General features: G+C 37.8%; 2 protein-coding genes across 3 annotated transcripts; one reads left to right on the top strand and one right to left on the bottom strand.

Moving 5' to 3' along the window:
• Positions 1-16,993: 16,993 nt before the first annotated feature.
• Positions 16,994-47,545, top strand: CHODL (chondrolectin; the record flags this gene model as incomplete). Of its 2 annotated transcripts, none has more annotated exons than XM_082498269.1 (7): positions 16,994-17,084; positions 36,223-36,535; positions 37,283-37,440; positions 40,722-40,784; positions 41,155-41,238; positions 42,924-43,026; positions 47,222-47,545. In XM_082498269.1, 7 exons carry the CDS (start codon positions 16,994-16,996, stop codon positions 47,304-47,306), a joined length of 897 nt encoding a protein of 298 aa, XP_082354395.1. In that variant the 3' UTR covers positions 47,307-47,545. The 2 variants fall into 2 exon arrangements, with proteins under 2 accessions (XP_082354395.1, XP_082354396.1); XM_082498270.1 differs by having other exon boundaries at positions 40,737-40,784.
• A 5,041-nt stretch (positions 47,546-52,586) lies between these two features.
• Positions 52,587-112,480, bottom strand: TMPRSS15 (transmembrane serine protease 15; the record flags this gene model as incomplete). Its single annotated transcript, XM_082489243.1, has 28 exons — positions 52,587-52,745; positions 54,533-54,672; positions 55,583-55,678; positions 55,926-56,107; positions 58,028-58,202; positions 58,660-58,709; positions 62,217-62,312; positions 68,488-68,620; positions 71,181-71,291; positions 75,145-75,276; positions 75,746-75,871; positions 77,163-77,252; positions 82,474-82,615; positions 83,794-83,944; positions 84,411-84,513; positions 87,005-87,154; positions 88,127-88,264; positions 90,273-90,382; positions 93,132-93,240; positions 99,407-99,526; positions 101,499-101,537; positions 101,886-101,927; positions 104,304-104,348; positions 106,039-106,181; positions 108,467-108,511; positions 109,349-109,416; positions 109,717-109,847; positions 112,336-112,480. The coding sequence occupies 28 exons, from the start codon at positions 112,478-112,480 to the stop codon at positions 52,587-52,589; spliced, it is 3,171 nt and encodes a 1,056-aa protein (XP_082345369.1).
• Positions 112,481-144,179: the final 31,699 nt, after the last annotated feature.

Consider the following 144,179-nt stretch of genomic DNA (forward strand, 5'->3'; position numbering starts at 1 on the left):
AAAACATAAATAACCAATGTAAGACAAGTACTGTTAACCTTACTTCACTGATTTGGATGTGAAGTACTACTAGATACACTCCAGGATGTTGGAAAAACTAGAAATTAAGCCTCTCTCAAAGCTTGGCTTTGGTGACAAAAGTACCCTTTTTCATCAGCTTTTTACTTAACTACTGATAGAACAAGACTGACAACTGAAACTGGGCTGACAGCCGTATCTGGTCTTCTTCTGAATGCTAACATACTGTTGTTACACCCTGGGGAGCTACGTATCCACTTGGCTCGTTACACATTTCAAATTATTCGATACCATATGAACTCACTTTATAAGCCTTCACTGCAGAATAGGGGAGTTTCAGGTATTACTAAGGTTAGGCTTTGATTAGCGATCAGAACAGAATACAATTTACGTAGTGCTACTGACTTGCTACTGATTGCACACACGGCCTCAAAACTTCCATCCGATGACACCAGCTTACAAACAGCAGCCCCGATGACTTAGGGAAATAGCCTTCCTTAGTGGATATAAGACATTCAAACCTTGAAAGAGGCACACAGTTATTTGCCAAAATATTTGACACCACTCTTGACAACGGTTGCTGAATTCTGACCTAAAATGCAAGTCATAACACTCAGTTTTGTGAGCTGACACAGTGTGAGTGAACTTCAGAGAGGTAAATATGCAGAGATAAACAAGTGAGGAGGGTGAAGGATAGTAGAGAGAAACTGACAGAAGGGCATAATTGAAATAGGAACTAATTAGGGTCAGGTTTTCAGTAACTACGGTGGCCTGAAATGAAATATACACTTTGGACGTTATCTCTAGGCAAATTTAAAACAAGAAAGAGAAGTGAAAGTCAAATCTCTCTGCTGAGCACAACACAGACGTGTAACAGACCTTCAGGACCTCAGCAGTGTGCTCTGGTTCCAGGATGTACTTGGAAGGGAAATGTGAAGGATAGTGTGACCCAGCATCAGCAACAGGACACTCTGCCCCGCAGGCTGGGACGTTTTTAAAGCCCTGGAGCACAGATTTCTGCGGAGATTGACAGGCTGAAGAGAGAACACTCCGAATCTACATTTCAACCCTCAGATTCCAGACTGCGTTCCCTTAGACTGAAGTTTTTCCAGAAAAGGGCTACATACACTATCAGACCCAAGGCAACTTTATTTTCTTATAGGATCTGTCCCTTCCCACACCCCTGCAACTGTTATCTTTGAGTTTAATCTTTGTCATAATGTTGTCCCGTAAATTTGGCCACTGGCCAGAGTAGAGGCTCAAAAATGGTCATTCACTCCTAAGAGGAAAAAGTTCACTTGTTTTGATTTTCTTAGTAGGTCACTCCACTGCGGTGTCCAATTTCAGGTTAAATACTTCGCTTTCAGTATGAACTAGAAGTAAGGTATTATTGATCAGATTTGACATGAAAACCAACCTCTGTATTTAGACATTTGCAATGTTGTTGTTGTAATTATTGGTCTTGAATCTTCTCATTTACATTTCATTTTAGGACTTCTAGGTGGAAAAATTAGACTATTCCTCCAGATGGAAAATTCTGCTTTCTGATGAAGGCTGTTTCAAATTGCCAAAATTAAATCCACAGCATGCAGAGAAGTCTGTATTCCAGAAAAGCACCTTCCCTAACTCAAGTACTTTTTATGACCATTCTGTTCACCTTTGTTCTCTTTCTCTATTTCACAAAGATGACGTGAGTAATGATTATTATATTAGGTCTGGTACCATGAATGCTACAGCAGACTTGCAGCATAATTCTCTTCCTCCTCAGGGAATTGATATTTTTATTCACAGCACAAGAAAACCTTGTTTGTGGACAGAATATTTTCCCCCATTTCTTTTTCTTTATTTGGTGTTTTGATGCAATAAATTGATTAGATAGACTAGACAGTAGTTTCATAATCCTGTTCTGAGCCTACCAGAATTAATTACTGTTCACATAATACTATTCAGGAAGTATGTTTTAAAAAGCAGAATACTCATTATGGTATAATTTTCAAGGATGCCGTCCACATGGTATAATTCCCAACAGTTATGGGGACGGATGCTTGCATATTGCAAAAGGGCAAGACAGCAGGTGAGGAGTTATGCAGTAATGCCAATGTGTGGTCCTGTGTGAGGTGTTCACAGCATTCTTCTTCTCCCTCATCAGATCAGATTTCACCTGCCCTGGCTCCAAGTGTCAGTGTTATGCCAGTGAGTGCGAATGAGGTTAAATAGCTACAGAATGTACCTGAGCTCCCTGAAATGAATAACAGTGTTTCCACTGGCTTCATGACACCTTGTCATGCCTTCAGTGTGGTGCTTTGCACAAGATTTAAGGCAGTTTTGATCCAATTCCCTTGCCTCAAATAATCCAAAGTTCGTAAAAAAGGCACATGAAATGTATCTATCTGGAGATCTCTTTAGTAGTTCTTTTGCTCGTTAGAAAGCAGTTCTGAGCATCCTCAACTGAAGCAACTTGATAGTTGTGCTTACAGACTGCAAAATTGGGGCTTCCTGCTTGTCTTGTTCAGCTTACTTTTAACACTGCACTTTTATCTGTCTGTCCCTCAACTAAAGAAGAGCAAAACCTCAGATCTTGTTAATGCACAAACACAAAACAGCTTCCATAAAGAACTTGAAACCACACCCAAAATGTCTTTGGGATGGTTAAATGTATGGACTAGATCAACGCTGAAGGGTTTTCCCTCACTCAGCTCTCAAAGTCCTAAAAGCTAGCCAGTCGTGATGCAAGGGCTTTGTATTACGACAGCCTCACTGATCTCGAGTTTATCAGCGAGTCAAAACAATACCTAAGGTACGGAAGTAGTACAAAGATTTTGAATGTGCCATCCGAGGCATTGCTAAGGATGATTTGCTGGGATGATCCTTCAACAGATGGACTTAATGAGTTCAGAGAATCATTTCAGTCCTGAAGTTACAGAAGTAAACATATCTAGAGCTTAAGCTAGAAGCTTGGCAAACCTTTTTCTAGATCTTCTTAAAAAAAATGAAACAATTGCTTACTTTGTTATTGCTTATACTGACAAGTATCCTTACACAGACCTTGTCACTGTCCTTGCATTTTTTTTTTTTTTGTTGTTGCACTAAAGAAACATTTCAGGATGATACCACAGTGACATTTGGAGAAGCATGCACAATGTCTTCTTTTTGGTCACAAATACAGACAAAGCATTGAAGTAAATCAATGTTTATATTCCTTTACCGCTTTTGTTTCCTACCTTGCATCTGTAGTAATACACTTGAAAGCACACCTACTGCACACCTGAAGAACTATATAGCTATTAAAGACCGAAACACATTAATAGCATTGGAAGGGGTAGGGCACACAAATCACTATCAAAGGAGAAGTGGTTGCCACAGTAGTGGTGTCTAGTTAAATGTGACAAGATGTTCAGAGGCTATTAATTGATACTGTATCATATTCACCAAAGTAAAGTTAGCCAGTGATGACTCATGTCCTTTCCATCACAACTTAATAAATGGATACAGAAGTTATATTGATTTTCATGGACAAGCAAGTAGATCTGAAATCTGAAAATTCGATGAAATATAAATTATGGAATATGGACCACATGTGATGATCTCATAACAGGGTGAAAAGTCCACTACTTGGAGAAAGTACGCTAAACTGCAAAAGTTTATTTTGACACACTATCACAACAGGGATTTTTTCTGTTAAATATGGGTTGGCAAACTTCTCCTTGTGCCTCTAGGATTCTCTGAAGCCTTGATTCTAATCATAGAAAGCTCTAATGTGGAATATGTAATTTGTCATAAAATGACAAATTCATCAATGTGAAAGTAGTCATATGAAAAGGGTAACTTCAGTCAATGCCACAGAATGAAGAAATACAGGAGAAAAATTATTTGCTGTTTTGAAATGAGAACTTGACAATCAGCTTCCATATTCATTGCAATTAGAATCATTAGGTGAAAACTGATTTTGCCAAAAGAGATTTTCTACATAATGGTTTCCTCTGAGTTTACTTTGTGGGGGTTTTTCAACCAGTATGCCTCCACAGATTGATGTTTCTCATACAGATTTGTTTCTATAAAAATCAATTTTCTTGTTTATAAAGCAAAAATGAAACCTTTCAAACTTGTAACCCAAATAGATTTTTTTTAACCAGAAATTAAGAACTTTTCCAAAGTTACTTTGGCCAGCTTCTATCATAATTCCCACGATGTTTTATTAATAAATGTCGGAAGATGCAAGCAGATCCTCTTGGTTATTTGTTTGTATGCCAGACAGATCAAAAAACTTAAACAAGAACGAGTGCTCAACCATCAGAAATGCAAGTGTATGGGTTATTCAGAGGTCAAGAAGATGCAAAAATGGAGTTCAACAATCCCCTTCTTTCCTGGACTCTGCAAACCGGTTTGAGAAGTCAATGAGGAGCTTTTTCAGCCTTTGAAAACAGAGTATGCTCTCCTTAAGCTCTTCATTGCTCATTTATCAGTTTTTGTTCTCTTCCCTTCATGCCCCCAGAAGATGGCAGTGTAGGACTCGCTAGGAAACATTCAGTGGAAGGGTAACATTTTTGTCCAATTTCCATCAGCAATGCTTTTTTTTTTTTTTTTTTTTTTTTTAAATAAAAGCTGTGCCATGAATTTATTCACATTAACTACAGACTAATTCATCCCTTTCCAGAAAGCTTCCTTCCATTCCCCAGGACCTTGGACATGCAATGTCCATTCACATTGTGGGAGCATCAGTGAAGACTTTTGTGGAATATGACTTTCAGTACTTCACATCTCCCAGATACTCATCCCAAATTAAAGCAGACCACACAATTAAGTCCTGCAGGATTACCAGCAATTTTGGACAGATCATGTGGCTCAGGACGATCCCAGATATGGCTCCATGAGGTCATGGCAGCCTGGGAAATTATCTTAGATGTTTGATAACAGTTCAGTGCCATCATGTCAGTCGAGATCAATAAAGCCCCTGAAGAGATACTGAGTTTGTATTATTTGTAGAAAGAGGGTTTCCAAGTCTTGGTTCACTCAAGCCTCTCATGGGCCTCAAGGCAAGTAGGGCAAGATCTGCAACACACATGAGATCAGAATAGGATGCTTTGAGATTTTTCAGTTTTTGTTTACAACATCTAGATCAACAAAATTATCTTCAAAATGTTCAGATACTCAAAACTTTTGAGATACAGCTCCTCCTATAATAGACAGCAGAACCACTAATTTCTAGCCTCTGCACTTTCAAGATGGAGACTGTTTTGATGTGAATGGACAACTGGGGAAGAACAATTAAGGAGAGAGAAGAAAAACAAAATATAAATTAAAAATCCGTTTCTACTCAGGTATTACTACAGCACTATTTGTAAAGATTTGCAAGTTCTGAGTGATTATAAAGATAACTTGCTGCTATTTTGTTTTCCTTAACGTGCTTAGGAAAATGTTTGAAATACAGTACCTTACTGTATATGTAATCTAACTCATAATTTTTTCTGATGCTTTTAACAACTAGAAAAAAACAGTCCTGTCCTGAGCTAATTCAGCACCACAACATAGCCAATTCTGCCTACTTCTAGGACATTTCCCATGCAGTCACTTTGTTGCAATCCCTTAGGTTATCTTACTAAGAAACACTCTGAGGTTTTCCATATTAGGCAGCTGGAACAGCCACAAATACTAAGATATTTTGCATTTAATGATTTAATCAATTTTGCTCCCTGCTCAGAGAACACAAACACCTTGTACACGTGCAACGATGTTCTTCTTTCATCTATGGCAAAATAACCTTATATTTTCAGTGCTTTTCTAAAGGACGACTCTGTTATGAGCATTCTCTCTCTACAGAGAAGAAAGGGGACCATGTGTAGAGAATTGCATGCAGCAAACGTTGGTGGAATAGAAACTGTGACAATGAAGAAGGCTAAAACGAAGATAAATCGGTATCGAAAGGAAAAGATTAAACCAATAAGAGGTTATGATGTATTGAAGCGGACTTATCGTCATGAGTGGGAAATTTAGTCCTAACATGAAGAATACTAAATGCTTATATAAGACATGTGAAAGAAAGAAAAATCAAGAAATCTCTGGATAAAACTGGATGGTTCCATTCAGTGTGGGATCGCTCAATTTCAGTGTGAGACAGGAGAACAGACTGGTCTCATGTAAAAATCTAGGAAGGAGGAAAAGGAAAATCTTCAAAGGAAGGAGAGGAGAGTAGCCTGATATTTATATTTTGGGGAAAATAATAAGATATAGGAATAAGAAAGTAGTAATTATGCATTTACAAGTACAAAGATACTTTCCTGTCACCACCCCTTGCTCCCAGACAGGCACACTCTTCATCTCTTAATTTGATTAGTTATAAGTGTGATAAGGTTTTAGTTTCCCCAAAAAACATAACACAACCCAAACAACAACAAAAAAATCCAATCTCTAAAAAGGCACAACTACTTACCATTAACCACTTGGCTAAAGTTAAGCTAGGAAGATATAGCAACTCAACGTTCCTGATTGTATCAGATATGTCAGTAAAACTCTTTAAATTTCAGCAAAAAAGATGGATACATGCACCAAATGAAATGACAGATTTTTTTTTTCAGTTTTATGACTTAAGCAGCTTATATAGAACACAGGAATTAGTAGGTTTTTGCATTGTTTTGAGACAGATAACTCATGCTTACAGCATTTGATTATTTTATAGCTATCATCGCTGTACTTGAATAGTGGGGAATATTATACTCTAACATGTAATATATATGTATATATATTCTCCAACTCTTGAAGCAGTTTGGCTCTCCCTGAAACTAAGTATTAAAATAAGGGGGTGGTTTCTTCTTATTAAGGCAATCATAATTAAACAGTGACTCCAACAGAACAGAGATTTTGTCCATAAAGTAATCTTTCAAAGACAAATTATAAGGTTTTCTCTTGCTGCTCTTAGGTATGATTTCAATTTGTCTGAACAGTTCTACTAGTCTGGTGCTTTGCAAATTGCTAACCTGTACAAAGCTAATAGACACCAAAGACTTATTCTATTGCAAATTTTTGCCATTTTTGTTCTATTTTAATATAATTACTTATTTGATTTTCTTTCATTGACCTCTGAAAAGTAACTAGCTTTCATTGTTGAGTAAGTAGCATATTTACTTCACCAAAATGCTTGTTAGCAGGGTTTGGGGAAAGAAGGGAATACAAACACACTCAGAGACTAATTAAGTGGCCTTCGGAAGTTGATTCTAAAAGGTTAAGAGTAATCCTTAACTAGCTTGCCTGTGGACTAGCCACATGGTGGAAGCTTTGCCAAACTAACTCCACAGTTTCACTACATACATTCCCTAATATCTGAGTTGCTTTACAGCCTGTTTACAAAACCAAAAGTATGAGTTTACGCTACATACAGAACAACGTCCAGGTGACTTCAGAAGGAACAATAAACATCCAAATCAGTTTTCTGCAGTGAGTTTCCTCCAAAAGGACATGAAGTGTTTTCCAACCCATCCCCTCATAGATACGTCCTGTCATTTGACATTCAATTCTAGATAGCTGAAGGCATTCCAAGTTTGGAAACTCATGAAGCCATGGGTCAACTTGTGGAATATAGCATTTGACAAGAATCATTTTAACGAGCAGATATCCTTAAGGTATTCCGCATATTTTAAATCAAAGTACGTATTGCATAAGCTTATTACATAGAGCTTTCATTGCAGCATGTGTAACTGGCATTCTTGGCCTGCCAGTACTTGTTTTTGCTTAGGTTTAGCAAAGACAAAATGCCTCTGTTTGTTTTTGAAGTAGTATCCTGGGTAATATATCCTCTTGCAATAAAAATAACCTTTGCCAAATGTTCTCTAGGAACCGAATAATCTCCTCTTTCCTTCTATAAAGCTATACACTTGTTTTCAGGCTTTTACTAATCAAACCTTTCATATAGGAACTCTCATTTCTTAAATTTCTAGATTTCTTTTTGTGCTGCAGATGTCAGCATCTTGCTTTCCTTCCTCCTTGAACAAAACCTTCTACTATTGAAACAACTGAAACTTTATTTCAGTGATGTAGTTTCATGAGATTATTCAGTCTTCTCTGTAAAGATGAAGTAAAATCTATGGATTAGACTTTCTAGAGAGGATAATTTTGTATTTCATGTATGTTGTCCATTAAACCAGCTGCTGTAGGGTCTTCTATGTGTGGATTGGCTCTTCCCTGGGTGGTTCACTTCAGGAAGTTGCTGGGAGAAGGGGATGAAAATAAAGGAGAAAAACAGAACAATCTAAGATCAATAGCATGTTCAGATGGTATCAGTTGCCAAAGCTCAGTTTTGGACAGAAGCACGACAGCCAAGTCTTCAGAGTTCCTGGCATCCCCAATATTGATTAGTCCTCATTGGGAATGCATGAACAGTAGTTATAACTGGCATTCCTGCTTCTGCAACGTAGGGAGGACCACAAATAGCTTAGCTCATGAAAAGAAATACCAGTATGTGTCTAGAAGAAAACGAATTCTCTTTCCTGCTGAATCAGCCACCTTATCGCTGCAGAGCTGAATTAGCAACAATTGACATCTGCAACTGAATTAATCCTGGCTCTCCAGGAATTAGAATCACGAAACAGCGAGGAGTTGCTGACACCCTGTTACCACCATCTGAAAGTTATGAGACCATGGTAGCTCTCTTTATTGAAGAGAGATCTATGACAAAGCTACCCCTTATTAGAGAAGCAACTCCTCAAGGTGTAGGTAGCCCTAATAAACCTTGCATCTGGAAAACACCACCAGAGATTTCTTTTGTTCAAGAGAACAAATCCGTGGAGATCACTGGTTTATCGCTAACTACATGTTAGGTTAGAATAGCAGTATGACATTTGGGTTAGCTTCATCCAGAGCTTTTAGCATCACAACTCATTTGATTTCCATTAGAGAACTAGATCATGTTAACGAGCCGTACTGTCTTGTCTTTCAAACGAGACGCTAAAAGGCCAGTAAACAAGGCAGGGGACACCATAGGTATAGCAATGTAGGATACGAATGAAAGGCAATTATCTTACTGTGAAAATAATGAGCATTTTCCTTAATTGGAGCACCAAAGGTTGGGTGTGTTTGAACTAAAAAGTCCACGCTTTTCCAGGTTTTGCCTTATTTGCAGCTAGCTACCAGCTGAACTCCAACTTTTTGTCTACCCCACCCCATTACTCTTTCTCACACTGTATTTGTACATGCAACCCATCTTTGTTTCAGAAACCTTTTAATTTTAAACTGTATCTATACACAAAAAGCACAAATGTACACAAGTCTGAAACACTGGCTGCCATGTAGAAAGCCTGAGATCCAGCTGCCCTGGGATCCAGTTGCCAACAGCTGAACCAGAAAGACGGTAGGCTAGGAACCTGGAATTTTACAGGGACACCACCCCAGTCACCACCCCTTCTTCTTCCAGCAAGGGGCAGCTTTCAGGAGCTTCTGATTTGCAGGACATCTGGTTGGAACAGAGCCAGAGCTGCGAAGGACCATTTTGTGCAGGAAACATGTCAGGGGGCCATGAAGGGGAAGACACAGGGAGCAAGAGCAGCAGCACCTAACAGTTACTAACAGTTAATCTTCAGTATTGAAGCCTGAGAATTCAGATGATGGGAGACTTCTCATGAAAAGGAATTAAAGATCTAAGCCACTAGATGCGAAGTCCTTAGTCATTATCCTTCTGTTTCCTGTGGCTCTGACCTGCTGTTAGACTACAGCCTGCAGGGTCTGAGACCTTGGCCTCTTTCTCCTCAAAGCTGGGCCAGAGAAGTCATACTTCAGAGTATCATCCAGGTTATCCTCCCCCAGAACTAAGCTTTCTTAGCGGAAACTTGGATTTAAGTGACAGAATTTGTTCAGATCTGGTTCCTGCCCATGAGGATGTCATGAGCTGCAAGGCAACGTAAAAATTTCAAGCACTGAGCCCCTGCAAGGTCAACAAGGAAATGCAGGTCAGACATTCAGGCATTTCTTATTTCAGTTTCTGTCCCAAGAAGATAGGACTTGCTAACCTGAAAGTTCAAGCAAGTTGGGAAACACTGACTACATAGTACTAGAGTAAGCTAACCTTCTAGTGTCAGGGCTCTTTTTCTAAGGAACTGTGGAGTGGCCCTTAAAGAAGGATAACACTCTTCTCCCAGGAACCATATGTCTATTTTGAAGTTTTCCAAGTAATATTGTTATTGCTGGCAAGAATGGATCAGAAGGGCAATGAGAAAAACTTGAAATATCAGCTCCTGACAAAAAAGTTCAACAGCCTCTGGAGCAACACAAGACAATCTTGCTCCTGTGTATTTCTGATGTCCCTTTCCCTTTGCTCTTGCATTCTGCTTCAGTTGGTCATGACTTCAATAGCTCACAGTCCCCACAGTTCAGCCAGCAGAGGTGCAAGAAATCTCTGCACACACACTCATGTCCCGCACTGTTGAGTGTGTCCAGCCTGACATTAAGCATGGCTTGGTCTGCTTTGACACAACACGCAAGACATTCCCTTTCACTCCCTTTGTATCGTAGGCTAACACATCAGGAAGGCTGGCTAAGAGATGTGATCTGACTATCCAGGTCAGGAGGAACAGACTCAAACAGCTACTAATATGAGGTAGACTTTGGATAACAAATTGCCAGCACCAACACTGTCTCTTTCTTAGAATAGACAGAAGCAGGTGCACTACAAACTTCATAACACAAAGCTGTAAGCTTGGTGAGAGCTCTTGCTAACAAATTGCAGGATTTGATCAGAACACAATAGGAAAGAGAATAAGGTTGTGAAATAAAAGCGGTTTTGGTGGTTTGTTTTTTTTTTTCTTCTACTCAAATGCTGATTTTCATTAGAGTTACTTAGGTCATTCAAAATCTGAGACGTTGACAAAAGCAAACACTGAGTGACAGGCAGGACTCCTTGTTCTACTTAGGAAACACTAAGTCCTTCCCAGAGAAGGAAAGAGAGAAGATGTCCTTACCACTCATAGCTGCTTGAGTACTCTCACCTCTTCGGCTGACATAGATCCCATGTCTCATCATTAGGAGGCAGCAGAACCTGAAAAGGAAAACAGGCTTAGTGGTGAACCGGGATGAAAAAGAAAGGTGTGGCAGGGAACAAAGAAGCTTCTGGTTGTGGCCAGATCATTGTTGTTAGGAGGAGATCAGGACTAAACAGAACTACAGAGCTGCCTTCACGGTATTACAGGTCTTACAGAACATGATTCAGATTTCTCAGGAGGAGCAGGAATGAAAGCAGGTCTCAGTATCAGCAGCTGGGGAAATCTTATGCTCCAAGAACAGGGTTGAGACAAGGTAACGTTGCAGGATACTTGCAGCAACACTCATAGAATTATCAAAGCAAGATAACAGACTAAGGAGCAGAGGAACAGAATAAGCATTGGTAGAGATGAGAAAAACTGAGAAATGCATTGCAAGAAAGTGCTTCAAAAGAAACATCGCTACATCCTCAAAAATAATACGTGATGCTCACTTAGTCTCCAACAACCTCCAACCTAACCCTTCTGTTGTTAAGATCAAATACCTCCAACAATAAGAAGAAACTGCAAAACACAACCCACAACTCAGGTTCCACAGGGGAAGAAAGGATCCTGAGATGATCGGGCAGTCTCTACTGCTGAGCAGACCTAATAGTTATCAACCTTTATTGGTTAAAAAAGCGCTTGACTGATCCCCTAGCTATGCTGCTTGACTGTTCTTATAATAGTAGTTAAGCGTATGCAGTGAAAACAAGGTCTGAAAAATTTGACGAGTGACTGTCATCACATTCCTGAACAAACTTGCTGTCAAGAAAGTCTATAGAAAATTCTGGACTGCAAAGATTTCGATAAAATATATGAGCACAAAATAAGCTTAGACAATCACGAAGGTCACAACAAAAAGGAAATGTGCAGTGCTTCTTTTATGCGGGATACAGTGGCAAGGCTTATGTAAATACTGCTGGTATCTGTAATAGATAGGGACCCTAGCGTCCAAATTAGGTCCTATCATCGTCTCTGGTACGCAGGGAAAACAGGGTAACACAGTGAAAGCATAATATCAATCTTAATACTTCTACTCTCACAAATTTGTTACATGATATCTGATGAACACCAACAACCAGGATTTAAGTTCTCATCCGGACAAATTAAGGAAAGATATACAGATGCTTGTGCTCACCCAAAGATATAACCTAGTCTCCTCCAGTAGAGACCACTTGGGCATATGTCTTAAGAGCATATTGCTGCACACTTGCCGCTTCCCCTAAAAGGGCGGAGAAGGAAGTGGCTAGAAACTTGACTCAGCTGTGAATTCTGGTGAGCCACTATGAATTTTCCAACAACAGTTGTTTTTAATTACCTCCTTGCCTTGAATGTGTTTTTATAATAAAGCTTTAAAGTCATCAAAATGCTCATCTTGGCAGTTTGAAACATGATTTACTACCTCGGTTTGGGACAGAACTGCTGCTCACTTAGAGTTAGTCTTTTGCATCTGGTTCGGGAATCAGGCTTAATTAACATGTGCAGTTTCGTTCTACTGATTAGTCTGATCCAAACCCAAGAAATAGTAAGAAATTGGATTTGTAGGCATGAAGACTTTGCTTGAAGAACTAGCTTTAATGGGATTTTAAGGGGGGAGGAAGCACGTTATTTTAATAGATACAAGATATCACAGTTTAAGAATGCATAAAAAATCTGTGAACTTACAATTTTTGTGCTAATATGTAAAAAACATTGGGTGGCCTTTAAGAAACCCCGTTTATCTAAAACGTTTTGTTCTTTAAAAAAAAAAAAGAACCCAACAAAAAACTACTTCTGCTATATATTACATCTAAATGGATTATAATCGAAGGAAATTAAATTACTTTGGTCCTCCTTGGCAGAACTTGGTGTAACTGTCAGTCATACTGCATTGCACGTACAGCCACAACGGCATTTTGCACTGTGCAATGCAGCACTTATGCAGAAATACCTGAGTTAGCGCTGGATGAGTTGGCTTCAGAGCTGGACAGATGAATGTGGGAACAGTGCCATGCTGACCGGGGTATGGCAATGCAAGGCAGGGCGCCTGGCTGGCCCCAGCTACACAGACCGCGAACTCACAGGGGGTTTGGGAATTTCTAAGCGGCACCGTGTTGCGGAGGCGAGTCATACCTTTTTAGCCACTTGAATAACGAACAATGGTACGTTTCCTTTCTTCTCTCCTCTCTCCTCCTGCTCTTTTTCTTTTGACTCGCATTAACTTTGTGCGTGGACGGTACCTCCAGGGGCAAAGGAAGCTTAAAATTTCTCTAATCCCTCCCCTTCCCTAGTACATCTTACACCTTCTCAAATGTTTATAGTATCTGTCCTGAATTTTTTGCCATAACTACAAAATAATTAAAAAAATAAATTAAAAATATAATGCTATTATGGTCCTAAGAAAATTGGCAGGAGAAGCTAAGTAGCTTAAACCATTTTTGGAAGCCAATGAGATATCAAATTGATAGAGCTCTAGCAAAGTTATTTAATAAATTATCCATGTGCAAGCTATTCAGTGCACATGGTAAATGTACAAAATTCTTTTCTCCTTCTACTTTCAGTTGTATACTGGGGCAGCTTTAGAGACTGCATCATCTAGGCTCATGGGCAAATGACAGAAGAATTTTAGACACGAGTGGGAAAACTAAAAAGAAAATTAAAATAATCATTGCTGAGAAATGAACTGTCCAAACAGCTGTAACTCAGATTTCAAATATTACTTCATGAAAGCAAAGTATACAGCACTACCACTTAGATGAACAGTAAAATAGAAGAACTCTTAAACCACCCCAAAGTGCAACTGTTCCAATTTAATTTCCTTTTTTCCCCCTTCTAGGCTTGTTTGAAAATTGATTAGTGATACTAAATAGTAACCTTATTTTAAGATTGGCCAAATAAGGTCTTTAAAGTGTTTAAACAGCATTAAACAGAAACATATCAGAGTTTAAAGCTCATACTTATTCACAAATTCGTAGGCTAAATACCATTAAGTTATCCAATATTTAACCACCTTATGGAACAAAAGCCCTCAAGTTTACCCATTTTCTTCTGTGATGAGGCAAATAATTCGACTTAGACTAAAACTTTCCTCAGAAAAGTACCTACTCCCAATCTGAAGAGAGCAATATTTTGAAAGCTTTATGTTCACCTAAACTATCCTCTTCCTAATTTTGGGTTTTTTTCCAGATTAGGCAATAAAACCTTGCAAATGTGGCACAATAACGATGCCAGAGAAAAGACAGTCCATCTTTCAAAGAGTTGTTTTGGGGACATACAAGGTATTAGGATTTTGCAATAGTCATTATAAACTTATGACAAACTAGAGGTTATTTATAATCTGGGTACCAGAACTTTGAAATACACAGTGTTATTTATTTGAGTTGGAATGCAATTACTGTGATGTGTAATTCCAGGGTGCTCAGTCACTTCACAACGCAACTGTGTCTTTTGTGCTGTTCAGAGATGGGACTTACATTGCAGATGAGACTACAGTATTGACAGAGTGAAATGCATAAAACATAAACCTGGTCCCAGCAGTGAGTCCTGTTTCCATTGTTTAGAAGGCCCAGACGAACAACTGCAGATTTTGCTGTTGCCAGGTCTGGGAAGCGACTATTTTTAACTGAAAGTGAAATCACCGTTTCCTGAAAAAATGAAATATACTTCAACTACGAAAGGGACAGAGAGAAGTAGGTAGATTAATAGGTACCTTCATAGCTGGTGCGAATGGGCACTGGTAAGGAAAGCTCCTCTGATGCAGTATCACAGGGCTCTGTGTTTTCTTTCTGCAGGAAAGAAAGCAGCAAGTGGCTGCAAGTAAGATGAAGACCAGCCTGGAAATTTTGCAGATAATTATGAAAATGTAGTTTGGTCTCTACACAACTGCACTTATTCTTCCCTCCCCCCCCAAGAGACTTGTGTGATGAAAAGTGCAGCAAAGATCAGCAGAATGCCAGGAACAGTCACTGTATATACAATTTTGGCTAATAAACCAGCATAAAGCATGTCAAAAAAGTGCTGCATAATTTGCTAGAGACAGAATTTGTTTTGTTTCCCTCTGCATGCTGTTAATTCCAACGGAAACTAGAGAGTTTCTTTAGATGTATGAATACATGACAATTTCATTTCAATGTGGCTTTAGGAACTGGCAAGCTAACAGAGTTTTACAAAGGCATAAGAAAAAGAAGATTATTTCAGTGTCTGTGGCTGGTATTCAACCTAAGATTCCCACCAATTTGGAGGTCTTCATCCCTTCCTATCCATATGTAATTTCTGAGACACTAGGAGACTTTGCACTCCAGAAAACATCTTTCTAATTTCCCCCACCTCACTTGGCTTGACATCACTTGAGATCCAGGATAATTCAGACAAACTCCCTCATATCTGCAACACAGGAGTAAGTTAACAACATACAGAGCTGAAAGGCTTTGATTACCAGATAGGTTTTAAAATTCTCATAGTATTCTTTATAGTTTTTGGTCATACTCTTTATGCATGTAAGCTTTACATGAAGAAAAGGCTGAATGTCAGATGCAATGGAGATTTCAGATAACTTCATCTCAGAATGTATTGTTCAGTACAACCAGTTTTAGATGACAGCTCAACTTAGCTATAGATTTAGAAAAAAAATTACTTACTGGCTTGGAAGCCTAAAATTCACATGGAAAAAAATCTACATCAGTCAAACAAATATCTCTGCTATTAAATTTAAAAAAGTTGGTAGCAAAGCACAGTAGTGCTTGGAGTAATTTTCTATAGCTACTTATAAACTTCAAATCTTCTTTTAGTAAGAAACTGATCTCAAGTAGCTTTAAGGCAGGTAGGAAATCCATCAAATGTTTTAAAATTCATAGTAATCCGAGATGTATTGACTTCAAAACCTGGCTATAAACATCCAAAGGGAAAAAGACTTACCAATATGCCATATATATATGATCTTCAGCTGAGTTCTGAGAAAGATGAAGTTGACTGGCAAACCACCAAATAATTTGCATACAAGATGTCCTTTAAAGCTATCTGTGATGATCTGTCCCATGTAAAAGCAAAAGCATTCACAAGTACACAAGTAATAAAAGAAATCTGCAACCTGTATTTGCAGAAAAAACCTTAATGGCATGACTCTGAAGAACAAAGTCTTCAAAGTGGTCCTTTGAAGAGGTCCAAAAGAATCACCACAGCATATTTTCAGAGTGACAGCAATGTGAATTTGACTACTGTTATCTTCTAGGGCAATCACAAAAGGGGACTTTCCAGTATATAGACCCGTATACATGCATACACATTTATACATTTTTAAGTTGGCAACAGTATATTTCTGTTCTTGCTAGGGAAAACACAGACCAGGAGAGTCTATAAAGCCTTTAACAGATGCAAAATTCACACGGGCCTGGGGTCTTGACGGCGTTCACCAGCCGGTAAAACAGTTACTAGCCCCGAATGACCCGACAGCGTGGGGCTTGGTAGCCGCCCCTCCGAGACCCCCGAGCCCGGGGCGGGAAGTGACAGCCCCGACGGCAGCGAGCCGGGTACCTGTGCCGCGCACCGGGCACCTTCGCCGCCCTCTGCTCAGCTCCGCCGGCCGGGAGGGGCGTCCGCCCGTCGGACACCGGTCCCCTGCCCACCTGAAATCGGCCGTCCCCGCAGCTCCCACCGCGACCCCGGCCGCCCCCTCGGGCTCTCCCGGGCCGCCCCTCCCCGGCGGGGCTGGGGCTGGGGCTAGTGCAGGGTCCGGCCGCCGTCGGGGCCTGCCGGGGGGCGGCGGGGGGCGGTGCGGGGGCGGTCCCGGCCTCCCGCTTGGGCCGGCCCTTTGGCGGGGGGAGCAGATATAGGCAGGGCCGCGGGGCGTGAGGGGAGGCGGTGGCGGGCAGCGGCGCGGAGCCGAGTCTGGCGGGATACCACCACCCCCGCGCCCCCCTTCCCCGCCGGTGGGCATCGGCCTGGCCTGAGCGCCCGGGGCGCGGTTCTCGGCGGGGAACCGGCACAGCGGGGCCGACGCCATGGGGTCCGGAGGCGGACTGGGGCTGGCGGCGGTGCTGGCGGCCGCCGTGCTTTGCGGGCCCGGGGGAGTCGCCGGGCGCGTCCTCAGCGGTGAGTGCGCGGGAACCGGGGCCGGTGTGCGGCCGGAGGGGTGTCGGGGAGCGGGGGGCCGGATCGTATCCGGCGTCGGTGCGGGGATTCAGCGCTCACAGGAGCAGGGAACGGGGAGGGGAAGGAGTGGGACCGAACCCACTCGTTAAATGACCCGCGTGTTGGCGGCGGGCTGTGAAAGCGGGCGCCCAGGGCGCCGCGCCGCGGGGGCGGACCGGGGGCCGCTCCTCTGCCCCGGCGGCTTCTCGGCAGCTGTGGCCGCGGCGGCGTTGCCTGCTGTGAGGCGGTGCTGGCCCGGCGGGGGCTAGCCGGGGGCCAGCGCAGCCCCGCAGAGCGGGAAGCAGCTCTGGTTTGGGGTGCCCGGAGGCAGCGAGCTCGGCTGTCGAACTTGGGCGGCAGCCCGAAGGCGGTCCCCGCCCTTGCGGCGGTGTTTCGTACTGGCGGGTTCCTGGATTTGGTTGCTGCCGTCCCGGAGCTCCGCTTTAATTGCGTTTTAAAAAGGTAGAGCGTGGACTTGCTACGGTGTCCGTCTGAGGAGCAGCTGCACATCGGGATTTGTTTGCATCTATATAGGAACGTCTCTTCTTTGCAAACTTTTAAGAGCATGCAGCGTAAATACTTTTCTTACTTGTGGGAGTATCTACAACTCTCAAAACGGAGAGGAAGACAATACTTCAGAAATCTATAAGCATTTGAGTTTAGGTTTAATTTAAGAGACGTAGGATCACATTGTGTATTCTCAGCACAGAGATGCATACGCTCAGAAGCTGCTAAACCTAATGAAAAGTCTATTTTTAATTACACTTTGGGTCAAACCCCCTGAGCTAAAGCTAACAGGCTCTCGGAGTCATGTTGGATGTGCAAGCACATGCACACATTTGTCTTGAAACAAAGATTTACATGCTTGACTGTACTCCTTAACAAGTTATGTGTGTAAATCTTTGTATATGCAGGCAAGAACATGTCTCTTTACAAACGGATTCCAGAAGAATGCAAATTATTTGTATACAATTGTTTCAGAGGCTGTAACAGCAGCATGTCAAGAAAACTTTTTTGTAGTGTTTTTTTTTTTTTTTTGTAGCAAACATTTGGTTGCTGAATTAAGAGAATTTTCTTAGTTGCTGATGGAGTACAGTCACTGACCATTTTGCTGATGTCTTATTTGAAGCAAGTTCATGTGCAGAACTGAGATGTGCTGTTGGGCTTTTGGTGAAACTGTATCTTCCAGGAAACAATAGCTATGTAGCAGTACTTCCAACATCTTGAAAAAGCGTGCCTGCCTAAAGTGTACACTGAAATATTTCATCAGCCTCTGTTATATTGCAAATTGTACAGTCATATATGATACAGCAAAACTCTTAGTTTAATGATTTATGTGAATACTGTGTAGTGCTCGGTCACTTTAAGGAATAGTGAAGGCTACTCATCCATGAGATGCATTTTGCATTAGTAGTGTCAGTACAGGGGTCTGTGTGTGGCTGAGGAAACCTAGTCCCTTAATCTTCTAGCTGAAGCTTCTGCATTCGAGTGATGTATGTAGCAAACTAAGTGGAGGTTCAGCTTTTAAAACAATGTGTAATATGTGTATACTGCTTAGTCAAACTTTTCCTAGATGCATATAAGGGTTTGGGGTTTTGAAAGAATACAGGCTCTACCCCATATTTCCCTGAAGCATTTTAAAGTGTGCGATGAGTCTTATGTCACTGTATTGTGTGACTAATACTTTGCTGGTAGAATATAGGAGAGGATTCAAAGACACTTACAGAAGGAACCATTTATGTACTATCAGGTGTATTAGCTGAAGTTGTATTCATTAGATAAAGATTCTCTAGACAATAACAGCCAAAGTTATTTAATATTCTGGCACAGGCATACAGGCATATTTGGTAACACTGGTAAGAGAACTCTCTTTTTTTTTTTTTTTTTTTTTTTTTCCCTCTCTTCACCCCCAAGGACTACACCCCTGTCCTGCCACATGCACATGGATCTAGTACTAGTAGTAGCTGGCATATTTTCAAACAAGAAATAGTACTATTGAATTATTGGGCAGTGCGTGCTGTCCACCTGACTTCCATCTAGCTTATCATTCTGTCTCATATACAAACTAACAGTTTGGACTTAAACAGGCTTACATTTAAAATCATAAGTCTACGTCTTAAACAGACCTTTTTCTGAAAAAAAAAAAAGCTAATTTATACTTCAGTCTGATAATCTGGAATAAATGGAAATCTCACTGCTCTCATTGCAAATAAGTTAAATATATAATTCTTATCACGCACATAGAAACTGTTCCTGAAACTGACTGGAGTGCTCATTGGACCTGGTGGAAAGATTCCCATTTACTGCTGCAAACTTGCTGCAGACCTAGCAATAATTGCAAAATTGTAACCATTTTGACCACAGTGTCAAGAGGGCAGAGAAGGAAGGGTCTACCTTTTCGAAACGCCATTTCTTTAGGTAAAGGCTTTTTGTTTCTTTTTCCAAGTATGTTAATTTTCTGATGATGTAATTAATTGTTTGATGCAAATAATCATTTTCACACTTAGGTGGATTTTTTTGGTCGTCTTTAATTTGGGAATTGCTGAAGAGAAATAATACAAATAATTTGTAATTTTTAATGTAGTTAGTTGGGTGTTTTGTGAGCAGTGCTCACAGCCTCCATATCAGAGTATCTAGTGTTGCCAGAGAATTGATTCTTAAAGAAAAAAAAAAATCAAAGCAGGCTCAGGAGAAACTGCTGAGTCTGCCTTGCTGTCCCATGACATCATGAAGAACATGAAGTGATGATAATGCAGTTTGCAAAGATGCAATTACTTTAAGTATCTATTGGGCAGGAAAGATGCAATCTAATCTTATTACTAATCATTTAACAGGCTATGTATTAATCATAGACGTTATACTTTAATGACTGCTGTATGCCGTCTTTTTGTATTTCTATGGCTTTTTAAATTTTGTGATGTTTGTGATCACTATGCATCAATAGCAGATTAGACACTGATATAGTATTTTAAAGCAATATGTATCTATTTTGGTGTAAAAGTATTTAGATATATAAAACACTAAATTAAGAAAACCATTTGGTGGGTCATGAAACAACAAGAGTTGCCCCTATAGGCTTATTTGCTTCAGATGCCTTTAAGGATGTGGACATGTTCATTCGCACAGCTTATGACTGGATTTGAGTTGGTCATAAAATATTGTAAAGTAAGATAGTTAAAGAAGTATCTTCATGGGTAATGAAATCAATAGAGATTATAAATGCTTTCTCAAAAGGCAGAATTTAATTTAGTTCAATTGGCTTGGCCTGCTTATTACACCTGAGTTTTGCCTGTCAGACTTTTAAGTATTTTCTGTAGATGAAACCTTCTACTGTTGTTTTTGTTTGGGTTTGTTTGTTTTTTCTGAGGGGAGGGGGTGTGGACTGTTAATTTTAAGTTATATTTGTAGCTCAGAATTTCAGAAAATATAATTTGGAAAAAAACACTGCCAGTCTCATCTACGGGGCACGTATGCAACAGTTGGGTATTGAATGCAACATTTTGTTGTGAATGCCCAGCATTCAGTTCCATACTGGGAAAGCTTTTAATGGATGTGCATGCCCACCTGAGCTTTTTGTTCAATTATAGGTCTCGGTAATCACTAAAGCTGAGACTTTGAGAAACACAAGGGAGGCTGAGCATTTAACTCTCCTAGACTCCTTTATTAATTCCTCTCCTTATGCGCTTATTCTGAGCAATGTCTTCCTGGGGACAAATCAATGATCTAGGTTCTTAAAGTGAAATGAGGTGATGAGTCTTAAATATAATACACATTTCTACTAAACACACCTTACTCCTAACCAAGAAATACCATAACACCCTGTGGAAAGACACTTTATATTAGGTAAACTGTTATGAGTCGTAGATGGGAACACAGTTTTGATAACCTGAGATGTGTGATGGTGGATGCATCCTTCTATAGTAGGGTAGAAATACCAAAGTGCTTAAATCATTTTCAGGAATTGGGCTTCTCTATTAGAGGTGATGACCCTTTATCAACCCTGTAAAGCTTACCTTGCCTGTAAGGGAGAGCTGTGCATGTTGGCCAGACTGTGGCTCTGTTCAGGGGCTAAGGAAGGAGCGATGAAAAATTATAGCTTTTTATCTCAGGTGAGTGTGCTGCTTTTCCAGGAGTACAACTTCTCCTTCTCGGTGTCTTCTTCAAAGATAGAGGAAGGCATTGTAGTTCTGGAACTCATGATTGCCAAGCCCCAGTATCCCGCTTGGCTAATGGGCCGAAGAGACAATACCAACCATGGAGGGAGCTATGATGAATAATGTGTGGGACAGTATGGATAGTCTGCTTGTCTTTCACATGGCTTTTCTTGCTCCCAGTGAGACAAGGTTGGTGTGCTGTCCCATTGTAGCAGCTAGGTGCAAAAAAGTCTCTCACCTTGTTGAAGTCATGTTCTGTGCCTTGGCTTTACTGCTTTGCAGTTCAGGTCTGATCCTGTGTAGATGAAACGTCTTGATTATAAGATGTTTGCAGGAGAACATGCTTTGGTTCATAAAGTGGTCTATAGAGCACTGTGTGTGTGTTTTTTTGTTTTTTTTTTTAAACTAATTCTCATAACTACTTTCTCTTTGTAAACCTCTCATGGATCAGAGAAGTACTAATGTGAAATAAGTAAGATGAAGCAATGACTTGATAGTAGTTTTTTTCACTGTAATCCCATACTGTCACTAGACAGAAATTATTTGAGTCTCTTGCTGAAGCAGTCCCCACTCCCACCACTGACAGAGTAGGACTTTCAGTTCCAAGCAATCCTAAGAAATACTGAGTCCTAACTTAACAGCTGGCATGGCTCTAACTAAATCTAAAATGTCCACTGAGTTCATTTAATCCATGACTTTGGGCTCCATCTGTTATAACAGTTTCACAGGGCAGGAGAGATGGTGTGTGGTGCTGGACGGCTGTATACAGAGCTTGCAGCTGGTGTGGCCCACGCCCACGGTCTGTGGGTTGAAGATGTTGATCTTGAGGAAGTTGCTGGGTGCCGGTTCTGGTCCCTATCACTGCTGCACTTTACTCGGTTTCATGAAGTTCGTCTGTCATTACTTTGGGTGGTTCTTACTGTAGTACCACTGATATGGCATATAGCAATTGTAGTAAAGATGACATATAGTGGCAGGGCTATTTAGCAATTAACATCATACAATCTGATTTATTGGCTATTCTCACCCAAAATCAAATCTCCGTGAGGTACGCATCAGACCTCCCCATCCTTCTGCATTACCTACCAAGGGCACCTGGGTCCTTGAGTGAAACCCATCCCGTGGATGGGTTTGCCTTTGCCTGAGGCAGGACTAACCCAGACTGTCTTCCCGAACATATTCTTCGTGTGCACCACAGGGACTTCATCCCCTTCTGCAGTATGTGGAACTTTGATTGGGCAGGACCAGCTCAATTGGTAGATCCCCTGGTCTTAACTAACCGGGTGGCTTTCACTAAATGTGTCCTGATGTTTTAAGGTCCCACCACCCATTGCTCTCAGTGTAGTTTTTAGCAGTCCATTGCATCATTCAACCTTCCCCGAGGCTGATGTGTGGTAGGGGATGTGATATACCCACTCAATGCCATGCTTTTTGGCCCAGGTGTCTATAAGGCTGTTTTGGAAATGAGTCCCGTTGTCTGACTCAATTCTCTCTGGGGTGCCATGTCGCCATAAGACTTGCTTTTCAAGGCCCAGGATAGTGTTCTGGGCAGTGGCATGGGGCATGGGGTATGTTTCCAGCCATCTGGTGATTGCTTCCACCACTGTAAGCACATGGTGCTTACCTTGGTGGGTTTGTGGGAGTGTAATATAATCAATCTGCCAGGCCACCCCATATTTATATTTTAGCCATCGTCCTCCATACCAAAGAGGCTTTAACTGCATGGCTTGCTTGATTGCAGTGCGTGTTTCACATTTGTGGATAACCTGTGCAATACTGTCCACGGTCAAGTCCACCCCTCGGTCATGAGCCCATCTATAAGTTGCATCTCTTTCTTGATGGCCTGAGACATCATGAGCTCACCGAGCTATGAATAATTCCCCCTTATGCTGCCAGCTCAGGTCCACCTGAACCAATCCAATCTTTGCAGCCTCATCCACCCACTGGTTGTTTTGATGTTCTTCAGTGGCCTAACTCTTGGGTAGATGGGCATCTACATGATGTACTTTTACAACCAGATTCTCTAGCTGGGCAGCAGTATCTTGACACAATTCAGCAGCCCAGATGGATTTGCCTCTGTTCTGCCAGTTCCTCTACTTCCATTGCTGTAACCACCCCCACAGAGCATTTGCTGCCATCCATGAGTCAGAGAGTACTGGCCACTTCTCATTCAGCAATGTCGAAAGCCAGCTGGATGGCTTTCACCTCTGCGAACTGGCTCAACTCACTTTGTCCTTCAATGGCTTCTGCAGCTCATCATGTAGGCCTTTGCACAGCAGCCTTCCACTTTTGATGTTTTCCTACAATAGGACAGAATCCATCAGTGAATGGGGCATATTTCTTCTCATTTTCTGATAGTTTATTGTATGGTGGGGCCTCTTCTGCATGTGTCACCTCCTCCTCTGGTGATATTCTGAAATATTTGCTTTCTGTCTAGTCCATGATCGCTTCCAGAATTCCTGAGTGGCTGGGGTTTCCCATTTGAGCCTGCCGTGCGGTCAGTGTGACCCACTTACTCCACATAGCATCAGTAGCACATGTAGAGGTGACCCTCTCTTTGAACATCCAGCCCAGCACCTGCAGTCGAGGTGCTAAGAGGAGCTGTGCTTCAGTACCAACCACTTCCGAAGCAGCTCAAACCCCCTCGTATGCTGCCAATATCTCTTTTTTCAATTGGAGTATAGAAGGCCTCTGATCCTCTATATGCCTGACCCTAAAACCCTAGGGGTTGACCTCGAGTCTCCACTGGTGCTTTCTGCCAGAGACTCCAGGTAGGGCCGTTGTCCCCAGCTGCAGTAGAGAGCACATTTTTAACATCTTGCCCTGCCCAGACTGGCCGCAGGGCTACTGCATGAACTGTTTCCTGCTTAATTTGTTCAAAGGCTTGTCGTTGCTCAGGGCCCAGCACAGTGCGGTAAGCTGTGCCTCTCTGGAATAAACCTCAGCATTTTCCTTTCAAATACTCAACACTTTATCAGGGTCCTGCAGCTGTTTGGGAGTGAAGTTCAAAACCACTGGAGGTAAGAAGTTCTCTAAATACCTACCCATATTCTCCCACATGCCATGTCACCCATGACTATCCAGCCTCAGGGCAGATCAGGTGGTAGTCTTAAATAGTTGTTTAACCCTAAACAAGACCTGAAACACATTCAGGAGACATAGCAATAGGACCATGATGGCTTGAACATCCCAAGGATATTAAAAATCCTCAAAAGCTGTTGTACCTGGCTGGAAGGAGAAAAGGGAGATGAAAGTGCTGGAGAAAGTATCGAGCCTCCCCATTCCCCAACCCTCCCCCATTTCCTCCATAGATTGGGTGCGATTCTGTGAGATGGCAACTGAGGTACAGCAGGACAGCAATGCTGCATGAACACACCAACATAACCACCTGAACAGTGATGTTATCTTATTATAAGTTGATGTTACACAGGACAGCAAAATGATAATCTTGATCCCTCTCCCAGAGGATAAACTTGTGGGTTGAGGTAAAGGCAGTTTAATAGAACAGCAAAGGAAAGAGGAAAACAACAATAATACCGATAAAGGAGTACATACAAATGTGATTAATGTCCAACTGCTCACCAGCTGGAACCCATAAAGCCCAGTCCACTCCTCAGCCGTGATTCCTGCCCCCTGCCCTCAACCAGTGCCCCCAACCGTATACTGAGCATGATGTCACATTGCATCAAAACTAGTATGGGTCAGCTGTCCTGGCTGTGTCCTGTCCCAGCTCCTTGTGAAAATTAACTCTATCCCTGCCAGACCCAGAACACTACTGCAAGAAGATAGGCACTCTATTGCACTCTTGTACTGGGAGGCATGTAAGGTGTTCTACCCTAGGAAACTTTAAGTCCATAAACCAAGGAAATTTTATTAATTTTACATCCATATATAAATTTTACTTTACTTTAGATCTGTGGCAAATGCAGGTATCTTGGTAACAAATCCATGAAAATACACTTGGAAAAAGGCATTCAAATTTCACTGAAAAAGACTAAGAGAATGTACGATGCTTGCTTTGGATAATGATTGATGAAAAGTATACTTTAATGACTAAAGATTTATGAACTATTTCCTTCTGGAGACAAAAATAAGAAATGAACAATCAGCAGAAACTCTCAGAATTGCCTAAATTTATGCCTGTGAGAAATCCTGTTGAGGGAGTCTACTGATGTATATAAAATTAGGTATGTGTGAAAACGTCTCATGGTTTGGGACAAGAGAATAAGGATATTTCCTGCTCCCCTTGGCTGGCCCACATTATACTTAAGCCGTTCTGACTCTACAGTTTTTGTCACGTCTATTCCACAACATGCTAACAACAGCAACTTACTAGCTGCTGTATTATGTCTGTCTTAAAAGTATCTTGGGAATCTGTTCTGGTCTTCACAACTACACAGGAAACTATTGATTTGCCAGTCTTGTCAGTGTTTGTGTCAGTATTTATGCTTTTTTTTATTGAACAGCTGAAATGATGGAACATTCTTGGTGTGTCTTTAGGCTGTGATATATAAAATAATTATTATGTTAGTGTGTGTATAAGACTTTTCAGAAAAATGAAAACAAATGGACAAAACCACTGCTAACAGCTTCAGCAGTATGTGTTGTTGTTGGGTTGTTTTGTGTTTTTTGTTTTGTTTTTTTTTTTGTCCTGGGTAAATAATCCACATCCTGGAGCAGACTTACAGATGTGTAGATCTTTCTAACACATCATATTTCCTCTTATTTTGAATAGGCTCAAATAGACTCCATTGACATTTGTGTGTTATCATTGGCCTCCCTGCGTGTGTCTGTGGTGGAAGTGAACAGGGTTATTTATATCTATGAAGAGTGTTATACTTTGGGTAATTTTGCATTTTGTTAACAAAGATAATTCATTGTTAGGGAAACTGAGTTCCTGAGTATGTATTACAAAAAGTGTTTATGCTCCATGTCCTATGCTCATGGTGACTTTTTTCTTATGGATGATTGAGGAGATGCGTATTGGGCCATATTGAAATGCAAACCTGTCATCTCTGGGGATGCCAGTGCTAAGTTTCTTAGTGCATTGTCCTCCTCCATGCTCAGTGACGCCAAGGAGCCTGCATTGGTCCCGGTGGCAATGTTGCCAGACCTCTCAAAGACAGACAAGGGAAAAATATAGGTCTGACACCATTCTCGGTTCCTTCTTAACATGGGAAAAGGGAAGGCAACTTGCAATTTTTAGGGAGTTGTCTTGGCAACTATGCTGGCACTTTGCATGAACCCCTAGTACAGTGCAGTTTTGCGCTGGCCCCTTACAGAAGCAAGTGGCTGGCTGCCATGGTCAGCCCTGTGATATATGCCCATAGAGTTCACATGATCAGAAGAGAGGAAAAAAGTTATTACAGGAAAAGCTAAATGGATCTCAGGCTTTAAATTTATGTTGTGCTGGATATGTGAAACAGAGCTGATGCCAAAAAGTAGGTATGTTTCACTTAGGAGAAAGGAAAACTGACAGGGCTTTAGTGATTTGACCACAGGGGAAAAAGAAGCACTTGGGAAGTACTTTATAGATTATTTTTTTTTTGACACTGGCATATCACTCAAATCAGTGACTAAAACCGTTTCGTCAAAATGGATATTTATTTTCCAGTTGAAGACACTTGTATCGATTTACATAATTGTAATCACATGTTTTCCTGCAAGGGTAATTATGGATGGTGAAGTGTTGATTAGCTTTTAATGAGATTTAGACATCAAGGTACTTCTTTACAGCTCTGTTATCAGTGGCCTGAGATCCCTGCCATGTGTGCTAGGGCTGAGAAGCTAATTATAAGAAATACACGTGTGTGTTATTTTCTTGATGAAATGAGTGAATAAGGCTATTGCTGCTTGGTGAAGACGGCAGCCTTTCATGAGGGCGGGTATTCCAGTTGCCAGTACATGAGGAACAAGCTGGTCACTGAAACACCATGTCCCTGATCTTGAAAATCCAGACAAACTTGTATTCTGCTCTGGGGAAGACACATCCTCCCCACGCTTTATTCAACACAATGAGAAACTTATCCAAGTTTTGCAGGACGAGGAATCCTTGCTTGCGTCTTCCCAAGACCTAGAACAGTGCATGTTCTGAGCACATGAAAGCTTTAATAAATGTCACCAAAACAGTTTGTTTAGATCAATACATATCATCAGGGTTTATATGTATATTTTTTTAACCACCTGTTTTACTAACTAGCTATATTGCTGCAATATGCAGGGAAGCTGTCAGATTTCATGTTACTTGCATCTGTATTCAGCCAGATGGCAAAATCCAGGTGTTAGTGATAAGTAATATTCTTTAATATTAAAATCAGCACTGCCCAATGCTTCTTTACAAATAGAACTGTCTCTTTTCTGATTGCTCGGTTTTGTAAAAGTGTAGCTATTATGGGTCTGTTAAGAACAGTTGGTTTTCAGAAAGAACCAGGTCAACTCATTGTCCCCAAAAGCACTCAGAAACACAGTAGCTTAACTGGTAAAGGCTGACATACAAGTGAAAACTCAATTTCAGCAATAAATGAGCTGAAAAATCACTTCCCATGGCAAGAGAGAAAATCAGGAAAACAGGGGCTGGACAGGGACAAATATTTCTTGTGTAGCTTCATATTCTGCATAACTGTAATATATCTCTATATGAATGGTATAATACAGTACTTTCTTTTTACTTACAGCTTCCTCCATCCCCTGTTTTCTCTCTCTGCGAGAGCTGCGTTAGTCCTAGAGATGACTGTTTGGCTGGTGCCTGAAGACCTCTATCATCATCTTTGCTAATTTGCAAGATATGGGAAGGTTAATGGCTAAAGATAGATTATCTGGCCCATGTTTGAGAGAGAATAGAAAGAATTTGCCTTTTATCTATAATTTTATGTTATCTATAAATCTATAATTTTTACTTGCTAATGCCTAAGAATTTAGCAAGAAAGGGACTCCATTATGACAGATATTGTAGGAAGTCTGGCTAATAGATGAGTTTTGCTTAAGAGAGGTTGGGGCCAGCCTCTTAAGCCGCCTTAGATGTTGTCTATGTGCTAATGACAATATGATATGATGTATACAAACTGTCTGCCTGTAGACATACCTACCTGAAGTACAGTTACTTAATAGGCAAAAGTGGCTCTCAGTTATTTTATATAAGCCCTCAAAAGGGACTTGGAACATTTGAAAGCTTTTCATAAAAGAAAAATCACTTTAGAGAAACTGTATTATGACAATTAGGCATAACCCCTAATCCAGAAAAAGTATAAATCAATAATAAGCGTATCTCCTTTCTGCAGAGTTTGTTATTAGGAGGGCGGGAGGAAAAAAGTACCTATTAAGCTATAGAAGAGTTAGTTATGAAGATACTAACATAGATACAGGCTGGCATATGATCTGTATAGCAGTTTGTACTTGAATGACAAATTTGTTACCGCACAGAATTCCTTAAGCCTCTCAGCAGTGTGAGCTGAGGAACATCTGTGATGTGAATACTGACTCAACTAGAGAACGATGTGTCTTCAGTGTTACAAACTTTGGGAGAGAAGATGGCAATTTGCTTTTATCGTAAATGAAGACAGAACATAATTATGAAGTCTTATCACAGCAGTATTTTTTTAAAGTAATATGAATCATCAAAAACCCAAATTAAATTCAGTAGATGGATGCAAATATGATACAGTAAAACACCACCAGCAGTAACATAATATATCAAAACATGACCAGCAGCTGAACCCACTCAAAATCTGACTCGATGATACAGAGTTCAGTTGACAAGATGCATCAGCTTTGAATCAAAATGTGATTAGTAAAATTTAATACCTTTTAGCCTCTTATTGGCCACATTCTGAAGTGCATTACTGGGACTTGGCGTGAAGCACCCTGTGACACAGGGACAGGTGAAAACACATTGTGCCCAGTGTCCTGCATGCAGGTTACACAGCCTCTGAGGTCAATGTGCTCCCACAAGCTCAAGACCAAGACTAGTCTTCGTAACACAAGCAGAGAAATATTATCTAGCCAGTAGTATACTTTGGTTAATTTACATAGATTTTTGTCTTGCTATTATTTCATGGTCACTTTCACCGTGACACCTTATCTTTATTTTCAGAGGCTTCCATCAGCATCATGCTGACCTTTTGAACTCTGGTTAGTGTTAAATGTTCCACATTCCTTTGCAGCAAATGCTCATCTGTGTTTTCTGCTGAATCCATTACCTTGGGAAGAAAAAAGTCACAGTATGAAAACATAATGGACTTTTCGACAGCAGGCTTTGTGCATTCTTTTGTTCTCTCCTCACATATGCTATGCACGTGCAGCTACTGTTCCCCACTAATCTAGCTGGATGCTAATGGTAGTGGACCACAGACTGTACATTAGTTTATGAGGTTCAGGAGGAAGATGGATGGGATTTGCCAGCAGGGATCTTATGTTCTACCTGACACCTCCAGAACCTCCAGCAGAGTCATGTTTGTTACTCAGGATAACCTTTGTGCCCCTCATGGTCCATGGGGGTGTATTTAGGATGGAGCCTGGTGCTCTTAGGGAGATGAGTCTTTGAGCTGGGTACTTCATCAGTAATTTTGCTTCTAAATGTCATTTTGCTGTAACTTCTGTCATGACAGACCTAAAGGAACCTATTTCTGTTTAATGAAGCATCATTATTAACACAAAATGGAGACCTAATTGATTGAAATACCAGCTGAGAATTTGCTTGTTTCTCCTTTTCTTGCAGGAGATTTTTTTTTTTTTTCCCCTGCAGAATTACCTGCAGAAATGTTTTAACTAAGTATCAAATGTTTCAACTAAAAGCTATCTTTGCTTTAATGGTGATATCAAAACATTCTACTACGGAGCTGCTGGGTGACACCCAAGGATGAAAACTGATACATATGGATGAAAATGGTCAGTAGTGCTTCTCAGAACAAGTACGGTACACGTTCTTTCTTCAGCTAATGGGACGGTGAGGCAAAGTGAGTGCAAGCGGATTTCAGCCAGTTCAGTTTCTCTGCAGTAGGCAACTAGAGCTGCTACAACAGAGGGAACAGGGCAGAGCTATGTTGTATGGCTGGTGTATGCAGGAGATGTAGAACAAGCCTGGAGACTTTTCCATTAAGGAAACAGGGGAGACCTAAATTTGCAGTTTTGCAACTGGGCAAAAAGAGAACAGTGTCTGTCAGGTGTTGCTTCAACACACCACTCTCCCTCAGTAGGCAAGAAAGCAATTGTCGATGCAAAGGTAAGGTGACACCAAGCCAAGTGCACGTTTTGTCTGTTGCTCTGCCTGCTTCTGACCAGGGTCTGAGTTGTTCTGCTTGGGTGAAGAAAGGTGGGTCAAGGATTAAGGAGCTGATACCCTTCATTCATGGATTGTATAAGCAATCCACCTTCACATCTTCAGATGGTCGATAGGGTTGGATGAAACTTCAAGTTGTCTGAGCAACTGTAAGGGAAAACAGTAAAAATGAGTTCTTAATCTTACTAAATTAATTAGTTAGATCTTTGGTCTCATGCTGAAGAGAGGACTAAATATAATAACATGCTTTTCTTTTTTTCCTTTCTGGATACTCCGTGATGAACCAATGCTTTCCTTCAAGTTTTCTTTCATCTCTCAAGCAGCACAGGGTAGATTTTTGTGGAAAGGTTGTAAAAGCCTAACTTGCCTATATTTATTCACATTGCATAGTATGTTAGCTTGACGCGTTCCTATAGACTTGCTTACAAATTTAGTTTCTAGTCAGTTGTGACAGAAAAATTGGAATTCCATTTATACAGTTGAAATAGCAAATGTTGCTTTAGAATTAACAGTGGAGTCTTGTCTGCTGCAAAGATGTTAGAATAAGGTAAAATTGCCCATATTTAGTATTTCCATACTTACCTTGTTTCTATACAATGCGGCCCATTCTGTCATTTTTCACTGGTGAATTATTTCTTCTTTGTAGTTCAGGAATTAGTAGTGAGTGAAAGCTGTTAAAAATGAAGCTTGAAAACGTGACATCTCAGGGTGCTCGGAGAAGAGCACTAAAATGTCAGCTGATTTGCCAGCTATTAAGGCACAACTGCAGATTTCCATTAACACATTGAACTCGCTCCGCTACAGCAGATAAAAGTCCCCTTCAAAGGAAGAAAGAAAAGATTCAGAGTAGGTCATTACCTAAACACAGGGACTAAATTAACCAGAACAAAAAAACATTCACAGCTTCTTCTGGAAAGCTTACTACTCTGCAGCACGTACTTCATTCACACCCGATGGTTCCTAAAGCCAAATATTTCTGGGTTTCTTGCTGTTTTCTCTGTTGTATATTCTTGTACAAATGATCAGCCTCTTAGGAGGTAATTATTTCTTTTGCCACAGGTGTAGAGAGCAACAAATGAAAGAAGTAGTTTAGGAGTTGGATTGTGCACAAATCTTCACTTATTCAATTCTTTCACTTTATAATACTTGATTTTAGAGTTTTTTAACCTTGCACAAATATCTGCAATAACAACGGTATCCTCAAAAATTATTCAGGTCAGTTTAAGGGAAGAAAAAAAAGTCTTCACATGAAGTTTCCAGATACTAATTCACTAACGCTTTCAGATAAACCCTTGGGTACAGATTAGGCCTTCACATCTGTATTTGGGATAGCTCCGAGGAGGCTTCCTGCTCCGAGCCCACAACAGACAAGCTGTTACTGGGTTCCACAAAACAGGCACGTATTAGGGGCTGCAGTGGCACCGATCGAGCAGCTCTGCTGCCGTTGTGCACCGCAAGTGCCTCCACTTCTCCTCCCTGCTCTGTATAGTCCCACCTGGTTTCCTCAGCTTGGTGTGGGTGATGGAGCTGAGCCCCGACACTGATGTGACCTCTGTATTGGACCAGTATACAGCAAAACTTACGGCTTCTGGACATGAGTCCTGTAGCAGCTCAGAAACAGCATGTGCTGTTTGGCAAGGTGAGTCTCTGTGCAACAGCTAGCTGGAAGATAAGTACCCTGAAGAAGCTTGGCAGTTAGCCAGCAAGGACCCATTTGTCCTGTTGGAGAGGCCATTTGATTGAGGTTTTGGGACAGTCACAGAAAAGCAGAGACTGTGCATGAGAACAGAGTGAGGAGTCACCCGAGAAACACACAGGGAAGGGGAACAGGTGTGTGTGTTATGGATGGAAAGCTAGCTGTTTTCCCATGAAAGAGAGGCACAGCACAGGAATTGAGACCAGTAGTGGCCAGCCCAGTCATCTCGGTGGGTTGAATGTTCCTGCATGACTGAAATCATGACAGGGTATTTTGATACCTGAATTTGCTCATAACTTACTACTTGGTGTCAAGGAGGAGTATGTACGCAGATTGAAAGGAATCATAAGAGTTTCTTTCTGAAAATTGGCTGGGAAATAAAAAGAACAAGACAATGGACAAAGGACTCTCCATAAATCTGCATATACATCTTGAATTAGTGCTTTGAATCCCTGGAAGTGTTCAAGGCCAGGATGGATGGGGCTTTGAGCAACCTGGTCTGGTGGGAGGTGTCCCTGTCTGTGGCAGGGGGGTTGGAACTAGATGATCTTCAAGGTCCCTTCCAACCTAAACCATTCTGTGATTCTATGAATCCAATCTTTAGTTACAGGGAGAGGTGTGGTCCCTTTTGCCTGCAAATGATTACTGTCCTACATAATTCAGGGCTAGCCTTTGGATGTTTGCACTGTTATGTACATATGTGTACTCTGGCAATAAGCCATAGTCACTCACTCAGTGGTGAGGATTAAAATGTTGAACAGCTCCTCCTTCGCTGTGAACTCTGTCCTGTCACTGAGATGGAGCTCCTGGAGAAAATAATAAGGTGGTGATCACGTTAGCAAAATTTGAATTGCGGCATTACTGATGAAGGGAATGAGCTGTGATTTCACATGCAGGTTTCATTCTTGCACTTCCCACTTTTGACCATTTAGAGTTATCACTTTGTTACTTTGATAATAGGGGGATATTTTTTAATTTTTGTTCAAAGAAGTCACATGAAGAAATCCATTATTTCATATACATCTGTAGCAAAAGGTCTGCCCTGTGATACTTCAGCACCACTTCCCAGCTAGGACTATGGGTCTTACTACATTCATTGATAGCAAGGCTCGTAACCTGTATAAATAAAGGCAAATGACAGGAAAAGAACTAGGACAGAGTTGTCAGGACATTAGCAGAGAAAATCCAAACAGGCGTTCTCATATGGATCTCAGAGCCTCGCTTTTTCCACAGATACCTGTGGCCCAAGCTTGTCCTTACATTAGGTTATTCTTATTCCTGTATTATTGTGGCAGATTAATTACTGATAAACAAGTGGCTTTTCAGAAGTCTGTTTGCCAAGCCTAAATAAGAATGAGACCACAAAGATGCTTCTCTTGCTGACAGTCCTTCTCCCAGATGAACTTTAATAGGGTGTCATAAAGGAAAGGTTTCAGAGATATTTTTTTGAGAAAGATTACAAGAATCATAGGAAACACTAGAAAACTAAGCATAGGTTATTCCTACTTCCCCATAATTTTGATACCTTTTTATTGTGCAGAGCTCCCCAAAAAAAGAGTTACTTTCAGGTTTATCTAAAAGGCATGAGAAGATCCTGCTTTTATGTTCCTGTATTTGTGCAACTTTGATACAGTCTGCTGCTCTTGGAATTCTGGAAACTATGCTCTGTGCAGATACAGAGAAGGCTTCAGCCTGCTTTTGTGCTGTATGCAATCTGCTACAGAAAGTGTTATACTCTGTCATCAAATATGAAAATGAAGGAACACTAGGGCAAGAAGAGTGAACTTTATTGTATCTTTTAGGTTTCTTTGTTCATTTCTATAGTTGTTCTTTGTGTATAGAAAAACACTGGCTTAAAAAACTTAAGTACAGCTTAAGTTGTAGGATGATGTTGCTGTTTCCCAGTGACTAGTTGTGCGGTTTGTTTTTTTGTGTGGTTTTTTTTTTTTTTTTTTTAAGGTAAAACAGGATAAAATCTGTCCAAAGGTAAAGCCAAAGGTTATTTACATGAGGGTCAGGTATCTGGGTTTGCTTAAGAGTGTGAGTAAATACAAGATTTTCAAATGCAATACTAACATGGTACAATAAAACAATTTCCTTGCAAAATTTTCCAGTAAAATTATAAAATTTGTTGATTTCTAAACAATCTAGATAACACCTGGTAGTTCTTACTACTTTGATATGCTTCAGTAATTCTTACTTAGCAACTTGAACTCTCAATTTTTCTGCAATGATAAAGCTCCACACTGAAAAAACTTGATCTTTTAAGAGACGCTTAGCCTATTACCTTGTATAAACGTATATTTAGAACCCGTCTCCTGTCCACAGATAACATACTGGCATTCAGTTGCAACTGATAAGTGAGTTTGTTCATCTTCTATATGCCGAATAAACTTTAGAGAATCTCACTAGCTGAAGGGAATAATTATTTTTCCATTTAGGAAAAAGGCATGTGTCTTCCTCAGCCAAAGAACTGGAAGGAAAAAACCGTTGTTTTGTCATTTAGCTTTTGATTCTTTCCACAGAAATAACTGTGAAAGGCAAGGAAAAAATGGTGTGGATGCAGTAGGTATAGTGCTTTCTGAAAGCATCACAGGGCTTCTGTGGGCTATCTGGATAGTATTGTGATATCTGATAATATCTGGGGTTTCTGTTAGCTGTGTTAAGGGTTGTTAAGAGTGTGGGTGCTTCCTCCATCATCTCCAGTCCCAGCACTCCCTTCTGCCTGGCTGCTGGTGCCCATTCTGGTACCCTCAGCCTCCGAGCTGAGGGATGTGGCTGCTGCTTTCACCTTTGCTGGTACAACCAGCAGCAAAGCTGAGCAAGTATCCCAGCCCCGCACAGACGGGACACTGATGTGGCCACCACACAGATTTCCACAGTCAAGGCACTGCCTTCAACAGCACCCACGTGCAGGACCCACATGAAACATAAACATAGGCAGGCAAGTTCCCTCCTCCGTGTTGGCTGGTAGAGATAGAAGGTCACTAGGGACACATGTGTCCAGACAACCCCCCACTCCCAACCCCATTTTACATGTGACCAGCCCCTTTTAGACCCCTTTCTGTCCATTCCCTGTTGTTCCTCCTCATTCTTTAACCCTGCATGGTCCCTCATCAGATTGCATTGTCCCACCAACCCCCAATGTCCTGGACCCCCGGTTTGCATCCTTAGAGAGGTTGCAAAGTTCTGTTTGCCTGCAGTTTCTTGGTAGCCCACCAATTAATGTGTCTGACCAGGTGATTTATTTTTCTTGTGTTTTTTCTTTTTTTTTTTTTTTTTCTCCATTGTATTTTCCTGTCAGGTTTCTGTGTATTTTTTGTTTATGGCTTCTTCCTTTTCTCATTATTAATTTTTGCACTGGAAAAGTCACTGGCCAGATATCCTTAAAGGAGTGGACACTCCTCTTCCACACACCCTTTACAGGTCTTATTTAGACACATTATAGCAAAGAGTAGCTGTGAGGTCCTTGTGAATACATCCTCTCAAGGTTATATAGCAGGATCAAGAAAATGCTAGCTTCTTCCAGCCATTGAAATTGAGGATTTTAAACTTTTTTTTTTTTCTGATCAGATAGCTTTGATTATTAAATAGAAGAGGAGTTGGTCCGTTAGTATGAATTAGTTAAGAAAATACCCTCCAAACAGATCCTGGCTTTAACAGAGGGGCCTGATGGTACAGTCATTAAAGTAGAGAATATTTTTCTAGAGGTTAATGAGAGTCTTCAGTGTCTTGGAGAGTTTCACAGACCTTGGGAGGAGAGCCATAGATTCCTATGAACGGTATGATATCTGCAATTTAAATTAAAGCTAAGGTTTTCAGCAGCATCGCTGTATCACCGTGAGCCTTTTCAGAGTAGGACACAAGAAAAAAAACCTACTCTCCTCCATCACTGTATTGATGCTGTGCTATTTTTTTCCCCAGTTGTGATATTCATTAGTATACTTTAAATTCTCTCATATTTATATTTTTCAGGTCAAAAGGTGTGCTATGGTGACCTCAAGCGTTCTTGTTACAAGTTAGCTTATTTCCAGGACTTGTCTAGACGTGTGGGCTTTGAGGAAGCCCGCCAAGCTTGTGAAATCGATGGTGGGGCTTTACTGAGCTTGGAGAGTGAAGCTGAGCAGCAACTAATAGAAAACATGTTGCAGAACCTCACAAAGTCGGGCTCTGGGATTTCCGATGGTGATTTCTGGATTGGGTTGTGGAGAAGTGGCAATGAACTCGCCACCTCAAGTCCTTGCCCCAACCTCTACAAGTGGGCAGATGGAAGTATTTCACCATTCAGGTAAGTCTGTAAAACTGCTTATTGAGGTTTCATGGAAAGAAATGAAGAGTGAAATGCCTGGCAAGTCAAGTCTTCTATATAGAAGCTTGAAGACTTGCTGCCCCATAGAAGTTAGTAACTTCTCCAGATAAAGGGGAGCTGGCAACCAGGGTTTTGAATTTGAAGCTGTAAAAGGATGGCATAGTGTGGCTTCAGCCTACAATTTTCTTTGCTTCCATCTCATGTTTGCCTCTGTATGGCTTTGGGAAGTTTTTATGCCCCACATAGAGCTTTTAAGATGTGGTCTGAGAGCAGGCAGACAAACTCTTCAAGGCTCTGGCCACCTTGAATCGGGGACCCAGCCAGCAAGTAAATTAATGCATGTTACTTAGCATAAACTGTTCTGTTTCTACCCTGTCTTTTGAAAAGCCTTTAATTTCCTGATTAAGCAAAAGGCCAGAGTAGCAGCAGCTCACAGGACTCAGGACAAAGGGACACGTAAGAGTCAGATAAGATGGAAAACAGGTAACAGAGCAGTAGTCTTATTTCTGCAGAAGTGCTTCGACAGGTCAGATTTTCTTATGATCAAGAGATGTGGAGCCCAGGCCCTAAACTCCTTTCATGGAGGAGTTGTGGGAAACGCAGCTTATCTTTGAAGAGGATGGGGCCATTTGAGTTGACATGTTTGCATTGATGTAAACTCCTTTCCTTGTCATCCTGATGAACCTTACCTTCAAAATTTGAAAGTTTTTCTTTGTGTACCCCTAGAAATTGGTATACAGATGAGCCTTCCTGTGGAAGTGAAGCCTGTGTTGTGATGTATCATCAGCCAACTGCAAACCCTGGTCTGGGAGGGCCATACCTTTATCAGTGGAATGATGATCGATGCAACATGAAGCACAATTTTATCTGCAAGTATGGCCCAGGTAGGTGAAAATAAAGTTATATTTTACAGGTGGGATGCTTTCTTAGAAAAACAACTGCCTCTTGTTTTGTGAAGGAATCTGCAAATGTCTTGTGGCCTGTGATACTGATTCCTTCAGTGTCTGAGTAGCTGAGCTGGCATTAACAGGGATGTAATATATCAAATCTGGTGATAGTCTAAGGAAAGATATCTGTATCCAGTAAGAATGTTTTCAAGGCTAGCTTTACTATCATGCATTCCTAGGTTTACTTTAACTCATTCACTAGTTATTTTATTGTTCAAAAAGTGTTTTAAGTGGCCATTTTCTACTTCTCTTCCTCGCTGTCAAGAAGGGTGACCAAGATATCTCTCAGTCCTCCTGTAAAAAACATTACGCTGTCCTTGTAGTTGCAGACCTTTGACATTTTATACCAACTTACATGTGATGGCTGTCTCTAAAGTTTTGGTTTAAGGAAAGAAGTGCAGAAGCAGGAAGAAAACTCTGCATTCATACATGTAGATTTATGGATAGGAAAAGCAGATGCACACTAGTTCAGGTGGTGGCAGGAAAAGCCAGATCTTAGGCAATTTGGCTGGACATCCAGACATGACATAGGTTCTGTATATGTCAGTAGAGGAAACATGAACTATAAACTAGAACTCTGTGGTAATAGAAAAAGTACACGAAAAGTAAATTTTCAAGCTGAGCCTGTAACAGCTTCTACTTTTGGTGGTGCTTACAGTAAACGAAAACGTGTTTTTCAGCAGGATCATGCAAATAATTTTAAATAGTTTATGGTGTGTCTGCTTGTCAAAAACTAAGCTGAAAGTCGGAACGCATATGAAATCCTACCCTTAGCAGCTATTTGATCTACCCAATTCTGCAGTTTCCTACCTGCTTTCTCTATGCTCATCATCTAGCAATAATCACACTCTTTGTAGAGATCTGTCCGTCTCTAGAGATCCAGGCTTTTTTCTTCCTTCACTTTTGGTGGATAGATAGCTTTCTCACTATCTAATACCTTAATGGGGATATTAATGGCAATTAATAGTGCAAGCAAATATTAAATACTTGGAGGGCTTGATATACCCACACATTTCACCCTACCCCCAAATCTGTTCCTCCTAAAATTATTAGTGACTATCACTGTCTTACGGTGATCAGTTGTCATCTTGGTCACACAAGCCATTCAAGGAACTGTGATGTATACAATTTTACCACTTTTACAACTGATCACAATTACTTGGAAATAAGACAACACAATAAAAATGTCTTAAGTTGTTAAAATAGCAACATTTTTAATGTCAGAAAATGCAGGTTTGATTAAAAGGGCTCAGTTTCAAGTATATTTCATATCTTCAAAACCCAAACAAATTTAAGTGAAATAATTATTCTGTAATAGTGAACTACTTACCATTCTAATTGTGACGTGTTAAAGACTTCTTTTTCCTGTTGCTTTCACCATCTGAAAAAATGCCAGTGACAGCAGTAACAATGAAAATGAATTTATATTTTTTTCACTATGTTGAAATAGATTACTAGTGTATAATGAGGCATACAATAAGGCAAACAATACATAGGTAGATTGTTATTAGGACTGACATTGTTATGCAGATAAATACGGTACTGCTGAATTGTAGCTATTGTCTTTTGAAGCTGTTGGAATTGTGCTCTTTACCAAAACAGACTATTCTCCAGAAATGTATTTTTCTACCACATGCAGAAGAGGAGTAGATGCGTAAATGTTTAAAAATAGTTATATGACATTTCTTTCACTGCCTGAAGAAAGTACCATAGTGTAAGAAAATTACATTTGCTATCTAAAACCTAGTGAGACTTACGAATGACCTTTTTTTTTTTTTTCCCACCAAAATCACTGTAATAGCTTCAATGTCAGCCATTTGCAATACAAAATACATCCATTTTACCAGGAGTATTAAAGTGCCACATGCATACTGAATTTCACTTTGCTATCTGAGTATATTGTTTTTCACAACTGTCCTGTCTCTTTTGAGTATATGGTCTATGATGCCAGTCAAAGGCCAAAACGCAGAGGTTGTAGGTTACCATGATGAAGTTGCATCTAACTGTGTCAGCAGCAACTTCAGGGCAGTGCTTATTAGGCAGTCTTACTCAAGCAGCAGCTACATTTCTGGTAGTCACTTTCATTTTTTCTAAGCCCTTTGTATAGCACCTCCCTTGACAGCATTTACTGTTGCAGTGTTCAATCTGGCTTTAGATCATATTGATCATTCAGCAATCTGAAATTTAATTATAGGTTGGTAATTGCAACCTCATTTAGTTCCTATCCAGCTCCTGTAGGTTTGATTACGCAATCAAATTAAAAACTCATCTCCTTTTCTTCTGTCTAGGGCCAGCAACTCTCTTTGTGCTATTTCGATATCTTTCTTTATATATGGCCAAACGTTTTTACCAGAGTAGATGAAACAGCTGCCTTTGTTCTAGTAGGCTTTATCGCTCCTTTGATTTCTCTCAGAATTTTGTGTTTATCAGGACACTTGTAACTGCAGGCTCATAGCACTATTATGTTAATATGGTCTTATGATAAAGGAATGGCATTCAAGCAATCATGCAGATTTCACTCCTGTGCCCAATATGAGGTAATTAATTAGTTCTGTAATCTTTGTAAACTTTTTGTTGTAACAGTAGCCCTAAGTAAACTTGCAAGCCTCTGCAATACAGCTCAAAGCCATGAGGTGGTTCTCCAGTTTCTGATGCATTTCAAAAAAATATGATACTATCATTCCTTTTTTGGTAATTTTGCTTCTACATGTGATGTATTAGAACCCACTTCCCATGATTTGTGTTTTAGGGCTGCCTGTTAGAAAACCAGACTACATGAAGCTGACATCTAACCTCAAAAACTTGTGCTGCTTTGTTTTGCTTCGTAGCCAACATGCTGTAAGCGTATTTTTGAAAATGTGAATAAGATCAATCAAGAACACTTCCTCCCATACTGTTTTAGGATTGCGTGCACAAATAAATCTGTGAATGTATTAGGAGTTTTATTCAGCACAAGAAATTAAGGGATTCAGTGATTTAGCCAGGCCACTGAGAACTGGAACTAGAATAAACTATAGCTTTTTTCTAAGGAGTGAAAAATTATGAACTAGAAGTGATTCGATGCGAGTTTGCAAATAGTCTTTGGTAAGAAGATTAAATGCTGAAGAATTAAGCAATTATTGTTTTGGAGTACGTCTCTATTTCTGTGACTGCATGCAAAATAATGAAAACATCTGTTTTATTACATACATTTTCCATTCTTCAAAAATTGATTTCAAATATTGATTTAACAGATAATGTCTTAGAAAAAGAATTAGGAGACAGAGCGGAGCCAGATCATGGTAAGAAACTTTGAAACATTGAGTTGAAATAGTAAATATATAAATAGCTTACAAGAACCTCCAAAATTACTCAAGTTCAACAGACAAAGTTTATAACTGGAACATATGAAAAATGAATCCTTTAGAGAGCAATAGCTACAAATGTATAGCTATTGTTCAGAATAGCACTGCTCATAATTCTTGTTCCAGATGTAATTCCAATTTTGCTATAAAACCCTGTTTACATGTTTATGTCCAGCCATTTAATCAATCCTGAAAATGTTCTTTTATCCAATATAAATTAAGATATAATTGCTATTAGTTTATTTAACAGCCTAAGAGCCATATTTTGTACTCACTGTTTTCCTAAAATGTCTGATATCCTTTCCAGGTATTTTTCCAACTGTGCCAGCAGGAAATCCTTATGACACAAGCAAACCAGAAGATCAGTATCATGTTATTGCTACTGAAACAGGTAACGTATTCATATGAATGTAGTGTTCTGGTAAAAATATTAACAGTGGACTCAGTTAAATTAATCTTTAATAGTTTCCATTATTGTAAACGGGAGGAAGCAGCCTCTTTCCCCAGGAAGTGCCCTAAAAAAAGTATGCTTTTCAATAACATTTCAAGAGGTTTTTAGTCAGTCCTCTTTGTAACTGTGGAAACAAATTATTTCCATGTCTACCCAAACTTTGCTAAACTGTAGATGTGGATCAGTCCTTGAAACGTGCACCGTTGTCTCTGACCTTGGTGAGTCTCTGTCAAGATGCAAGATTTCACCCCTGTTCACCCAGCTGAACATGGGTGACCAGAGAGCGTCACCTTCTAGGCTGTGGTAACCAATGCCTTGCCTTTCTCCATCTCCTCCCCACCTCTTCCCCAACCTGTGTAACAAACATATGGTGCATACATTATCTTTTGTATCTGATATCCAGGGCTCACAAAAAGGGCACAAATGAATCTTTTCTAACAGACAGGGCGTAAAGTTTTCAGTTATCTGCAGAATAAGCAGTGTACCCATAGTACCCTGTGTTTTAAGGAAAACCACATGCCGAAGGGAGTTAAGGGCTTTGCTGAGATTTCTAGCAGAGATGGCTCTTGATATTTTGAAAATGGATACCCACTGCCTAAGAGCTTGCTGTAATGCTCCTAGCTACTTCATTTTGCAGTTTATGTCCTGAACGGAGTCCTGTAGCTCATGAAGAGTTGTAGCGTGGCCTTAATACAAGGAATCGAACGTCTCTGAGGAATATCTCAGGTTCTTACAGGATTACAGCATGGGATTGTGGGAAGCCGGTGCTCCCTTTCAATGCTTGTTGACGGCTTGAGCCATTTTCCTAACTGGTGTTCCCATTGTTTGTAACTTCGGAGGAATGGATATACCAATGTACTGTATTTTGAAATCAGTAAGACTGTTTATACAAACCATGCAAGACTCTGTATCTAGAACTCATAAACAAACCCAACCTATGTATTCATTTATTCTTGCTAGTGAAAATATGTTCAAAAGAGGACAGCGGGTAAGAAAGTCTCCACAATTTTTACGTTAAACATATACTGTTATAAAACATGGGTGTGTAGTTACTGAAAAACAGGCAGACCCTTTCTGGAAATTGTAGACCCCATCCTCTGTTCTAGGCAGATAACAGAGTCTCAGCTTCTACCATTTCCCACTCCTTTTGCCCAGAGACCTGCAGGGGAGCGCCTTTAGCTCTCTCCTCATTAGTCAAGGACAGTGTACCTTTGTCTTTTAAGGGGAATGAGGAGACAAGAGCAGGGTTTGTTCCTCTTGTGGTCCCGCATGGGTGGGAATCCAACATGCAAGCGTAACTGAGTAGATAGGTTATATGGACTGTAAAAATAATAGGCTGTGAAATGTACTTTCTTTAAATATTTGAATTTTCAATAACAAAATTTGAAATCTCTCATTGATGCACAGAGAAAACGTCAGAATTTAAGTCTGTTTTGAACATTGCTGGAGAAGTACCATTTTATTGATATTGCTGAGTTATCTTTTTGGAGCTCTTCCTATAGAACGAATGTATAAATGTTATTTTGTGTAAGTTAATATGTTTCTGTTATATTACTCCAGATTTTTACTCATCTGGTTGAGTATTTCAACATGGGAGATGTTAATGAGAACTTTTTGTCTTGTAGGTATAATTCCAAATCTAATTTATGTTGTAATACCCACTATACCACTACTGCTGTTGATACTGGTGGCTTTTGGGACTTGCTGTTTCCAGATGCTTCATAAAAGGTAAAATATACTAATCCAAAATGGTCTTATAATGCAGAATTCATGTTTCCATTGGCAAGCTATTCATACTGAAAGACTGCTTACATCTGTCCCCATATATGTAAATAAGCATCTTTTCATCTGTTAAAATCCAAGTCGTTTATAGCTAAACATTGACCATAATAAGGCTCTTCCACAATACACTGAAATAGTTCCAGGTCTCAAAGTATATTGCCACTAGGACATCTGTTTCTGGAGAAGGTATCTTCGCTGACCATTTGATAGGCTGAGCTACTGGAAGCACTTTTACTTCACCTCTTCCATCATGATTACCACCAGTATAGCATCTGGGCTTTGGGGAATAGTGCTGCGGTCCTCACTGATAGAGAACAAACTCAAGGACTCAACTCAGTTTCTGACCAAAAGTGCAGTTTGTTCCAAGGGTAAACCTGAAGGGTCAACAGCTGTTTAATACTGTTTCAGTGCACATCTTATACGTGCAATAGATGAGCCACTGGAGCAGACAAACTGAAAGCAGAAAGCAAAAACATGTTTTGAGCCACATGCCAGTGCAACTCCTTTGTGTATCATGTATCTGTCAAAAAAGATGCATAAAGTAAATAGATGTGTACATAGAAGTAGTATCGGACAGTTGTATTACTATGCAAATAGGAAACATTTCAGTCTCTGAAACGGGATATGTTTTGGTCCATGCTTTAAAATTCTTTGGACTTTCTATCTTTCTCAAAATGCGATATACCAAGATATGACAACATAGAATATTTTTTTTTTTTTTTATTCTGAACAAATCTGTCTGAAAATTTCAAGGATATCTTTCATTCTGCACTTTTTTTTCAGGAAGCATTCTTAAGTTAATGTAATCCAGGAAAGTTTAAATTGAAATATGTTTTATGTATAAACACTATTTTCGTAAAATAGCAAGAGTAATAAACAGACTCACAAGCTGTTAAGTCTCTTTAAGAGCAGGAATACTAGTAAGGAATATGACATCGCTGTTTTAGGAAATTAGAGAAAAAAAAATCCTCCTTAGTTTTAGACTTCATTTTTTCTTTGTGGTTTTTATTTCTGCAAATAGCTGAAATACCTTATTTCAAGTGAGAAAACACTCCAAACATCAAGTTTGCTTATATCTGTATGAGTGGGTGTACATTGATGTTTGCAGCACTCCCTAGTGATGTGTCTCATTGGAACAAGTGAACATAAAGAAAAGATATTATGACGTCTCCATCATAAATTAGACTGTGTCTTTATGTTATGCACTTTCCTATAAAGAAAAGGAAAATGTGCACTTTCCAACCTGTCTTATGGCAAGTAAATACATTGTTGTGAATGGTTGTATCCAAGGGCTGTAGAAGGTTGGAAACTCGAAGCAAAAAGAGTAATAAAAATCATGTATGACAATAGCAATAACATAGGTAATCTAAGTCTGGAACCCTTATTACAATGGACCTGGATTTCTTGGTAAGTATGAATATGTGTTTATACCTTTTCTAGCAGGTCTTTCTCTCCTCAGAAAAGGTTCAGCACTTGAATACTCCTGGGAAAACAATGAGAGATTCATGGCCCACTGAAATCAATAGGAATAGTAGTGATGACTTCAGTGAGCTTTGATCAGGCCTTTGATGCTATAGCAGTTTATTCAGAAAAAATTAATCTGAACTTCCAAGACTTAAAAATTGCATGACGCAGATATTGCAAATTCAGCTTGGAAGATTGTACTTTTTCTGCTAGCTGACTAGTATGGTAGATTAAATGATACAAAAATCAGGGAGAAAATGGATTTGAATCAAAACAGATTTTTTTTTCAGAATGTTCATTTTGGGTTGCACCAAAGCTTTTAATTGAAGAAAACAAAACAAATTTTCTTTAAAAATCACTTGCGTCAAAAGAGGATATTCTGGTATCCCCAAAAATGAAGTGTTTTCTTGTTTATATACTGAAACAGAACTTTGTTTTTTAAAAAAAATGTTTCCCCATCTATTTTCGGTTATATTTCCACATATGACCTACCTTGCGAATCATTTTGGTTCATCACAAATGTGCCGTTCTTGGGTAAAAAGCAAATCAGAAAAAGTGGCAACCACTTGAACTGATTATCTGGATACTGTAGAGCTTTAGGAAAGGGATTCTGTCCTGCTGGGGAAGGAGGGATCCCCAACTTTCCAAATGAACCTGACTTCTCATTCTTTTTTAGGCTTCCACAACATGGTGACCTTTCCTCTGAAAGCCACAATCCATGGCCAACCAGGACATGCCTAGCTTGAAAGGTCATGACTAATTTTGCCTGGCGTTGGGCTCTTAGAGGGTAGTAATAAGGCAAAGCAAAACATCTTCCCTGTAGCTAGTAGAAATGATCAGCTCATTCATGCTTAGATGCTCTCCCTTTCATTTCTTCCAGGGAAGCAAGGAGAAACTGCTTCAAAGACCCATCTCCATTATCATCTGAATGCCTTGCAGAAAGTTTAAATTCCAACCTGGTATATTTCTCAGTTTCTATGATTGCATTTGATGGTCAAAACAGCGATATGCTCAAGCTATTTATTGCATCTTCCTTACCTTTCTTACTAAAACTTTTCCTGAACCAGATGTATAGCTGTTGAAAATCAGCGTAGGTTCACTGAAGATAAGCTTATTTTACACAGCTAAAGTTCTGATCCAAGGTATTTAGAAATTGTTCCTGCTGTGTGGCAAGGACTCTCCATTAAAAGAATTTCATCATTCATTTACAAAATACACCTGATTTTGCTGTATTAATCTGGAAGGAAGTAGTGAGGCAATTTCTTAAATACAGAAGTGCTGAAACTACTTGATTCATTGCAATTGCTTCGTTTATAGCATTGTGGCCTGATCTAAAGTCCACTGAAACCGATGGGAGTCTTTTCAATTACTCCAATGGGCTCAGGTACATAATGCATTACTTTGTAGGTCTTCAGAGGTAAGTCTGGAGGGACTGAAAACTACTGTACCATCCAGCTCCCACGAAGTACATTTTAAATCAACTCAGACTCACTCACATTTACGCACCAGGAAAGGAGTAAAACTGAACACATAGGACTGTTGGGATCTTGACTCTCGGTCTTCCAACTTAGAGAATTATGTAGGGCTACTTCTTCTTCTCTGGTTTTTACTTAATTGGAAAAAAAAAAATATCAGTGTGAAATATTCTGGCCAGAGACTAAAACATTTTGGTTGAAATGCAGCTGCAGTGGCTCATGCAGTGCCTTTTCTTTTCAGCAGACTGCAGTGCACTGTCATCTGCCATCTAAGTGAGGGAAGGTGGTGCGTTGTGGCAGCTGTAGCAGAGATGCCAGCCATATGGAAAGACTGGCATCCACTTACACGGCATCTCAGGTCTCCCTGTAAAGATTAGAGTGAACATTCTTGCAGCACTTTTGGACCCAGTTTTATCTTTTTTTATTTAAAAAAAAAAAAACCAAACCCAAACACAAAAACTGCTATTGACAGTTTTGAATGAAAACTAGGCCTAAGGAAGCTTTCTACCAGTCATTCATTGCTAGGAGTCTGATTCATGCACCATTACTCCATTAGAAGTCAGGTCAAGCCCTGAAGGGAAGAGGCTTTCTGGCATACCAGTACACGCTGGCACCCATTGGTGTAGTGCGGTGACGGGGGTGCAGCTCCAGGATGCGTGTGGGCAGGGTTCCGGTAGCCCCCCCGGGGTGGGTGGGCTGCACCCCGAGCACGTCGCACGTGGGCTCGGGAGCGTGTGTGCTCCCATCCCCTATGCCTTCCCCCCCAAGACAAGGGAAGGGCGCAGCCTCCCACCACCCTGCTCAAACAGCATCCGCACCCCTCTCTGAAAAGACCACTCTGTACGAGCAGGTGTGGGTGAATGTGAACTGGAGAAAAAAAAAAAAAAAGAAAAAAAAAAAAAAAAAAAACACCAAACCATAAAACCCCAAAATGGGCCAAGTCACTTTGGTTCATTGGAGGAGCGCTGCTAAGCAGGGTGGTTGGGCAGCTTTGGTAGCGGTTGCTTACCTCAACCCAGCGCTGCGGTGCTGTGCTTGGCGCAGCGTGGGCACGACCCTTTTGTGGATGGGGAACCTGTGCTGTGAAAGCAGCAAAGACGGCCTTCGAGTAGGGGAGGACGTCCCCAGCTCTGATCACGAACCTGAGTCGGGCCTGCTAAGGCACGCATGCACTGAAAAGAGTTTATGTTTTTATTTTTCAGTAAAGGAAGAACAAAAACCAGTCCAAACCAGTCCACGCTATGGATTTCAAAGACACCTAGGAAGGACAGTAGCATGGAGGTATAATGATTTACTGACTGAAAACAAAGCAAAAATAACATTTTGCAGTCAGGCTGTATTATAATGTCGTCAAAGAACATTGGCTTGGAATGGCTTGAAAATGCAAAGGATCTACAAGAATGAACTGTAAGCTCCCCCTTGAGGCAAATGTTCAGATCATTTTTATATAATGTTTGATTATTAATTCAGTAACAAAATATGCCATGCTGAATAAAGGGTATGTGTTTATTTTGCTAAGAGATGTAAGTTAGCTAGTTATGAGCAATGAAATGAACAGAGCATTTGAGGTTTTTATGGGGACATATCTACAATGTATCAGTTTTAAGACTGTTTGTAGTTAAACAAACCCTCTGTTTCCTTTAGTCTCTCATGCATTGTAACCTAGTTGATGTACTGTACATGGAACCGACAATTTTACAGTGTAACAATTATTTATCTTTGCATAAATGTTTGATACAAAATATTTGTTTAGTATTTATTTGCACACTTAACACAGCTTTTGATCCTCAGGCACACAAATTACGTTATTAAATATTAACATGGGTCACTCTCAGAGATAACCACCTTGTTGTGACATCGATCTGATATGGCAAAATTCAAGGATTCTTAGAAGTCATTTGATGTCATATAATGAATCCTCATTTGCCAGGGAGTGGCCATAACTTTTTGACATATTGGTCCAAGGTCAACATAAATAACTTGGCAAGTGATACCTCATTAATGAGACGTCCTTTGAAAGAGGCCATTATTTTTTAGGTAAAACATTTTTTTACTTTTTCTGAGGAAAAAAAATATCACAATGGGCAAGAATTTAAGGTTAAAATTACTTGTTTCAGTAAATCTGTAAAAAAAGACACTAAAGATCATTTAAATATAACTAATGGTTTGTTAGGAATAATGTAATGTTGAAATCAAAGAGAAGACAAATGGGAGTGGCACTAATAGATTAATCACAACATTACTCAGACGATTATCTAGAAAGGCGTTAACTGTGCTAATTGATAGACAGATTTAGAGGTAACCCTAATGCATTTAAATCTTTCTTTTAAAGTTATTAACATCATTAGTGTCCATTCTCATTGGCTGCTTAGGCACTTTCTGTGCCATAAGAATGGTTTTACTGGTCATTAGGAGCAGATCTTGGGGTGGTAGCAGTAGTGCTCTGGCTGATTTGTTGGTGACAGTCTGGTGCTGTAGCATAAAGTTAAGGGGTTTTGCTGCAGTTGCAGCAAGAGTTGAAGAGCACGAGTTCAAGCCAGTTGGCTTTACATTAACACAGATTCAAAACTACCACTGGATGGAAGCTGGGGAGCAATGGACAGAAGCGAAACTATATTACTCTTTGGGTTGCTGACGTTGACAACAGCTTTGAGTTCAGAGACAAAGGTGTATCAATTTTTCTCAGTAAAGAAAAACTATTTAAGAGTTCAATACCACTAATAGTAGTTGTGCAATGCTATTGCTGAAGCGCTTTTGGAAGCATCTTTAAGTTGCTGTTATGCCATGTTTTTACTTCCTCTTTGAAGAAGCCATCTTCTGTACTTCATGGTGAGTATTCCTATTACTACTTAAAGTATTCTGTAGTTTTTCTAGGCTATCACAACTTCTTTCTTTGCTCAGTCCCTAACTTCAATTTCCTTTGTACTGACTGTAAACAGAGAGAAAATACTATGATCATGCATGATCACCAAGACCAGAATTGTTTTTCTCCTTACTCAAGTATTGCTTAACTCAACTGAGGGCAAGAGGTTCCTCTTTCTTGGGAACAGTTGTGGTAAAAAGAACTATATTCTTTTTTATGGTCTTAAAGGATTAACTCCCTTTAACTTAATTTAAGGATTAACTATTTCTTCATACTTTGTGCTTCCAAAGGACATGTAAAGGTGTAGCAATCAATATTACGATTAATGCAGCAAAAGTGATTTCCATGCAGCAATTAGGAGAATGCAAAAACCTTCAGATGTCTCTCTTATGGGGTGAAAGTGATTGCTGGGCAGTTACCAGCATGGGCTAGTCAAACTCTGTGTGAAGGAAGAATGGAAAGTGGCGTGCAAATCTTCTATTATAATGTGCTCAGATTCTATATGTAAATAAAACATTCATTATTGGGACAAAATGTTTCCATATCATATCACCTGCTTAGGGGAAGGAAATAGTTTTCTTCCATGTATTTCCTTCACTTAGGATGTTGTTCCTAATACCAGGTAAAATCTAAAGATACTCAAGAATCCTATGTAGAAAACCACAAACAACACACAGATCAAACTTATAGTCTTATGACTCCCACCTGTAAGTTGGTGATTCTTTTCCATCCAAAACGTACAAATCCCATGCATACACAAATTCTTTCAGTTTTATTTCCCTAATTTCCACACACAAAAGGCAGATAAGAGTGAGGGTAAAATAAGAAAGGGGGGAAAGATAGGTGTGTTGCACACTTGCAGAGAGAATACCTAGAAATTAGACATTATGCTGGTAATTCCTTTGGATTTTGTTGGGATTTGGAGAATCCAGGAAAAAAAAAAAAAAAAAACAAACACAAAAAACCCCCCAGGTATTCATGTGACATAGTCCATTAGTGGCAACAGAATTTCTCTTTAAAAAGAAATCCAACAAAAAAAGCCTAACAAAAAACCCCCAAGAACTCCCAAACCTCTTAGTCCTTCATATTTATATTAAAATCTACAGAACAGAGAAAGGAAAATGATTTCAAGTTTCGGGTGGCAGATTTCATTAACTAGAGCCATTTTCAATAAGCTTGTTGACTTCTATCTACAGCTATGGGGTCCCCTCCCGGGGACCACGTTCCCTTCTGCTCAGTGCCTCCCTAAATCTCTTCCAAATGGCAGCAGTAGGTGAGGCAAGCAACTGAGGGATAAACAGCAGACCTTAGCTAGTCCTCAGATGGATGGCAAGGCTGCAGTTTGGCATTTTAAAAACATTATACTCCCACCACCCCTATTCTCCCCAGGGAATATAATTTTTTTTTTTTTTTCTGTAGTGGTCTTGGCCTTCTGCAAACAAGACGCATCTGAGAGAGACAGCTCTTGTTTCCTTCTTTAGTCTTTTAACCTTTTTTGGGTGCAAGCAAGTGTAAGTCAGCATCAAGCTTCCACTCTCTATTTCAAAGCATCTTGGAACGGTGACTCAATTGAAAATAATTGATGCTGCCCAAGTGTTTTAACATTGTGATGACTGGTTTCTCCACAGGTTGATATGCAGGCAGCTGAAGTAATGGATGCTGAATGAAGGCTAGAATGTGGTCAACTCAGCTTACGGTAGTTTTATCTAGACATAAATTAGTTGAAATAAATGCTTGCTTTTAATCATAATAGCCTATATTACATATATGTTTCTACGTCAGAGTTTATAATAGGAATTTTCTGAGTCTGAGGGGATGATTTATTCATGTATACCTCAAAATACACCTATGCTTTGCATTTTGGGAAGCAAAAAATACACATAAATAAAAGTATATTCGTGTGTTTCTGGGAAGCACATTTTCTAGTAACTGATCTGCTTTGAATTGGCTCTTGTATTTCATTAACAGACTGCAACACCATTTACAATAGTGATGTATGGTAAATAATGCAGAAATAATGTCATATTTTAATTAAGCATTTTAACATAATTGCTTCATCTGAATCAATTTGTACTGATAGCAGAATGTACTTTATTTTCAGTGGCTGTTTTCAAGGAAGGAGAGTAACAGGAGAAACAGTAGTCAGCTACAAAAGATAGAATTTGCATTCTAACGTTAAAAAATCTGTGGTTTATATGGAAGAAGGTGTCTAAAACACCTTTTATCTTCTCTGTGGCTTAATTACATCTGTCTGGGTTCCTTGTGGTCACAGGTGTATTGATAAAGCTAAATATTTTGGCCTGGAACTAGTCCTGTAATGCTTATGAAGACCTGAAAACAGTGTGGGACTTGATATTTTTTATCAGTGGCTGCCAACCTGTGTTTGTAAACTAGCCTTGTATTTTGAGCACTTCATATCTGCATTTAGCATTGTAAGCACCAAGAGTGGGAACTCCTTACAAAATTCATACATCTATGTGTATGTGTGTAGACACACATAAACAGTAAGTTAGAATGCATTTTTTATTTTCATGGCATTACTTTGGCATTACAAATGGATTAAATTCCCACACTAGGCTGAAAACAGAAATAAAGGAAATGCATCATATTACACTAACATTAAGACTCCATTGAATTTAAGGCATTTCAACAAGTAGATAATTACATTTTAATAGAAACCTACTGAGAAAAGAGCTCAAGAAGAGAACCCTCCCTGTTTTTTCTTCGTATTCTTTCCTCTTTAGAATGCTCTAATGGGCTATCATGATAGTTTTTATACAAAGCACAAAATCAGTATTAAAAGTCACCAGTACATAAAAAGCATGTAATATATCAAAGGAACCCTATTACTTTTTATTCACCAGGAATAGCTGATACTCGTTATTGTGAGATGTTTATAAACATTACTTTTTATGAGAGGAAGTTGCAGCGTTGTGAATCTGTGCTTGGGTGTACACTAGCCCATATCTATAATTGCTTGAATAATTGCCAAAACACTTATCTAAAAAGAAAACTAAAAAGCTATATTCAATCCTTATTTAACTCTATTAATTCCAAATGAATTACGCCAGAGAGAACTTTTGGCTTACATTCAGTTTATTCATTAGAAAGCAGCATGGTATATGATCAGCCTTTATGCACAGTCCGTAAACCTCATTCCAGAGCTTTTTGTTTAAGACAAGACAGAAGAACTCCCATGAGCCCAGTTTAAACAGATAACACATACCTTCATTTTGATATGTGGTGAGATTACTGAGAAGAGTTGCCTGTGCATTGAAATGAAAACGCACATTGAAAAATACAGTGTAAAAACATAAAACCAGGTAATGTTTGGCCTGAAATTAGTAATTTAGATCATTTTTCAATAAAGCAGTTTCAATTTGCAGTTTGCAAACTTTTTTTTTTTACTGCCCATGCTCTGTAAAGCCCTCCACTGGCGTTCAAAGAAACTGTTTCCCCACGGTCTCATATAAAAGAAAAAGTAACATGATAAAACGATTTACTAACAAAACCACAGCATCTGTTTTGAAATATTGCGCTCAATTGATAATGGAGTTGTCGATTATTAACATTTCCTCCCCCAAATTTAAATACTTATGCTGTTTCTTTAACAATGAGATTGGAATGCCAGTCAGGTTTACATCATTATACAATGGCTTACTTTCAACCTTTAAATCCTATTTCTATCATTAAAAAATATCATGCTAATAATAGATGACTTTTTTGATCCAGTCTACAAACATGGTGACTCGAACATACACTCCTGGTCGTTTGGGAAGTGCACACTCATAGCCAAATGATGTTACACCAACCAAAAACCACTTATTACCATCTTCAGATGTCAGAGGGCCACCTGAATCTCCCTGCAATATGAAATTCAAAAGTTAAAAGTGAACAGTGTCAACTCTGAAGCAGAAACCATTTATGAGATTTTATTCGTGTTGATCCTTATTCATAGACCTTCTATCCGTGTATATCTAGGCACCAGAAGTTATATCAACATGAATTTTTCCATGTAGAAAAATTCTTGAGATAATCCATTCCCTCTCCCTTTCTCTCTCTCTCTCCCTTTCTCTCTCTCTCTCCCTTTCTCTCTCTCCCTTTCTCTCTCTCCCTTTCTCTCTCTCCCTTTCTCTCTCTCCCTTTCTCTCTCTCCCTTTCTCTTTCTCATGTGATCTTAAGCCCTTATTAGTCTTTCAATACAGGACTGGGTTTCAAATGATTTTTTTTTTCTTACTACTTTTACATTTAGCCCTTCATCTTTCATGAAGCCTGGGTAAATGTCTAGGATTATTTTTTAGTTTAAGCTATGCAGCCGAAATGCACTTCTATTTTTAGTCACCCCAGAGTTTCTGCAATTTCAAATTTTGAGAAAAAGATGGCAAGATTGCCAGAAGAGGAGGTGTCCTTTTCTCACACCTTCTTCTCAATAGTTTAGCAGATGTAGCTAGGTTGTGGGAGACAAATTTGATTCATCCCACAGCCTGAGTGGGGGATGAGTCAGCCATGAGTGTCTTGTTTTGATGAGAAAGAAAACAATGTCTATTTTTTTTTTGTTTTCTGTCGGGTTAGTTGAACCAGTATTATTTTTGTCTTCCCACAGCTCTGTGAATGGTTCTTTACAGGCGGGTTCTGCAAGTGCTCGGCCATTAAAATACTTCTGCCCATAATTCTAGGGCATCACAAAAGTTCAAAGGCTGTGACAGCAGCCTAAAGGCTGAAGCGCTATCAGGACTCACTTGCCTGTCTTTGCTCATGGTTGAGTGGTCATTGATCACAACGCTGGTCACTTGTACTCTATATCAGCCTATGGTGCTACAGTGCTTTTTTTCAGTATGAAGTTCAGAAGGCAAAAAGGAAAGAGGAGAGCCACAGAGGCTGAAGGAATGGCAAGTGAAATTAGGCTTGCATACACTGCTCCTTCTGGACTAAACTAGCCAAAGTCACTGCGCCTGATGAAGGCTTAGGTTATGAGGGCAAGACAAGAGCAGTTATGTGAGAGTGCTCCTCATCAGACTTGAGGAGAACCAGCCAGTCTCCATGCCACAGACTCCACGTTGCTGGAAGAAAAATCATGTGACAGCCAACTCTGCCTACATCCTCAAAGAGAAGCAGGGTGTTATAAGCAGAGCTGGAATGGGTAAAAACTAGATCGCCTGGAAGCAGCATATGAGATCAATGCAGAAAGACAACCTGTCCAAAATACTGTGGCGTCCACTTACAAAAGGTCTACAAAGTCTACAGATTCTGGGGAAAAGCATCATTGCTCTCTCTTTTTCCATGCATGGAGCATTTCTGAGTCTTAAGTCTATTTGGTCTTTATTTCCTTGTACTCTGCTTTTCCCTAAGCGTGTCCCTCTTTCCTTCGTGGAATTACTCAGCAGTAATTATTCAAAGCTTAGTGCAGAAAATTTCCAGTTCTCATACGTATCTCCCTCCATAGTTGTTTATGTCACGATGATACGAAATAGATTTTTATCTTTTCAACTTGTATCTTGATAAAGTATTAAATGGGCAAAATACTGCAAGTAGAAATTACATTCATGGACAGCGGTTGTCCTGCTTTTGATGATCAGAGGATCAAGCAGCATTTTATTCAGTAATTAGATGTGCTGTATGATAGCAGTGCAAATGAGTCACTTGTATTTACCTGACAGGAATCCACTCCTCCTATGTCATAACCTGCACAGATCATATTCTCAGTAATACTGTATTCTGGCATCCATTGTTGGCATTTTTCATTTGAAATGAGAGGGACCTCTGCTTCTTGCAATATGTCTGAAGTGGGACCTGATGAAAATACAAAGTACGTTTACCCACAGTAATAAATGTGTACAACCCGCTCGGAACATCAATGGTTTTGTTCCTTTTCCAGCATGCCGAGCCCGCTACCGAGCAGCAGGAAGCCCTGCCTCACTGCTGTGTTATTCAGGCTTATTCCCCTGTAACGCAGTCACTGATTAAACAGTGCTCATTAACAGAATCCTGTCTTTTATTTGTGTAATGGGGCTGAATTTGGTTATAATTAAATCAAGTTTACTAAAATCAATGATTTTGAACTCACTGTGGGGAGACCTAAGGTATAATTAAGGACTTAGGAGCTTGGATTGTCCAATGTTTCCTCACTATTCATTGTGCACCTTTGATTGGCTATTTCAAGTTTTTATAAAAATTTCTGTTACTAATTCCTACCCAAAATTTTAAATGCCATTTCATTCTGAAAATGTAGAAGCAAATGCGTACTAGCAACTGTGGAAGTAAAATGGCATAATTATTATTTTGCAGAGACTCCAAATCTGGAGAAACATACATTTCACACTACAGTCAGTATGCTTGAATTTTGGGGAAAATCATTTGCATATTGTTAGAAAGACTAATCTTCCTCCTCCTCCACCCAATATCTGGAAATAAGATGTACGTGTTTCATATTGAGAAAAGTGGTCATCATCGCTTTTAAGGGGACGCAATAAGGTTTTTCCATAATTGAATGATCTTAGATATGTATATTTTTTCCTAATAAATATGTTATAACTCTATTACTTTGCTTTTAAGAAGGAACAGTGGAGGGGGATAGTTCCCAAATTTTCATATGCAGGAGTACCTCTCTAAACCCTTCGACCTTATCAACCCTAGTGGGATCAGGAGCAAGCCTTCCCTCACTGCTTCATGCCTGACATAATTTTCCAAGCAGATGACCCACCTTCATTCGTAATACTACCCCAGCCAGCAATGGAGCAGTTAATTCCTGGTAAAAACTGTTGATTTTTTTCTGGTAAGCAGATGGGTTGTATGTAATCTGTGAATGAGAAACAAGCAATCAATTTCAACCTCTTCCCTGGAGTCAGGTTTTTAGGAAATCTCGTAAGAAAACGTTCATTAATTCAAACCCACTTTTGGGGCAAGATATCCAGGAAGTACTGGACTGACTCCAGAACGATTAGGTTGTAAAAAAAGTACAGCCACCCCATCACCCTCACATGCTTAGCACAGCTAGATTTTCTCATAACGGAGTAAATCTGTTTTATGAGAAAATAACAACTTACCTGTATATTGCACTTTGTGTTGAAGGTGCATGAGAGCAATATCACTATCTTTTGTACGCTTCATATAATGAGGATTTATAATTATTTGATCGATGTTCTGAACTACTATTGAAGGCTGTGTCATATCTGATTGGTCATACAAGCCAAGAACTGCTTTCCATTGAGATGGTTTTAATTGCCTCCTAGAAGTTGCAAGGAATATTCACAATTATGAATTATTAATAAAAGTTTTGAAAAATATGCTAGGTAAAATGCTAATCTTTAACCTCATGTTAATTCATAGCATTTGCACATTTTGTCAAAATAAATAGAATGTGGTGGATGTGCTTACGATTTTGTGATAGTAATACTATCTTAAACATCCACACTGTAGAAATATGTGGTAGATTTCTTATGTCAAGCTTATAATGCATTATTTATAAAGAATTAATCAGTCAGTAGTGCAGAGAAGGAAAACACATTAACTAAATTACTCTGGCTTTTTAAACACTGTGAAGAATACTGCTGACTGCCCACCAGGCAATTAATATCCGTCCCAGTTAGAAAATTATTATGGAATATCTAAAGAATAATAGGTTTAAAATGTCATTGGAAATGCTGCAGCTCATAGACTCAGAAAATTGGTCTCTTAATTTTTTAATCTAAATCGAAAAGGATATGCTAAGACAAAATATGACATCATCTGGATTTTTTGCTGAGCTACACATGCTGTTTTCAGACTGTATTTAAGTTAGAGAGCTTAATTATTTGCTATTTTTTAATCAAGTTCATAGTTTCAAAAATATGTTTCCAGCCTGATAGTTGTGCTGAATTGGTTTCTGCTGATCTTTTGGTTTGACATCAAGAGGTTATCTTGTTCCAAACTAGGGGCGGTTAAGTTAAATGTTCAGAATCAAGGTGTGAAACTGTAAGCTCCCACTTAGGAAAATTCCAGGAAAGTCAAGATGATACAATGAGATTTAAATGAAAATGGAAAGGTGATTTAAGTGAAAAGGAAGTAGCAAGACAGGCGTGGATTTATTGTGTGAAAACTAAGAGGGCTTGACCCTTCTCATTTTAGCGTCTTGGTGTGGACTATAGCTCCTGTCATGCAATGAGGCAGCATTAATGTACTGGCATAGTCTCCACTGACTTACTCCTTAGCTGCTTAAAATGCAAGCTCTTTCTCAATTCTAATTTCGAATATTAATGTTTCTCTTTTTTTGCCATTCCACTTTCTAGGTGTCTTCTACAGCACTTGTTTTTCTTATAGCCATTATGGAAGAAACCCCTAGAAAATCCTTAAATATGCATCACTTTTTTGAATGGTGCAAATAACACATCTAGAGGATATCCAATATTGCCTAATCAATGCACATAAATCAAGATTCACTCCAATGATGTGCAGTAAATCTTGATCAATCTGTGATAACGTACAGGAGGAACAGGCAACACTGAGTTTACCTTTGTGAGGTATGATGTCATCCTTTATACCACTGGCAAAGATTCAACTAGTTAATGGAGGCCCACATTAATTATAGGTTAAGTGCAAATGCTCAGTATTAATACCATATATCTGAAGTGCAGTTCTTCATTGTTCAGAAAATGCTGCTTAGTTCCCATGATTCTCTGCTTAAAACTAAGGACTAAGGGTTTACCAGAAAGTAAAAGAGCCTTTAGCTGAGCCCACAAGTGATTCAACAGTGAGCTAATTGTTACTGTTTTATATCAGTTTCACAAATTATTTGTAATCTGATGCCTCCTTAGTGACCCCACACATAGAACAAGTGTTTCATCATCATGAAAATCAAAAAGACATGGCGCGTATGTCATATGGCCATCTCAGCTAGTTGGAAAGATGCCTTGGAGTCAGTGGAGAGAGAGAGGCACTTGTGAATTTATATTAATTTTATTCTAAAGTAAACATCTAGAAACCCTCTAAAAAGTGCCGCTCCCCAGTGATTTCAGCATGATCATACGAAAGTATGTTTTCCTCTGTACAGTATTGATCGATGGCTCAGGCCATACTTCGGTCCAGCTTTACTGACAGCTCTCCACCATCTGGATAGCGCATGTTGTGGGAGAGTCAGAATGTGTTAGCTCACGAGTGCAATGAACGTTACCCGTATACACAGTGTGCTGCTGTCACCAGCCATTCATCACTGACAAGGGAAGCTCCACAAACAGGTCTGAAATGAAAATAGAGTGAAACTATCCAAGGCCAAGCCTCTCTTTTGGCATCACTTCCACCAACAATCCTTGTTGTATTGTTCTGAGTTACCAGGTGCTTTCCACAAGCTAAAATTAAAAAAAAAAAAAAAAGAAAAAAAAAAAGAAAAAGAAATGGTAGATTTTTAGGGGGGTATAGCATGTTTTATTAGACTAGCTAATATTCTTGGAAAAACGGGTTTTGTACTATATCTGAACTGCTATTCAAAAATACTGTGACTGTGGAAAAAAAGTTTGGTGTTTTATAGCTGAAATCAACATGCCACTTTATAACTTGGATTTAGACGTGTTCTTTCCTTACACCTTCTGGATTTTTTATATATGTGTTTTCAGTATAGACCCATCTCTAGTGTATACTTAACTCTGAAAACAAGTGAAGACTGTAAATTTTCCTGTGTTTATATCATTACAAGTATAGCTTTTATAGTTCATTCCCTAACCTTTCAATTCAAACTATAAACATCAGGCTTTATGGACTGAACAATTTGATTTCTGTGTGAAATATTCCCAGAGTATGTGTACTTACGTTTAATGTTACATTGCAGATGAACCACCAGGTTGTTCAAACAGTGTTCTCTAGAATGAAAGTGCAATTAAATCACAAGTATCTGCACATCAGGTAACACTAAATGTCTGTCAAATATACATACATACACATATATATCTATATAAATGTATATAAGCATGTATACACATATATAAGTACATTAGTTTATCAGTATCAAACTTAAATATAATATTTTGTCCTACATGTTTTAATCATATTTTAATTATAAATATACACGATATTATCTATAATATTAAATGTACACGTTCCTCTTCAATGAACACTTAACTAGCGTATGTTATGGAAATAAAAGTAGATTTCCCTTGTGTTTTAGGGGAATGAGTATCTGTCGGTGACAGATTCTCAATAAAATTTTAACTGCCTTTAGTATTTTTTCTACCTTTTGAGATGTTTTCAATGCTTTACCACTAGAGATCAGTGTGACCAAAGAATTTAAGAGGTTAGTTTGATATCACTGTATATTTTTACTAAGATTATAATGCACTGTGAAATATATAGCTGCATATACAGGGTTAGAAATTATTTAGCAGAATACAAAGCCAGAATCTGAAGAGCACAAGACCATAGATCAAAACTACTCAAGCATTTCTGATACCCAGAGGTTTTAAGATTATCTTCATAGCTTGTAATGAATCTAAACACTTGGGACAGTGTGTATGCTAGCAATTTAAATCTGATATGTACAGAAATATTTCAGAGAAAAAAAAAAAAGTCTGCCCACGGCTAGTTTACAGTATGCATTTCCACATCATTTTTAAATATAAAAAGGAAAGGATACTTTAAATGTGATAGAATATTATGTATCCCTCGCTATGTTTGCTCTAAAATTTGATATCTGTTGTGAGGGAAATAATGCATTTTGGCAATGGCATAGTGGTGCAAGAAGGGCAGGTGAGAAGTGTAACCACCCCCCACCTCCCCAGTTAATTCTTCACTACAGAAGGAGGTAAGAACGAGACATGCCTCCAGCCCTGAATAGTCTCACATAGCCACTTTCCACACCAAGATCAATGCATAATTTTAAAGCTGTGATTTAAAAAGTGGAAACGAAATTCTGTAATTTGTATTCAAATCTGTATTGACTTCATAAGGATGTCCCTCGGTAGTGAGACAAACATCAGAGAGGACAACCAGAAATGCATAAACCCACAGGAAACCAATACCATCTTCTGCATAAGCTTCATAGCAACTGAATACTCTTAACCAAGCTCCATCTATAGGCTTTAAAAGGGTGGTCGGCAGTACTGTATTTTAACTCCTTTATCTGGTGCTATGCTTTCTCTTAGGTAGATGCATAAACTAGACAAACTAACACTCAAGGTGTCAGATCTGTCCCAATTTCTTTACATTGAAGCAGGGAGTCACATGTAATGAGGATCTTCGCCCCATCACCAGTACCTACTGACTGCTTTAGTAGAAATTACTTCAGGGGCTTCTGCTTGTTCTTCTTTCTGAAGCTGTCTCCCAGTATGAAAAACATACTGGGAGATTGCCATCATCCTTCCTTGTCTGCACTTCAGTTCATCCATCCTCAGCTGCCTCTTGGTCAGCACTGGAGTGTCCAAAAGGCAACAGAGGTATCGCATGCGCTGAATACTCATCCTGTGTGTCTCTCTGAGTGTCATCTAGGAAGCAGCATGTGGGGCAGAAATCTGGAGAAGTTGGGACATCTGTGGGTGTGCTCTTCCCTTAGGACTGGCAAAAGCAATTATGCCTGTGGAATCTTCTCGCATATATTTTCAAGGCAGGATTTTGCCCTGTTACAAAGCTACCTTGCCAAGAAATACATTGTCTAAGGTCATCAGAGAACAGTTTTGCTGTCTCTGCCACCACAGTGTTCCAGTCCTATTGCACGTGCCCTCCTTTGCTTCAGTGGTATTTGTGCGTGAATAAAGACCAAAGACAATGTGAGAAATACATTTTATAATTTGATTACCGGTTAATGAATTTGGTGGTGTTGTTTTGTTTTGTTTTTTTCATTATCAGATCTGTACATATCATTCATTATATGTACAAAAAAGTGTGCACATCTGTAATGGTGTCACCCTGTAAAATGATTACTATCAGCTGTCCAGATGAAACATGGTAGAAGATACCTATTTCTGCAACAGAAATCCGACTAAGATGAATGAGCTTATTCCATTTCCTCCTGCATTAATCACTTTTTAGTGTTCAATAGATATTAACAGAAGACATCTTTAAATCTTTACGGCTCTTTAAGATCTCTTGTGGCAATGCTGGTTTAGACATCCACTCAAGAAAAGAAGAATAGCTTGCAATGATATTCCATTAGTTTAAGATACTTTCACCACCAGTGAGAATGATAAATATTTGAGATTAACGGAGTATAATTAGAACATAAAATGTATCTTTAAAAAAGTATTTTTTAAAATGTAGATAAAATACCACATAGCAAATTAAGAATTCTCTCCTGCTTTGTTACTCTCTGGTACGTTTATAAAGGAAACCTGAAAGAACATGGACTCTTGCCATCCTCAACATGGTTTCAGCATTTCAGCAATTAGATGCTAATTTTCTGCCTCGGTGCTTTTGGTAGGATTCCAGAAAAATGTGTATAATAAACCCTCTTATAAGCAGAAAGACAGTAATTGAAGTCATAATGTTGGTTTTTTTTTTTTTATTTGATGATGGCAAGACTTTCTCCTTTTGGAGATGTACTCCAAGTCCCAGAATTACCTGATAATATAATCCTGTGCTAATGTTACATTTTCATTTAATCTACAACTAATTCTATCACTTTATAGGACTCTTCAGAATCACTACAGCTGTTTTTTCCAACTAAAAAAGATTAGAATATAATCAAATGTATTCCAAGGATCATCTCACCTAATGATTCACTTCTATATCTGGAAACAAATCCAGAAGTCATTTTTGTGTGGGACTAATTTGTCTAAATATAGATACTTGTCTGTAGTAAGCAATCCACAGAGTCTTAAGTCTGTATCAATGCAGGTAATGGATTATAGACTCATGGATTATAGAATCATTGTATTTCAAGAGATGCCTTGATGGTTCACAATTTGGAGTGCTTATATTTCTCTATTGATTACAGAGAAAACCCAGTGTGATAACTACTATATCACCATGAGCGAATGCCACTCCATTTTAATTCTTCTACTATATTATATAATTTAGAGAATTCTAGATAAGAAATGTTTTGTATAAATAGCAGTATTTATCGTTTCCGCAGTAAACGTATAAAGACTTCACTTAAGATTGTACTGAATGCTAGCTAAAAATGTAGCAAGCATTTCTCTCCTTTAATATTTGCAATAGATGGACAAGAATGGAAGGGGGAAGAGTGAGTTAGTTGCCCAATGTTACACAGAATTCAGCAGTAGACAGAGAATAAAACCTAGATATGTTTATAGTCCAAACCTCATACAGAATTATGTTACCTCTCAGATAAACTCGAGCTAGAAACTCATGTATGAATGGCCACCACCATACTTCAAGTTATCCTTTCTATGAGGAAGAAACCTCACTCTACCCACCTTTTTGTAAATATTAGGCTGTGGTTAGCTGGTTTGGTGATGCTGACAAACGGGCCATCTCCAGTGAATAATACAGTTGATGACATATTTGCATCCCTGGAAGCAAAAGACACACATGCGTATTGGGAATGTTTGGGAAATTATTATGCTGGTAGAATAAACTGCATATTTTTTTCCCTGAAATAACAAATATCACGAGGCTTGAAACTCACATAGGTTAAAATATGACTCACCTACTTTCACTCTTCCATCTACGATTTCTAATGATACGATAATATTGAAAGAGACAGAAATTAATTATTTTAATAGCAGTAAATTATCAATTCCTGCTTTTCTGTGCCACAATGAAGTTTTTGCAGTAGCAATTCTTAAATGTATGGAGCCGAAACTTAGTATGCAAAATGGAACAATAGTAGCTGAAACTTGGAATATCACAGTTTTGAGGAGGGGTAATTACATTGATACCATACTTCTGTGCATAGAGAAGAAACAGAACTATATTTTATGTCATGAATCTAAAGGAATAAATGCTACCTTCCTTAGAAGTTAAGTTTCACCTCGTAGATCTGTTTAAATCAAAATAATTGTGGAATATGTCAAGGGTGTCATGTTTGCTATTGAACAGGACTGTTCCTCTGAAGTCGGGTGTACTCCGACTCACTTTTTTTGTCACGATGGTCTTTTGAACACCAAGACTTCTGTGTACAATTTGTGAGAGAAATTGTTTTCATGTTTACCACCCATATCCAGGTTTACTTTATAGCCCATTCTGCATCATATACTTTGTGATTCCGCAAATGACCAGCTTGGAACATACACCCAAGAAACATATTTGCTTTCTTTTGAGGAAGCATGGGGAAGAAAAGATAGCTGTAGTCAGACTATGCAAGTTTTTGGGGGGTCACAGCCTACTCCTGTCTGACCCTTCAGCCATACATATCTCAGGAGGAAGAAGAGAACCATTTGTGCAGGCTTAATACACATGGAGCACCTGTGTATCGAGGAAGTACCATCTCCCCTCTTTAAGTGCAGTAAATCTCATTCTCCTGGGAAGTATGAGGTCTAGAATCTGCCTGCCAATCTGCTGCGTATGGAGAGTAAGACTAGGCACAGGAGAAAGGAGGTGTCCAATAGCCCTGCTGTGCCACTGGGAGAGCTGTACGACCCAGCCTACTGAAAAAGTCGTTACTGCAGCATTTCTCAACCTGAAAATGACAAAGCCCAATTAATTCTCTCTCTAGATATATGTACAGCCTAGGGTACAGACTTTTTTTCAGTATAAAACACTAGTATACTAATATGTACTTCAGAGATTCCTCCAGAACCCTGTCTTGACCTTTTAGATGGTCCGAGAAAGTAGTAAAGTGCTAACCCAGGTAGGTAGAGTCAAATTCTACGATGAGGAACTTCACAGAGGCCAGTCTAATCACTGAGCTACGATAAGCGCAAATTTCTGTTAAAGGCACTAAGTTGTTTCTTGAGAAAGTTAGTGAGCAGGAGCTTTTACCAATGTGAAAAATGAGCATGCTACCAGGAAAAGCTTAGAGTATGTACCTTTATGAATATTACTGGCTTACATTTTCCATGGCACATTATATCAGGAAACTTCAACTGAGTGCATGTGTGTTTTACTAGGTTACTGTAACAGACCCCGTAATAGGGCAAACACTATAAAGCTTCCAAGTCAAAGCTTCCACCAACCTCATAATACTTGTAAAGATCTCTCATCTCACCTCAGTTTCTTTCTTGGTCTTTTTCAGCAAAGACTGAGCAAACTATTTCCCACTCTTCTGCTTCTTTTTTTTTTTTTTAATAAATGCTGAAATTTCTGGATTACAGTGTCGAACCTGTCTGAGCTTCTCTGTAAGCACAGGGGCTTTATTAAGATCCCCAGCTTTTTGAAATAAAATTTAAAGCCCTTTTTTGAGAATACCTTTGATAATTTCATTTGCTTTCTTTGTGTGCTGAAGCACACACAACTGGAAATTTCTAAGCTTTATGAGTGACTGCAAAAATCAATCCTCTACTCTTTTAATTAACTTATTGGTAAATGATAAGGGTTAAGCATTTCTGTAAATATAAGAAATCATACATGTTTCCTGAAGTTGTTCAGTTTAGTAACAAGAATATAGTTTGTTCTGCAGGTCCAGAAATGCAGTGTCACAGCTCTTTCATTTCTCTTAATGTAAATGGAAATGATCTTTTAGAAATCTTGCAGGTTGTCACAAAAATGGCCTTTTAGATGCTAACTTAGGTGTTAAGTAACCCTCATTTCATTCAACATGCTCACTAGGCAAAACTTACAGAAAACTTAGAGAATGGTCTCAGAAGTTTCTCACACAGAGATCTACAGAGACATCTGTGCAGTAAATTCCTCAGATATTATTGGTCCTCCTGTACCTGAATACTCTATGGATCATTATGATTTCAGTCGGTAACTCTGTCTCAGCTGTGCTCAGTAACATTCAGCAGTAGCAAATGTTGGGAAATATTCAGGTGATGTGGTACTGTGCTGAAAAAAAATATTCAGAAGAAGGACAGAAGTGCTACAATTCTTTTCCCTGTTAAAAAAAAAAAAAAAAAAACAACTCAAAAAAAACCTAAAAAAAACCCCAAAAGAACTCTACAAAAACAGCACACAGAAAAAACCCAAGACAAAAACCCCAACACATTTCTTATTTGAAGAAAATATGTTTGCATATTTTATAATTTATTGTTTAGTTCTCAGGCTGCGAGATGTTTGCAGTTTGTTTAATGTTGGTTTGAGTCACAGGGCAGTGTTCCTGTTTCATCCGCTGATTTTCTGACAGTTAGAAAAACAAACAATGAAGAATACTAGAGAATTACAAATAGCAAACACTTTCTTTGGCATAAAAAAGCTTTGTTTACATGTGGATTCATATGAAGAGCTGCTGTTTTCTAAATGCTTGTGTGCACACAATTTTTTATATGAAAATTTGCAAATTCTAAATAAAAGTAACCTCTCTATACTCTCTGGATTTGAAATGAAGCTTCTTAAGCAATGGGTTTAAGCCAAGCTTACTAGCAGTGTCTGATCCTAAGCTGTGGACCTACAAATCCAAAAAAATTCATTGAGACTTCTATGACTTTCAGGTCAAAGTGCACATTATTACTTGGTGACAAGTGACATGAAATTAAGTTGATCATCATGTTATCAGGACTGTCCTAATTGTGGTCCTTAATGGTGCAAACAGAGCCTGAACACACTGAGAAACAGGTTCGTTCTTACATCCATCACATGGCTCTCATTGGCTCTACAGCAGAATAAGATCTATGCTGTCTGTTTATTATCCTAATTTATGCATCAGAATAAAAATTCTTCGTACATAAATTTTGGGGGATTATTGCCACCCCTTTCAGGCCATATGTTATATTCTCAGCACACTGGAGAACCTGGGTCTGACAGTCAAAGACTATTTTCTGAGGTGTCTCAAGGAGCAAGGCAAATAGCTACTACTGACCATTCACGGAATCACGGAGTTTTCAGTGTTGGAAGGGACCTCTAGAGATCATCTAGTCCAACTCCCCTGCTAAAGCAGGATTGCCCAGAGCGCATTACTCAGGACTGCATCCAGGCGGGTCTTGAAAATCTCCAGGGAAGGGGACTCCACAACCTCCCTGGGCAGCCTGTTCCAGTGCTCTGTCACCCTCACCGTAAAGAATTTTTTTCGTGTTTTTGAATGGAACTTCCTATGTTCCATCTGTTAGTTCCTTCGTAAGTGAGGAGGATGAAAACCTAACTGACCTGTCTCAAACAAGACATAGTATTCCAATGAACTCATTTCCTCCTCAAGAATTTCATGAGGTCATGAAAAAAATAGACCACAGGGTTGAGAGCTAGTCCTAAACTCTCAGTCCTTGTTGGACTTTTGGGTATGGCAAAATCTCAAGGTCTGCCCCCATTCCTGGGTACAGTTCAGTAAAGACCCATCTGGCTCTGGTCCCAGAGAAACAAGCATGTTTCACACCAGACCAGTAGAATCATAAAATCGTAGAATACCAGGTTAGAAGGGACCTCAAGGATCATCTGGTCCAACCTTAAATGGTGAAATAATGGTGAAAAGCTCAAAGTATGATTTTGTTGGTTCAAGGAAGAGCGATGCTAACAATACTCAGATTTTGTCAGTGTTATCAGATGCACACAGTTACAAGTGGAAACTGAGCAAAGGATCTTGTTCAGGTTCCTCAAGAGCATCAATTCCTGCAACTTGCACTCCAGACTCATTAAGAATATTTGTAAATGATTTGCCTAAGCTATATTTCGTAGATGAACACATAGGCGGATTTGCTTCCTGTTTGGCACATATCACAAATGCGACAGCCACATATTTGAAAAAATGAGGCAAAAGGATTCACATGTGTGATTTATTAGAATCTAGGTGGAACATCGTGCTTTCTAGCCCAACCCAGCTACATAAATAATCAGGATATGCTACCTATCATTTCAGTCCTTTTCATAAATTAAACAGTAAAAGAGAGTAGCAAATGTATAAGCAATTAACAGGAAAAGTAGATTGTCCGAGATGAATCTTAGCCTCTTCCTCTAACAAAGCATGATTCTAGGTAATTATTCATAGAGGAGCATGAGGTATAGACTACTCAAGACCTGTTATTACAAACATCCATTTAGCAACAAATATGGCACCGCTTATTAATAAATATGCTGCTACAGTACAGGGGGATTCAGGGAAGGCAGAAATAACATGCTGCTTACAAGAGTTATATATATGAAATTTTTATTTTATTCTATTCTCGAGGATCAGTACACCCAGGATACGAGCATGCAGTGGAATTTAGGTTTTAAAAATACTTTTTCTTGGTGATGGGAATATGTAATAAACTGAGAAACAGAATTAAAAAGAAGTAACTAGGAAACCTAATAGGATTTTTTTAACAAGTATATCTGACTAGTTTATAGAGACAAACTGAAACGTATTGCTACCAAGACAAAAGCGTAAGTAATTTTTAAAAGGTAATAGAAAGTACAATGGAAGACAAAGTTCACTGAAGCCTATCAAATATAAAAATGTAAATCAAACCAACAGACCATAAAATTACTAGTGTCCAGTAGTTATAGAGGGACAGGAGGCAGGGGAGGAGGAGAAAGAATCAGATGAAGGCAGCTACTGGCCACTGTAAAGGGCAAGGTATTTGACTAGAAGAACGTTTAGTCATAGTTTGTATGTTCTTATATGCATGTGTAAATGAGATAACTACATACATAAAATACAATCAGGAGTTGTACTTGCAGGTGTCTGATATTTACATAAATGCAGTACCTACCCAAAGGGAAAGAAATAAAAAAACAAACCAGCACACATTCATCCAATGACTAAAAATATTTTCAAATAACACTTGGATATTTTTCTAAGTCCTCCTAACTCTGTGATTTCTACAATTAATTTATGAGAGGGGCATTTGCAGGCATCCTACTTTGGTCAGATACCAACATAATGAATTGCAAGCTTAGAATTTAATTTGATTATTACTTGGATGAGCGACATTCCCTAAAAACCTCAGCACCGTAGGAAAGCTATTTGTTATTGAGTGGATAGCAGTGAAGTTGTGTACAGTGTAAGCGAGGCCATAATTTAGGCCATAAATTTTACCATAGATTGAAAAATACAACACTTCTGCACTCAGCCTTCCCCACCTCTTCCCTGGAAATTCTGCTGAACAGTGACTGAAGCCAAACCTATTTTTTAAGTCATATACTTCCCTCCTCCCTCTCCCTCCCTAAGTATTTCAAGAGAAATAGAGTTTCCTCTCCCAACAGCTCAAGTCTAATGAGAAGTATGAAATGTACCGGGAGCCCAATAGCAGAATACCCAAGTGATTATCTTGAATTTACTTGAAATGAACATTAGTGTGATAGCAGATTAGCCAAGGTTGCTGTTTGCTCCAGCTTTACTCTTGAGCCATGCTCATAAAAGCAAAGATAAGAATGGTGACATAGAGTGATAAAAGACTAATACCTCCACATCAGTCTCCCAATGTTCTCCAATATGTATCCTCATGCCTAATCTGCCATATTCAGAGTCATAAGTCCTGTAATGAATGCCATCAAAACAGGGTTTGCAAAACTTACTTACAAATTTGTTGGCAGACCAAGAACTTCACCTGCCACAGAAAAATATGTTTGCCCTTTTCTTGGATGGAAAAGATACCAGTAAAATGATGAGGAAAATACCAATATACAGACTCAACAAACCTGCAAACATGTTACGTGGGCAAAATATTTTTCACTCACCCAAACCCCAGCAGCTGGCAAACACTGGCTGAAATCTGTTCATTCCAATCATTTGCACACGCCAGATGCCACGTCTTCCCAATTCTGGCCTGTACCAGCCCTTCAGTAGTTAGAGAACCATTAAGCAATCTCACTGTAGACCAAAATGGACAGAAACATTTCAGATAGGTGGTAAACCACCCTTGCCCCCACCCAAGCCAACAGAAATGTAATACAAACAGATTTATTATTGCCAGCAAAGAACAAAAAAAATTTAAATATGTTACAGCAGTAATAAACCCAGCATCTCCAGGATGTTGTGTTCCCACAGGAAGGAAATGTTATTGTTATCTCCTATATTTCTGCCACAGGTGAGTTTCATGCCCTGTATTTTGCAAATGTCTCACGCATAGACAATAAACAGTACATTTTCCATCAACTCTACCAATGTTTTTTCTTAGCCAGCATTATGTAATTTCCACATACTGTGTGAAGCTTTAGCTACATGATGCTCAGTAACACTGGTTGGGAGTAAGGTTAAAATCAGAACTGACAGAAATATCGCCTTTTCCACTTCCAATTGCTATGAGAATTTTCACTGTTTTCATTAGAGCTTTAGTTAAAATATACACACACACAAATAATAAAAGCTGCCTTAAAACCAATCTTCTATCAGAACTTTTCCCAAAGCAAAATATTCACAACAAAAATTCAGAAACTCGTTAAGTATTTGGTGAAAAAATCTTATGCTATTGGCATAGTGACTAAAGAAGTTGAACCATAAGGTTTAAGAAGATCAATAGAATCCAATATGTCTTAGGAGCTACAGCTGCATTTCAGGCACACGACAGTTATTACCAGCGTGAAGCAGGGAAAAACAAACAATGCATTTGAAATTTACTGGTTGCCAAAATATTTTGTTTTTAAATCTCAGTTGTTCAGAAAAACTTTTTCCACCAAAATATTTCCACAGAAAAATGAAGTGTACCTACTATAGTGATTAATTAACGGCAAACCTCAATCATGAAAAATCTCAGAATTTCATGTACTGTGAGATTTCTCCAAATTACTTTTGACATCTCTCCTCTCTTCTACTTGAACTATAATTCCTTTTCCTTTCTCCTCGTCACATTCATGTTCTTCTCCAAATACACTGTTGTTAAGGAATAAGAGAGTCACTGAACACTCAATAACTGCTTAATTCAAATGTCATATATTTTAGAATTCTGCAAAGGAAAATATATCCAATGCCTTTTCTTTGCAGTCCCTGGGAAGTTTCAGAAGTTGGAGTATTTGAAAATTACAGTTTGTCTAGTTCAAATTGTCACTTCTGCCAAGAAATTGAAATTGGTTTCAGGAAAATGAGCAAGACTTTTGGAAACTGAGAAGACTCAATGTGTGGATGTCTAATTGAATTTTCATTTTATTTTAAGGCTTAGATTGATTCAGCCAATGTTTGGATTAAATGGGTTTTTGGAAACAATTCTCCCAGTCCTTTAATGTGAGGTAATTTGTTATGAAGTAATAGACAATCTATGGCAAAATAAATCTCTGGGAAAATGTATATCATGTTAATATAGGTGATGGTTACCTTGTTCACATCTTCTTTAGCAATGGCTCGAAAAACCCATTCAAGTCCTCTTTGCTTAAGAAGAAGCTGAAGTGAATTTTATTCTATGTATTTTAAAGGAAGAATATGTTTGCAACAAAATAGCTAATTGTATTAATGCAAAGAGTGAATCCATGCCTTTGGACATATATGTATGTATCAATATATTTGTGTATATATATATGAATATATATATTTATGCATGTAAAATATGCTGAAATCAATGGGAACTGTCAGCACCCATCCAAGGATCTCTAGCAGTCCTATTTAAAACAAAGGAAGATGATGTTGTACTGAGCTTAAAAGCCCATTTTCAACTCTTCCATTAGTGCTCCATAATAGATTGTTAGCAAAACACTTTGTCAGAAAGAGCAGTTTAATTTCTGTGCTAGGCCCAACATGATTTCAACATCAGTTTTACATTAAAATTATTGTTTAGAGAATGCTATTTCCATGTTATGCAAGATGAAGCCATAAACTGTTCACCTACATTTTGGAAAGAAGAATTTTACCAGAGGATTAAGCAGTAGCAGCTGTTGATCTTGTTGGTGTAGGAACACACACATCCACTATGAGCAACGGATGCTGCTTTTGCCATCCTTTCTCCCTATGGCAATGTCTCCACAAGATGGTGTCCAGGCAGGCTGGAGGGTGCCACATGCTGCAGTTTGGCTTCACACCCACAAGAATATTTGGGAATTTCCATCAAGAAGCCTCTTATTCTCTGCCCTACACTGCAGAATTCAAACTGTTGTGAAACTCTAATTACAGAAAAAATTGATAGAATTTGGGAATATGAAATGGATATAGAAGGAAAATATGCAATGAGTTTTCATTTAATATTGAAGCTGTTATAAGCAGCCAGAGTTTTAAGCAGAGAGGAACTTCCTACCTTTTCCAGAGATCTTCACCAGCTTACATAGACTATCTCAGAAAAGTGACTTTGTTTTTTTTGGCCCTGTCAAACTCAACAAGGTACTGCTGTGTAAATTGACATGGCATGCATGCAGCTGCAGTAATTTACTCTGAGGTTTTGTGGCTGTTTTCCTAGGTAATTCCTACCAAATATGCAAGCATTCCTTCTCTTTGTATAAAGGAACCTTACCACACTTTGCTTCATCAGAGACATCTTCACACTGAGGTAGGTTGTCACAAAGGTTATGCAATGGTATACACTCCCCACTACCACACTGATGCTCGTCACTTGCACAAGCTCCTGAAGGAAAACAGAAACGGAAAATTAGTCTGTAATTACGAGGAAGATTGATGTTCACTGGAGATCATACAGTTGACCTGAAAGAAAAATTAAGTGGATAGTATGCAGAACCTTTAATTTCCTTTTCTTTCCTTTCCTATCCATCTCTTTTCTAAACTAAAGATTATTTTCAGATAAATAGAAGATAATTACACAAAATATTCTATAAGCAGCTGGGAGAAGTCTCACAGTCACTAGCAGTGTGGGGGACTTCAACTTGGCGACTGCTGGAAATACAATACAGCAGAAAGGAAACAGCCCAGGAGGTTCCTGGAGTGCGTTGAAGATAACTTCCTGACAGAGCTGGTGAGGGAGCCAACTAGGGAAGGCACCCTGCTAGACCTGTTGTTTGTGAACAAAGAAGGCCTTGTGGGTGATGTAATGGTGGGAGGCTGTCTTGGGCATTATGATCAAGAAATTATAGAGTTTTCAATTCTCGGATAAGTAAGGAGGGGAGCTAGCAGAATTGCTACCCAAGAATACCAGAGGGCAGACTTTGGCCTGTTTAGGGGCCTGGTTGACAGAGTCCCATGGGAGGCATTCCTGAAGGGCAAAGGAGTCCAGAAAGGCTGGACATTCTTCAAGAAGGAAATCTTAAAAGTGCAGGAGCAGGCTGTCCCCATGTGCCAAAAGACAAGACAGCGGGGAAGAAGACTGGCTTGGCTGAACAGAGAGCTTTGGCTGAAACTCAGGAGAAAAGAGAGAGTTTATGACCTTTGGAAGAAGGGGCAGGCAACTTAGGAGGACTACAAGGATGTTGTGAGGTTATGCAGGGAGAAAATTAGAAGGTCCAAAGCCCCACTAGAACTTACTCTGGCCATGGCCATAAAAGACAATAAAAACTGTTTCTATAAATACATTAACAACAAAAGGAGGGCTAAGGAGAATCTCTATCCTATATTGGATATGGGGGGAAATATAGTGACAAAAGATGAGGAAAAGGCTGAGATATTTAATGCCTTCTTTACCTCAGTTTTTAATAGTAAGACCAGTTGTTCTCAGGGTACCCAGCCCCCTGAGCTGGAAGAGAGGGACAGGGACAGGGAGCAGAATACAGTCCCCATAAGGCGAAGCAAAATGATTAGCCACTTAGGTACATACAAGTCTACAGAGCCAGATGGAATCCACCCAAGAGTACTGTGGGAGCTGGTGGAGGTGTTTACCAAGCCACTTTCAATAATTTGTAAGTAGTCCTGGCTAACCAAGGAGGTCACAGTTGATTGGAAGATAGCAAAGGTCAGGCCAATGTACAAGAAGGACTACGAGGAGGATCCAGGGAACTACTGGCTTGTCAGTGTGATGTCAGTTTCGGGGAAGGTTATGGAGCAGGCCATCTTGACTGCTGGCACATGGCATGTGCAGGACAACCAGTTGATCAAGCCCAGTCAGCATGGGTTCATGAAAGGCAGGTCCTGCTTGACTAATATGGTCTTCTTCTACGATAAGTTGACCAGCTTAGTGGATGAGGGAAAGGCTGTGGATAGTGTCTACCTAGACTTTAGGAAAGCCTTTGACGCTGTTTCCCACAGCATTCACCTGGAGAAACTGGCTGCTCATGGCTTGGATAGGTGTATGCTTCACTGGGCTAAAAACTGGCTGGAAGGCTGGGCCCAAAGAGTTGCGGTGAATAAAGTCAGATCCAGTTGATGGCTGGTCACAAGTGGTGTTCCCCACGGCTCAGCATTGGGGCCAGTTCTGTTTGTCTTTATCAATGACCTGGAAGAGGGGATCGAGTGCACCCTCAGTAAGTTGGCAGATGACACCAAGTTGGGCAGGAGTGTTGATTTGCTGGAGGGTAGGAAGGCTCTACAGAACAATCCAGACAGGTTGGATCAATGGATCGAGGCCAATGGTATGAGATTCAACAAGGCCGAGTGCCGGGTCCTGCACTTGGGTCACAACAACCCCATGCAGCACTGCAGACTTGGGGAAGAGTTGCTGGAAACCTGCCCAGTGGAAAAGAACCTGCGGGTGTTGGTTGAAAGCTGGCTGAGTACAAGCCAGAGATGTGCCAAGGCAGCCAAGAAGGGCAGTAGCATCCTGGCCTGTATCATAAATAATGTGATGAGCAGGACTAGGGAAGTGATTGTCCCCCTGTACTCGGCACTGGTGAGGCCGCACCTCAAGTACTGTGCTCAGTTTTGGGCTCCTTCCTCACTACGAGAAAGACATTGAGGTGCTGGAGCACATCCAGAGAAAGGCACATATTCATGTAAAATGATTAATTCTTCAGTCAGTATGGCCTTTTGTAAAATATGGAAGCAAAAGAACACGGTCTTTTTCTCACAGATTTTCACACATTCAGTGTCCATAATTGGTACTAGATTGTCCATGGAACTTAGGTTTTTTATTATATTATATGCTGCCAAAAAGCATTTCTTTTCAAAGTATACTTCATTTTAAAAAACCTCAATATTTCATGGAAAAAAAAAATAAAAAATCTGCTTTCCTTGTAAAATTGATTTATTTACTGACAATTCTTTTATCCTTGGGCCTGCATGCTAATTATATTAGTCTCTGTCCTTTGGCTGCAACCAACATGAATAAGCATAATTCTTTTGCAAATGGAACCTCTGTAATATATTTAAACCAGAATTGGCAATGGCCACTTTAAGAACTTAGCAAAACATGGGCAAAGATGGCTCAGCAAAGATGCTGAACCAGATAAAGTAAAAGGCATAGTGTAGCTGGACTGAACAAATGTGACAGAGAAGGTAAAACAAGAAGCAGTAAAATGGTCAAATGTCCATATGAACCTACCTCTCAGTCTTGCACAAGGGGACTAAATGGAGTTGATTTTACAAAGGTAAATCAATGGTTATTTTTTAAAAAAATATTACGAAAATTAATATTATTATTACAGTTAGTCTATAAAAAAACTGCAGGTAGCTGAACATGCTGGGAGACACTTGCCTTTTATGATATTTAAAGTAAGAAAAAGAGCGTAGAGTGTAGAGTGTTGACTTTCTGTTCATGCAAAATGAATGGTATTTCACACATCTCTGAATGCATACTGCTTTATCTTGCTGTTTTTCCTGCTGTCGGAGTTCCACAAAAGTAATACAAAGCCTCTAATTAATTCCATCAAGATTTGGCCCAGAGTTAGTGTAAGTATTTGTACTGGTAAGCATATTGCTGTTCCATGTACTTTACCATTTGGCTCCATTTCTCATGTTTTTGGAGAGCTGATTTCTGAATCACTTATATAAGTGATAAGACTAATTGAAGTCTCCAACAAAACCAGGAATCTTTCAGAAGGGGACTGGCTGGGACCAGAAATACTGTTGTCCAAATATTTAAAAGACTAGCTCTTTCCGGATCCTTCACACGCTAAAGGCCAAATTTTTAAAGATGCAAGATGGACCATATTGCAAACATTAATCAGAGTTACCATAAACATTTTTCTCTTCTAGTGGATGTGATCGATAATATTTTACAAATGCATTTAAACACACATTAATGACACACTGTATGTGTCACAAAGTGGTGTTCTTTTCTGGTGCTTGTATAGGGAATTGTTCATATTTGCCCTCAACATTTAAGTAGTTTGTGGTCAAAATACTAACTCAATTTTTCAGGTAATATCACAGAGTTGCAGATGATACAGACATTGGTCCAGCTACACTCAGGCAAAAACCCTGTCACTTTTCATGCTAGAAAACATAAAGTACAGATGGGTAACCGTTAGGCTTTTTCTCTTTAACTTCATATTTCTGTTGATCAAGGTCTGAGAGTCACCTTCCACTCTTCACTTTTTCTCGAACATATTTGACCAGTGATATAACCTTTTAAATACAAGGGGTCATATGCTTACCTAGATGGTAGCCAGCAGTAAAGTTTGCAAGAAATCCCTTCTTTGTTACAGACTTGTCCGTAAGGAGGATTACTGTCATCTGGTTTGTTGTAGAGAAGACATCTGGCAATGGGTCTTGTCCTGTATAGACAGCTATTCTCCAGGAGAACATGAATACATTGTTCTTATGCATTTCAGAACTTTTTGGCTTCAAAAGCAAACACTGCTACGACATGAAAGCAAACACTGCTACGACATGGTAACCTAACTGTTACCAGACTGCAATGATCAAAGCTCATCCCCAAATTTGACACAACGGTACAGAAAAATAAGATTCAACTCAGAGATTATGCTGCTTCTTGTCCACATACATGAGCAGTCTTATTTACTGAGAAGTTAATTGCATTTGGATTGTATAGAAAGCTGAGTGTGTGCAAACATTTGGAAAATGTGATGTCACATACAGTATGCTTTTTCAAATTTTCTTCCTAATTTCTGAGACCCCAAAATTTGAAGAAGTGTAGAATGAAATTAGAGAGAATTAATTTCCTTTATGTTGTATCCATCAGTTTGCTCCAGCTGCCTGATTACATTCATTTTAATAGCAAATGCTGTTACTTGCCCAAAAGTAAGGAATTTGGTCCTCTGCCATCTCTGACTTCAACTACATCATTAATATTTTCCAGATCAAACACCTGAAAATGAAGTTGAATGTTTTTTCCCTTTTCAGCATTTAAATACCACACACCTAGAAAATAATAACACATACAAAAATCACCTTTTCAGTTGTTACATTTAACTGTGTCATTTTCATGTTGAAAGATTTTTGGGAAAAAAAAAAGTCTGCTAAACTATTAAGAAACACCCAAGAGACTTAGGAGTCTCAATCTTAGCTTTAAAAGCAGCTTATACTGTCGAGATCCAAAATTCAATTGGCTCTCATTCTCTAAAACACTTTTGAAAACTGGGTTTAGGCTCCTAAGACATAGACGTACGCATTTCTTATCATTCACAACTGTGAGTTTCCCTAAGGTAGCAAAGCTAATTCTTTTGTACTTGCAAAAATATGACAAATAGTCTTGTCACTTAAGTCTTATTTGATAGTAAGATAATTTTTATAATCAGTCACAGAAGCCTGTCTTCCAAGTTAGATGTCTTTTTACAGAAGTATTTGCTTCTGTTTAGCCTGTGCTTTATCATATTTAATCTATGTAAGAGTGGATACTATAGAAATCTTGTAAATAAAGTAAAAATACCCAACTGGTTTTTAATCTGTTCATAGAATGAGAAGTATTTTCTCGCTAGTAAAATATCATTTGAGAACTTGTGAAATTAATACCTGGAAATGAGAGCCATATCTCAAGTGGGACAGAAACACAAAATTACAACTCCTGTGATTAGCATCCACACAACTCTCCAGTTAAAGGTAAAGTAATAAATAATTAAAATTTCATTAAGAAGCAATGACAAAGTTCTCTTCCTTGCTTCATCTATCAAAAGCATGTAGTGGACCACCTTGAAACATTTTCCCTTTTGCCAGCTGTAACTTAATCTAAATCAAGTAACAAGAGTAGAATAATGATGTCTTTTCACTTGTATGTTAAGAAACATTCAATAAAGAGAAGATCCCTTGCAAAATGCACGCACACGTTCTTTGCCCCTAAAGAAGGTTAACTATTTAACAGAAGAGATGATGATAGTAACCTGGCAAATACACTGAGGTGTAATGGTAAAATGGGAACTTTCAGCATCTTGTCTGTTGTTGCATTGACATAAAGATAATTGACATAATGGTCATGTTGGAATTGGCCTGTCTGAACCCATTCCAAGGCATTATGCTTGTCTTCATCACTTTTTAATCAACTGCCACATGATTCTTTAGCTTCTGCTAAGTGCCGTATAGGCTTCAGTTGAAAGATCCCGCTGTATTTATCTCAGGTCTTTTTTGCTTGACAGCATCTGACTTGGGAAAGCAGATTTTATTTCTCTACTTGTGTTTGGCTAAACTTTTCCTGAAGACTTGGAGAAGAACAACTTACAAGAAGCTTGATTAGGGTAATTGTTTGGAAAGTGTTCAGAGCTGAATGTATTGTTTGGCTCCCATAGTTCAACTGGCCCTCCACAGTCAGCTGAAAAAGAAAACATTTCAAAAACAAAATTAACCTATTGTCTTACTTTTGCAATCCATTGTAACAAAGATAATTTGGAAAATATAATTTTATGAAGAGGATATTCAAGCTAACTTCATCACTGCAGGTGTTCAGTTGTGGTGTCATTTGTATAAAGCTTGAACAATGAGTTGTGAGAAGACAACACTCCTGTACGGACACAGAGCATTGAGGCAACACGATGTGAAAGAAATTCAGTCTTTAGTTACAGTGTCTAAGTCAGTCCTGCTGTCACATACAGTCGGTGCCACAGTGTTATCTACAGCTATAGGTTGTATATTGCTGTTGGTGAAGTGCTAGTGCCCAGGTGCACAACTGTATTCATGATGGTGCTATGAGAAGTCTTCCCCACGCAGTTGAGGGAAGGACACAGCCTATACTTCATTTGGTGATTATTGGTCTGCAAGTTGTGTACATAACAGAAAATATGAAGAAAAGAATGTGATACAGTCAACTGTATAATTTAATATTACATTAATATACAACTTAGAAAATGTCAAAGAAAGAGAGGACCCCACCAATATAATCTATTTATACACTTCTCTTGTATGCCTTGCTTATTATCTGACTGATCTTACAGCATTAACAGAGATACTCAAGTATAAAGCCCATTTTGTCACATAGCAAATAAATTTTATAGCAAAAAAACCCCTTATACTGTTATTTTGATTTCATCAGGACCCTAAAAACCTCTACAATTAAACCTTGTAAATGGTAAAAGTAGCGATTGGCTTTTTCCTTGAAAAAACCGCTCCAATAAGAAAGGTCTTTATCATAAACATGTATATGCACTTCTATATAAAAATGAATACAATTTATTTAAAAACAAGTACTGTAGGTATGCATATACACATACACGCACTCACACACATAGACCTAGTTAACTATACTTTATATATTCAATATTCTCTTTCAATATAAAGTTTAGATGGTGGTTTACATCTGAAATACATCAGCTTCATATTCCAAAACTGCACTTCATATTGAGAAATACTATTTATTTTTATTTCAGCTGGACCATCAGAATGAACTTCAGTGTTTTCCCACTTCTGCTATTTGCAATTACTTTATTCAAAAATAAAAAGTGCTTCTCCACCTGCTTCAGGAAATAGAAGTTAAGGCAGAAGAAATCTATCTTTTTTAAATTTTGTTTTGTTGTTGTTTTATTCTCTGAATTAAAATTGATTTTTTTAACTTTCAGACTTTGGCTAAACTTTAACGCTCCCTCACACCTTATGCCTCAAATTTTGCATTTCATTCTGGCTGCCAGTATTGTATACTCTGAGCCACTTGGTTGGGGACTGCATAATCTACAAGTCCTATTGAGTTTGCCCATTGAATCCCTCTGGGAGGAAGCTCCACTAAACACAAGAAAGATTTGAACTTCCTCACAACAGCCATCTTACAGAACTTTCTGCTTCACTAATTCACTCCTGGCAAGAAACACTGAACTCTGAAAGGAAAAGGAACTGTTAACAATCGCATACTGACTAACAAGTATATTATGTTTCAGCGGTATGGCTCACAATGAAAACCACTTTCTGTAAATACCATTAACAACAAATAAAAATTACAATGGCTTTGTTTCTTTTAATGGAACATTACTGCACATAAAAACAGACACACAACTGTTGCAAAGCTGAATGAAGAATTCTTAGCCAGTATCATCTGATGATATAAGCAGAGCAAAACCAACTTTCTAAATAGCAGAACAGGGGCAACTTATGATGAAAACTTATCTGGTGTTGACTACGGGTAAGGCACATTAGTAATGATCTTCTTTCGCTTGCATGGAAAAACAATAGAGGCAATTGATTTCACTCATGTGTGGAAAAAATGTTTTAAAAATTTCCAGTGATCTTTAAACAAAAATTTATATGGAGTTATTCATATAGCTGTCATTTGTTAGGGAACCAAATAGCAATCAGCACCAATAATCTTGGTCCTTCCATTGAGCATAATAGACAATGTTCTCAACACTGTAGAAAGTGATACGTGACCTATTAATTAAAAAATTCCTCTGTGCTTTGGCCAAAACTTTAATTTATATTGACGTATACATCTTAAGTGTGGAATCTACTCTGTAATTTCCACACTGTTGTTTGTGTTATAAAACAGATTATAAATGAATATGAGGATGAAAGCAAGCTTTGTTTTAGATGAAAGTGTAAGCTGACAGTCTTGTGCCAAAGACAAAAGCAAATCCAGCTTCCCTGTCCCACCACCAAAAATTGTTTTTGACTTTTCAATGAGCTTTTGTGGCACTGCGAATGATGCCAGTGCCTCTTACTGAAACTCTAAGTCTAGCAAAAGAAATTGGCTCAGCTCAAATTCTTTCATCTCTTGTTTATAGACATGACATTTGTAGTGAAACCATTAGTGTTAGTAAGCTCGCACCACATCCATCAAAGTAATTTCATCCTTCTTTGAAGATGATTGATAACTTTCCCCTTTTTCGGCAGGTTACAGATAGCGTATGCATAGCATGCCTCAACAAAGTTACCCAAACCAGATAGTTTTTACCCAGCGACAGCTCAGACTGTGCTTTTGTATCATGTTGAAACACAATATGGACCCTCTTTAATCTGTTTCACAAGGAGCTATATGTCACATGACCTCCTCCTTTTTTTTAATATTAAAACTTTATTACCATATTTTGGGTGGGGATCTATAGTTTGGACGACATTTCTTTGATGTTTTCACAGCAGGACCCAGCTACTATTTACTACAGGATTGTTCTACTACTAATTATTAGATTGATCCTAACTTGTGAGGTGTGTTTACCCACAACACCTGAAAGACAGCTAGAAGTGGCAGACATCAGCACCTCTCCACAGCATTACTTTCATGAAAACTGCAATCAAATTCCAAAACTCACTTTGATAAATTATGACTGAAATTACTAGTGTTATTAAAATTTAATTTTGCTGACAGATAAATGTTGTTGAACTTCACCTCCCTGTGTCTCAGGATGGAGCTCAAAAACTGAATTTTGCTCTTATATTTAGAAGGGTTTGTTTTCTTTCATAGCCTGATGCAGCAGATTTAGAAGTGACAAGTTTTGTGTCAATCTATAATGACAACATTAATACATAGTGCTTCAACATGAATACACTGCAAACAGTCTTTTTCTGTTATTTTAATTTTAGACCATTTTTTATTTTCTATGTACTGTCAAGAGAGCAACTAACTGTGCTTTGTAAGTGACAGTAAATCTAATAGGAGGCAGTTCTCGAACTTACTATTTTAATGATTTGAAGCCATCTGCGAATAGGTATATGGTAGAAATCTCTTTTTTTCCCCAAAAGTTCATGCCTCTCACAATAAATTACAAAGACCTATCAGATATTTTAATGATTTTTTTCCACAAGCTCTATTCATATTTGTACCAGTTTTTGCTTTGAATGTGCATGGACCTGGTTAACATCGTATGAAATCTTTCTTCATTTTTTATATACATTTTCCAGATTTATAACGATGGGTACAGGTATTTTTTTCATATTTTTCTCAGTGACATTCTTCTAACTAGCTCTGTGAAACTGGAATGTTTTAAGGAAGTGTAGCTCTGTGTTTTCTTCTAAAAGACTCTGCAACATGATGGGTCTGGATCAAGCTGTACAACCTGTCTGGAGAAGTGTTTATACGTTATAGTTACAGAAGTTTCATTAACTTCTGCTTGACTTGGAGAAGATGGCAAAAATGTGTAAACAAAACCAGCCTGCCTCCAGTTTCCCACTCAACCTGGGATTCAGAAGGGGTGCCAAGAAGATGGTGAGAAGAAATGAGATGAGGCCTCATCAAGCAGGAAATAAGCCCCATCCGTTATTACTAGAGCAAGAACCTATTTGTCACTCCTGCCTTACCACAAGGAGTAGAGTTAGCAAAGGCAAAATTGAATAAATCAGGCTTAGGTTTTGACACATTCCATAATTTATGCAAATATTGAAACTTCTCATTAGATCACAGAATGGAAAGAGTCCTTTGATTGGTGGGGGTTTTTTTGTCCACTCATTTCCTTCGGAACCAGAAGAACTGTTAACTGTCATTCTGTCCTTTCTGTTTCCCTATTTAATTTTTTTTCAAAGCAAGTATTTCTTTCTCTTTCCTTTTTAATGAAAGGCTGAGAGAGCTGGGACTCTTTAGCCTGGAGAAGAGAAGGCTGAGGGGAGACCTTATTATGGCGTACAAGTATCTGAAGGGTGGGTTGAAGGAGGATGGAGCCAGGCTCTTTTCAATGGTTCCCAGTGACAGGACGAGGGGTAATGGGCACAAGTTAGAACACAGGAAGTTCCGTTCAAATACACGGAAAAACTTCTTTACGGTGAGGGTGACAGAGCACTGGCACAGGCTGCCCAGGGAGGTTGTGGAGTCCCCTTCTCTGGAGATTTTCAAGACCCGCCTGGATGCAGTCCTGAGTAATGTGCTCTAGGCAATCCTGCTTTAGCAGGGGAGTTGGACTAGATGATCTCCAGAGGTCCCTTCCAACTCTGAAACTCCGTGATTCCGTGATAATGCAATCAGATATAGTAGGAATAACAATACAACTAAATGCATATTGGAAAGAACTCACTCACTGTGAGCCTTGTTCCAGATAATACCTCCATTTTGGGTATTAGACATTCACATAGATCGTGCTCTATTCTTAAACCATTCTGGCACTATCATAAATTCATTCCCCTGAACATGGAATTTCTCAGTGTGCATGTGTTCTCAGAGCTTGGTGAGTTTTTACTATTGAGACCTCTAGTGATATTATTATGTGACTTTGCTCACTATCTCACTCCCCTGCTACATTGCTTATATTTTCAATGGTTACAATGAAGTTGTATATTACAATGACGTTACAACCTTCCTTCTCGTTCTTCATCCTTCCCCTTCAGTGGCTTCCTGGAAGCTTTACTAATTAAAGCTTTTAGAGACAAAATCTGAATTCTTTAATTATCTTCCAGATTTCAAGTTTTGGAAGATGCCGTACTAATATCTTAAGCTGTGAATCCGCTAGTTCTGTTGCTGTCAATGGTACCATGGGCAGGGAACCTGATCCCTAGTGTGATATCCTGAAGATAATTTCTTAATGATGAAGAGAGATTTTTATAAAACTGGAGGCTGAAAATTCTGAATCACTCATACACAAATACAGTAATAGGAAATGTCAATCAACTGTAATTTAGTGTTTACTTACTGGGAACTGAAGGGGCAGTAGTAACAACTGGAATCGCAGTTGGCTCCACATAAATACTTTCATTACACTTTCCTTTTGTCAGGCCAATGTCATCTAAGGCAATATCACTGGGACCACGCTTTTTAAAGGCATCAAAAATAACCTGAAGTTCATGAAAAAAAAAATTAGAATTTCGTAACTTAACGAAACATTTTCCAGCTTCCAATCTGAACCATTCTGTCTTCTTTCTTGAATGCTCTTACTTCTACTGCAATCTACACTGGTCCTGCACTCAGAGGAGTGCATCAGGAATGAGACAGGATTCCTTGTAAAACAAAACAGCACTATGCAAACTGAGTGGATCAGTCTAAGGAATGTAGGAACGTCTTCATATAAATGAGGAACATGACTTAAAACTATTCAATAGCTTTATTTTTTATATATAAATACATGTAATTTTTGAAACATAAATTCTGTGTCGCTCATCTTGTCAGCCCGAACTTCTCCTGATCTAATGGCATACACTCATGAAAAATTAAAATGAATCTCATTTGTTTATTATTGTGCTTTAATATCCACATATTTAAAGTAATCTTGCTACCAAGGAATTTGTGCTGGTGAAATACAGCTAGGCACAGTGCTCTTCCTGAGATCATAAAACATGCATTTGCTGGAAATCTTATGAAGCCAGGTCACAGATGCATTTACTTCCTTAAATGGTAAATGCATCTCTTCTTTCTGGCAGTGCTTTTGCATCAATCAAAACTACTATAGCAGGACAAGCCATCCCAAATACCTATAAAAATAAATTGTTTTCTATAGAGAGTTGCTGAAGGAATTGTCTAGCATAAGTCTTTTTTTGTTAACAGATAAGTGAGGTAGGTTGTTAATCATGTGGCACCAAATACATTTCCGTCTGGAAAACACTTTCAGTGAATTATTCTGTAATTAATTATTGAAAATACAGCTTCAGAATCTGAAATTATTTAAATGAAATCTTCTCATGGCTATGTGCTTCATACCACACTCACTGTGGAGACTTCAAACTCCACATCAGATTTTTATAGGCTTTGAACACCCTTGTTTTGATTGTCCCATGACAATGTTAAGGTATTCTGTTTCCTACAACAATACTCTAAATTCCAGAGCAGGGAAGGTGGGGGATGACAATTCAAATGGGGACTCCAGTCTTCTGCATGTTTACATTTAGTTGATGGCATGCATTGATAAATAGTGCCAAATATTATCTTTGGAGCTGTGATCGTTGGGTTCATTTGACGGAGAACTCAGATACCGGCTTAGCTAAAATAAATTTTTAAAAGAGGTAGAAGTTTAACAAACCTTAAAATCAGATGTTTCATTTAAAGTTACTTGTCCATAATTCCAGTTGTTTCCATAGTTTCCTTCTTTCTGGAAAATGACCTTTTCTGAACCATGCTCATTACTTATGCTAACTCTTAAACGATAAACATTAGCACTGTACATGAAATACCTAGAGGGAGAAGAGCAATTTTGGTAGTATTAGAACAAAGTGAAATTTCAAAATAGTGAAAAAAGTGAAAAAATATCAAGCTTTTTATTTTATAAGTGGTTTTATGGAATTAAGACTAATTTGCAATGAGCATGAAAATGAAATTAATTTTATGTTTAGGTTAGAACTGGAATATTTACTTGGTGCTTTGTTGTATTTTTTGCAGAGGCTTTGTTAAAGTTCATGACAAAAAACACTTCAGGAATTCTTAATATCATTTCTGTATAGAAATGAATATTGGATACAGGGTGAAAAAGAAAATACATTAAATCTAACTGCAGCCTGGAGTTGCAACGCATCATGGAAATCCAAAGAGCAGCAGACCTGTATTGCTGGCATGCTAACTTGGATTAATATTGTATATGAAAGAAAGCTATTTGGTGTTATTCTTAAACAAAGTATATGTTTAGCAATCGTGTAAGGATACCAAAAGCTTAGACAAGATGGATCTGAGTAGACCAAAGGCAAACTGAGAATCCGGACTCTCTCTTCTCCGAATCCAAGTCCTATGGGTGTTGAAATATAAAATCCTGCAAGATAATGAGCACATTTTAGTCAGTACAGAATTACTGTTTTTTCTTTTAAATTAGAATTTTTACGTTAAAAATAATATCTGTAATATCAAGCACAGGCAGTGTTGCATGACCTGGAATATTCCTGACACAATACGTGTGAATGATTACCCCAAGTTATATTCATCAGTCAATGGCATACTAAAATGAGCTTTTAAGCTTTTTAGGCACTCCTCAGAGCTAGATATGAAATGGGAAACTAGTCTTTTTGAAGCCAGCAGTAGATCTGCCTTGTATTTAGTGAAGGCAGTGATTCACCTGACTATTTTCGACTTAGTTTATGAAAATGTATCATAGAATCATAGAATGGTTTGGATTGTAAGGGACCTTAAAGATCATCTAGTACCAATCCCCTTGCTCTGGTCAGGGACACCTTCCACTAGATCAGGTTGCTCAAAGCCCCATCCAGCCTGGCCTTGAGCACTTTGAACACTTCATGTCTTCCTGGTTGACTTTGCTTGTGATTTTGCAGAAGAATTTCCTCGCATTTTTATAATTTTTCTCCACTTAATAATGGGAAATATGGGTTGTGTGTTGAGGGGGGTGAGAGAATGACTACATGAATATTTTACAGCAATGGGAAATGTTATAAACAAAACAAAAAATATTTGGGGAAACTGTTTTTTTAAATTTTTCTGAGTTAATTTCTTGCAGCTGGGAACTTGGACTTCTTGCTGCCATATGAAAATATAATGTGAGGCTAAGCTATAGAAACATTGTGATTTGTCACAAGAAAAGCAAAATTAGGCAGAGTTAAAAGTTCTAAAATACAATTCTTGTTTTATCGAAATCATGGCTGTAATCTTTTTATTCTATCTATCTACCTACCTACCTGCCTCCCTCCCTACCTACTACGTATATGCGTAAATATTATAGTCACAGAATCTACAAATAAATATAAATATAATTATATAATTTTAATTATATATACTATATTCTGTTATTTATACTTCTAGTTTAGCTAGCTTTCTCATATGGGAGGTTAAAGTACGTGAAAATTAATTAATCTGAAATCTGAATCAGACCTTTAATTTCCTGTGGTGACCTAGAAAGCATGCATTAAATTTTATATGGTGTCTAGTTGTAAGAAAATGAGCATAGCATTCTTTTTCAGATAAGGTCTTCATATAGTCAAAGTGACAGTTATCTGTCTTTGTTTCATCAATTCTCTGAGTATTCAGAATCAATTGTTGAGTATGTTTTAAGTCCTTTGCTTTACAAGAACAGCAAAACAAAAATACACTGTCTCACTGAATGTATCTAATAGCTAGATATTAATAATGCAGCTCACATTTTTTCTTCACTTGCACGTTGTAGAAATTTGAATATTCAATACCATAGCAACTTTACATATAGCATCATTACATATGTCATCTTATATCTAGCACAGCAAAACAGAGAGCACCTAAATTAGCATTTTCAAGAGAGCCAGAAATCATTGTCAAGTGTTTTATTAAATAAATGTTGTGTTCTTTCATCTGATTTGCATTCTAGGAGTTGAGTTGGAAGATACAACAATGTTCTGAAGATTGTTTAGAAAATGTGTGTTTACTCAGAGAGAGGTGAATAATTTCTATCCAGTAACATGCTGAATAATATTTTCCCAGTTATTTGTCACTGAATAAGTGTAGTGTAAGTCTTGCATAAAATACATATAACCATTGCAAAATCCAAATTATGTTAATTAATTTTAGCTGGACTGATAAATCAGCTGAGAAAGATTGTTTGGTTTTCCTGTTGAAGCAGAAAAGAACTTTTTGAGTCTAATTCTGGGATAAGGATTCATGATAAACATTCAAAATCTGATTCCTATCAGTATTGACTCCTTAATTAGAACTCACATTTGATAGGATCGCTCTACCAATTAAGTTCTTTTGCTATAGCAGTTGCTGGAGTGTTTATGTGTTTTGCATACATGTTGAAAATTAGTGTGTTTGGTGTGCAATTCTAACTGGGGAAACAGGTACCCTATGGTCAATGACCCTACAGGTCAATTTTATGTTAAATCAAAATTATCTTGTCACAACCATGAGGATGTCACTAGCAGAAAGGGATTAAATAGAATTTATTTCCCTAAAATGTAAATATACGTGTTTTTTTTTTTTTTCTTAAGTTAAACATGCAGTTATTTGACTTAAACACTGTTGCATAATAGCAATTCCTTTCTCAGATAAGGCACTTTGGTATATTAATAGCATTGAAACTTTGCAATACCTCACACTTTAATCACTTTATATATTCCTTTATTTCTTCTTTTAGTTTTGGTATATTACCACAAGATGGCAATCAGCAGCATAAAACGTTTTGTCTGGTGGCTCTGACTCATTTTTATGGCAGAATAAAATTACATCCCAATAATACCACTATGAAGAATGCACTGTACAGTGGTATCATATAAGCTAAATCAAACTTTTCCTTTAATCTGCAAGCAACTTGTACTTGATCTTACCTGATACGTTGCCAAATGTATGATCAAAATCAGGACCACTCATAAAGGGAAATGTAGGCCCCTGAACTCTCTCCCATTCTGAATCGTCATCTAAATCTTGTATCCAGTAACAAAAGCCTTCTTCAAAAGTGCAATTGACTTTCTCATAATCTGTGAATAAGAACCTCTAGTAAATAAAAATGACAGAGACATTAAGTATTTTCTCAGAATTATGCAAGAATGAGTGATGAACAATGTAAATTTTTAAATACGTTTGAACACTGGAGCCCGCACTAAATTTCCTCTTCTATGCAATGCAGCATAATTACTCAAATAAATGTGTCATTTGTACTTGTTAACAAAACTCTACCACTGAAGGTGGCCCTACATGCTCTTGCACTCATTCATCAACCTTCTTTTTTGATCCTTCACCAGTAGCGTGGTGGGGGGACAAGAGAGGAGCCCTTGCATAGCAAACACTAAGGGCTAACCCAGCTCTTTTCCTCTTTTCTTTGCCAAGACCTGGATTGCTCTGGCTGAAAGGGCTCACCACCAGAGCTGAATGTTCAGAAGATAAGAGCTGTGCTCCACGCACCAGGGATGCCACTTTCCTTGTCCTTCTCCTTTGCTCTTTCTTTGCTCACATCCTCATCACTTTCCTTCAAAGCTTATTCTGCTCAGTATCCTTTCACAGTCCCTTGAAGTGCAGGTCAGCCCCCAGCGAGGGCTTCCACATGACAAGAGTTCTCGGGCAGCCTGGATGCTTCTTGCAGCACATCCTTTCCCAGTCACATCCCCTGTTCACATCCAGCTCCAAGTTTAGCAGCTCAAGAAGCTTTCACTTGCCCAATCTGCATCTAATTTTTTTCTTTTTTTCCAATTGCTAAAGAACACCAATGCATGAGTTGTATTGCTGCATTTTGTTGTCACTGTGGATTTACTGCTTCTGGATTTTTTCAGTCTTATTGAAATCAATGATTTGATCTTTAAAATACAATGAAATTTCTCAAAGTGGATCTAGTTAGTGGGCTGAGGCCAGAAAATACTGCTTCCCTTTTCATCTCTGTTTTGTTAAACTGAAAATATAGATTCATCAAACTTTTGGGATAACAAACACACACACACACATAAAAGAACACTTACTGTTTAGTTCACTTGCATTAAATGTAGTGTATGTTGCATTAAAGCCACTGTAATTTTCAGAATAATCAGATGTAAACTGTGCTGTAGCCTCATGAGAAAAAATGTAAATTGTCTCAGGATTAGTCCCTGACAGAGAAGCTGAGAACAAACAAAGAATAATGTAGTCAGAGAGAAACACATTAAAATCCCCAGTGTTGTCACAAAAATACAGTGGATTAGCTTTTTGAGTCTTAAAGAATGCTTTCCCTCTTCTACTGGGATCCTGCCTACAACATCTACAAAACCCTGAGGGCATTTAGCTGTTTGGCTGCTATATAAACATTCTGCATATCCCATCTCTCATATCCATCAATATGGATATCAGCTAGTGGAGAAATGTCTCTTACAGCACACATATTCAACGTTATAATCTTCATATCCATGCTTATTATTCTGTAAATGTTATCAAAATTTACAGATATGCACTCTGAAACTCTGGAATCACAGTACTGATTATGTATTTTTGCTATATATACTTACTCTTACTGTTTAATAATTAGCACATACACTTACAGATATTCAAAGAATATTCAAGGAAACTGTGAAATTACATAGGAGTTTAATGTTGTGATGTATGCATGAAGGCATATAGCACAGGAACAATTGCAATGTTCCGAGAAGCAACTGGACAGGGTGCTAGACAATCTCATCTAGGCTCCCTTTTCCATGAGCGGTTGGACCAGAGGATCTTTTAAGATCCCTTCCAACCTGGACAGTTCTATGATTCTATGGTACAATGTATCTAATTTTTTACTTTAAATTCTAAATTAATTTAAATTCACTCATATAAATTCCATATGTGTGAAATGAAAGGATCAATACAAGTCATAACACAGTAAAATAGTTGCTCCTGCATCTAAAGCTGATATGATGCCGGGCAACAAGAGTTAGACTAGTGACTGTATTCAGGATAAAGAAAATCCTGAATTCCTCACTATTCTGTTATAGTTTTTGACTCTGCTCTTTCTCTTCTGAAGTACTTGCTCAATTTTGCACAGGTAGAGAGAGTGCTTTTCTGAGGAGGACCTATTTAACTACTTGTAATACTATATATTTGAAACAGTGCCAAATTACTAAGGAAAGACAATGGGCATAATCTTTCATACTTTTAATCATATATGCGTTACTTTCCTTCCTCCTTCTGAGGTTGTTTTACTTCCTTAAGCAGAGTCTGAATCTGGAAATTTCTTTTAGTCATTCTTTCCTCTACATTTGGTATTTCCAATACCTGGAAATCTACCCCTCAAACTGCAAAGTTTTAGGTAATCCACTGAAGGAGTCTTTAACATTGTCTTTATGTTTTTGTGATGTCACTGGTTATCCTCACATCAGTCCTTAAAAACACGCAAGTTAATGATTGCTGCAGAGAATATTATTGAAGCAATCTCTCACCCCTAAACTGAAATTCCAAAGGGGGGTCAAATTCAAAGCAGTGCTGAAAGAGTAGAATTTCTCCATTCTTGATTCTATGAGGATTTTACTACTTCTCATTCCCATTCTCTCCTTGCTTCCAAAAATTAGGACAAATATATATATTTCTCACTTATCTCTATATATTTATCTTCACGTATTTGTATTCCACCTCTGATGGAATTCAGCTGGATAGACTGAGTCTCGTGAAAATTGGGCAAAATCCCAGTGTTCCAGAACAGAATATAGAGACAGAGATAAGGTATCATCAATATTTCAAGGTCTGAGGAAAGCGATGCCATGCTTGTAATGAATTTCAGGGAGTGTCATAGTACTTCTCCCAACAGTTTCAGGTTAGAAGTCTTCATTTTGTATTACTGTGTGTGAAGTTACAGGATCTTCTGACAATATATTTCCAATGAAACATGGACCCCACAAGGCCAAGGCTCTGGTCAAGTTATCAGATTGTTCAAACTAGATCTTAAAAAAAGTAGAGCTGTATATCCGGGAAGCATTTATCTGGTCACTTTGTAAGAGTAGATATGTATATCAAGATCAATTGCCTAACAAGGTAGCTTTATGCAGATTCATTCTTCCACTTAAACATATGCATGCAATTTTTTTCACTTCATAATGCTTATTTTACCACTTAAATTTTATTAATGGAAAAGTAATATTAACTGAAAAATAACCTTACCTCTTAAAATCTTGTTTTGTCCTATACCTTCAAAAATGTTTAAGTTGTCTGCATATTGTTGCGTATCAAAAGAAGTGAAGTTCAGTTTAATGGATAGACCTTGAGGCACTCTAAAAGAACAAGAGAAAAATAAACCTCAACACTGAAAGTCATGTTCTAGTAATCTTTTCTTGACTGTAGAAAATTAATTGTGTGCTTGAATGATGTTAAGTTCAGAAACAATGTGAAATTACATTAATCAAGGTTATTAATCAAGATGACCTATTTGGCTAATTCTAGTTTGTAAACTTACCAAAGGAATAGGGTATAAACCTTTGCAACAGTACAAGTACTCCTTTACTTACTGAAATTGGGTATCTTTTAGTAACTGAATCTTCTAAACTCTAGAATGTGATATTCAGCTGAACAGTTGTTTGTTTTTCTTTTTTCTCTGTGCATCTTACTAATTTACAGTTACTTTTTAATACGTTACTAATAGATAACATCTCACTCCTCAGGTAGACTGCCTAAAGTCAGAGAAATGGTATCATGGTATCAGTATGAACAGCAAGATATCAAAATCTGTCTCCTGAAAGTCCAAAATAATGTCTCTTATGACAAAAAAAACCAAACCAAACCAAACCAAAACCCAAAAACAGATTTTCATGAAGATTTGAGGATCTCAAACCCACTGTTTGGGAACATGTTATCAAACCTCACCATCACCCAGTAAGTTTAATAACAAAAGTCACTTTAACTGAAGTGTAAAAAATGCTGGGTTTTATTTTGCTGCAGTTATGTTCTTTCAGTAATCTATATTTAAGTAGTTCTCCCATTGCCTTTCCACTGAACATATATGGTACTCCAAATTCTAAAACTCTACTATCACAATCAGCTTAGCTTCCTATACCACTGTTTGTTGTTTTCTGGAACTGAGAGACCCAATGAAGATAGCTTTTCATCAGCAACCTGCTGGTGCTTATCCGTACCAATTAGTGGAGAAGCATGAGGCAAACAATTGAGGCAAACATTTGCATTTGCTTTTTTTGTTTTGTTATATATTTCTCCATAGAAAAAAAAAATAATCCCTGGTTTGAAAAGAGTAAAACATACAATTGAAAGGTAATCTTTCAGGGAAATATTGAGCATATTGCTCTTACTTTTAAAAGGAGAGGAAATTACATCTTAATTTGGGGAGGAGCTAAAAGAGAGGAAAATGTAAAAGATTTTCCTAAAGATAATGGGGAACTCTTTCTAGGCAAAAAAAGGCAGAAGAGAAATCAAATCTTGGATGTATTATAGGGTGACTTTTAACACATTTTTATAGGGATAATAAAAATAATAAGACAAAATATCTCTCATTGGCTATTGGAGAGCTGAAAAGGTTTCCTCATAGAAAAAAATCTGTTCAAAAGGGAGACAAAATTTCAGTACCACATTGAATTTTTCAGGCTTTTACTGTCAGTGTTGCCAGATATTTTTAAAGCAGATAACCGGAAAATAAAACCAGATGGATGTTTTAGTCATTGATCAATCCGTAATTACACGGATCTGCAGCACCTGTAGTGTATTATTTCCAATTACTTATGATTCTATCAAAAATAAAGCTTTGATAGCTACATGCCTGGTATAGATATCTACCTAATATAATGCTTATTGCAGCTATAGCAGTGTTTGAAGCAAAATTAACAGCTTAGGAGGAAGAAGTGCACTTGAGACATGAACATTTATCGTGCTCAAATTCTGTGACACTGTGAACTGAAGAACAAGTCAGGCTTGTATTGTGAAGGATACAATCTTGTGCTTTCCCTGTGAAACATCTATATTTTAAAACCAGGTGTAGCCAGTAATTATTGGTGAACAGTACTGCTGAAGATGAGAAGGAACAAATGTACTAAACAGAAGGAAAATCATGACTTTTTCCTGAAGCGCCAAGGTGAAGACAAAAGTCCTGGACAAACTCAAAGGCTAGCACTCTCAAAGGAGCCTTGGGAATAAGAAGTACAAATCTTATCCAGTTTTAAAGGCATTTCATTAATCTCCTTTGAAACTCTTCTACCAAATTAATGCTCAGGACCAAAGAATGGCCATTATTACAAAGCCATAAGAAGAATTACTGCCTTTCAAAGCAGTAACTTCTGAATTGGCAGCCATTGTAGGGACTTTTAGGACCTTCCAACTTGCAATTATCTAACTTATTTTAGATATGTACTTCAGGATGAGATTTATCACATACCATGGCTATCTTTTTTTCTCCCTCTCCTATGAAGTGGACCTAGAGTGTCAAATTGCTGTACCTCCCTGTAGGTGTGTATCCTTGATTAAACAAATTCCACTCCTTGTGCCTAGGGCTTAAAAAGCATTTGTGCTTTTATGTCAAATGATACTCAAGCACTTTTAAAGCACATTCTTAAATGACTTAAGACCACAGATACTGTTAACTCCCAGATAAAATATGTACCCATAAATGACAAGGGAATTCTGGAAAATTCCATTAGTAACAGTTATATCATGTAAAACCATTACCTAAAGACTAGTATTTCCTCTAATACTTTGAAAAAAATATCTTGCCATTATTTTGAGTTATGTGATTTATTTTGAGCTTACAAACGTGTTCCTGTGCATGCATACAATACACAAAATTTCTCAAAATCATACCTAAGAATTTTTGTAAGTGGGAAAATTATTGATATTGTTATGGGTTTTAGGGATGTAAGTTTTTAAAGAAAAGTCACATAAATACAAAGGAGAAAATGCTATTACATATTTTCCATGCTGGGGTATTTGGGAATACAAATTATATAAGGTTGATGAGCAGGAAACAGTATGACCTCATAAAAAAGAAATAATTAGGTAGAAAATTATTGGAAAATGGCTTACAGTATAATCCATTGGCAAATGATATTTGCATTATATGGTTTTGGATAATTCATAGAGTGAAAAAACCCAGAGGAATCAGTCAACATAAATTTTCCATCACAAACTGCAGCTGTGAAGATATAATAAAGAACATTTGTCAAAATGCCATTTGAAAAGCAGAACCAAAACAAGAGTTACGTTAGATATTGGTTTACATGGATTACCTTGGAAATGCTTTGTAAGCAACAATGGGAAGACAAAGTAAAATGCAATACCAACTTACTCCCACTTCCAGTTTCTATGACTATTTGATCTCAAAGTACTATATGAGAAGAAAAGCAGTACAGATAATTCACTTTTAAATTAGAGACAATCCAATTATCCAAACTAGTCCAAACCAATCCAAATAATTCAAATCCAACAGTTGGATTCAACTAATCCAACTCTCTTTCTTCCATTTTATTTTATACATTTGTAAGGAAATATCATCTTGCCTTAACAGTTGCTAGATACAGCTACTTTAAATCAAGAAACTGTACTTGCACTACCAGAAACAATTTGATATCATGTGAATAGAAGCAAGAAGGAATATGGTTAAATGTTGCTATCTCTGCTTTTATGAGCTTCCTAGTTCCTCGCTTTATGCATTACCAAGTACTCAAAAAGATAAGTGAATATCCCAAGTTTCCTGCCAGCTTTCGAATTCATTCATCTAAGGTAAATGTCATCCTTTATCATATATCTTTTCAAGAGTTCTATTACTTTTGTTTCCTTGGTGATGCCACTCCATTCTACACATGTTCTTCAATTTAAAAATCAGTTATTTAAAAAAAAAAAAAAAGAGTATAAAAAGAGTATTTTTAAGCCTCAGCTAATTCATGTAGGGTTATTTTATTGCAGCAGACGCTGAAGCATTGTTGAAGCTTTTGCTGCATCTCTTGAACATTATGTTAGGAATCTGTCTGATGATGGTTTTTCTTCAGTTTTTCCGAAAGCATCACAGAGATTTCAAAAAAGGATAAAATCCATACCATATGTGATTATCTGGAGAGGTAAGGACAAGTTCATCAATTTGAGACAGGTAATCAGAAATTAGATAGAGCTTTTCATTAACATCAGAAATGAAATCATACCTATAATGACTATCCAAATTATGAATAATCAATCATATTGAAAATTAAATGGAAATTTTATTGAGCGTAGTCCTCTCTAGGAAATTATATATAAAATGATAAGTTGGGGCTTCTTGTCGGTTCATCTTGTAAGTGTAAAATTCTTTCTAACTACCACTGTAGCAAACACAACATAAAAATTAAGCTTTGTTTCAGTCAGGCTCAGGCATGCATTGTTAATAAAGACTGTGCAGAATGAACATCACTAACGATGATATGTCTAATGCATGAGCTGGAATAAAAACATATTCCCTTTTGCAATCTTCATGACCTTTGAGAGGAAAACAGAACACATAAGATTTTAAATACATAGAGAAAAAAGGTCCATGAAAGAGAGAGTTATTGTTCTATATAACCTTTTTATCAGAATAGGCTACAGCTTTAGAGCCGGGCATTGGTATAGAAGTACTTTTTCTTTCCATTTTAATTCATGTGTTTCTTGTCCTTACCTATGGGCTAATATTTACAACTATTTCCCATTGAGAAGAATAAAATGAGTGTGCGAGGCAGGAATGTGCCCAGCTTGCTATTAATGAAGTTTGCAAAAAAATGGTATGGTAACAGGTGGTTAGCAAGACACACCCTGATCTAAAAAGGAATTTATAGCAATGGCAGTAATAAAGAGATATAGCATATTGCTCTAATAAAATTAATGACAAAAGTTTGCTCTTGTCAACAATTAATTTCTGTTCTTCTTGTTTCTTTTTTTTTTTTTTTTTTGTTTCTTCTTATCTCTTAAGAGACAGTGAGGAACTTGAAACAGGAGAGAAGGATCCAGGCAGAAGTCCCTAGGCTGCTCATCCATAGCCTAGAAATAGTCAGTATCTTGGGAATGAGCAGGAAGATAGCTGGGACTTGTTCTATTTCCCTGGAGAGCCTCCCAGTGCTTCTTTGTAGCAGGGAGGAGACAGCTGTGGTCAAAGATGGGCAGAGTCACAGAAGTCATTACATTTCTGCCTCCTCCTGGAGCACTCCGAAAAGCCTCAATTGTCCTTCTAATGAGACAGGGGACATCTTTTGTAGGGACCACTTTCACTGCTTCCCCAACATGCATCTTGCTGTCCATTTCTATTTACTTGTGTTGCATACAAGGCACATTAGGAGGGCTTAATCCCCTTATCCTTACATCGCAGGGAGAAGCTCCCCAAACTGGTCAAATCAAGCCCACTTATTTCACTTGACAGAACCTTCCTCTGCCAAGGGCAGTACATGACTTCCTGGCTTACGTCTGATTGATTAATCTCTCTCAGTACGGTAGTGTTGCTGTGAGGTAGGTAATCACAAAACGTTAGTCCGGACATATAATAGCTGCAAAGAGAGTCAGCAGAGAGAAACACCTCCTGGGATCAGCCTCCAGCCTCCTCTTCCTTACGCTTACGTGCTACATGGCTGCTTTTCAGCAGTGCCAGCCATTATTAATAGATGCTGTTCAGACTTCCACATTTCTCTAGAGAGCCTTTCATTGAAATTGCTAACTGCACTTTTGCAATGCTTTTTGCTACTGCACTGCGTTGCAGAGCCAGAAAGAAACCTTTCAAGATAATTTTAATCAATAAAACCAAAAAACAAAAAAAAGGTGTTCAGTTTCTTGAATCTCTGCTGAGAATCTACTTTTAGTGAATTTTGTCTAATGCAGGAAGAGACTATTAAAATTCACCCTTGTAGCCCATATTTTAAAACCACTTACATATTCGAAAATCAGAAGTACCAGAGGGAATAATAATCAAGATGGAAAAAACAAACCAAGTTGTTTAAAGGGCGGCAGCTCCGTTGTGTGCAAGAGGACTCGCAGCATGAATTATGAATTGACTGTAAATCTCATTGTGAAACTTCGAAGCACTTCTGAAAATCTAGACAATTTTAACTTTTATATGACTGTATTAAGTTACTCTAGGGATGGGACATAAGTGAAAAAAATCAAAGATGTGGAAAAAGTAGCAGGCATCCAAAAGAGGCATAGTCGTTTTTTAGTTCTGCGAGGCCTGCTAAGAAACCTAAATATATAAATTTAAAAAAGCTCTGAGTTTTTTCATGGAAAATTTTAAGACTGAAAATGTAACGTAAGAGTTCTGGAGCAACAATTTATCCTCCAGCCAGAATTCTATTTCTGTAAGGTTATGAGCTGAAACTGCTAAACTAATGGTAACCGAATGAATTGCTTGGAAATACCAGGCAACACTGAAGATGAACAGGGGCAAATCATCCAGCTCCTGAAGTGGGTTGTAACTGTAGCTAGTTTCCTTATGACATTCTCTCTATTTTTACTTGTATGCGCATTCCTGAAATTTTCAGCTCAGTTGTGCGTATTTTTTAGTGACACTGATTAAGAAATAATATCCTCAGTTACAAAGGAGCAGGGCATTCAGAACTTATATTTGGTAGAGATTCAGGGAAAAGCCATGTGCTTAAGAGGTTATGCCTCAGCTGAAAAACTCTACTCAAGCACTGCTCATAACTTAAACCACTGTGTAGCCTCTGGGGCACAGCTGAGTCATGTCTACATAGCTTTGACTTCAAGTAGGTGAGTGTATTTTTGTTTGTATCAACCAATGTATAAATATCAATTAAATTCTGTCCTATATAACAGATTCGACTGTAATATCTTCAATAAAATGTGAGCTAAACTTGTAAACTCAGACCTAATCATTCATAGTAACTAAAAAGCATCCATTTTGATGAGATGTATAATATTACTTTTTAACTATAACTGCAATTTTTATTCAGCTACATCTAAAATAAAATAAAATAAAATAAAGAAAAATAAAATAAAAATGAATAAACACCCTGAACAAAATCCGTATCTCAAAACAACAGTATGATGGTAGAATGAATGATTGAATAACTCTTTGGGGTTGTGCTACCTCAACACTTGCAAGTCAACAAAGATCTAGCTGAGGCTACTTTAGGACCTTCTGATTTCCTCAACCGTAGAGAGACCTGCTCAGAGCTCATCATTCTTATGATCTAGTTAGATGCAGCTGTTATGCTAAATAGACATTTGGCTGTGTTTCAGGGGATATTTTACTGAAGTATTTTGATGGATATTTTCCACAAAAAGTTCAGCTAAATCTTCCTTCTGAGTTAGCTGCACTTAGAAAAAATACAGGCAATGTGCAAGTCTGCAATTCAGCTTTTTTTTCCTGAAGAAAATTCCAGTTCCGGCAGAAGGGGTCAGAATGTCACCAGCCTTCAGAATCAGGCTTGCAGATTCTTTAAAAAGAAATGTTCTTTTACTTGCTGCTTTGTTTTTAAACCAGAGCACAGCATTTCATATGTTTCTGAAAGCTCAGACCAGACTGCCCCTACCATTATTCTCAGGAAAGCTGAGAAGGCTGTTCTCACAGCAGAAGGGAAATAAGCTTTCCAGATTCTAGCCCCCAATTCTATATTTAGAAAAGAAACAAACAAAAAAGCCACTTGGGGAGTTAATTGCTCCAACTTCTCCTGAAACATTTGCAAAGTTCTCTCTGCAAGAAAGCTTTACAGATTTTTAACTGAGAGCTGAGACTGTGAAGAGCAACGCAGACAGCGTTAACACGCGTGCCTCCCCACTGAAAAACTGCCCAACACAGTTTGGTAAGCAGCAACATAGTCAGACTCCTTGGTCCAACTTCACAGCGTTCACTGCCACACGGAGCAGTGGCTGCTCTGCACGAGAAGGTGCTCAGGCAAACCTGGCAGCCAGATAAATGCAAACAAACTCACTGGCGCTAAAAGATGTAAACATTTTCTGTTAAAAACCAGACGGGTTTCACGTTTGTAAGATTTTCACAGAATCACAGAAGGGTTGATGTTGGAAGGGTCCTCTGGAGGTCATCTGGTCCAACCCCCTGCCTCAAGCAGGGCCACCTAGAGCTCAGCCATTGGCATCCTCAACTTGCAGTTCTCACTGTGGTGCCAGCGACTCAAACATTTGTGCCAGTCCTACAGACGGTCCCATTCCGGTCCTTAGGGCAACTAAGATGATTAAGGGAGTGGAGCATCTCCCTTATGAGGAAAGACTGAGGGAGCTGGGTCTCTTTAGTTTGGAGAAGAGGAGACTGAGGGGTGATCTTATTAGCGTTTATAAATATATAAAGGGGGAATGTCATGAGGATGGAGCCAGGCTCTTCTCAGTAGCAACCAATGATAGGACAAGGGGTAATGGATTCAAGCTGGAACACAAGAGTTTCCACTTAAATTTGAGAAGAAACTTCTTCTCAGTGAGGGTGACAGAGCACTGGAACAGGCTGCCCAGGGAGGTTGTGGAGTCTCCTTCTCTGGAGACATTCAAAACTCGCCTGGACGCCTTCCTGTGCAACCTCATCTAGGTGTTCCTGCTCCGACAGGGGGATTGGACTAGATGATCTTTCAAGGTCCCTTCCAATCCCTAGCATACTGTGATACTGTGATACTGTGATTCCGTAGCGCTCAGTGTAGTGAGATTGCAGGTGGGTGGCCAACAAACAGAGTAGAGTCCTCGCCAGAGCTCCATCCTGCTGTGGCAGCAGTCGCACTTGCCTACTCCAGCTGCAAAATGCTGCCACTGCCCACCCCCACCTCCCACCCCCTGCCCTGCCCCGTCTCAGTTTCTGCATGTACAATACCAATGAATCTGAGTGTACACAGTAACCTGGGAAAAGCTCTTCGTGGTGTTTTGTCTGGTGATATTCCTAATGCTGGAATCAAAAGAGAAACCTCTCTTCTCACTCCAAATATGCCTTTAGGTGGCTTCTGATACTAGGTAATGTGACTTTATATCTGTATAGTGTCGCACTTTTAAATTTATTTGGAAATAACAATATTTGATATTACTGGTACATAACTTCATATGAAATTTCTATATTATTTTGTAATTTACATTATATTTGTTTATATTATTAATATTAGGTAGTAAAATATTTTCTATATTATTTTATATTAATATAGCCAGAATGTAATATTTTTTCATTATTTATTAAGTATATTCTTCATTAATGAGAATTTTAAAGAAAACTGATAAAGATTATAAATATCATTCTTGTTATTTTTAGTAGGATTGATTTGGACTTCGCTGTACAGTTTATTGCCTATGAACTATTTACAAACTACTGACAGGTTTAAGTATGTTTAAAAAGAGTCATTTACAGGGGTTTACATTCTTACCACATCTTTCTTCAGATTCATCTGAACCATCTGGGCAGTTCAAGACTCCATCACAAAATGAATCTTTTCTAATGCAGGTTACACCATCATCACAAAGTTCAGCAGGTGGCAAACACTCGGCTGAAATAATAAGGACAACCGCAATAACAGCAGAGCAGTAATGCACTTTCACTACAAAGGAAAATTGACTTATCTCTGGTTACTCTAGCACAAATCAAATCAACCACTCTATTGTGTTTTACAAAACTGCATTTTTAGAAGCCTGGAATGAAATATCATATACTGAAAAGATAATTTTGGCACAGAATGAAGGAAGTTCTCAGAAGTGACATATTGTTTGAAACTAAGCTTGAGGTAGGGCTGGAAGAAAATTTCCATGAATTCCCATTTCCTTCTTATATCCAAATAAACTACTATATGCAATATAATAAATGATATTTTCCAATTTCTTATGCTTCAATAACACGAGGAAACTTTACTTTCGTTTAAATAACAGTAAAAAATCTCTGGTTTTAGTTGAAGACAATTTAATTTTATTTTCTTCAACATATCACAATGTTGCACTTCATCATACTAAAGAATCCCATTTTTCAACCAGCATATCTTGAAAATGAAAGCCTTGAAGACTGGATTTCAAAATACCAGGAATATCAGAAACCCTATTCTTTTCAGATTTGCAAATTAAATTTATAAGTTAAGAGCAAATTTCTGCAAAAAGAAGATACAGGCAGATCCTCAAAATTGTGGAAACGCACTAAGAGTATTTTCCTAGAGCATAAATATTCATACACTGCAAACATTCTCTTTTAGTCTTTAAGTGATTTTGGCCTTAGACATCTGTAGAATTCAAGTAGGTCCTACTAAAGTGAACAAAACCAAGCAACTAAAATAAGCTTTAGATAACTACTAATTTCAAAATTCTTGGAAATGTCATTAAATACTATGGAAACTATTCACCTAGCACTATTCACATAGTTCCTTTGCTTTGCTTCAGTAAATGCTTACTGAAGGTCAAAATTTCTTACGCAAGAGGGAAAAATAATAATTTGTAAAACAGATCTTGCAGCCCTTAACCATTATTGCTTGATTTATTTTTTCATAAAACAGTTAGTTCTGTAATTAGATTAAGTAAATGTTTGTATGATGTTGTATTGTATGATATCAGTATAAGTGACAAAGACTGAAATTTGTCTGGATGCATTGCAGCATTTCAAAGTGCTTTAAAAACACTTGAGCGTTAGCAATACAGTGTAAGCAACACAGCTGCCATTTTGCATCCTATTGGTAATTGAATCAAACCAAACATACTGTAGTCAAGCTTTGGAGGTGGTACAGTGCCAATGAACGAATTGCCCTAAATAAGCAGACACAAAACTCTGCATTCTAGACCCAGAACAAAAACCCAACCAATAATCTAGGAGTATGTTTTGCACAAGCCCAATATGCAAGAAAACGTTGTTTACATATGATCAATTCTAGTTCTATTCTTGAACTCAGAAAACTAAACAGCATTGCCACCTACTGGATATAAAGAAATTATCATTTTCTAGTAAAACATTGACTTTGTTTGAAACAGGAAATTACCCTAAATTGCAATGTGACTGCTATATTCAACTAAAAAATGGCAGGAAATACACTGGGCCCGTTTGAGAATGCTTATAAATGTCATATTTATTTTATCATTTAATAAGGCCATGGGAGGTTTTCAAAGATTCAAACAGTTTTGGATTTCACTCCCTTGGAAGTCATGTGAGAGTTTGCTAAATTTTTCCTTTCTTTTTTTTTTTTTTTTTTTTTTCAAAAAGCCCCAAGAAATAATAGGAAGTAAAAATGAGCCACCAGTATGAGTGTTAATATATACATCAACATACACAATATAAAGACCATTTTTGTAGAATATGGAATCTTAGAAGTCCTTTCTCTTTGAAGCAGTCTCCTCAATCAAATCAGAGGTAAACAGACATATGCATTTATAGGAATGGGGTATTAGAATTGAATGATTCGAGAAGAGGATGTACACAATCAGTATAATTCTAAGATCTCAGACTGTTTCATATAACCTCCCTGCTTCTCCCCATGTGTAGTTACCTACCTGCAGTTGTTGACTTGCTTGTGGTGAGTTGTCCTGAACCTGGGCAAAAACAACCCAGCATTAGAACTCTTCTTGCTCTCTGGGAGCACCCCTGCAGTTGCGTGGGCAGAACTAAATAGCAACTGATCTGCTCTTATGAGATCTGCATTATTTGCTGTATCCCCATCCCCCAGCTTAGATAACGATAAGGTAATGCCAGTTTCAGTGGTGTGATCCTGAAGGTCAAATGTCACAATAAACAGGAGAAAATTAAAGTGGAACCCAAGTGAATTTTAAATGTCATTCTTTTAGATGTAGTCACATGCTTTTCAATAACTTCAAAAGACATTTGGTCTTTATTTTCCGCTAAAATAACGACAATGCTTTCTTGTATGTAAAAGTTCTGACCTGAAGTTGGTGTCAAGGAGCTTGTAATTTGACTCACGGGATCTGTTGAAACAAAACATGTACTAAAATTTATATGTGCATTTTCTTATAAATAATTTTGCTCAGCAAATTAGTTGTTGCAGTGTGAGGAGAGAAGCCTCAAACCTGTCTAGTATTTGTGTATTTACACACAGGCATACCTGTGTGTATACATATTTACATATGAACAAATGCCTAGGTACATAAATGGATTTGTATTAGTGTCAGTAAACTGCAAAACATTCTAGAAAAACAGAATGCTTATTTGTGATTGCTCCAACACAACTTCCTACTTAGTGGTGCCTTTAATATTCATCTTTTTACTGAGGATGCCTCTGGCATTTCCAACTCCCAAATAGGCTTTTTCTTCCTCTTTGAATTTGCATTAGCATGCCTGTTTACCCTTTTAACTTACTACATGAAGACTCAAATAAGTGAGTAGGATGACGATGTCGCCAGCTGGAAGGATCCCCATGTCACTACAGTTAATGGATCCTCTCCCTCAGTTTATGAGATGAAGGGTTAGAAGGAATAAAGTAAGAGATGCAATAAGGCTTTCTCTATAGCTCGTCGTCTATCAGTTTTGCTGGCAGAAGTTGCTGACCATTGGCCATCTCAGACTTACTTCTGTCAGATGTTCCTGCCCTCCCAGACCTACTAGTGCACAAACTTGCATGAGGACTTCCCACCAATTTTCCTTCAAAACATGCTGGTTTAACACATACTCTTAAACTAAGCTAGGCTGTTTTTTATTAAATGGGTTACAGAGCACTCCATGTCAGCAAAGTTAAGGACACTGTTCCACTGGCAGAGAGCGAAGAGAGCCCAGCAGAAGGTGCAGGGAGGATGCAGCTGGATGCACTGTTCTCACACAACTGCATTCAGAGAAGGGAGATTCATTCACAGCTTCACAGTATTTTCCAAAGTCTCATATACATGCGTATCTACCTATATATCTGTCTATATACCTTCTAAAGGATTTTTATTTTGGAAGGAATGAAACATTCAAAGACCTAAGTCATGGATGCATGCGTGAGTAGGAAGTTCTTATAAAACGGTTATTAGGAAGCTATATCTTGGAGCTTGTTGAAAATACTGGGATTGTTATAGGCACTCCCAAAAGTGCATGCACAAGTTGACAGCAAAAGCCACAAAAGTAAAAGCACAGGACAGTGACAGAGGCATCAGTGGTATAAGCACAAATTATAAATGGTCAAATGGTACTGGGCGATTGCACTGAAGTAACATCTGAGCTGGATAAAGCTGGGTTTAAGGTCAACAGAGCCAAATCCCAAGCATCGAGCAGATGTAAACATACCACATATGGTAAAACTTTGGTATAACATGGGCTTTGGACTGCAACAGCAAAAGCAAGGAAGCAGTGTTAGCAAACATGCAAAAGTGACCCCAAGCAGACCCAAGAGCAAAGGGGAAGGAATCCACACCAGGAAGATTATGCACTTTCTAGCCTGGGATGCTGACAACTCCCAACTCCCCACCCCCTTCCTCTGACACCTTGCCCCTGCTTCCCAATTCCTTTTTGAGGATGATTAGCAACATTGAACTTAGGACTCAGGGGAGCATTAAGATAGCATACCAGAGGAAGGGATAGGTAGGAAAAAACTTGTATGTTAGCAGTTTTAACTGTATCATTGGGAATGAGCTGTAGTGATTATACACTTTGGACTACACATGTTAGTAGGCCTGTAACCAGACTACTAATAATTCTTTCATCATTATGGCTGTAATTAGACTAACAATAAATCCTTGGCTTCTGCATTCATAGGTGCATTTCTTTAGCTCGCATAAATTGCGTGAAGCTCCCGGTCTGGTAACCTGCCCTGGAGAATCTGTATGTATTAATTTGTATGTAGTGTGTGATAACACTACTTGCATTAGGGCTACAAAGCACTTACTGCATTATCTGGATATCTGACTGACTTTTGGCAAGTTTGTGATCAGTGAAAATGTGAGACCAAGGAGTTGTGTCTGCTCTGTACCTTATAATCGTAAGACTTCCAGTGATAGTGGAATTAAAGTCTATCAACATTGCTCAGTATATCAGTAACCACAGCATGAGAGTAGGACCACAGCCTCATCTACCTGTTTAAATCTGCAAAAACTTCACCTTGTTACTCAGCTGGCTGATGGAGACTCATCTTTTGTTTTGATCATCTAATTAAGCTCTTAGAGCTTTTGTACAGACTTCAGATCACTGGTTTCTCAAGTGGTCAGAAATGATGAAGGGCAGCTAACTATCACTGAATGGACAGCAGCAGTCAAGCCCCAACTACAGCCGAGGCAGCTTTACTAAGTTATATCAGCTGAATAACAACTCTTATGTTTCTTCCTGCTGTATTGATAACAAAAACTAGCTTCTGTTTTATGAAAGATACTGACCTGATGAAGTTAAAGGCATCACTGTAGTAAGATTTTCAGTGGCCACTGGAAGAAAGCAAGTTCATTACAAACTTCTTTTATAGCACAGTATCTAGTTTTACACAACATAGAGAGAGAAAGAAATGCTAAAAATTTTTAAATCACCTGTCACTATTACCCTTTGACTCACTAGCAGTGTCCCGCTTTCCTCCTTTTGACCATCTCACCCTGTTCCCAGCCTTTTCTCAAATTCTATGATCTTCCTAATGAGGAAAGGTCTATATTAATCCCTTCCAACCCTCAGCCCTTTTTCAGTCTTGCATAGAAAATGACTTAATCTGGGAAATCTCTGTCTTGACACTTTTTATCCTATGGAGCTTTTCAGAGCACCTGTGTCTTATAGAGCAGTATTTAGATGAGATGCGTGAGTTAAAATTAACCTGCGATAATTTGCAAGAAAGTAAATTACTTTTAATCACTGTGAAAACTGTGATTTCAAGCAAGTCACACCCATGTCATAGTTCCCTCCCTCTCTGAAATAGAAATAATACTTCTTTTGCAGTACATACTGAGATATAAAAATGCCGTATATGATTATGATTGTTAATTAGCTACAGTTATGTTATTGAAGCACTCCTGATGGAATGGACAGATGATATCTCTTGTGGAAAGAAGCATTTTAATGGTGCACAGCAAGAAAAGTTTGACTACTTCAAAGTTCATCAATAGATATACAACCTTTTTAAAAAGCTCTTCACAATTTTCTTTGGTGGCATTTTTGAAGTATAATGAGCAATCACTTTCCACAGTGATATGCAGTTATTTAGAACAACTTCTTATATGTCGTGCAAGTAGTAAAGAAAAATAAAGATGTCAAGACTCTGAATTTAGCCTTTGAATATCTGAAGTACTTTGCAAAAGATGCACCTTTTGGAATAGAGTAAGAGACATTGCACACCAGATGTCCCACTCCTCTTAAAGCAATCAGTTGCTACTTAATAATCTCCAGCAGGTCTTCAAATGTCAGCTAATCAACTTCCACTTCAAAGGACTCAAATTACTTTTTATCCTCATCCTCAGTGAAGGCCTGTTTTGAAGCTTATTGAGGTAAAAACAAGGATTCCCATTGATTTTGCTGGGCTTCCGCTTAGGTTTTGATAAATTTTCTAGTACTTACATAAAATCACTATATTTGTATATTTGCAGAATTTAAAACTGCCTAGTTTATAAAGCCACATTCTTTTTTTCCCATTTACACTTTACCTAAATCAGTTCCTTGGGTGTACTTCCCCAGAAGCTACACTCTATTCAGTTCGTTGTTCCTACTGTCATCTTTTCAATAAGGAAGTCCTCACTCACTGTGAGGCTGAGCCCTTATTCTTATTCTTTAGCAAAAAAAAAAAAAAGATAATTACATTTACTTATGAAACAACAGAGTTGGGATTTAATTGCATTAACTTGAGGGAAAACAAAATTTCAAATGTTATGCTACATAAAAGAGATGAAATTGAGTAGTTTTTACTGGGAAGTCACTACTTTGTCCTTTATTCCCTTCTTACTGAACATACACAATGCTGACTCATACTTTCTAGCTGACAAGATTGTAAATGGTTCTTTCAACTGCTGCTGAAAGTTCTGTAACAGGGAAGGGGAACACCCATGAGAGCACCTTTGCTGATTGGAAGTCAAAGCTTTCATCTGTGTTAACTGTAGTCCTCAAGAATTTGTATAGAGAAAAAATGTTTACTAGCATTACCTGTGACTTGTATGCTATTCACATCAATTTTCAAAGTCTGGGTAAGATTAGTTTTATCTGTGTTGATACCCAAAACCAGCTCATTTTTTACTTTCTCAGCTGTTACTTTCTGGGTAAAATAAAGGTTGAAGATCACAACAACACTGGCAATAAAAAAAAAAAAAAGAAAAGGTGATTAGTTATACAAGCTAATGAAGTAAATCTGATATATGAATTATCATCTAGACAATATTTCATTCCAACACAGGTTCCATTTGTAAAGTCAGAGTGTCTTTAAGTGTTACCTGACCAAGATGACACATAAAGAAATGCTTCTTAATTATCAAGTACGTTTGAACCTTGGAAAAACAGTTTTTCTTTCTTTATCTACTCTTACTTTCATTGTGGAAAAACAGAAACAACATCCATATCAATTGTTGCAATGGAGCTGAATTTGAATAAACTAAAGGAGAAATAGGTTTATTCATTATTCAACAGGTCTTCTAGTTTAAGCCCTAAAATATTGATGGTGAACCTTGAAGTGTTATGAAAATTATACAATATATTCATGCTACAAAAATATAATACAAAATGATCACTTCTATAAAGCAACCCTCATCTGTGGATTCTGCATCTGTGCAGATCTGCTGTGTGGCTGCCTGGATTCTCATAAGGAAACAATAATGGTTGAAAGAACAGACATTTTGAAATCATTGGTTAAACTACATTTACCTTCCGTGGGCTTGAATTTTATGCAGCGTGTTGTTTCTTTGCTCTCTCCCATCCCTTCTAGACACTATTTGTAGTTAGATTAAGACAATGTCAAAGTATGATGCTTGCTACAGTTTTTCTCTGTTTACTAAAATTTAGGTGCAAACTTTTTTATTCTTAAACATTTATACTATCCAATTGCAACTGACTCAGCAGTGTGTTCTGATAAGAGGTGATTAATCCTGCCATTTTGCTGAGCAGAGTTTGCAGGTTGCAATATATGGAAAAACTCTTCTCTTTAATTTCTTACATGTTTCTGATAACCTCTAGGCCATGCTGAGCAAACAAAAACTTTTATTGCCATCCTTGTGACTCAGCAGAGTTTCAAGGGTGAAATAGAAGAGATTGCCCAGAGGGGTAAACAATTTTTAAATGAAAAGAGTCAACCAGAAAATAATTTCTGAGACAAAATAATGTTTCAAGTACTGTTTCAAAACAGAAATAAAGACAGTTCCTTTCTGATGTATTAAAAGCCAGATCCAAAATTCACTGACATCAGATTTTCTGTGATTTCTGTGGCCTTTGTGTCAAGATACTGGAGTATTTGTATATATCTATATAGATGTTTACAGTGCAGATCTCTAGATTCCCATTGTAGCTGATGGAAAGAAATAAGCTGTTCTTTGGCATGATTGATCTCCTCCTAAAAAAAGCATCTAAATAGACCAGATGTGAAAGGTCTAAAAAAACATCTCTTACAAAGAGTCTTAAGCAACTAGCTCAGAGTTGTCTCCATCTTTGATGCCTGAATTTTGATGAGAATAGTCCCATTCTACGTGCAGAAATCAAATTATGCTGTTTGGATCTATCTTCACAAGGACGAAACCTGGAAAAGACTTACTCCTTCCACTGTGTACTCCATCCCCTTGCTGTTATAAAATCCTTTATAAAGTGATCATTCTCCACCTTTCTAACTAATTAGTTTACACCTTCACTGTTCCTGTCAAAAGATTACTCTAATTGAAATCTGCTTCTCATTTTCAACATACATGTATTCACAGTTGGCTAATATCCATTTTTCTTTTGCAAGCACAGTTATTCAAATGAACTGGCTCCTCTGAATATTTATACCCTTTATGCATTTACAGAAAACATTCATATCACAAGAACAGCTGGTATCACAGAATAGCATCATCGGTTGTCATGTAATGTGCGCTTCTTTTTAATTTTGTGGTCTCACCTATAAGGCAAGTAATTTTATCATTCATTTCTCAAGGACTTCCAGTTCTTCTAGAGTCATAATCTTTTGTCCTCTGCTTTGTTCTTGCCTATCACTGTGTGCGAACACACCTTTCTTTATTAAAAACTTGTTAGTAATGATAACAAGTGAGATCAGCCCCTGAGTCTAAGCAGCTTTCCACAAGCAAGTTCAGCACAAACTGATATCCTTTCCTTTCTAGCTAGTTTCCTACCTACTTCATTGTCCTTACCTTCCCCATTTTATTTTTTTCTAAATTGACAGTCCCAGGGACTATCACATTTTCTCTTTATTTTAATCCTAAAGGATGTTTTTGGAGGAAAGTTATGTCTTGAAGCTTCGTATGCTCTTTAGAAAGCCTTAGCCAGTCTCTAAAGATGTATTTTCTTATCTGTTCACTGTCCACAGAAGAAATTTATAAATTAAGAACACCACTGTCTCTTGCTCATATTTTAAGTAAACTTTGTCATATGCAATTACCCAGTCTCTGACTTCTTGAATCTTTCACGACTGTCTTCAGATTTCCTGTAGAAAAAAAAGCAACAATAAAATAAAACACAACACAAAATCATATGATTCCCCTTGAGTTTACAATGTAGTGAATAGGATGGAAGCGTGTTCTGAAACTGTTTAATAGTGGGAGACAGTATTACACGTTTTGCTGAATCAGGACCTTATAAAGAACAGTGCGGATGGAATTAACACTACGGGCCTCACCACATATCCTGGACATTTTTGCCAGCCGACCTTCAGTAGGACAACCACCATAATGAGATATTGAATAATAGGGTCAAACAAACTAATAAACTAAGCAGGTCTTATTGTGCCTATTTTATGGACTTTTTAAGACACACAAGGTGCAGCTCTTCCTGGTATCAAATAACGGCGTCATTTGCTAACACCCTAAGGAATATGAGGTAAGTGGATCCATGTCCATAAGGACATATAAGTGTACTTCCTTTCATCTCAGCTTATGCCAGCAGATCTCTAACCTGAACTTTCTTCTAGATGGCAAGGGCCAGCAACCCTGCAAACTTAGCACAACTAATACACCTTGGCAAAAATAAATAAATAAATAAATAAATAGTAATTCTTTAAAATATAGAAGTTTTGTGTGTTGGCCTTAGGACTCAGCCTTACTGGCTTAGCCAAGGCATGGACATACAGGAGCCTGAGAAGGAAGTTTGCCCAAGGAAACACAGAGGTGCCGAACTTCACACAGTAGCACTTGTAAGAAGTAAAAAGAATAATATAGGATGTTCCCAAGGATCTCTTGAAAAGCAAAGTATTGATAAGCACTCCTGAAAGGAATAGTTAAGTGACCACTTTTGATGTTTATTTGCAAAGTTTATTTGTACCTACTTGAACTGGGAAATTTCACATCTCTCAAATTCATTTGTCAGATCACTTGCTTGAAAGACTTGTTGTATCTAGATGGAAAAGAGAGATCTTGAACCCATACAGTAATTAAAAACACACCCAGTTGCACGCTGCATTCATGGTGTTAATACTAAATTTTTCCTTCCCAAATCTAGACTACAGAAGCACACTTTTTTCTTTGATGCCTCACTGATTTTCACAGATAAAGAATATATTGAGTTCTGACCACGCTTAGTACCGGAAATATCTCTTTTTGGAGAGAGGAAAAAGCCATCAACAGCAGGTTATGTTAGGGAATTAATATACCTACCGCATACTCTTGAATTAACCAGAAACAAATAGTTTCTTACCAATTGTTCAACATCAAAAGCAAGGACCTTGAAATCAGCTGATGATGTGTTTTGCAAAGCAGGAGTGAATGATGTCCCAGAGAGTATTTTAAATGTTCCCGCGTAGTTGTGAGTACTCCCATTTGCTTCAGCTGGATAATTAAAATTAAATTCAATGTTTTGAATTATACAGAAATAAATGAAAAACACTACATTAGATTTTATTCCACACAGATCATCAATACAATAACTTTCAGCTTTCTGTTTTGCTTTGTAATCAGAGATGTTTTGTATAGTGCTGATTTTTAAAAAGTGATAGACATTTTCCAATGTTTACAATATTTACAAGTGTAAGCATATCTTTATGAATATTATTTATCCTTGGTTCACATTACTTTCAGTTCTGTTTTGGACACTGAACTTTCCATCGGCACTACGAATGGTTAAAGGGGACAGTGGTATGTCCAGTTATGTCTAACATAAGGGACAAAGATACATGGGAAGAATAATAGTGAATTATGAGCTTTTTGTGTGTTCTGGTTTAAAAACATTATGAATTACTACTTCACACTTTCTGTATTAAATGCTGTACATTTTTTCTATAAACGTACATTGTTTTTGATAACAGCACTGGAAACACTAGTGTCAGATTAGTTAAATTATTTTTGACACGACCTTTCTTATCAATACATGAATGCAATGCTGGGAGGATTTATGAGGAAACTAGAAAACTGGTCCTTACTGCAAATTTAATCTTGATTTTTAATATGTTACAGCATATGAGGTATGCAAAAAGCAATTCATTATACATTAAAAATATTTCTTCACTGTGTAACACACTGGAAATTTTCAGATAAGACCTGAATGAATGTGTTTGACAGAAAATGCCTTTTGCTTAACAGTTACAGTAGCAGTGGCATTTTTAGGTTGTGTTTGAAGGCACGACCATCCAAAACAAGTTTTAATACAAAAGCAGATAACTAATAAATACTACGATAAACAGCTTGTGATAGAAGGCACAGTCTAGTGACACCAATTTCCTACTATTAACTAACAACAGCAGACCACTTGGAGCTTCTTTAAAGGCCATTTATTGTTACAACAATTACAAATCGATTTAAACAAATGTTTCTAAATAGCAAAAAACTTTTTTTTGTTATATGTGTCAAATATAATTGTTTTATAATTGTTATTTATACATTATTAAATTCTCACCTATTTATCTTCTAAAACCTAAGTCATTAAGTTGAAACCTGTCTCTAACTAGGTGCAATAATACACCATCATTACCTTTAAACTCATTTTATTTCACTGGAATGTGATAGTATTCTGGTAAGAGGGGAAGAAAGTCGGTGGGGAGAACAAGTTTTAAAGTCTGGAATGAAAAACAAAGGCAACTAAAGGAATAAACATGAATATTCTGATAAAACAGTTTTTTAAAAAAATATGGCTTACAGCTAGTTTGGTCTTCACATGGGTCAGTATGAAATACTGTGGTAAATGAAGGCACCCAAAACTTCAATTTATCAGAATTATTTTTTCAGCTACAGAAATCATTATAATGAAAAAATATATTTTTGAACCTTTTGCCTAACCTGTTTCCGTTGCCTCATTTCACAATGCCTTTTTCCTATTAGCTGTGAGGGCTCCATAGACCTACATACATTTCCTTCCAATCAAAAATCTAGATTACATGGTTGAGGTTGTGAGAGAGCTCTGGAGGTCATCTGGTCCAACATCTCTGCTCAAGCAGGGCTATGTATAGCCAGGTGCCCAGGATCATGTACATGCAGCTTTTGAATATCTCCAAGGAGGGAGACTCCACAATCTCATCAGTCCTTCACTGGACGCTCTCCAGTAGCGCCATATGTCTCATGTACCAGGCAGCCCATAATTGGACACAGTACTCCAGGTATGGCCTTACCAGGGCACAGTTAATGTATATCCACAAGATCTTTAAACCAAAATTTCAGTTCCATTTGAAAATCATCCTACATTGATTTTTTTACTTCATTTACTTTGAGTATCAATAGCTTGAGTCTATCACAATCTGAGCATTGGCTAAATATTAAGAATGACTTTACCTTAACTTTACATAGGGCTCGGAGCTGTCTGTCTAATGCAGAATCTCTCTCACAGCAATAAATAACTTCAAAATAATAATTTTTTTAAACAAATGAAAAGATTCTAAGAGATTCAGACGACTGAAACCTCCCCACAGACTTCAGTGGATTATCAATATATTTCTGAGTCGAACCTCACACACGGAGAAAAAAGCAAAAAATTCACAATTTGCCATATTACCTTCTCTAGTTGATGAATACAATTGAATAACCTAAGCTTTATAGTTTGGATTGCATTCCAAGAACCTGTCCCAAAGCCTAAACCATGAAAATTCTATTCTAAGGCTTCAGGACATGCTTCAAGTGCTTGTATTTTTTTTGTCTATTTTGTTCTCATCAGTTTCCAGGGGAGGATAATAGGAAAACTTAAAAAACAAACAAACAAACAAACATGCCCCCCCCAACATTAAAAGCATAGCATTAAATATGAAATAGAATTACAATAACACCACCACTGGCTTCAAAGACTGAACGTCTACTGAAGAACTCCTGAAAAGTTTAAAGGTTGGCTGCTTACCTCGTTCTAATTCCTGGATTGTTAACCACGAAAGTACAATCAGTCCAACACAAACACACACAAAAACTGTGAGCAGGGAAGCAAACAAAATTTCATAGTAACTAAGAGGAACATATTTCTTATCAGATGATTTCCTCAGCTTCATTTCTGTCTTGAAAGCTTGTGCGAATTAAGGACTGGCAAAAGACACAACCTGAAAAGGAGGGTAATAATCCGCACAAACTGATATTTATAAGAGACGCTTGTAAATTAATTACACCATAAAACTTCATTGCCATCAGTTTTTACAACATTCCTGAACAGTCATATTCATGCACAACATATGCAAACACGACAGAAAGAAATTCCTTCAGAAAAGAAGCACTTAAGATTATGTCTCAGATAAAAAAATAAGCAAAACCACAGAAATGTGAGGTTGTACACTGAATTTGCATTATTTCTTGTAATTTTATATTTTTAAGTGAAAATTAATATAAAATATGGCTGTTGGATTTACTGCTAACACAGGGTTTTTTTTTTGTGATTCTTCCCAAGTGCAGTTAAGAAGACAACAGTGAAAGTCATATCTTTCATTATTTTGTTTAAAAAGTTTAAGTTTCTTCAAAAGTAATTTTACATATACAGAAAATGTTGGCAAATGAGTTGTTTAGTACTATGCCATAGTTCAGTAACATGTTCAGCACTGAACTGTTAATTCAGCAGTACAAATTTAATCTGCATAAAGTGTGGTTCTTTGGCCATGTATCTGGAGAATTAACCAGAGAAGATATTATGACACGTATGCATGTTTTATATTTTCTTGCCAGGCATAAATGTGCCATGGGATGCAAGCCTTTGCTAAAGTTAAAGCATTGTGGATGGCCAGTGCTGCATCTTAAATAAATAAAGAGTAAATTAAACAAACAATGTAACATCCAGTTAAAAACTTCTTGTTACAAATTTAATCTGTCAAAACTCTTGAGCAAATCACCTCCATAATAATAATGTCATACTGACTTTGTGTTTCGTGTTCTATGAGCTACTGACTATGGATCAGAGGTCCTAAGTCCGGATTTATAGCATGACATTCCTCAGCTCTCTTTACGGAACTGGGGAATCTGACCAAACCATCCATATTCCTGGCTATAAAAGGAAAGGAAAACTTGTCAGAGTTAATCTTTGGAAGACAGAGGCTTTAGCTACCTGTAAATTGACAGAAATGGAGATAATAAAAATTGGGCAGAAATTAGAAACTCCTGAAATATGACTCTTGGATAACATAACATTTGTCCACCCATTCTTTCAGAATGAGGATCCTTGAAATCACCTCCAACACACCTGGTCAGGCTTAACGCATTCCAAATAAAAATCAAAATCTTGGCCTGTGGGTAGTATCCTCAATTCAGTGTATTATTAACACAGTGAAAGTAATTCAGTAATAATTCCCATTATTAACAATAAATAAAGATTTACTTAAAAATAGAGCTAACGAGATAATTCAGGATTGTGCATTTTATCTTAAGGGTGTATTCAGCCTTTAGCTGAATCTGGGCAGCTTAATCATATATATTGCTCTGAGAGAGCAAGAGTAAACTCAGTCTGTATCCTGCAAATGGATGAGATCTTTGAGTCATTCATGCAGGATAAATTAGAGTAATAACTGATTTTGTATATATTGTATATGACACACACATTTATATGACTATAAGTGTCTGTGTGTGTGTATATATCTACTTCTGTGTATATAAGAGGAGGTTAAATTTGTACTGCTGAACACCTTGCTCAACTATGGCACTGCAGTATCTCTTAACAATTTGTGATTATTTACCAATAACTTCAATACCCCTCATTACAATGGATTTAAGTTTATATATTTTTCTGAATGTTCACTCTATCACAGAAGTTCAGAATACCTCTAAATACCTCACTTAGCTCAGTTACACTTGTTGAGTTATTGGACATTTAGCAGAATTACATAATTGCATGGTAGCTGGACGGGGTGTGTGTGCCCAGGCCGGGCTGTTGGGGGGCTGCCCCGAGCCAGACACAACTGGTTCCATCCAGCTCAAACCGACCCACCGCAGGGCACGGCTGAGGCCCGCAGCCACCATGGCGGCGCCGCGGGGAAAGCCTCTGTCAGAAAGGGCAAAACGCTGCCCGGCAGCCGGAGCTGAGGGGAACAGAGTGAGAAACTGCCCTGCCAGCCCCCAGGGGAGAGGGGGAGGAGGGGAGGAGGTGCTCCAGACCCCCTGCAGGTAGCTTGTGGAGAGCCCACACTGGAGCAGGTATCCACACTGCAGCTATGGAGGACCTCATGATGGACCAGATGGATATTTCGTGAAGGAAATGCAGCCTGCGGAAAGCCCAGGCTGGATTAGGTTTATCCTGAAGGACTGCAACCCATGAGAAGGACCCACGCTGGAGCAGGGGAAAAGCATGAGGAGGAAGGAGAAGCAGAGAGAAGCTGTTAAGGACTGACCACAAACCTCCATGCCGCTTGGGGATGGCAAAAAAATGAAATTACTTTTCCCCAAGCCGAGTCTCTTTTGGCTGTGATGGTAATCAGTGAGCCATCTCTCTGTCTTTATCTTCTTTTTCTATCTACACAAGAATACATTTCTTGTGTATTCTCTTTCTGCAGTCTTAGCTGTATAGTTTTTCTTTTAATCTTGACCTATGAGCTTTCCTTTCCTAATTTCTCTCTCTGTCCTGTTGAGGAAGGGCAGTGAGGAAGCAGCTAGGTGGGTATCTGACAGCCACCTAAGGTTTACTCACTGTAATTGTCCATGCTGAATGAAATAACACTAGTTTATTCCTGTCTGATTCCAAAACAGACTTCTTCTATGACAAATCTGGGTAGTTTTGTGCAGTTGGACTTTGGATGTCTCTGTCATATTTTGTATAATTTAACTCTTTGTATCATTGACATTGTATATCACTAGCAAAAGATAAACACTATAACCCAAAGATGTCACTGGATTTTAAATTCTGGATTTATGCTCTGATGGTGAAGTGTGTAACTGGAGGAGAAGTAAAAGTTGCGGACATTTCCATTTCAGTTCTTTTACTAACAGCTTGCATATGATAATCAAGTTGTACATGTGCTTATATACATTGATTACAGTCTGGTCGAGGACATAACTTAGCATGGGTAGCCTCCAATGGAGTTGTGACTCCCACAAATGAACTCAATTACTAAACAATTCTAGCTGGCAACAAGGTCGTGGTAGCAATAATTAATAGGCAAACCCTGGACACCAAGCTGATAGTGAGCTCTTTTATTAATTTGTTTGCAACACGTTACAGTCTGTACTACTATGAGCTGGTTAAAAAAGAATATAGGAATCCATGATTTCACATGTTCATTTGGAAATCTAAATAGGGGGGCAGACTTCAACACTGTGCCAATGCTAGATTACCATTAATCGTGAATCATAGAAGCAGAGCAGTTTATGCTGGAAGGAACCTATGAAGGTCATCTGGCCCAACCTCCTGCTCAAGACTGGGCTAACTGAAATTAGATCAGGTTGTTCATGGCCATGTCCAGGCTAGATCTGAATACCTCCAGGGTGGAAGACCCCACAACTAGTCTGGCAGAAACACCTGCGCCAGCATTAACTACCTGCACAATGATTTTTTGTTCCTTATATCTTATTAGAATTTCAGTTGCTGCAATTTGTGATTATTGCCTCTTGGGCTTCATTATGCAATTTTAAGAAGAGTCTGACTCCATCTTCTCTGCAATCATCCCTTAGGTAGCTGAAGACAGCAATTAGACACCCCTACCAGTTTGTCAGCCCCCAGCCAGTACTGGCAGATAGTGCTATTCCATCCCAGATTCAAGACTCTGGACTTATTGAACTTGGTTGAAATTTATGAGGTTTCTGTCAGGCCATTTCTATATGTCCTAATGACAAGTACATCCTGTAACTGCAAAATTCCCTCTAGACATTGACTTCTCTTGCTTCTACTGTTTTATTCCTCTTTTAGTTACTTGTCTTCTTGTTTATTCTCCTTCTGCAGACTTAGCTGTGTATTTTTTCTTTTAATTATAATTCTAAATTTCATTTTTCACTTCCATTTCCTCTACAGACTGATAGGACTCTTGAAAGTTGGATTTGGTTGGTTTGCTATATGACTAACTGTTGAAACGGTGTGATCCATTTAGGAAAATAGCGAGGATTAACTGATGTTAGAGAGAATTTCCATCTACTGCAAGTTGTGAGTATTCACAGTTCATGAACAGACTGCAACACAGAAATCATTCACTGGAGAAAATAATAAAAAATTAAAAACAAAAAACCAGACTATTCAATTCTAATGGCAAATAATTTGCAAATAGGAAAATAATGAAACCAGTTGCATGTAACTTTCTAAGTTCTAGTTTTATGATACCACTTGTGAACTGTGTGATAAAACAATCATATAATGATTTTAAAATAGTTTAAATTATACAAAGGCAAATAATCTATTAATGTGTTCAAAACCAGAGAAATATGTTTATTTATTTAAGTATTGATAATTGGCTTTTTTTTTTTTAATTATTACTGTAGTCATACTAGTGAAATTTAACATTAGTTAATTTTTAAAGAAAGAGGTCGTTTCTCAGGTAGAAGCCTAACGGACTCACAATTTAGTTTGTTTATATCGCATCCACATCTGCAGCTCCATAGGTTTGTAGCCTTATTGGCTGCTTTCATTTTCTTGTTCAATCAATCTCCAGCACAGGGTGAAAAGACCGCTGACATAGAAAGCAGGGGATGTTGTGTTCAGATAATTTCTCTACTATCCAGTCTATCACAAACATACCCAACACCTGACATTCCACTAATAGCTAGCTATCAGTGGAAAAATGTTTTCGTTACCTACACAGACTTGCCTTCCCCTATCAAAATGGAATGAAAATCAGCTTTCTTATGGCAGCTGTTTCCAGGTGTCTAAGTGATTTGTCCCTTTTGCTATGCAGACTTCCATAGGGGGAAGCAGAAAGCCAAATCAATGGATCTGCAGTGAAAGAGCAAAAACAGACTATGAGCTTTACTTTTTAAATCATAAGGAGAAGCTTAAAAGGGATTTCATACGGAAGCACAGCTTCTCAGTAATGCCATATTTAAAAAATCCAAAACCTGCACATTAATTGCCTTTGACTCTTCCAACTGCATGTGTTGAGGATGAGGAAGATATGTGGTAGTGGCCAGCCAGTTGTCAAACTTCATTTGAAGTGAAAAACTTGGACATCATTTACTAAATAATTTATCAGATTTTTTAGTAGTTAAAAATATATGTTTCTTCATGTAATCCATTATTTGATATTGCTTGACTAAGAGTGGCATAATATATATCACTAATGTGCTATTCTCTTTTTAACCTCTTGTTACTCATATTTGATCCAGCTAGACATAGCTTGGCAGAGGAGTCATGACTTAGCAGAGGACTACATAGTCTTGTGTACACCCTATTTCCACCCATAATCCAACTTGGAGGACCTGCTGAATCTTCAGTCTTCTATGATGGTGTCGTGGTTTAGGCCAAATCCGCTACTTATCCGTTTCTTATCTTGACGTTCCTAGACAAGATCACAAAATTTTAAACATGTATACAGTATTAAAGATGTAAGTAATGAGTAATTTTCTTTTCTTCAAATTGGACTAGAGATGATGAAAAAACTATGCTGTAGAACAAAAATGTTCAACAAATTTGGAAGGACCTGTATTTTAGTCAAGTGAAAGGAACGAAGGAAGAATGTCTCCATTTTCCCCTAGAAGTCATATAGTTTGAGCTAATTAAAAAGAACAACCAACCTATCATCCAATCAACCAACCAACCAACCAAAAAAACAAACAAAACTCTCCAAAACCAAATCAAAAAACCAACCTACTTTCAGAGTCATGTAACAAGTATAACTGCTCAGAGGCCTAGGTAATATAGGCATCCATTAGGCTAAAGTATGTTGAAGGTGTGAAGATAGAGAAGGGAACTGGACTCTGGTATCTACCTTCAGTCCCTAAGCATTCCCCAAATTGGAGTTTGAAGTAGATATTGAAATAACAGTTGTTGAGAACTCTGAGTTGATGTCTGGTAGGTTTCATCACATTGGAAAGTTCACTGGTAGTGGGAAGATCTGCTCATGGAGTCATCTGAGTAGGGTGTTTGCTCTAAGACACTACACAAAAACTTTCACATACACACCTGGAAAGAAATAAGAGTTTCCTAGGGGTGATCACTAAACAAGTGGTATGTGTAATGTGCAAAATAATACAGTAATGGGTAACTGAATGCAATAAAGTAACTAATAAATTTACTTTGTATGGAAGACCACACTGGAACGCTGACAAAGGCTTCCAAGGAGTTTTAGATTCTTATTGCATGAGCTAATATCTATGCTGTTTTGTGCATGCACAATTTAATTAAATTCTGACTTCCAATAAACCTATAACAAAAAGGGAAAAAGAGCATAAACCCCCCACAGATTTTATACAACCCTTGAAAAGGGTTCAGAAGTATGGATTAAAATTAAATGTTCAATGAAATGATCCAAATGGATTGCTGGGAACTAATCAGTCTCCATGTTAATTGGTCCATATCAGGAAAGCAATTACAAATGCACTGCTGTCATTAGCTGTTGTAATTCTTCAGACTGGCTTGATGAAAAAAAAATTGCGCAGACAGCAAAAGTGGAATATACTACCTTTCCCACAATTCAGAGAAAGACGCTTTTTTTTAAAAAAAAAAAAAAAAAGCAACAACAACAATAACACAACCCCCCAGAAAACCCAGCACCAACAAAATCATAACTACTCTTGTTTAAACATATCCAGAAAGACTCCACAGGACAGCCCTGAGGTTCCTTTCCAGACCAACCAATACCTTGTCTGACTTTGGGTAGCTGCAGCTCAACATTTGCTTACTTTTCCAGGAGTTCCCAACACAGAATCAGAGAGTCCTATTTTAAGTCAGAATCAGAGAGATGTGCTTCTTAATAGGTTATAATAAAAAGTGGGGCAGATTAAGAATAACCAGAAAGAAAATCTGTGATTAATCCAGTTTACTTCACCAGAAGTGATCACAGAGCTAGCAGCTAACACTGAGAGTAAAGAAAGACTTTCACCTAACTTTAGAGAACTAATGGTGAAGGGAAGAATTTTCTTCTGGAGGCAGTCAATCCTTCTTCATTGACTAAAGAGACATCATAAATAAATATTTTAACAGAAATGTCTAATTTTTAGTAGTTAAAATGAGGTGAGCTGAGTATAACATGATGCTTTCCATTCAGAAAATAAGTTACTTAGTCATATTGAATTAGTTAGCTATTTTTGCACCCCTAGATGCAGATGCTTCCTTATATTCCCCCTTATTATTAGGAGAAAAAAAGGTGTGGATCATGGGAACAAAGTGAAGATAATAGCAATCAAGAAATAAACCACTAGCTAGTGGAGGCTGATGACAGAAGAAAACAGAAAATAGCATGAACCATCTGAGTAATGAGCATACCAATGCAAAGTTCTCTGTGACAGGTAAATGGGACGAGGCAGGAACAGATATGGCACACGTGGGAAAGAATTAGAGTCTAACTCAACTGATAACACTGAATGGCAAAACAAGCAGGTAAAAGGCAAAGGTCAAGAGGAAGTAGCAGCATTATTGCTGCTCTGAATAAATTAATGTAAAAGCCAGTGTACAGCAGTAGCTGAAAACGGCAGCAAATTTACCACAATGTAATAGTTTCTATGAATAAAAGCAATTACAGCAACATTTCTGTAGATACAGATTTGTGCCTTATAAACCAATATGGAAGCATTGAAAAGCAAATTAAAATAGCAGGGGAATGGTTCCCTTCTGTCTTCTTTAGCTTTTATTGAGAATGAGAATACGTGCAAACTACTTTTTCTATTCTAGACACACAGGTATTTGTCACAATATATTTATTTCTAAAGAAGCTTTGGAATAAAATCTTCATATCTGTTTGCACGTTAAGGGGCCACAAAACACAGAAAAGAAAAAGGTCTGAAACTTAGCTATGGGCTAGTCTAAACCATTTCATGGTATCTATAACCTCTGCAAAGTATCGGGAAAAATATTGTTTTCAAATATTCAACAACTGTCATTAAAATGCATCCTCATCTTTTTGTGTAGTCTCCAGCAATCTTTCCCAATATTGCCCATGCTAGTTAGCAAACTGTTATTCTTGATACACAGTAAAAAATGTGTGCCTCAAAAAATATGAAAAATGGGAAACTTCGTGTTCAAATACTATTTAAAGTAATAAGACCTGTATTTCATGAGTGTTATTTCAATTATTGAACACTTCGTTGACTGCAAATCTTGGAAGTTGATAAGCATTGCTATCCCCTGTTCTGCAGATCAGCTAGCTGAAGCTACTTACAAAGTCATTAAGTTTTAATGATAAAAAATGGGAATAGCACCTGTTTCTCTGACATTTAAGTGCTTTAAAAGTCATGGTCTTTTGTGTCATCTTGCTAAACATCTGGCTTTTTTAGGCAAACATATTTAAAACTGATCTGTTTTCTTACAACCCTGGAAAACCTTACTCGTAAACATCTCTAGCAGGAAGAGTAAGAAACACCTAAGAAGCAATAATTATGTATATTTCTAATGTATATAATCAATATTACAAAGACCAAGATATTTTGTCCATAAGCCTTTGGAATGATTTGGGAAATGTGTATGTAAAATACAATTTGGTTTTATGAAACATTTTACTCCTGTGTAGCAATATTATGGATGTGACAGCAGTCTTAACTGACAGAGATTCTGAAAGGCAGACCATAAGAAACAAACCCTCAAACATCTCCATTATTATGCCATTTGCTACTACCTCACAGGGCTTATTTCTGGTTAACCACATCAGCCAGGGCAAAGGAAAATCAGATCCACAGGTCTGACAGAGAATACTCAATTTCAAGGAAGAGATAGGAAGAAGAAAATCTGAAATCCTTGGAGTTCACTCATATAAATAGTGCACAAAATAAGGAGAAAGCTGAGGCCAAAGAAGCTGTAAAAGAGCACTGAAAGCATTTACCTAGTGCTCAATGTGTCAAATGTAAGCATAAGTTTGCTCTCTCTAAATACACATATTACAAAGCATTTTGACAGCATGACATTTTTTGATGTTAAAAATACTCTGCACATCCTTCCAAAAACATTCAGCTTTAGACTTGCTCCTTTCCTTTTAAAATTTGTGATGAAACTTTCTGTAGAAGCTGAGCCTGACTTATTGAGCACTGAAGAATTACCTCAGTGCAAAATCCTTTGAAAAATCCCACTTTATACCTCACATAACAGTAGGGCAACAATTACGTGTCTGTTTAGCAGGAAAGGAGTGATGAGTAAAGTATTTTACTCCACCATCCATCAAAAAAGATAAAACACATCAAAAGTTATATCACTAATTTATTTGACCACTCCTATTTTCTTGTCCTCTGTTCCTGACCCACAAAATAGCTACTGAACAAAAGATAATATATATTCTTTTAAACACACGTGCAAAGGCATCCAGGTTAGCCCTCTGTGATAATCCATTTGACATCTTGCACCAAATTAACTTTTTACATTGGAGATTTGACAAGATGATGGAGAAATAAAATAAAGAATGTACAATGGGTTTCTTATTTTTATTTTTTTATGACAATCATTTTAACAGTAGCTGGCAGATAACACAGAAGGATGAGGAAAATGCTCTTGGATTTTGAAAATGAGGTCAACTAAGCATGTAATTACTTTCTCAAAGGTTCATATAATTGGACTCATTTATTTGAACAGGAGTTCAAATTTTGGTCATTGTGTTCATATTGTTCCTCATTATCCATTATGAGTGCTACAAAAATAAGACTATCTCTTTTGAAACAATTTAAATGCTCCCAAGGTGTTAAATGGTAAAAAGTTGTATTACTTTCTGTTGTTAAAACTATTGATGACTTCTTTATTTTAATATCTATCCAAAATGGAAAAACGTAACAGAACACATGGAGTACTAATAATGATATTTGAAATTGTATAGCTTTTTTCTATGACAAGCTTTCAGCCTCAATTTGTCTTCATTTGAAAATCAGAATTGCCACTCACAAAACAATGAAAAGTGGACAACTGAGACACAGGACATGGAAAGATTTACATGCAAATGTAAATCAACTCTGACAGATTTGATATGCTTCGTAGAAAAATAAAATTAAAAAAAAAAAAGAAAAACAGAAAAAGAGTTGATCTTTTAAGTCAGTCTGAAATGTGGCAAAAAATAAAAAAAAAAATAATTAGAAACTGATCAAATGGGAATGCTGCCAAAAATCAGGTCTTAAAAAATTCCCTATAGATGAGACCAATATTTCAGGTTTCATACAATATTATTTCCCTTATGGGAAAGAAGGGATAGGTAACAGGAAGTGGGTGCTTCAGTATAATTTTATAAGAAAGAATTTTAAAGTTTGCAAGTATATCAGCATTTTAGCTTGTATTTATCTGTCTTACTTTTACTATACAAGTGTACAAGTTTCAGCGTTTCCAGCTAACAGATGTCAATTATTTCAATAGAAACGACAAAACCCTGTAATCACTATACCACCTATAAACCCTCTGATTTTTCCCAACTTTGCATAAGCAACCCATTTTGATTCAATATACCTTTAAATATTTGCCTTAATAAGTGCTAGCACTGCAAATGGATTTGAGATCTCTGTTCTTTTACATTTACATATAGAAGTGATAAAAGTCTACAGAAGTGGAACCAAAGCCGCAATTCTGTTGATTAAAAGGTATGTAATCCCCTCTCTCATAACTTTGTAAATTATTGTTTTTCAATAACTATAAATGGAAAATAAAACTATTTTCAGTCACAAAATAATCGTCTTTAACTTAAAATTCAGAGACTAGATTGAGTTGTACATATATTCTAAGGCATCATTGTTAGGGTACTACTATATTGCAAGGTTTTCCTGTTACTACCAACTGAAAAAACCCCATATATAGTCAGAGTTATTAGAAGAGTCATTGTCTTAGGGACAAAAAGATTTTAGCACAGTGTGCTAGAAACTGGCCTCCAAGACTGCTCTAGAGCAATAACAACCCGTAAATCTACCAAGTTTTCAGATATTTAGGATGGCAGGGTAACACAGATGTAACATTCAGAATATGTAAATGTTGAATTAGGGGAGTCCCACATCTTTTATAACAAATATTACACCTTAGTTTCTATTTTTTTTTTCCAGAAGTAACAAAGAATAATCATGATAGATGAGTCCTTCTAAAAGAATAAGCATGAAAATTAAATCTGGTTTATTTAAATTTGTTTTTTAGTTTTTCTTATTTCTTAAATAAAATGTTTTCCTACAGTGTAGCAAACAATTGATTTTGTTCAATAAGCTTATAGTTTCATTTGGGAGCATTAATGTCCTGCGTGTACCAGTATGCATTTTCCTTTCCCCCCCAGTAACATTTGTTCTTGCTGATTATCTTTGAGACTTTGTCTTTGAGATCAAGTTTATCCAAGAGAAAAAGGAGGTCATAAATTGTGAAGTCAAATCATGCCATCACATGCATTTTTGCAGTGTTTTCCAAAAAAGGGTATGTGGAGGCTGAAAACAGCGTAATCTCCCAGAACAATGATTTTCACTGCAGTCACGTGTGATCACATGAATATTCAAATACAAAGAAAAAGGGCAATTTTTCAGGGTGAAGCAGTCCAGTGAAATGCGTATTAAATGATATCATAATACAAATATACAAGCAATAGTTATACAAACTGTAAAAAATTGAGAAATGAAAGGATAATAGAATTCTAAATAGCATTTATTGTTATTGTATAAGTTCAGTTGTTTTATTTTGGCTAGGAATTATGTGAAACAAATTAAAATAATTAGATATTTTTGTTTAAAAATTATTTCTAAACTATTTTCTAAAAAGCATGAAAAACATGACATTTTTTAAGCAGTGAAGATGGGATAGTCAATAGCATTTACACTACCCATGGGGAATTCAACAGAAAACATCTACTCATTCAAAAGTCACAGAGATGGAGAGAAAACATTAGTTAAATAAAGCAGAAAAGCTGAATCTTCACCTCATTTCTAATATGTAACATTCTCTGAAAAGACCAATGATCAGTGAAAAATAAAGATACAGAAATTTAGATATTCCGTCAAAATAATATTTAGATTTACCGACATGAAAATTAAAGAAGGAACACGTTGGAAAGATATGCCAGAAGCCTAGAATCTAGGTAAAAAACCTGTAAACTAAGGTAAAAAAAAAAAACAAAACAAAACAAAAAAACACTAGAAAAAGTTAAAAAAAAAATTAAAAAAAGCTTTATGAATTTTGAAAAACACCAAAATGCATAGACCAAGATGCAACAATCTGCAAAAAATATTTTGTCAATGACGAGTAATTCAGGGATTAATTATTACCATTTTTCTTTCTAAAGGAACTCATTGATTTCTGTACAGCAACATGAAATTTTGCATGTAACAGTGAAAAAATTATTTAGTAAACACAATTTTTAAAAGAAACTGTTGAAAGAAACAGTGAGTTTAAAGTCATTTGTTGTAGATAAATGCAAGGATACAAATATATGATTTTTGATTAAAATCTTAAAATATGTGAGGGACAGTATGTAAACAATTACCTCCAATTTTTTTGTATGTCTATATTTTTGGATGAACAAAATGTATGTGCCATTTTGAGAGAGTTGTGCGTAGTATTTAAGTCAGTATTTTGGAAATCTGTGCTGTGAGGGTGCCAAAAGGCATTTAGATAAAGGTATATGGTGGAAATACCTGAATTTTCAAAATATTTAACAATATTCCACATGAAGAAGTATTAGAGAAACTAAATTGCCACAGATCTGGCAGAGATGGACCTCAATGGGGACACATAAAGCCGGTTTATGTATAAAAAACAAACACTTTTAAGACTAGAGAAGAGTCTGATGGAGTCCCTCAAGGACTAGTGCTGGGATGGTGTTTTTAGGTAGCTTCTTCAGCAATGACCTAAAGAAAGGAGGAATCAGTGAAATCTCCAAATTTGCTGCTGACGTTAAGCTTTGGGTAATTGTTAGATGCAGTAATGACGAGTAACTCTAGAAGGATCTCTTATACTTGAGTTAATGGGTAAAAAAGAGGGAACATGACCTTCAGTGTAGATAAATGCAAGATATAGTGGAAAAAAAAAAATCTAAAATACAACTACCTGATGCTAAAGCCAGGAGTAGCAGCTATAACTCAGGAAAAAGGTCCTGGGAGAATTCTTAGCAGTCATCCAGAATCTTCAATTCAGTGCATGGTGGCAGCCAGGAGAGCAAAGAAAATAGTGAGGGCACCATTAAGAGGGTTAATGGCTACAATAAAGAGGACATAATTAAAATTTACTTGAAAGGCTACTTAAAACCCTTGGGGCACTCTCATCTTGAGTGTAGCTTCTGCTGAATGCGCAGTTTCCATTCTCTGTATCTGAAGAATAACAGTAGACTTAGGGAGGGTACAGAGGAGGGCAATGAAGTTATTAAATTTGGGACTAACCAGGTTTCTGTATGTTTCCTAAGTGGCAACTGCCATTGAGAGATAGAGCATCCTATTGAGATTGCCTAGATAGATGGACCATTGGTCTGACAAAGTTGTTCATGCTTTGTGTTTTTTAAAACACTACTTTATATATATATATTGTTGCATTATTTTTTTAAATACAAGTCCAGTAATGATCCCAAGTTTACGTGTTTACTGAGCCTTCAACAAAATTTGGATTATCCTGACTTGGTGAAGAATGAGAAGCATGTTCACCTCTAAACTTTTATATGGAAAGCTCGATACAACTACTAAACGTGTCAGAGCACTACCTTTGCCTGTGATGCTTAGGTCTGGTTCCCGTGATTTGGTCCCTTCTTAGCTCAGGAGCGATCTGCTTACGAAAAGGTGCTCAATATTTCCTTTCCTGAATGTCACTTCATTGAAATAAATGCCATCACTGAAGTACAGTTTGATATGAACAAACACGTTCACACCCGGTGACTCATCTTGACATACAGAGGTGCCATTGCTCTTTTGTTGACACCCCCACTTCCAAACAGTAGCAAAGAATTATAAAGGTTCAAGGATATCTCCCCAGAAAGATTAGTTACAAGTATTTATATTACTTTTTATTGCTAAGCATGATGTTATATAGCATGGAATATCCTTCTGGCCAATCTGCATCAGCTGACTTGGCTGCCTAATTTCTTTCCCACCCCATTCCTACTCACTGGGGTATCAGAATGGGAAAAAGAGAAAACCTTGGCACTGGGCAAACACTGTTCAGCAATAGCCAAAATATTAGTGAGTTAGAAACACTGTTTTAGCCACAAATACAAAACACAGAACAACACAGGTTGCTATGAAGACAGTTAACTCCACCCCAGTGGACCCAGTACAATAGATAAAAAGAATATTATGTAATCTAATGATGTAATGCACTGAGTAAATAAATAACAATGAAGTAGATATGATAATCATTACATCTAAAACAATGATATGAAGCATACGCATCGGTCACTGTTGGTGACACTGTAGGTTCTAAATGACAAGAAAAAAAGAGGAAAAAATTAAAATATAAAAGTGATTATTTTAACAGTTAACACTACTTAGGTATAGTAGGTAATTTTAACTTCCTAGGGAGGAAACTCTTAACTAACAGCTCAGTTCTGAAAAGTTTCAAGATGTGAGCGCCTGCATTAACAAATCTCACTGTCAGACCAATACTGTCGTGCCAAATCTTTCTTTTATCATCTTAAGCACTAACATAAAACTACTTAAATCTGTATAGGGAATCACGTAAGTTTATAAGCTGTAAATTATGAGCTACTTTGCAGTTAGGCTATTTATTCTGACCTTTTTACCTTTGGAGAGCTCCAGTTCACCTTTCTGATCTCTCTAGTATTTCCTGGTGATCTTCCTTCCAGTTAGCCTAACCTAGTGCTGTGTTGGCACAAGATACCTGTTGTGTACCTAATGTTGTGGTGCTGACATGTATTAAGCTACTGTTAACCTACTTTCTTATTCTATTTTACAGTATTTGTGTAAGTTAACAAAGAGTGTGGAATAACAATGATAATGTTTGAAGAATACTGTTATCCTCTGTATAAAAATGATTGCATGATAGAATTTTCTACATTCTCCTATACTAAAGTCTACTAGGCCTGCAGGTAAGAGTGGCCCAGACCTATATCATGGTTGATATAAGTCTGGACATTTTGTTATTTTTCAGAGTATTAGATCTGAATCACTCTGAAAAATTAAATAAGATGTCTTTTGAAATTAGTTTTCCCGTATGTCTTATCCTGAATAAGTTCTAAATTAGTTCTATGATGTGCAACAAAAGGAACTATAGAGAAAATAATTTTAATCACTACGCTTCTTAATTTGTAGACCCTGTCAGACTTGATAGAGAACTTTTGTGAAAATGACTGGGCTACCTGAAATTATTTTACCCTCAAAAAGCTCTGAAATTTTTAGTGTTTTTTTTTTTTTGACCCTCTATTGAAAAATACTTGTTTCTGAAGAATGTTACCTATACTGCTTTTCCTTTTTACATGCCTCTAAGCTTTCTTCTTCTGTCTTTTTTTCCTTTTTGTGCATTGCCACAGCGAGCAGGATGTGGGAAAGAGAAAAGCAAATAACCAAAATAATCCTTTCCTAAATCTAAATTTATAAATTTTTTTTCACATTTTACAAAGAATATCAGCATACTCTTGTATTCATAGTCTAACTGTGTTTCATTGCTTTGCTTAGTGTTAGAAGCACTCCTTTTGTTAATTCATTTTAAATAATTTTTTTTTTCCAAAGAAACAGGTAAGAGTAAATACTGTTAATAAAGACAGTAAACAGCTGTGTGATTTTAAAATTTAAAAGTGCCCAAGACTACAGCAGTTAAATATTTGGTTAAAAAAAAAAAGAAAGAAAGAAAAAAATAAAAAGGCATACAACTTCCTGGATCAAATTTTTTCTCCAAGAGATCTCTCATTTCTTTAGTCTCAGCTCTGTATGTTCTGAATGAAACAGGAGAGAATAGTGCCTTCAAATAGTTATTTAGACAAATTAATTTTGACTTAGACATTAAGGCTTAAATTAATACAATAAAAGTCAAAAAATTCAGAAGAAAACAATTATGAATCACACTTTCCCTGATCCTAAATTTCTTCAGCAAGCAGAATACTCATTCATCTTCCAAGAAGTTTTTGTAAGTCCATATGCTCTCCTTTTGTGACAGGAAAAGATCTGAATTCTGTGACTTAATACTGTGGATGAAGAAAGAATCTATTTACTTCCTGTTGTCTACAAGAGTCCAGAGATAAAGGTCTAAATAAACCTTTCTGTGCCGGTGTGTGGAGATGTATTTTTAACAATTCTGAAAGGAATTTTACTAGTATAGGTTACAACATGTATACAGTTTCAGCTGGATAATAAAACCACATCACAGTAGTTTGAAAAGATGAATGCTATGAAGGGGAACAAAGTCTACCTATATCCTCCTTCTGGTAAATCCATACAAGAACAGAAAAAAAGGTCTTTATCTTATTTGCTTCATGGAATAAGGTATATAATAGAATATGGAAATTTATTCTCCAATTTTGGAGAATAAAAAACTGAAACACATCAACTGTATTTCACATGTTAAAAAAATCCTTCAAATATTTGCTCATAATATCCAACAAAAAGACCTTGTATTTTGTATTAATTGGCACACTGCTACCAAGAGAAGATTAACATACTATATGTGCAACTGACGACATTATGTCATGGTCAAACACTCTATTTTCTCTGGGATTAAAAGCAGATTCTGTTGAACTACTGTTCAGCAAGGAAAGGCAGGTTTGTTAGGTCTTGCTCACAGTTTTGGGTAGTAACTGTCTTATAACTGGTTGCATTTAACTTCATTTCCCATGCTATTATAGACTGTTATGGGGCTTAGCGAGGGCTAACAGGCTGTCTCTTCACAGGATATAGTAATACACAAGACAGTTTCAGCCTCTGAAGACAAATGAACTCAAACAGAAGGTCACATAATCCTCGTAGCATTCTGGAAAATAGAGTGCAGAAAACATTAAAAAATATAATATTAACCCTAGTCTTGTAAATAAGTCATTGTAATTTCCTCTTCTTTTTGCCTGGATGTGTCAGAGTATGAATCTGAGGAAATACGTATGGTCTTAAAATTCCTAACACTTCATGTTCATTTTTATTAATGTAAAATCTACATGCCTCAAGCTATTGTAATCGCCAAACTCAAAATCTATTATCTGGGAAGTCATAGGCTAAAACGTTGATTTCACCATCGAGTCCATATTAAAAGCAATCAAACAAACAAACGACCACAACCTTACAACAAAGCGCTCAAGCAAAACACAGAGGGGGTTAGTTAGAAATCTTTCACACAGGCCGCTATGTGCTACTGAGTGAGTGGCACGGGTGAAGATAGCTTCAGGTAGTGGAGAGAAGAATTTGCAACTAGAAGCATTCTTACATTAGCACAGCTGGTGAAGACCAAAAAGCACTTTCGTTGCCTTCTGTTAGCATGGTGGTAGCAACGGGGCGTCTGAGCACAGTGGAGGTAGAGGCTAGTAGTTAACGGCATTATTGTAGCTGCGGTTCTTAAGATTAGGAACTTCTGGGTGTTGTGCTACTTAGAAAGCCTTTTGGAAACAACCTTTGTTTGGCATGAGGGCTGGAGGGAGTAGGAGACAGAGGAAAATAACTGCTATGAGCTACTCAGCCTGGGACAGAGTGGAGAATAGCAAACCAGGTAGAAGAAATGCTCCACTGGGAGGGCGGAGCCACAAGACAGCGTAGCACATTGCTGCTCCCTTAAATAAGCGCTTCTCGTTTAGAATTCCTTCCCAAGTTTGTGGCTTTCAGCACTCTTTCATTCCTCAAGGGGCTGTGTGAGTTCTTGTTCCAGCTGAAAATAAATAGCAGGACTAACACAAACTCTGAATTTAGGGTTATATCCACACTACTGCACTTAGGGAAGAATCGTATCCCTTCTCTTATTAAACCAAAACTAAAACTTACAAGAAATTGCTTCCCTTCATGTGGCATAGTCTTTCACTAGAGCCCCTTTCTTGCGTAGAAAGGAATTTTTTTTTATTCTACTGCACAGTCTTCTGCGACAAAATGACATCATTTCATCTTATTTAGTAGAGAGAACAGATTGGATGTTTTTTTCTCCTATTACTTTTTTTGTTGTTGTGGGTTTTTTACAAAGTATAAATTGCTTGAATTTTTCTCCATTCCCCTTTATGCATCTCACATCAGGCAGGAATTTGATTAAGCCCCTGTCTGCCGTTATGAGCAGAATAAATGAGTAATGCCAAGACCACAGTTTTAGCAAACTTTTTCTTAGGGTTTGTTTTGTTTAACCCATTTCCTTTCATCTTAGTTACCTGTATTTGTTTACCTCCTTCCCTAGCCAATAATCAGCTTCCATCAGCTGTGAGAAGAACATCTGTTTATTAAAATGGATTTAAATATAAATCCTTAATTTGAAGCATTCATAACTTAAACTCGGAGATGTAAAATTTGAAGTTACCTTTAGGTGACTGATCACAACAAGGAAAAAAATATTCAATGAACACAGAATGAAAAATCACCAGAACTTTCTGACTCTGAGTGCGTACTGGAGTGAGAGAACAGAGAAAACTATAGCTCTCAGTTTTCCTGAAAAATCCCTATGCCAACCATTGTGGGATAGGACTCACTTTTGTTAATAAGTAACTTCTGAATAGTTGTACTCTTGGGTAGTAAAACACTTCACTTAGGTTGTGTGGGAAAATTTATGTATATATATATAACACATACAAAGAAATAAATCATTAATATTGTATCTATTTAAAATATTTAAAAATAAAAATATATATTAAAATTATTCTTTAAAAGTCCCTTCAAATATATTTTTTACTTAGTAATCCAGTATCTACTCAAACATTATCCACTATTAATTAGGGCTGCAGAGACATACCTCTCTCTTTTGAGCATATACATGCCATTTCTAATGAATTAAGAGCAACAGTTATCTGTGTACTGCTGTGCACATTCTACCTTCAGTATAATTTTTCAGCAAAGCAACATTTAATCACATCTGCTGTGAGCAGAGAACTGTGTGGCCATGGCAATGACACTATACACCTGCATAGATCTGATTGCTGAAGCAGAGCCTAAGACCTTAATTTAGAAGAGTACATAAACTCACACCTATTAGCAAATATGTCCTTAAGCCTCACTGACACTGAAACAAAGAAGCTGAATAAAGTAATTTTGTGACTTTGGACATCACAACAGACACAGCACGCTGCAAGATAACACCTCACTCATAAGACCTCTAGACATTATCACAATGAAAGCAAACAACACCGATTTCAGACAATGGGTACCAATTGCTTAGCTACAATCTAACTTGCTTTTTTCAGGATGTAATTTTCTATGCAAAAAACAGATGTGGGAAAATAAAAGGAAGCCTTCTGCACCTTCAAGATAGTGACTGATCTTGGTACTGAATATTTGTTCTTCTGGGTAGTTTGTTAAGGTTATATAACACATGGAGGGCATGGGCACTTCTGAATACAAATGATAATAATTTTAGAGAGAAAGACGAGAATGAAAAAATAGATCTCTGAGAAAAACAGAACTACAAAACTTACCATTAAAACCAGCTAAAACAGGGGAAAGAAAAATCAAGAGAAAGTGGTTTAGGTGTTCACGGAACAAATTGTACAGTTCAGAGCTTGCACTGGAAGAGGTATCATTATCTATAGTTGGAAGAGAAATGTTAGACAAAGGTGACTGAATAGCTTGACATGAAAAAAACACCCGATGTTGCACGAGTAAAATCTACCTAGCTACTTATGATGGATTTTGATATCATCAACCAAAGGAAAGAAGACAATCAATAACAAGAATTAGATACAGATGTAATGAAAAGTCATATAGGCTTCATCTTATACATTTTCTCTTTTAAAATGTTTCAAGTAAAGGAAGTGAGCAATGCGCAGGAACAAAACTTATCACCAAATTTTAATAAGTAAAGCACTCACAAAATGTCTTGCACTTGTGATATGTTGGAAAGCTGATTTTATGAATTGTCAGCAGCACACAGAGATGAGTGAGCTTTGTGTTCTGTTAAAATTGTACTGATTTATTTTTTTAAGCTTACATGAGGAAACAGGCATTTCTGTTCAGCCTTTTGAAAGCTTATAAATAATAATGCATGACTATTATGGATTTGTAACATAAAAAAAAAGGATATATCCTATAGCTCAAACTTCTACTACAAACCACAAAACTTACAGTCCTTCTACTGTTCTTTAATTCCTTCATCCAGATGGGGCCCATCTGAAAGGTCTCAGGGAACTGGCAGTGATGTACTAGAGGTTATTGGTTCAGGTCTGAATGCCTGCTTGGAAAGACAGCTAGGGTCCCCCTGTGAAAAACTTAAACATTATAGGTGGTCTTACACATGTTCTCAGCAAAGAGTGGATGAGTAGGAGGTCCTAGAGTGAGTAGGATGACACAAGCAGGTGTTCCCCCATGCTTTTTTTTTAAATTAAGATGTTTCTCCAGCCTTTGAAAACCAGGAGGAAAATGTACTTTCTCCATAGGCAGATAACATTTGCCTATGGACATTTAGAATTTGGATTAAAGAACAGAAATGCATTAAGTTGTGTAGGATGCAAATGAGGGAGGAAGACTTGGCTAACAGTCAGATGTACTCTACTCATCCTTCGATGGACTAGAATCCACTTGGATCTCACACAGAAGACTATGGCTATATTAATCTACTAGCATAACCTGGTTTCAAACTTCACACAGGGCCTAACGTATGTCATATTCATACTTAAAAGATTGAGCTCTTCTGAAAATTGAGCCCTAGGATCGAACTGTGTTCCTCTAAAAATACCAATGAGAATTCAGGACCAGAAACTTTATGCAGAATAGAAAATAAAGTCTGAAGATACTATAAACTGTGCAATTTTACAGAAAGCTTCTCATTATTCAAGAGATATTCAGTGAATTTGGAGCCAAAAAGGCACAGCATGATCATTCCCACAAGTTCAAGGAAGTCACCTCGCAGATCCATACTTAATGGATATCAGCCAGCTCTCTTTAACACCCTTGGGTGGATAATATCTATGTCCATGATTCAGACAAGTTACTTTTGATTTGAGTGGTTCAGTAACCATGCATTAATTCTAACAATAAGCAGATCTTAAGAAGACTGACTATTCAGTCAGTGTGTATGCACACAAGGAACAGCGTGCATGTGGAGGGAAGTGATTCACCCCCTCTACTCTACCCTACCCTACCCTACCCTACCCTACCCTACCCTACCCTACCCTACTCTACTCTCATGAGACCCCATCTGGAGCAGTGCATCCAGTTCTGGGGTCCCCAACACAAGAAAGACATGGACCTGTTAGAGCAAGTCCATAGGAGGGTCACAAAAATGATGAGACAGCTGGAACACCTCTCCTATCAAGAAAGGCTGAGACAGATGGGGTTGTTCAGCCTGGAGAAGAGAAGGCTCCAGGGAAACCTTCTTGCAGCCTTTCAGTATATAAAGCGGGTTTGTAAGAAAGATTGGGACAGAATTTTTACCAGGGCTTGTAGTGATAGAACAGGAGTAACAGTTTTAAGCTAAAAGACAGTAGATTTATATTGGATATAAGGTAGAATTTTTTTATGATGTGGGTGGTGAGACACTGGAACAGGTTGCCCAGAGAAATTGTGGATGGACCATCATGGGAAGTGTTCAAGGTCAGGTTGAACCAGGCTTTGAACCACTTCATCTAGTGGAAGATGTCCCTGCCAATGGTGGGGGGAATGGACTAGATGATCTTCAAAGGTCCCTTTCCAACCCAAAATAGTCTATGGTTTTATGATTAGACATAAGATTCAATCGTATTGACACATGACCAGAGATGTTTCATTCATTGTTAGGGTCCTTAAAATCCCTATGATGGAAAGTAATGTACCAATGAAAATTATATTTTGCTTATTCAGTAGAACCAGTAAAGTACTGGTGCTTGTTAATTTCAAATGTACAACTTTAAATAGCAGGAACATTCATTAAGATAAATACTTCTTTCTGAATCATATTTCTTAGTAACTAATTATGAAAAGGTGTACTTACAGTTTTGCAACAGCTGGCAAAGGATGTAAGAATTAGCAGAGAATACTCGACTCATCATAGCCTGTATGCTTATTTTTCATTAATCTGCCTGTGTTTAAGGCCTTTTTTTCTCCACTGTCATTTTCTATCATTACAGTTTATAAAATTCATTACAAAAATTCATTACAAAAGGTATTGAAAATAGCACTAATGATATCAAGTTCAAGCAGAAAATTCCCAGACTCCAAAATATGAAAGGTAATTTCTGATTGGGCTGAAAGGGGAAATACATTATGAAAAAGAAGACTTTATCTGAACCTAAAAAACCAAACAGTAATGTATGACTTCACAATAAAAATCACGTGATAAAATGAAACAGAGTTATAAGTGGATGGCACCTGGTTAATTCTTCTTTATTACATCATTTCCTTACAATTTAGCACTACTAAAATAGATAATATATAACATGACAAGTTAATTCTTCTATCACACTACAGTACGGGTACATTATGTAATCATATCCAGAACTTTGGTTATTAAAATGCACTTTTAATTTCATGCTTTATATGTTGGGCCTTTACTCATAATTTGAATTAGTACCTTCTGTCTTACAGATTGCCTTTCCTTAATATTTAATGATACAATTTGTATATGCTAGCTAGTTTATTCCTGCTCTCCTACTGCCAGATAGTTTGCTAACCTATATGATCCACACTTCCCATAGAAAACTATTAACAGATATATATGAAATAGCTTCATATATTGAATATGGTAGTACATGGAAGAGTGGAATAGTGAGGTCTGCAACCAAAAGTACACGGTTTTTCATCTATGTTCACCCCGTGCTTCCTTTCTCTGCCCCATAGGCTGAGTTAGATATATGTATTCACTGATACAGTTTCCAGCTTCATGGATAGCCCTTATCATGACTTGGTAAAAAAATGCGTGTCTGGTATGTGCTCTAAGGCATTACAATCCAAAGTGTTAAGGCTAATAGATGTCAAATATTACTCATAATTTGATAAGCAACAGAGTTAAATTTCATTTCTCAGGAAGTTGCACCAAAACCTTTAATTCTGGCCTTTGTTCTGGAAAAAGAGAACTACTTACTCTTCACTCTTTAGCTCTTTTGAATTTTCTTCTGAACAGTAGTGCAGCTCCAAAAGAGGATTTAACATTTCTGGCAAAATAAAACATTTTTATTTTTGAATTTCAGAGTCTTTTCTAGGATAAAAATCGTGCTCCTTGTTTGATTTACCACCCTTTGGGAAAAACATATAAGGTAACAGGAGGCAGCCTCTTTGTTTCTTGTTGAGTCTTATGCTTTTCACATTATTCATATTTTAATCCAGACAAATAAAACATAGTTTTCTTCTTCCATGATTAGAAAACAAGATTTTTGATTCTTAGTGATGAGGTTTTATACTACTGTGCGAATCGCTAGTATTTTTGCATTGTGCTACAGTAGTTACACTGACCATCTCTTCTGTTTAACTTTCATAGTGATGCTTCACTGCGCAGTGAAGTTGATACTGGATTTTAAACAGACACTTGACTGTAGCATGTACTCTGTGGTCACTGAACACCATTTCAGTCGTGATGATTTTGAAACCTGTCTGACAGCAGTCTATTTTCAGACACCTTAAGATCCATCTTTCTAAAAGCTCTCTTTTATAAGGAGTGGTTAATCTGCCTGGATTTTAGGCTCCTGTTATGTCAAAAGAACTTTTCCCAGAACTTCTGAAAGTTACTGAACATTTGTCTTTGCTATCATGTATATCAAAAATTTAGAGAGCTTTCCCAGAAAAATACACACCAGAAAGCTTCAAATGTTTCCCTCAAATTTTCTCTATGCAAATTTTATTTCTAATTTTTTATTTCCTATTCATACCTCAACTACATCAATCCAGTTAATAATTACACAGTTACTTCACTGATATTATGCTTTTTTCTCTAATATCAATTCAAAGTTAGAAAGTTAATCAAATGTTATGTTTCCAGTCGATGTGTTTATTTTTCATAGTGCTTTATATATACTGTGATGATTATAATTTAGGTCGACATGAACTTTAAAAAAAATTTTAATAAATAGAAAGTTATGAACATAAAATTAAATGTTAATGAAAAAGTATTTTTTATTTCATTTTATAAATCTAATATTATCCAAGAAATTATGAATTGGTTTAATCTAACTTTTCTTGTCTCTTTTATGTCTTTCTTGGCGTAATTTTTCATTCTATCACATAAGCAATGCCCAAAGGTAATATGTAATAGTATATTAGGCTGTCTTTCAATGTAAGTGGGAAAAAGCTTGATTTTAGTTGTAGTAAGACCATGGATGACATCCTTCCATTACTCATAAGGTTTAAGTGCATATTTAGGGAAAGCCCGTATGAACTGTACCTCAGACATACTTATCTGAGTCTCACAACCTTTTATGGTCTCTAAGTGCTTTCCGAGTTCTCTAAAGTAGATATTATTTTTTCACCGGGCTGTATCAGGTCATAATTTTGCTCCTTGCAGGGGCTCAGCTATGCCCGGTGTGACTGAAGAGGACCCAGAGAGCATTAATCCTTCACTCCATACACTGAACTGCTCACAGAGCACAGCACACGGACTCCTCATACTGCCTACCGATGTCAAAGTGTACCCAGGCAGATGACCCAGGGGATGCTGATGAACAGATACATAGGTTAAGTGGCATGGATAAAGGAGACAAATTCAGGATCTATATTCAGGATCAATTCAGTGGACTAGGTAGGGAACCAGAGTCTGGCAGACCTGCAAGCACCCTGAATCATTCGTTGCTCCCTTGAACTTAGACATCACAGTAAGCAAAGTAACTTACTATCCACAGTAAAGGAGGGCTTTAGCTTTTGGTTGTTAAAGAAAGTGTTTTGGAGTCAGTCAGTCTTTGCTACTTTCTAGAGTCTATATGAGATTCCAGCTAAATGAAAAGTTGAGGAAAAAACCACACTGTTGAATTTTTCTCTCTGTGTTGATTTCATTCAGACTTGGCTTTTTGCCTGGTCATTTGTTGATGCCCAGTGGGAAACATCACAGAGGCTGATGCATCAGCTTTCACTATCTGCAAACTAAGACAGAAAAAAAGGACCAATTTCATGGCACAAAAAGTCTAAAGTGATAGTGAAGGCAAAAGGTTCCAAATGCCGTTACTTCCTGTCAGAAATGGATCTTTAAAAGCAGATAAAAGCTGATCATGTCCCTAAAGTAAAATAAACCAGGGGATGACAGGAAAAGATATTTATAGGGAATGAAAGGAAAGTGCTTTGCTTTGGAATCAGGCCATAAGGGAAAGTGCAGCTAAGGATAATTCGTTTTACAATCTTCCCCAGGCTGTATTAGTCCTCTTGCAATTTTCCAGAATAATAGAACTAAAATGTTTTTTTTCCTGGAGCTGTGGGTTCAGCTTCATTAGGTCTTTTTTTTTTTTGTATACTGGCATTTAGATAGCAAGGAGATATGTCCCTTTTACCACCCAAAATGGACAGATACAGAGAATTAGGTTACCTGTTCTAATAACAGGAAGGATCAGCTCAGCTTAGGGGTGTAATGCATTTGATTCTTTAGGAATAGCCCACTGCTTTTTTAGGAATTATGTCAACTAACTCTTATAAATCCAGTTGCTCATACTTGGAAATTGTTGCTAATAGGCCTGATCCAAAACTCACTCAGGTGGAAAGACTCTCACTGACATCACCAGTGCTGCCATCACTGATGTCACATGGTTGTGAAGCAAGCCACAGGACATTACAAAATGGTTATGATATGTTAAAAAAAAATATAAAAGTCATACTTTCATTTGAATTGCTGCAGGGGGAAGTGGAAATCTGTCAGGTAAACTAAGGTACTAAGAAACAATGATATGATAAAGTCAGACTTAAAGATCTGTCTGAAAATGAAGATCATATGTGGTGTTTGTTTATTTTTTCTTAATGTGAAACAGATGGCATCGGGATGGACAAGAAACGCAAGTTTATGTCACAGTCAGGAACGCCATCTATCTTACTACTGCAATATACCTGGCAAAGTCAGTCCTTAAGTGAAGAACAAGGGGAGTGAAAAATCCTCCCTCTGAGGAATTTCTGTCAAGCCAAGAAGACTATACAAGGGTAAAAATGATGATAGAGCTTGAAAAACAAACTTGTAAAGGAAGATGTGCCAATAAAAAGAGCAAAAGAGTAAATACGAGTAGAGAAAGCGAGCAAAGGAGGCAGGAGACCAGCATGGATGAGCAAGGAGCAGCTGGAAATTCTCAAATGGAAGAAAGAAGTTTACAGAATGTGGAAAAACGGACTGGCCACTTGGGAGGAACACAGGAATGTTGCCAGAGTATGCAGGGATGCAATGAGGAAGGCTAAAGCCCACTTGGAATTAAATCTGGCAAGGGATGTCAAGGACAATAAGAAGGGCTTCTTCAAGTACATCAGTAGTAAAAGGAAAACGTGGGAAAATGTGGGCCCGCTGCTGAATGAGGTGAGTGCCCTGGTGATGGAGGATGCAGAGAAGGCAGAGTTACTAAATGCCTTCTTTGCTCCAGTCTTTCCTGCTCAGGCTGGCCATCAGGAATCCCAGACCCTGGAGGTAAGAGAGAGAGTCTGGAGAAAGGAAGACTTTCCCTTGGTCAAGGAGGATCGAGTTAGAGATCATTTAGGCAAACTCAACACCCAAAAATCCATGGGCCTTGATGGGAAGCACCCACGAGGGATGAGGGAGCTGGCCGATGTTCTTGTGAAGCCGCTCTCCATCATCTTTGAAAGGTCATGGAGAACAGGAGAGGTGCCTGAGGACTGGGGGAAAGCCAATGTCACTCCAGTCTTCAAAAAGGGCAAGAAGGAGGACCTGGGAAACTACAGGCCAGTCAGCCTCACCTCCATCCCTGGAAAGGTGATGGAACAGCTCATTCTGGATGAGCATGCTAAGCATGTGGAGGAAAAGTAGGTTATCAGGAGTGGTCAACATGGATTCACCAAGGGGAAATCATGTTTGACCAATCTGATAGCCTCCTATGATGGCATGACTGGCTGTGTGGATGAGGGGAGAGTAGTGGACATTGTCTACCTTGACTTCAGCAAGGCTTTTGACACTGTCTCCCATAACATCCTCATAGGTCAGCTTAGGAAGTGTGGGTTAGATGAATGGACAGTAGAGGTGGATTGAGAACTGTCAGAGCTCATCAGCCAGTTTGCTGATGACACAAAACTGGGAGGACTGGCTGACACCCCAGAAGGCTGTGCCACCATTCAGCAAGACCTGGACAGGCAGGAGAGTTGGGCAGAGAGCAACCTAAAGAAGTTCAAGAAGGACAAGTGTAGAGTCCTCCACTTAGGGAGGAATAACCCCATGTACCAGTACAGGTTAGGGGTTGACCTGCTGGAAAGCAGCTCTGCAGCGAGGGACCTGGGAGTCCTGGTGGACCATGAGCCAGCACTGTGCCCTTGTGGCCAAGAAGGCCTCCTGAGGTGCATTAAAAAGAGCATGGCCAGCATGTCAAGGGAGGTTCTCCTCCACCACTACTCTGCCCTGGTGAGGCCACATCTGGAGTACTTTGTCGAGTTCTGTGATCCCCATTTCAAGAAAGACAAGGAACTACTGGAGACAATCCAGTGGAAGGCTAAAAAGATAATCAAGGGACTGGAGCATCTCTCGTATGAGGAAAGGTCTGTTTAGCCTGGAGAAGAGAAGACTATAGAGGGAATCTCATCAATCCTTGTAAAAATCTAAAGCGTGGCTGTCAAGAGGATGGGGCCAAGCTCTTTCCAGTGGTGCCCAGCAAGAGGACAAGGGTCAACATGTAGAAATTGGAATACAGGAAATTCCATCTGAATGCAAGGAAAAACGTCTTTACTATGAGGGTGACAGAGCACTGGAAGAAGCTGTCCAGAGATATTCAAAACACACCTGGATGCATTCCTGTGCAACCTGCTCTAGGTGCACCTGCTTTGGCAGGGCGATTGGACTAGATGATCTCCGAAGGTCCCTTCCAACCCCTACCATTTTGTGATTCTGTGATATTCCTCCTTTATTAGAAATTTCAGCGGTGTTCATGTGGCTGAAGAAGTGAATATTAACAAGAGTGGGTCAAGGCCTCAGCCCGAAGTATGGGGGAAAAAAACAGGTTAGAGAGTATCTCAGATTAATTAGTTTTTTTCAGCTAACTGAATCTGAGGAACTTTTTCTTAATGTACTTAAAAAAAAAAAAAAAAAAACAAACACCTCTCTAAAGAAATCTTAAAATACATATGCTAAATGACTGCAGAAGCACTACCATGTAACATATTTACAAAAAGGAAGAAAGAACTGGCTGAAAACCACAAATCTATCAGTGCAGGTTCAATTCCCAGACAAACATCCAAAAAACAATGGAAACAATACTCCAACTAGTTGTAAGCATCCTAAATGAAACAGACATATTAGGAAAACAGACCAGTTAGAACATGCACATTTCAAGAACAATTCACTCTGAACAATCTAATTGGACTTTTTGTTTTCCTAGTATAGCAGAGGCTATAGATTGGGTCAGACAGATGTTTTGACTTAAATAGAGTTCTGATTCTGTTTTATATGATAATTTCTCATAATAAGATTTTGCAAGGTGAATGCAAAGCTTTTGAAAATTCATTCTCAGAAGGCTTCCATCAGTGGTCTGTTAACTGGAAGAATGCCTGTGAGAGGGTTTCATAAGGATTACACATAAGCAGAAACAACATTATTTCCATGTAAACATAGTTGTGTATAAACAAAGTTAAAATACACATATTTTATTCTTCTGCTTCTTTCTGTTAGCTTCAAATAGGAATATTTTTGCTATTTATCTGAGCTAGTGTCTACTGTGCTTTACCCAGTGACTAAAAGATGAAGATCTCCAAAAGCTGAATATTTTATTCTAAACAGATTAATGGCAAAATAATGCTTCATCTCAGGGCTGAAAACCTGGGAGACGGTGAATAAAACTCATGAGACAGTGAATGGGACATGAAGCAAGTTAAATCGTCTTTACTGACACTGTAGTGTTTATAGATTACCAGAGACAAATTTACCCCACTTTTATTTTGCAGCGATTTCTAATCTTGCATGGAAATATTTTACAGATTTCTGTAAAAAAAAACCCAACACAACAACAACAGAAAGATTTTCATTATTCACATTCAAACCTTAACTTGAAAGTTGCAATCCCATGCACATAGGTTTTTTCTGGCAATACAGTTCTAGGCACTGCTTTTCAAATAAACCTCTTCCAAATGTTGAAAGAAAAACTGGTTTACCTCTGTGAAGGATTAATCTGGCCACCTGGGGGCAGTGCTGCTCTTCACCAATCTCTTTTTTTTTTTTTTCCTCCGCTATTTGGGAGTAAAAAAAGGACAAGCGTAACAAAGCTGGGTCTCAGGGTGCAACTCTGAAAAGAGCACTTTTACTGCTGTTCCTAGTATTGCACCGACAGCTTAGAATAGGGAAAACATACGGAAACGTTCCCACAGTAAGCTATGTTCTGGATGTAGTTAATTAACCAGTGGGTAAGCAGCTATACATGACATATATATGCCTTTTGGGGATGCTTCAAGAATTTCCAGTTTCACCTTGGTTTTGATTATATTGAGTCTATGCAATTTTGATAGAATTAATAGCTCTGTTTGAACTACACACAAATGGAAGAATTTAACAATAGATTATATTTCTGAAAGCAACAGTCTTGATTTTCTGCTCCAAAGCACTGTTGTTGCTGTTTTATTGTTATTGTTACACTTATGAAATTTTAGAAAACTGCTGCAAACAAGTGTTGTTTCTGAGAAAAGTTGCAGTTACCAGAAATCGTCCCACTTATGCTTTAAGCATTACATTTTGGTTTCTGAATAATTACCAAAATTATTTGGATCTTTCATTCACTTGAAAACTGATGATCACATACACTATGCGAGAACAATTCTGCTTCTTGATAAAATGATTGCCTCTTCATAAAAAGATCAGAAAAAACAACGCATTCCGGATGGCTGCAGGAACTCCTTGGGTATGAATATTTCAGTAACACATGCGCCTATGTATCTTTAAGTTTCACTTTCTATTCAAATCCTTGAAAACAAAGTAACATACCAATAAAAATTAATTCAGATTATTTTTGTTGAAATCTTTCAGTTTAAGAAGAATAAAAATGGAGTAAAAGTTAGTGAGCTTTTTTATTTAGAGAAATAGATTTTTTTTCATCAATTTTCACTTTCAGTACTGCACATTAAGATAAGACAAGCATTTCTTAGCTTCTGCTTTACCATTACCTGTGTAAATATTGCTATTTTATCAACGTCAGATGTGTGAAGGGGAGTACAATGGATTATAATCACTCAGGCTTTCCAGCACTGAAAAATAAAGCTTCAAATTTTTTTCTTCATGGAAACTGCTGTTTATGAAACACAGAAATATCCTAAAAGGCTTTCTAAGATGGTAATATCTCCAGCACAATTTAATGTAGACTTGTCTACAGGATTTTTAACAAAGTCCAATCAAGCTCATCAAGAGCTGTAGATGAGAAACAAGGTTGAATATGACAGAGGACATTTCTATGTAGATCATTATTCCTGAGCCCAACAGAATAAGAGCTGTTCTGGGGAAAGAGTTATGGTCCTGAAACTCTGATCTAGTCACACAGGTTTCGAGAAAAGGTATTAATTACAAGAATAAAGATGACCTATTTGTGAACTGATAGCCCTAGTTAGGTTGTTTATTTTAATTGCCAAATTAAATTACTGCTTGAAAAATTGTTCCTAGGGAGAATTTCTCAAATAAAGCTAAGTGAATCCAATTGTACTCTGACTACATCTGTCTGTTTCTGGTTTTCCACACACTCTTGCTCATATCTACATTTTTTAAAAGATTTGGATACTAAAACTGAGACTCCCTGTTGGATAGCTGGAAGGGTCCCTCTAGATTTGTCAGCTCTCTGTTGGTACCACCTGAGCCTCTCATAGCTGGAGACGCAAGACCTGATCTGATATTAAATTAAGACAAGTTTTGCATGGTAATGGCAAGGCTCAAAATTCACCTTGGTGCCTCCCCCAGCACTTTTATATTGTCATCTTTCAGCCTGCTCCTCCCATCCCCAGCTCAGTCCTAATAAGATCACTGTGTCTTTCAAATTCACTGAATTTTTAGCTCCTCAACAAATTTCACCCTTTCCCCCCCCATATTTTTTCCATTTGCATGATTTCATAATGTTGAGCTACGATCAGAAGCCATGCGGAGAAAGATAGATACTTCATAAAGAATTACTCTATTTCATTTTCTTACTGCTAAGGGTTTTTAGGCTGACAGGCTGCAATTAATTGTAACTGACAGGCTGCAGTTAATTAGTAAATACAAAACCTCAGCTCACTTCGCTTAACCTTTGAAAAAGAAGCATGGAGAGCAAAATAGCCACAAATCACCTGCAAAATGTCCTTGATTCTCAGATGCTGTTGACATCATAAACAGCAAAAAAGGGCTTTGATTTGAAGCAAAATAAGAGGAAAACCAGCTGTCAGCTTACAAACAGTATCTCTGTAACTCATGTATCTACTTATGTCTTTTTCTTATTCCTCTATTGCTTCACCATTATTTTAAATTAGGGTTCAATTTTTCTTGCAACGAAGGCAAGTGGAATCTGCCAATAGAGCTGTAGATTCCACTAGCACGTGTAAACTCTTCTAAAGTTTCATGAACACTCATCTCCCTATCTT

The sequence above is a fragment of the Vanellus vanellus genome (genome assembly GCF_965231255.1).
Source record: "Vanellus vanellus genome assembly, chromosome: 1".
Lineage (NCBI taxonomy): Eukaryota > Metazoa > Chordata > Aves > Charadriiformes > Charadriidae > Vanellus > Vanellus vanellus.